The sequence below is a fragment of the Pungitius pungitius genome, chromosome 8 (assembly GCF_949316345.1).
Source record: "Pungitius pungitius chromosome 8, fPunPun2.1, whole genome shotgun sequence".
Classification (NCBI taxonomy): domain Eukaryota; kingdom Metazoa; phylum Chordata; class Actinopteri; order Perciformes; family Gasterosteidae; genus Pungitius; species Pungitius pungitius.
Genome location: NC_084907.1, coordinates 13,179,193 through 13,323,371, shown reverse-complemented (window position 1 = coordinate 13,323,371; position 144,179 = coordinate 13,179,193). Strand labels below are relative to the sequence as shown.

The following is a 144,179-nucleotide window of genomic DNA, read 5'->3' as shown; positions in this document are numbered from 1 at the left end:
TATCAGCCACATTAATAATGAAGCAGTACAAGGCCATAGGAATGCATCTGTGACCTCTCTGATTCAGATGATTCAGGTGCCCCAGAGAGGGCCGGGCTGTCAACACTTCTTGACTTGTGCCATGTGCCTGACGGCGCCGAAGTTCATGGGTTGTGGCTGGTGCTCCGGAGTGTGCTCCTGGGAGAGCGAGTGCCACAGTCGCTGGAGGAACGAGTCGTGCCGGCCGGGGATCACTGGGGTGAGGTTTGTTCCGTAATACACATGTCTCCTTGTCCAACGGATGAAAACATTTAATTTCAAGGTGGCACTATGTATTCTGCTTTATTGACGCAGTTCTTTCCACGGACTGCTCCTCCTGATGGTCAAACAGAGCTGACGGTGTGCGGATGGGAGTTCCAGTCGCCCTTAAAACCTGCAATCACCTCCAGATCCCACCAGGTCCGACTGGGACAGACTCCATGCACGGTGCTTCCAGTCAAAAGCAACAACACACAGTGAGTATCCAAGTCAATTCATTTACAATTTATTCATTTGGCAATTTACTGATGTGTTGAAATTTCTTTGTGTGACACAATAATGGGTTTAGTTAACCAGTACGAGTCTACAGCCACGCCAGTGGCTCTGTGAGCATCTACTCAGACGCTTAAGTTAGCGTGTTAATGATATTAAACTGCCAATCCGGTCATTATGATCATGTTTACCATCTTAGTTGTTAGCATTTAAGCGGGCTAATTTAGCACAAAACATTAAGCACAGCTGAGGCTGATTGGAATGTTGATAGCTTTCATGACATGTACTGAACTAACTCAATATTATGGCAAAAAAGTATAAAGTAAAGACAAACTCATGAGAAATTTCACGAGTTCCTTTCTTCTAATTTACCGTATCATATATTTTACTTGTCATCCGGCTGATCAAGCTAGCGTTAGCTTCCTAATAACAGCACTAAAGCAGTTAGCAAGACTAAAGACTATTTAATTCTATTTACTCTCCTCTTTTGGACCTTTCCAAATCTGTCTTTTATATATTTTGTGCTTTGTCCAATTTTGGTTATTGTTGACAAATATATTTGTATGTGTTGTACTTTTTAATGCTGTCATATACGGTATTCTACTGTGGGTTAAACGGTAGTTGATGTGTGAAAGTCTAGAATAGAGAACAAGTTCTGACATTTTTCTGATTTGTATTTTGTAATCATTATTATGTTCAAGGAGCAACGTGTACTTTTTGAAGTATTTTTGCAATGTGAATTTGGAGTTCTGCTTTAGAATAAAAGGTTGGATATTTAAACTTTTTAATGCTGTTTTTTTTATCCCATTCATCTATTAATCAAAAAAATTATTAACAGCTTAATTGATTATTAAAATAAAAATAACGTATTTGTCCACGGTGCTGCTGTTGCCACTCACACACATGTTTGTGGTGCTGCTCTTCAGCTTGGTGTGTAAGATCCGCTCCGGGTCCCCTGAGCTGTCCAAACCAGTTAACATCACAGTGGAGGTGCACGAGGGCAAGGTGGACGGACGCTACTCTATAGACGGGAAGGCAGAAATGCCAGGATTCACATTTGTGGTAATCGTTGCTGCTGTCATACTCTAATGCCCTCATTAAGATATACAAGCTGTAAATACTTTGAAATAGTATTTACTCTGGGGAACCGCTTATGTTCCTCCAGATTCCCAACATCACAGAAATCCAGCCTAACTATGGGCCTCGTGTTGGAGGCACACTCATCACAATAACTGGGCCGCACTTGGATGCAGGGAGGACCAGGAAAGTCACTCTCAACGACATGCCCTGTCCTATAAAGAGGTCTGGAAACACATCGCTCCCTATCCTTTTTCATCCCACTGACCCCTGGACTGGACTTGGCATCAAAGTTGTCATCCATGTTATCATATTGAACATGCCACATGAAAAGGCTTTGAAAGCTTTTTGATCCTCTACATTTGGGTTGTCATGGCATCTGATTCTCTAAACTCTGTCTCCCTACAGAGTCACAGAGCCCAAAGGCATTGTGTCCTCCATCGTTTGTCTGTCCCAGGCTATCGCAGAGGTGAGGGACGTCCCCCTGAGTGTTTTCATCGACAAGTCTCCCGTCCTCACCACAAAAGTGTTTTACTACAAAGAAAACCCAATGATTACAGCTGTCCTGCCTGACTGTAGTTTTGACAGGTCAGCCTGACACCTCCACCTTTGCTCATTTTTCTTTATCATCTTCAACACATTGCAAATTCTGCTGTAACAGGAAGCAATCACATTTCCTTTGACTTTATGAAAAGGAAAATATGTCTTACGTTTGTTTGAATTGCAGGGGGTCGAAGATTGTCATTGGGGGGGAGAACCTGGACTCTGTTTACCGCACTGTCGTCCGCTTTAAACCCAATGAGAGCCACTTGAAACCTGTGACAAGGGTACACTGTTCCTCATAATGTTAAGAAGATTCATTGATAAGCGTCATTCTGTTAAGTCAGTCTACAGTCAGATTCTTGATTCTTCTCTGATGTAATTTGACTGTGTGTGACCACCCCGTCTTGTTTCAGGAGTGCATCGGTAAGTCCTTGCCCACGAGGATGGAGTGTATCTCTCCCGCGTTCTCCAGGGATGAAACGGAAGAAGGAGAGCTTTCTTTTGACATGGACGGAGCGCTGGGACTTTGGAACAAAGAGTTCTCCTACCACCCCTACGGCGAGCCCATTCCTTTTGAAACAGAGGGAAACGTGCTGAAGTTGTACCCCGGGTTTGACGAAGTTTCGCTACATGTAAGAGATTCCCTTTCTATTGAATCGCATTCATGTGGATTTACCATATTCATTATAGATTTTAAAATAACTGATTGTTTCATTTGTTGATTTAACCTCCATGTACACAGCATCAAAAGCTGAATCTGGTCAGCTCCTGTATGACTATCATTATGACAGTAGCGGGTGTCAATTGTGATGCTAAAGTCCTGGATAATGAGATCACCTGCAGGATCCCCAAGAACATGAGCATCCCCGGGGAGGGCCTGCGGGTGAAGGTAAATCCGTCCAGGGTTTAGATTACGATTTACTGACTGATTTACCAGGATCCGGCATGCAACGCTGAGCCCCAGTTCATGCTTGTGACTATCCAGTGATAACCAGCCAGGCTTGTAGATTGTCAATCAGCCATCAAATGGGATGGACAAATTACACTAAAAGCTCCATAAGTTATTGTATGGAATACATTAAATACATACATTCTTTTAAAAATGTTCCATGCATAAAGCTATGGCATTCAGGCACTTTTATTTGTACTGTTCATCTCTCTGTAATCCTAAGTACAGCTCTTATAACACTCTTTATAAAATAATAATCCCTATGTATAATCAACTCTGTTCTTTAGATCTCCATCAACGGGCAGGTCCACGACGTTGGTACGGTGGTGAGGGTCAGTAACCACTACATGGTGGGCATTGGTTTGGGGATCCTGGCGGCTCTGGTGGCCGGGGCGGTGCTGGCCTTCGTTGTTATGAAACACTTGAGAAAGAAGAAGAAAGGTGGGCTGCTGTCTGTTAGGTGGACTTTGGTCCGACCTGTTTGTGCAACTGGAACGAGCTATAGGGGGAATATCAGTCTTTCAACCAGAACATCCTTGGTGTGGCATGGAAAATACGTGTTCTGGGGTTGATGATTAAAAACCTTTTTATGAAATGTTTTTCAGGCTCCATGGTAGAAAGCCGCTTGAACCACAGTCCAAGCCGCTCCGGTACAAATAACATGGATCTATTGGATGTTGGGGACTACAGGAGAGGTGACGGTCCAGCTGAATACTTATCATACTGCACTGTAATACAGTACAGCTAGTTTGCTTCTGACACACACCTTCCTAACTCTCAATAAACCCCTCTCTCTTTTACAAGTGGTATCACTGAGTCCTCCAACCCCACTGGTTGGGCCGGGGGTGTTCCCCAGCTGGAGCTATGCTGCAAGCAACATAGATCCTACCCTCACCCCCCTCATGCCCTCAGAGAAGATCTCCATCTCCAGTTTTAGGCCAGAGCTGCTGGAGGAGGTGAAGGATGTTCTCATCCCTGCAGAGATGCTCATTGTGAAGCACCAGCGGATCATAGGGAAGGGTGAGGAGCCCCGCTGCCCTATAACCGAAACAAAACTACTCGTTATAAAGCCTTGTTTAAGCTTGGAAAGAACATTCCTGCATCACTCTGTACTTCTCCCTCCTGTAGGTCACTTTGGCACTGTCTATCATGGCTACTTTAAAGACCCCAGCAACAGAGAAATCCACTGCGCGGTCAAGTCTTTGAACAGTGAGTGACATGAATGTATTTGAAGCAGAAAACCTTCTGATGCCAGTGCATCCAGTGGCTTTCTTCCATGAGCCCATAATCCTTAATGTGTGTGTGTCATCAGGAATAACAGATGTCGAAGAGGTGGAGCAGTTTCTGAAGGAAGGCATCATAATGAAGGGTTTCCACCACATCAACGTGCTGTCTCTGCTGGGCATTCTCCTGCCACAGGAGGGACTCCCTTTAGTGGTCCTACCGTACATGAAACACGGTGACCTGCGACACTTCATACGCTGCGAGAAAAGGGTGACACCTACATGAAATCAGTGCCAATGGATCATTTGATTTATGTACAGCCATCTGTTTACAAAGTGTCTTCAACTGTTTCAAATATTTGTTTGTATGTTTGTGGGATTTGTTCAGAACCCCACCGTCAAGGATCTGATTGGCTTTGGGCTACAGGTTACCAAGGGGATGGAGTATTTAGCTCAGAAGAAGTTTGTGCACAGAGATCTTGCAGCACGCAATTGCATGTGAGTCACCAAGATGCATGGAGGATTCAGCGGTTTATTAGCCACCATAAGGCCTGAACTTCTCTTGGATTTAGTGCAGGCTGCTGTCTCTTGGTAACAATTTGGTTGAACTTGTTTCACTGTTACACCACAATTTGCTGACACTATGATGTCGTTGTTTTCTGTCTTCAGGCTGGACGAGTCATATACAGTCAAGGTGGCAGACTTTGGTATGGCGAGAGATGTGTTTGATAAGGAGTACTATAGTGTTCAGGACCACAGGAAGGCTAAGCTGCCCGTCAAGTGGATGGCAATCGAGAGTCTGCAGACACAGAAATTCACCTCCAAGTCTGATGTGGTGAGCAAATTGAGGTGGTGAGATTTACCCTACTACATACAAGGATCTTCTGCAAGAGCTTTTTAGTGATGACTAAAGGGTGGATATAAATGTTTAATGAATGCCGCCGGTCTTATATATAGATATAAAATATAATGATCTGAGTGCAGTAATTATGTGTCTGATTCTTTTAATGTCAACTATCACCATGTTAATATATGGCAATAATTCTGGATAATAATAATGTGCTGCTATCTGCTATCCTCTACATCGTCCCAATTTAAATGTTAGGAGTCAGTATTCTGCTTTTTTTAACACAGAAGACCTTTGATTAGTTTCTTTAGGCCTATCACAATGTAGAAATTAGAACAAAACAAGTTAATGGCTGAAATGGTCACAGTCGTTGTGTAACCTTTGCCTCTCCGGACGCAGTGGTCCTTTGGTGTGCTGATGTGGGAGATGCTGACCAGAGGAGCAAGCCCTTACCCAGAGGTGGACCCGTATGACATAACACACTACTTACTGAAGGGCAGGAGGCTTCCCCAGCCTCAGTACTGCCCTGACCCTTTGTAAGTACTGGGTGTAATACAATTATGTTACACACTTTGAATAGTATACGATACTTTTGCATGAATCCATTGTACAAATATATTCAGAGCTTTACTACAGATACTGCAATAATAAACTGATTTACAACCTCCAAAACGGAAGAACAAAGTCCAAGTAGTAATAACACAATGTTCGCATGGTCACTCAGTAGTGTCAATTCTCCACTACCTAGTATTCCAACACAGTTAAACAATGCAGCTTGGGAGTTAATGTTTAAGTCTACTAAACACGTATTCTACCTTCACTACACCCAGAAGCAGGACAAAAGCAAACATGTCTTTTGCACGGAAACGTAACAATTGATAGAGAATAAATGAACTATTCTGTCCTAATGGAAAGAAGTGTAACATAGACACATGCAGATCCCAGACACAAGGTATTAAAGGGGGTATTCTAAAGCTTTCTATACAAAAGCTAGATGAGAAGATTGATACCACTTCATGTCTGAAACGACAACCAACCGTAAACGTTATGCTAAGCTAAGCTTAGATTGTAAATGCAGAGCTAATTGTTAGTTACAAAGCTAACAGCTAGCTCTGTCCAACTCTTCAGCTCCCTTGTTAATTTGTCATATGCCATTTGTGTAAGTGTGAAAACAACAATTTGTTGGGAAACTTCCCACTTCTTCCAAAAAACAGCAAGTACCAATACAGCAAAGCAGCATCATTGGGAAGGTGCTGGTGCACAGGTCAAATGCAGATGGTCTTTCACCCATTTGACTGCTGTTCTTGTAATGGGAATTGAATGTTAATGTATTCCTCTCCAACTTCACCAAATACCTTTGTTGCCTAAAGTAAGTAAGTTGTTTCCTGTTATGATGAAAGTGTTTTTCTTTTTTTATGCACATGCACAAGTATTGCTGGACGACAATACGCTGCCAAACATGTGTCAATCATCATCTGTAACAATGATAATTAAATGTGGAAGTAAACTCAGATTCTTCTCATGCTCACTGTTCATATACAGTAGTGGACTCAGACTGCCATTTCTTTTCCTCCAGGTACATCATTATCCTCCAGTGCTGGGACCCTGATCCAGAGTTGAGGCCCAGCTTTGCGACGTTGGTGTTGGCCGTGTCCACCATCCTTTCCAACCTGGAGGGAGAGCACTATATCAGTTTGAACGTCACCTACGTCAACCTGGACCAGCCGCGACCCTACCCCGCCCTCACTGAGTCTGCCGACGAAAAAGACTCCACAGATGTGGAGGACTCGGGCTCAGTGTCGTCCTGATTCACTCCTCTCCCCTCTTGACTCTAAAATGGTATCGGTGCTAACTGCAAGTGCGCAAAAAAGCTCAGCCAGGTTGCGACAGTGTTTCTTACAGCGACCCATCTGACACAGAGGTGCTGCCTACCCTTCTTTACTGGGCATTGGGAAGGATGATTTCAGCCGCTATACGTATCAAACCCTCGGGCAGCCATATTGGAGGCTCATCACTTTTGTTAAAATAGCAGAGTAAAGGTTGGGCTTCCAGACTTTGTCATCTTAAAACTGTTTAATAGACATTTAGTTTCTATGTTATTTTACACTTCTAACAGATGTCACGGATGATTCAACTAAAAAGGTTTGTACACTAGTAATAGTGCTAGCTAATAAAAATACAACATGTTACCGTGTCCGTTAGAAGCTAATTCTAAATAAGTAATCCAATTTTAGTCGTGCTGATCTAAGCTGTTCCCACACCACAGAATTTTTTTTTTTTAGCTGAGCTCGTAGTTATGTAGACATTGTAAATTCAAAGTCAGTCTTCTCATGTGCATGTCTACGGCTACCATGTTGTGGAACGTGTCACAATAAGCAGAGCTTTCAATATAATTCAGTGGCCCATTATCTTTCTTTTACTACTTGTTACAGCATCAGAGCCCATATTTATACATGGTTATGGTCCCGTTTCAATGCAGTAATTGTTCTGTATATTTTGGATCACAATTCTGTCAGACACATCTGATATCACCCCGTTGCTTGCATTTCTGCCACAATGTCTTTAAGATGTTGTTATATATTAAAATATTTATTTCTTTATAGATTTGTTCGACTTCAAGTACATCACTGATTAATTTATACACAGAGATGTGTGTAACTGCTATACGTCTTTTGTCCATTCTCCACTAGAGGTCAGCAGTCTGTTAGAAGTACACTGCGTTTCCACTGCTCAGCTTCTGAAGCCACGTGAATGCAGCATTCTTTATGTGTGCATCATTTTTGCTGTAACATAGCAACGTGAATGACCCAGGTTTTTCCCCTTCTCTGAAAACCAACCAAAAAGCCCTCTGAATGCCACATAAGATGTTGAAAGCACACCAGTACAGAACAATCCACAAAGCATTTGTGTTTTACACTTTTTTCCCTCTTTCATCTCACACACAGCCAAGACACTTCCTCCACAACAAAAATGGAGTCAAATAAAACCAGAGGGACATAAACATCATAAAGTTTGCTTATTTTTTCATGCAGCCAAGAACCAAAGTTAATCTCTGCGTGATGGGGCCTCTGAAATGGAGAGTGTGAGCACAGCAGAACCTGTGAAGAGTGCTGCTGTGTGACCACCTCGAGCTTTACAGCCTTTCTTCTGTGCTGAGTTCACCACCAGGTCCTGCACCATAGGCCTCATGCACCTTGACACATTTTTGTCCCTTGCAACCATTTGGATGGTTTTGTGTGGACTTCAAACCAATGCAGATATAAGACAGTGGATGCTGGTTCATCTTGCTGCAGGAAGCGTGCACAGTTTATGTCTGTATACGCCACTTTTTGTATGGCAGACTCTTTATAGGGAACATGAATAACCAGGGCTCGAGTGGTGTGTCAAGTTTGGAACAAGGAAAGCAATCTGTAATATTGGCCATCCTAACAAGTCTTCAAGTGAAAGGCTACTTATTTCCATTGCTGTGTGTTGATGGCAGACCCTCACAAATAAGTGACAAACCAAAGCAAACTGGGAGCTCTTGGATTGTGTTCCAGTAGCAACTGGCAAGAAATAAGTCCTTTGAAAAAGCACATATTGGACCATTGACTCATCATATAATAAGAAACAGAGGTACTTTTTGCCACATTCAGCATATTTGGGCCTGGCAGTGTTTACCTGATTTAGCCTAGAAATACAGTCTGAATATTTACAATTGATACTGAATCGATCCAGTGCAGCAAGGGCTTTGTTGCCATTTCTGTTACATTTTGCAACGTTGCACTTTCTGGCCACAAACGGCTGACCAAATTTATGAGAGGATCACAGAAACTATTCACCATAGTTAAAATGCACAGCCTACATGAAGAAAACTACTGTTTTTGTACAATTGGTGCCCCCAGATCTCACTGCTCTCAGCACCTCTTGGGGTACTTGAGTGCATTACTACATGTGTACATTAAAGAAGGACATTAACTCGCATACTGCAACATACTTCTCAGGCAGGTGCTCGCCGAGAAAAGCATTAGCTACAGCCATTAATACACACCTAAACCTACCTACCTATGTATCCAGATTTGGCAAAATTCCGCAGTGTAAAAGAAAGGGTTAAAAGACTTAGAAGTTAAAACTGCAACATGTTTTAATGCACTTATATTGGTTTTTACCCCCATCATGAACTGCGCACATCCAAACAATATAAAGTGCTTTAAACAGCCTAATAATATGTAGAGTTTCCCTATTAAATAGCTTTATTTCAGAATAACACATGGTTTGAAAGAACAGAAGCTGTTTCGGTGTATTTACGAGTCACATGTCAGTGGTGACCTGATTGGAAATGCTAAGTTGTTCCAAAAGAACACCTAAATGACCTTAACCCGTTTCTTATGAATGTGTGCAACAACAGCACTATGCAAGTGTTAGTTATGCTGCGTCTCTGCTGCACGGAACAGCCGATGAGAAGAATGCAAACTGTTGTGTGTCCGCTCTGCGTCAGGGGGAAAACGTCACTCCCACCTCTAGCTTGTATGTGGAATGAGAGCAATCAATAATTTATCCACCTTCTTTTCTCTGTTTTTTATTTCACAGGGAGAAGAAACCTCTAACTTTTCCCGCAGCCTATATCATCAGCAGATGGGACGCTCCTCAAGCCACCAGCCCAGTAGCTGAGCTTGAAATGTAGCGATGTTAAAAGCTATTGATTTTACAGCATCATGCTTGACTGATTTCACCCACGAGGCAGTCAAGACGTACTACTGATGTTTTTATCCAAGGGGCCTCAGCATACATTTGGAGAAGGTGAAGGAAAAACTATAGTGGGAAGACTGTGGAAGTTGTTTCTATCTCAAATAATTCCAAACAAATGAAAAAAAAGGGAGAAAATGTGAACTAAAGTAAATTCGGTCTCATCCAAAGTTTGAGAAAATGATATCTTTCTTTGGTCATTCATTTATTTTACAGTTGCATGTGAGAACACATCAAACTTTGGGAAAATGCACCAGGCTCCTTCTGCAGTTTTCAACTCATCCTTTCTTTTTCATTGCAAATCAATATAATTGCAAATAAGATTGGATCGCCTCCTACACGTCCTAACACTTGGCGTGGGACTTTCAAATGTGTACTGATCGAAAATGGAAGAAGGGGATTAATGATTTCACTCCTCCATTAATCTCTATCAAGCTGTGGCAGGTCTCTCAGTTGTCCCTGTGTAGCAGTAAATTGTCCACAGGACAGCAGAGAGTGAGAGAGAGTCCGTCAGGTCCATTCACACCACGATGCTTGGATGCAGAGATTATTAAATCACTGAAGTGTGAACTGTTCATTAAAGTGGTCTTGGGGTTCCTGGAAAACAGCATTTATTATGACTGATAAATGCAGGGACGCTAGAATGAATCTGAACGTTAGTAATGGATTGCTCTTTTGACTTGGGTACGGTGTATTATATAAATCAGTTGGACTAAAAACAAAGAGTTGAAATAAAATAAAAACTTTGAGGTTGAAGCGCTGACCTCCTATCATTTTCTTTAGTTTGACAACTACCACTAATTGGATCACTATGACATTTAGTACAGGCATCCTGTACATTGTCCCCAGAGGATGAGGCATAATGACTGTGATGATCCCCTGAACTTTCACTATTCAGCGGATTGTCTTATTTATTCTTTGATATTACTCAATATCTCCTGGTTGTATTGCCCCTAAAGCGGGTATTGTTTTTCCCTCTTTTTGTTTTCTTATACTATTCGACTTCTTTTCACAACGCAGGCAGTACAGGCAGCTTGCTATCAGGAAGAGGGATCTTTGGCTTCCCGCCACAAGGAAAATAGCTCACCAAGTGTTAGGCTGGCCCTTCGGCAAGTTTCTAAGACTTCTTTAAGTCCGGGTTTTTTAATGACATGACATGTCCTCTAGCTGACGCTTTTATCCAAAGCGACTTACAATAAGTGCCTTTCAACCATAAGGAAACAAACTCAGAAGAACTAGAAACAAGAAATCAAATAAGCCGATTTACAACTTGTTATAGATGAGAACCATTATTACAAATTAAGTGCTACAGTGTGTTTTTAGTCGAGGTATAGTATATCATCCAGAAGACAATAGTAGATTCTGGTTAGTACGATCATGATGAACCTAATAACTTGTTGAATGCTGTCTACTATTAATACAGTCAAAGTTCTTGATGAGTATAGTCATATGTCCTCGTCCAAGGCTGGATTAGGGAGTTTTTGAGGGTTAATCAGTGGGAAATACTACCAGACCAAGGCCAACCTGAGCAGTGCCCTCCTGTCTATATGTGGAGGCTGAGTGGAATCCAAAAAATGATAGAGAAAAAAATCAACGTCAAATCTTTCCTGCAGAAAGTGTTTGCATAATACATCATAGCCTTTGCAAGATATTGAATTAACGAAACCTAAGCCCAAAGCAGAGGATTTTTAGAGAATTCTGTTCATGGGCCATCCCGACTTCAGCTGGAGCCACACTCATCTTTTCATATCATTTGGTCTTTTCCTGGAGGCAGAACAGAGAAAATGATCATTAGTCTGAAACAGAATATCAGTTACTTTTCTAAATATCAACAGTTTCAACGAGATCAGTAAAAACAAGGGCACGGAATAATGAATCGGTCGACTCGAAGACAATGCAAACCTGGCAGTATGTATCATTACAGCCATCATCGGGGTGAAAGAAAGTTCAATCTTTCCCCTGATACTAATGCCAATTGTTTTCATTAGTAGCAATGCTCTTGAGATGTTATGCCCTTTGGAACCAACTGCACACATAGTGTTCTTCAAAATACACTGCCATCGATATTCCTCTCAATATTCTTTCCCTGCTCCCAAATAGACACACAGCTGGTGGTGAGTCAAACAGCATCCAGAAATTTCCACCGTGTTTAACGCAGTTATTTTGGCTCACGTAAACGTCTACGAAGTTGAATAGACAGACAATAGCCTCCATTGGGACAATGGTCTGGTCCCAGCAGCCCAAGGCAGAGAGCTCAATCATGGCAGGCTTTGTGTGTGTCCTCCTCCTTTTTCTTCTATTGTATTCCTTCTCCGTCCATAGCAAAATGAAGGTGATAAATCCATCTTTTTGGACACCCGTCACCAATGTGTGGCCAGGGGGGGCACAGGGAGATAACACTGGAACACAATGGCAGTGCCATAGTATAAATGTGCCATATAGTTGTCACACTTGGTAATGAAAGTTATTAGTTCTTTGCTTTCTATGGACGTGGTCATCCGTTGAGCAAATATGCACATCAACGTCAAATTTGACAGCACAATAAATCCACATGTTGCCGGTTTAATTGATGGAAATGGATTTTGGCAGATGTCTTTAGCAGTGAGAAGTATCTCAATACAGTAATTGAGATTTTGTACTTTAAGTGTCTGATATCCTTTTATAAAAATAAACAGAATGAGGTGGGAAAAACATTCATATGGAGTAAAAGTGATGACATCATAATAATCAGTTAATGTAGGATTATGTACAATATCTAATACAATATATGAGTATTTTCATATCATGCTATTTCTTTTCTTGTATAGGCCTATTAATGGCTTCTCTCTCCACTGCATTTATTTGACTGCAGTAATATTTACTTTGCAGTTAAGTTCCTTTATCTTCTGTCCGATTGTCTTTGAGCCACAGCCACTTTGTGTCACAGTGCTACAGTCTACTGATTCACTGTTAGTGTTTTGTCCCCTTGCTAATCATAAAAAGTTTGAGAATGTGAGATCTGCACACACACTGCCGGCATTGTCTTGCATGGGGGCCGTCCTCTCCTCAAATCCGGAAAACACATGGAAAAATTTGATGATGAGGCGCATTACATATTCAGGCTGTCATATACTTTATGTAGGTCCTCCGGTATTCAATATTCTAGAGATCACATCTCAAAAAGTTCCCATTGATCATCAGGTACACTGTGTCTTTATTTCCTGCTGAGCTGACAAGCAGAGGGATACGGGCCTCGTAAAGAAAGCATCAATCATCGAAATCCTCTCTGGGGACCAGCCTGTCACTCTGCTCACTCCTCATAATCAATAGCCTACCAATCCGGGGACAGAAATCTTCTTTTACTGGGATACTGGGATTCAGTGTGTTATGGTTTTAACCTCTCTGCTGCTCGTCAAGTGCATCAGCCTCCTGTCACAGCTGGGGCTTGCAGAGGGGGATGAGAGCTCTTACTTGGTGCGATGTGGAAATAGATGTGCTGGAACAACTGCCTACATCTCCTGGACCATCTGTGGAGTGAGTGGCAGTGCTGGGTGACTGTTACATAAGGTTTTCACAACAGGCCCTTTCTTTCCCACGTTGTGCTAACAAATCTCGTAATGACTGTAAATGTGTTTTGTTATTCAGCATCTAGTTTTTCTGAATCTCTTCTTTGATCCTTCGTTGATGTCAACAGCCAAATTAAATCACTCAGTCTAAATAAGCGTAATACCCTTAAGTGTGCAGTAACAGTAACTGATATTAAAGATGATCTATTACAATCATACATGTTGAATACTTCCGACCTGGCACAAATGTAAGTGACATAACGACCCTTTCTTCTTTCATATCTTCCTTGTTGCAGTGTGGCGTATGACATCAGCTGACAGGAAGTAAACAAGAAGCAGAGGATGGACTCGGTGATGGTCATGTAGAAGTGCACCATCATCGTCTGTGGCAGGTTGAGTTTCTTCAGCTGCCTCAGGAAGAACATCCTCTGCTGAGCCTTTTTGGTGATGGAGCTGATGTTCAGCTCCCACTTGAGGTCCTGGGTGATGATGGCGCCCAGGAAACGGAAGGAGTCCACAGTGGTGACAGGAGAGTCACACAAGGTGAGGGAGGAAGGTGGGGCTGTGTACTTCCTGAAGTCCACAACCATCTCCACTGTCTTCAGGGCGTTGACCTCCAGGTTGTTCTGGCTGCACCCTGTCACCAGGTGGTCAGACTCCCACCTGTAGGCGGACTCGTCCCCACCAGAGATCAGTCCAATGAGGGTGGTGTCATCAGCAAACATCAGGAGCATCAGGTGCAGCTGTTGGCAGAGGGGAAAGAACGCAGCCTTGGGGGGAACCGGTGCTGATGGACCGAGAGGCAGAACTTGTTTCCCCAGCTTCATGTGCTGCTTCCTGTCGGACAGGAAGTCAGTGATCCACTTGCAGGTGGAGTCGGGCACGTGCAGCTGAGACAGTTTGTCCTTCAGCAGAGACGGGGTGATGGTGTTGAAGGCACCATGGGGGGTCCTGGGGAGTCCAGATGCTGGAGGACGAAGTGGAGGGCCATGTTGACAGCATCGTCTACAGACCTGTTGGCTCTGTAGGCGAACTGCAGGGGGTCTAGGAGGGGGGTCGGTGAGGGACAGGACTAGCTGTTCAAAGGACTTCTAGTCGTGTCCCACCTAAAGTCCCTCACCGACCCCTCCCTATTTGTGTCAGCTGCACCCCACCACACTACTTCACCGTCCACACAGGTTGGTTACACAGGGTGCGCCAGCACAGGCGTTTACGTTCCCCACCTCCAACGAGTTCCAACTGAGGTGGGAACGTAACAAGGAGGATTAAGACAATCACCCGTCAAAGGGCTTTGGGGTGATAGGGTTTCCTCACTGGCCATATTCTGATGCAAACTTGGACAACAGCAACAATTATGTACAACCAACAGCCAGATATGGTCTTTTCCTTCCACAAATATTTAATGTTCCTTCACATTAAAGCTGCTTTGACCTCCCAACAATAGCCAGCTGCAATATCAATGCTGGCTATTTGTGATCCATCTTTACATCAGGTTAGACTTCCGAGGTTCCTACCTCTTAAAAAAATGATCACTCCTCTCTAAAGCTAATGAAAACCTGAAGCTCCTCAATCCCTGCAATGGCAATTTTCCCAATAATTAAAACATGGCAAAGACAGTGGGGGAGGACAGCACAACACACTGCTGCCATCTCATCTGTATAATTTGGTGTACATCTGTCTATTCTTACTAATAGAGTCAGGCCTTCTGATTATTACACACACTACAGCTGTTCAAGAGCATCTGAAGGCATATCACTTTGGATTTACTCCAGAGTTTTGGTATTTCACTTACAGGTGCAAAGACAAATTCAAAAAGTAATTAGTCAAAAACGATTGCCTGAGGCCAAAAGTACCCTGTTTGGGCAGCAGGGGCGGTATTTCACTTGCAAGAGAGCTGACCCGGAAGGCCAAGCTCTTGATCTACCGGTCAATTCTCTTTCCTATCCTAACCTATGGTCATGAAGGATGGGTTATGACCCATGAAAGAACTCGGTCAGGGTTACCGGCGGCCAAAATGGGTTTCCTCAGGAGGGTGGCTGGCGTCTCTCTTAGAGGTAGGATGAGAAACTCCGAGTAGAGCTGCTGCTACTCTGCTTGGAAAGGAGCCAATTGAAGTGGTTTGGGCATCTGGTGAGGATGCCCATGGACGCCTCCCATGGGAGGTGTTCCAGACATGGCCAGTTGGCAAGACCCCGGAATTCTGTGGAGAGATTATATTTTCGCACTGGCAACAGAGTTCACAGGAAATGTAATAATTATTACAAGTAATTTCAGTGTTTTAGGCAGCCGATCCATGAGTTGAATGGATTGATAATGCTAGACCACATGACTTCAATCATAGTGATGAATCGCCTTTAACTCTAGTCGGATTCACCTCATAGGTAACTAGTCTCATTCCGATGGCTGGAAAACTTTAGGTCTCTATTTGATCGAATATTATTGAGGTGATTCAAGTTGTGACTTTTGGTTAAACAAAAGATTAAATATCCCAGGAAACGTCAAATGTTGTCAGACATAGCAAAAAGGACAGATGGCTTTTTCCAAGCTGTCCTTTGCCAGTTTGAAAAGTAAATTGTTGTGCAGATAGAGAAGCAATTCATCCACCCGAGGACTTTTGTCTATACCAAACAAAAAAAGGCTCTGACTACATGAACCAGACCTTTATTACGGTCAACTTGTATTAAGGTAAAAGACACCAGATCGTTTTCAAATCAATCTGTGATGATTATCACCTACTTGACTGCACAGCAGGACAGACTGACAGTCCAGCTGCATTTCCCCGTGGCGGCTGCGTTGGCAGCATCGCCTCCCACGTCTCTGTTGGATTTAATGTTCCAGCTCGCTGACACCTTGCTTCGCACAGTCTCACCACTTAGCTCCAACTGAAGACCCTCCCGTCAATCATCACCAAAGGATGAGCAGCTGGGCGCTCAGCAGCCGAAGCCTGTATCAAAATCCCTCATTGTGCATCTTAATATAGGATTCTGACTTTTGTTCCAAATTTAAGCAAAGTTGCTATTTATTTATTATGTGTTCATCTGGTGTTATTAGAGAAACATGTGTATACATAGCTCTGGCTTTTAAAGAAGTCCCAATTCCTAACATTTCTATAGACTATAACATATCAGTACTGAACTTTTTATTTAGTAATGGATGGACAAGCAACATTCTTTGCTAGTTCATTAGGATTAAGCAACTGTAATACATTTATACTGTAAGTTTGTTTTATAGAGTCACCATCGTGCCCACAACTTTAATAGTTGAGTTCGGTCTCAGCGCATTCATAAACCTAATTTCCGGCAAAAATCTTGTCCCCATTCCCCCCTGCAGATAAATAAATACAAAGATAAAACCCTGATGCTGCTTTAAACAAGGACAACGTGTGTCTGTTTGCCTGCACCGATAACCCAGGCTCTTTACAGATTTGCCTTAGTTCCACAAGATAATTCTTCGAGGCTCAACTTCAAAACACTACAATTTAAATTTCCAAAATGAGACTCAGACACAAGGAACAAGCAATATCCACAGAGTTCAACGCAGGTCATGCTTTTCTAAACAGCTACAGTATGTAAAAAATGATGAAATAGCTTGGTAATAATTCCAGCTGCAGCAGCTACTTTTCATTGATCAATGGTTCCCAAACTGAGGGGTGCGCTCCTTAGGGGGCCGCAGTACAGATGCACACACTTACACACACAATACAATTGCAAACAAGGTGTAAAGATAGGACACCACATCATATTGCAGCACTTTCGAAATTAAGGAGGAAGAAATCAACATGAAATGTGTTCCAAGCGGCTCATGTTACAGACGAGGTGAGAAAAAAAGAGAGACAGACGCAGATAGAAAAGATAAGACTTCAACGCTCCTATATCATCAAAGAGGGGCTCGACTAGAAAACAATTGCGAACCCCTGAAGTAGATTTTATACACTGTTTCCTACTCTTCAACTAGACATTAGACTAACTAGACAGTGATGAACATTCAGCTGCTTGTTTATTGATGAAAGGATAATCTCTTACACAACAGCCCAGCAATAACTCCTGAAGGTTATAATGGTGAAGCGGTTTGGAAGCTGTCTTGACCCTTTCTCTGTCACATCTACCGCTCATGCTAACAAATTTGTCTTAGAATGAGGTATATGATAGTAAACAGGGATTTTTTTTTAGACAAAGCAACAGAGATCCACACTTGGCAGTCCAGCCAGTTCCTCTTGGTAATTCAAAGATGCCTCGAGCTATTTTGGATTCTGTCTGCTGCTATGTCCCTTACAGAGCACAAGGACTTTATGTTAAACTGCCTGCCTGCTTCTCTTGCATAAATCAACAGCAACAAAAACATTCAAAAAGGCCCACAAAAACTGTAACAGTAATTGAATACCCGTTTCTACCTCCAGCTCGCACCAGCCTAACCAGAAGAAAATAAAAAACACACGTGGACAAAAAGAAGGGGACATTTTTCAGTCTCACCTCTGTCATTCACCAGAAGCAGCGACTAATTTCATGAATAAAACCACTGTAGTACACAGAACTGGACTGAAAGACCAGGTGAGCAACTGGCTAGAAATCACAGTGGCACCTTCAGCAGATAAAGAGCCTGTTGTGTTCCTAAACCGAATGAGTCCTTGAGTGCAAAGCACTGAAACAATTATGATTGACGGAAGGAAACATTCTCTCAGTTGTTAATATAACTCATGTGCCTGTAGGATTTTGAAGATGGACTAATCTCTAAAATATTGCAACTGAAAAAACTGAGGCGTGTTAGTTTAATGAGTCTTTCAGTAGAAGTTCAAGTTGCAGATAACCGAGCTTCATTATTTGCGGCCTTGAGTATTATTGTTAATGTTGAGAAAAAGGTTGTGTATATTTGGAAACAATGAGTGGTGCTTTATGCATGTTAAACAGATTAATATAATGAGGCATGAAAACAACTCTGTAGGAATAAACTAAAATATGAATATATTCAGTGCTAATCTGGTGCTGATGTGAAAGAGGGTTTTTCTATAACAGCTCATGTAGCATGCCGTTGCACAATATTCCCAGTAATGATTACTGTAAATGTGGATGCTTGTTGAAGACTAATCTGGGTCATTAACCATAAATCCAAATTACACTTAATTTCCTGACCCTGCTAGACAGACGAAAGCAAATTGCTTCCACCGTGAAATGACATTTCTATGAGGAATACAACCAAAAGCCTGTGCAGAGCACCCGTGTAAATCAGTCCAAGGTTTACTGCAGGACGGACTAGCAGATGAGATCATGGGAGGCGACGTGCTGCTTGTCCCCTGTGGCTATAGGACGGATCTCTGGAAGACATCTCCTGAATAGCTCTGGACGTTTGTGCGTTTCCAGAGGGCTCTTGGAAAATTTCTGCTGTGTTGAAATGTCTTATTACCTCTTTATTGATAAATATTGGTTTCTATACATGTCTTTCCTTATTTTTAATGATATTCTATCTATTAGAATGACTGGGGGGATGCTGAGATTAATCGTACTTCATAAAACAATACTCCACTTTGGTTCAGACTGATGAATTGAATGAATTGAATGAATTGAATGAATTGGATGTTTATGATTATTACAAATCCAAATCATTCAATTCATCAGTCTGAACCAAAGTGGAGTATTGTTTTCACAGTCTGTAGACAGGCAACATCCTCTGTCCCGAAACCCTCACATCAGCACAGGAAAAAACCTTAGGAAGAAAGTCAGAGGTGGGATCCAGAGGTGGGATCCCTCTGTCAGGATGGACAGACTACAAACTGCAATGGATGTCATGTGTACAGAATAAACAATTTAAAAGATGTACAATACATTCAATTCCTCTAACAGAAATAATACAAATAATGTCCAGGACCACTCCAGGGACAACCACCATCAGATAAGACAGTGCCTCACCAGCATGTACGTTGTAGGTGAGGAGAAGTACCTTAAATCCAATTATTGATTTAACAGGGAGCCAGAGGAGAGAAGTTAATACAGGACTGATGATCTGAGCATATGAACATATCCGAACATACTGTATGTCCGAGGTTGTTTCCGCGGCATAAGGCCGGTGTCGTGGTTCCTTTGTTACTGGGACATTGTGTATGTACACACACGGTCTACAGCATGTGATGGGTTGTTATCCTAAGCTGGAGCATGATGATCTGATTAGAAACCACATCATGTTCCTGGCCTAATAGTGCTGACAGATCCGGGAAGAAGAAAAACACCTTTTTATGTGACAATTATTGCCAGTGCAGAGTTCGACAAATATAAAACCGCAAACAAAGTTCCTTCTTTGTTTGCTCCCAATTGAAACAAAGCAAGTTTAAATATACTGTATGTTTTTCTTCTTCTGGTATACAAGCCTTGAGATGTCCTGAAGTCTTCAGTTGCCAAGCTAACAGCTATGACTGCATTGGAACATCTGTTAGCTCAGGAGAACAAACTCATCCCATTACACCCATAAACATTGCTCTGGCCTGAATGCAGGAGGAAAAATATATATATATATATATTTTTTTTCCCTCCTGCATATATATATATATATATGAGCCAGGACTTTAGCGCGTTAATTAAGATTAATTAATTACAATGTGAATTAAGATTAATTAATTACCCAAAAAATAACACATAAAAAAAATGTTACGCATTTTTACACTTATTTTTTCCACCGCGGGACGTTTCTCACTGGATGAGTTTCTAGCGTCCATGACTTCAGACAACAACAAACCACAGTGAACATGAACGAAGAAGCTGACGAGACCGTGTCGGTTGGCCCCGTGAATGGGAAATTTTATTATAAAAAACAAACGGACGGAAGCGTCGATAAGAGCATGGTTGTGTGCAAGCTATGCAACAAGGAATTTGCATATCATCAAGTATCACCTCAACGCAAAACAATTAGCAGCTAGCGTGGGCGTTAGCCCGACTCCGAGTACAAGGACCCACACCCAACCCACACTCCGCCAGATGACTGGTTTAAGGACCAGGGTAACTAAGACCACGTCTGAAAAATAACCAATGTTCTGAATGTACTTGAAAGTATTGGTCTACTTAAAAAAACATAGTTTACAGAAGGTCTACTTACCTATAGGCTACCTGAATTTCTGAAAGTACTATATTTCTAAATATGCTATTGCTACACTTGTCTGCTGGAATTGGTTGAACAAAAATAAAAATCCATAAAAATCCATGTGAAAAAAATTACTCCTCACTGTTCTCAGGTCAAATATGTATGCAATTAAAATGCGATTAATTAATTACAACGCCTCTAATTAATTCGATTAATATTTCTAATCGAGTCCCGGCCCTAATATATATATATATATATATATTTGAACTTTGGAAAGGCTACAATGAATTAAAGCATGCCTTGGTTGGTGTTAGAAGACACATAGAGGTATCCATGTAACAGAAAAGCCTCCACGGTTGTTGCTGTGGAGATGTTCAAGATCTCAGGAAGAGCGGCTGTACAGTAAATGTCCTTGATTATGTAAATCTATCACACAGCCCCAGCCTCCACGGCACAGCACGATATGTTTGTCTCCTAAGATGCCCTTATTGTGGTGTGCTTGTTACCAGGGTAACGGCTGTTTTCACAATGGGAATGTGTAGGATGCCAGCAGTGAAGCCAGAATTCGGTATAGATAGCCCGCGCAGGCTTCACTTCACATTGCAACAGATTTGTAAAAAAAGGGATAGGAACTACAATTGGCTCCAGTTATAGTACTGACACGCAGTCAGTTGACTTGCAAAGAAATTTCTTCTTAAAAGAGATATAAAATCCCTCTCAGACTGCTTCACAGGGAGGGAGAAATGTTTTGAATGACAAATTGGGAGGAGTATGTATCTTGTCTGTGGTAGGACAATCTGTAGCCAAGGCAAAATTACACATCTTCTCACATGCTGATGATATTATAAGCTCCATTAGGTCAATAAACATATTCCAATGTGGAAAGAATTTCCACAATGGTTTTGACTTAAGGAACAGTTCGACATTTTGGGAAACCAGCTTGTTCACTTTCTTCTTTCAAAATTTAGTCCAGAAGATCAATGCCAGCCAAGTTTTTCACTTAAAACAGAGCTAGGAGCTTAGCATGAGGACCGCAATGATCGGCCGGTAAGTATTAACGGTAACCAAACAGAACAACAGCAGGAACATTTAGAGAGGAAAGTCTTCTACCCAAAGATAACCTGTGGGCCTGCAACTCTTGGTCACGAGTCTGGTCAAAGTTTGGAGCTGGCTATCTCCCCTACAGTATATAGTTAATCAGTCGGTACTTCTGAGATTGCAAGATGTACCCATTTAGTTATTGTATGCATTTTGGCTGAAGTTCCCATTGTGTGTGTTCAAAATGGGGACCGTGTTTTTAATGTCAGGAAAGATTTATATATAGACTTTGTCGATTAAAAAGCATATTGCCGTAAATGATTCTAACACATTTTACCCTCTTTTTTCCCTATTTTAAGTATCCATCTATGTTTTACAGTCTCTCATTACAACACCAACCATTGAATATCCACCAGCTTCTGCAGCTGTCCATGTAATCACATGGACCTGGCCTGAGGACCAATTCAACAAGGAGGTACTTACCCAAAGAGGACCAGTGATTCACTGAATAATTCAGCTCAATCAGGCCAGTTTAAACATTAATGGGCAAGCCGGAGTTCCTCTTGGCACCCATCTGGGGACATACTGTAGTTGAGGAGTCACTAATTGCTAACTCTAGACCACTAGTCTTTAATGAAAGTAATAAAAGAGTGCCGGAGCTTCCTTGGCTCTCAACTTTTTGACCCTTTGGAGTGTGTGAAGCACACTTGTCCCCCTTTGGCCAACTCTCTCACATCCCTGTTACATTTGTATGGAAGGATGCTGCCCTTCACTAGATTAAGTCACATTATATCCTCCTATTCATTTGAATCTACTTAAGTATCGTTGTGCCTTTATCATTATTTAATTGATAGGTATACTTCTGACCAGTTGACCAGGCCTTTATGTTGGCGTTAGCAAAACCACAAAACGTGGTTATAATGTACTACTAAGTAATACCAGGGCAAATTATAAAAAATATAACGTCATGCAAGAAAAAGGTGTGTCACCATTTACAATGTAAATTGACTCCACAGCTCACTCATAGCACTCTGGAGACTAGTCACGATTGACAAAATGGTCCATGATACAGGCGGGAGACAAAGGTTAAAAAATACAACTCTGTCTCTGTAGTAAACTGAATGACAGGCAGAAGCATCATTCAGTGAATACCTCATTTTTAAACCAGGTAAAATCTTTTAATAAGCCCATCCCCGCTCAAACGACAGCTCATGAATTAGACAGCATTCAAAGGGAGAAAAATTAAATGTATTTTTTGACAACTATACTGCGGAAATCGTAGCACTGGCTGGCTAAAGAAAGCTAAAAGTTGGAGGAGCGGGCTTTGTCGAACATTATTACTCCAACACCACATAACAATCACTGAAAATGATTTCAGGTACCCAATTAACATGCCTATTTGCAGTGTCCCCATCTGGACTTCACAGCAACAGGAGCAGCGCATTTAGCATACAAGCCTGAGTGGAGGTTTATGTAACTGTGTGGACTAACCTGAGTAATCATTCTGCGGAGTCATTAAACAGACACAAGAGCAATGAAGGGCCCTCACACCAACCCTTCCCTGTCCTGAACAACCATTAGCACCACAATCACCACCTCCGCTCCGCAGGTCTGCCTACCGTCGGATACACTACACCCACCCACCTCCCCACCCACCTCACACCTCCTTACATGTTTGACCCCCGCTGACGTCAGCCGTTGCCATGGGGGCATGCAATACATTTCCCACAAACCAAATCCGTTGTTGTGGAATCTGTTGATCACCTTCATTGTCATCACCATTAGCGTCATCATCATCCACTTTTCTTTTTCTATATTTGGGCTTAAGATGACACTCACTTGCTGTTGTTTTTAAGAGGCCTCTATTATATGGGCTGATGTGAGAGCCTCTTGTGGACTCAAGATTGATGCTTGGGAGAAGCTTTAGGGCCCCTCAATAGGGATACCTCTCCAATGGTACAGCAGAGGTCATGGAGTAGGGTCGTGAAGTCCCCAGTTAGGGTGTTGTGTGTTAGAGGAGCTAGAAGAGTCGTCCAAAATAAATGATCAATCCAGAAGGAAATGGCCACTTATGCCCAAAATGCTCACTGTATGTCAATGAGATGTCACGCTGCTGAAAATAAATGTCTGAATTAGCCGCGATTGCAAATGCACAATGGCCAAGAAACGACTTATCTTTTTTAAAGGATGGACAGTGTTTATCTTGAAAATCTTGAAACCCTTATTTTTCTGTATATCTTTTACCTGTCTTCTTTTACCTGAAATGTATAAAGAAACCCAGATTTTCTCAAACATGGCTTTGAATAGTAATTCACTAAACACATCATGGTATTCATGTTGACCACCTTATCAAACAATGTATCTGCGTTAAGAGGATTGAGTTGCAGAGTACTCTATTGTTATTTCATTTCGCACACTGAACAATTGTTTCTCATTTAGCCATGGTTATCAGTTTTAAACATACGTCTGGGATACAAAAAAAGGCAGTGGGCAATGTTTCATGAATCATGTCATTTTGAATCATGGATTACGGACACAGTGAAAGATTTGCCAAAATAAATATGATAGAAAACAGGGTACTCAGAGTTCTTTTCAGAAAAAGCGCCCTGCATGTGGCTAAAAATAAAACAATCTATTAATGAAATACTGGACAGCATCCGAAACAACCACTCCAGCCATGTAAATACTCTCCCATGTAATTTTTGCATCCGTCTATTGTCTTTTCTTTGGGCAGGATGTTATTAGCAAACTTGGCTGGTGCAGGAGGCTTGTTTTAATCATTAATTAATCATTTCTTCATTCAGCTGTGTTTTTCCACTGCCTGCCATAACTATGGCAACCAGCCGCAAACTCTTGAGGAGAGCCTGGGTCTATTGTAAGGCAGGAAGGAGGAAAAAACTGTTTTCTACTATTCTCTTAGAGCAGATGTTCACATTTGACTTTTGGCTGCATGAAGGCAGGACATCTTCCCAGTCAATGGAGAGCCTCTCATCTCATGGAAAAAGAAAACGTACAATCTACCCACGAGCAGACGTCAAGCACATCTCACCACCTACCAGCTGCTTGTAATGCAGACACTGTGTGGGGTGCAGCGAGCTAACTCGGGAGGCTTAATTCACATCTCAGCTCTGTCTCCACTGTCTTGACATAGTGGCGAGATGAGATGTATTGAAATGATTCAATACATCTCATCTCGCTACTATGTCGGTTAGCAGTGGCTGCCAGCATCCAGTTCAAAACATTGGTACTGACGTACCATGCTGTGAATGGATTGGGACCAGTCTACATCCAGGACATGGTGAAACCCTACATCCCAACCCGCATCATGTCCGCATCCCACATCACCCACTGAGTTGCCGCAGGACTTCAGAGGGTTTTCTTCGCATGTCTGTGAGTATGCTGAAGACGTACAGTAGATGGATCAGTAACATAGATGTAATCTTACTAGGTACTTGCCATGGGCTCTGACCCTCAGGCACCAGAACCCTCGGACACGAGACTTCAGAGAGATATAAAACCCCTATGAAGACATTTATAGCAGGCGTACAACAATCACACCAGTTGCAACAGGGGTAAATAACTGCAAAGGGACCCAAAGAAACCACCAAGAGAAGAAAATAACCGCAAGTCAACATCAAACAATTCCAAACCCTAACCCTAGAGACAAAGAAAGAAAATAATGCTATGCAAAAAGACTATAAAGAGAATCAAAATGACAACAGTTGAATGCAAAATGAGCGAAATAAATACATTAATAATGGTGCAATTTAGGAGACACAAAAAAATGACGTCTTTTTCAGTTGCGGTGTGCTTCATTCTACCTGGGAGGGTTTAAGGGCCTTTCACATTAACTCCTAATCTGTGTTTGGAGGGGTCTGGTAACATTCAGCCACTGATGCACGTCAGAGATCTCCCAGGTGCACACAAACATCCTCGGCGGGTGAACACAGGGAACCTCGCCATAGGACCTAAATGAGCACCTTAAGAAAGGACCTCCTGTGGATGCCATTTGTGTGTTTGTTTATCTTCATAGGTCGCTGGCCTTTCCCCTGCAGGATCGAAAGTGACAGCATGGGAATCAACTTCTTGATAGTAATTTGATTGCAACACAAAGAGTGACCATGGAAGAGACACAAACTGCACTGAAATGATGGATTATACTCAAAATGTCACAGCGGGGTGGGCGGCATACGCAGTGATGCAGGTTAGTGCAATGCTGTATGACTCAGATATAATCATTGTTGTTGTTTTACTTTTGGTATAACTCCTCCACCTGCATCATCAATATTCATTTAATGTTAAATAATTTACTGTTTCTTTTGCAACAAAACCGTTTTTTTAAGCGAGAAATTTTTCTGCAACAACAAATGCTTAATCCGGTACCTCCTGCCCACGAGTCTGGCACCGCCTCGTGAAAACAATTTGCCCATTAGTTGTAGATATTAAAAGGCAAGATGAGGGTTTTTTTTCTATTTCCTCTTTATCTCATTATAAATGTTTGCAGTTTACATGTTAACAGCTTTAAGCTTATTATTTCAGAGAGTTGGATGGAGGCTAAAGGAGTTAAGATGTTGCTTTATGGTTTGGTGTGTGTGTGTACTGTATGTCTCCAGCTCAATTGATTATGTTTATGCACTTTGCTTCACTTTGAACAGACGATTTCTTGCATTCCTAATGGCCAACGTTGAGAATTTGGCAATGTTTGTGTTCAGTTGTTGCTAAATCTTTACACCAATATGTTCAGTGTGCGGCCATGATCTAACCTGACCCGCCAGATGGTTTGTCACGCAGAAGCAATGGAAACAGTTTGGAGACGAGCAGGGACTTTCAACAAATACAAAGGCGTAGGTGATTGGACAAAACATCTGTCAAACTCTTGCCGTAACGATTCGTGAGAAGAGGAGCAAAAAAACACGTTCAATCATTCAGTCAATCAATGTCAATGAAGAAAATTTAGTTTGGATGGAAGGTAACGCAGCATCTATGGTATCCTTTTTAGGCGTTAGCATTTTCGTTTTGACCTCACAGCCTGAGGGATAAACACCGCTCAAATCGAAAGGATGAAAAGCAAAATAAAACACAAGTCAACTCGGTCACAATATCAGTGGAACGCAACAGTAGTAAATCTGTATTTGTTGTGAGGTTTTATTTAGATTCTGGAGAAAGGGGTCAGAAAGACAAGTGAAGAGAAGTTGTTTGTTGGCGTTGGCTCGTGGCAGTAATAGACAAAGAGAGCAGAGCCGTAGAAAGAGATACTGGATAATGGATGATGTTTCCCCAAAGAATGTATAAAGGCATTGATGTTATTGCACAACCTGCATTATGAATGGTTTTGTTCATTGCAGCTTGTTCATTCGAAGATCCTGAAGGCAATCACAGAAGGTCGAGAGAACACGGCGCGGCTGCGTTTGATCCCCTTCAAAGTGAAGAACAAATAAGTGATGAATTGTAGCCACTATGTTACAAATGAAGCAAAAACCTTTTTTTGGAAACAATCGCTCTCGTTCCCCTCCACGATTAGAGGTGGAAGTGAGTGTGTGACCACGGGGCCTGTTCCCTGAATGTTCCATGTGGGGAGCGTTCTGAGGTCCAGTCTCTGTGGGAAGTTGGTAAATGACACTGCGCACCCTGTGGCTTCTGCTAACCCGGACATTGTGCTCTCTGCACACTAGGGCTACGTCTCAGCGTTCAGTCATTCATTCATTCATTCAGCTGCGATGCCACGAGCGTCACTTAGTTCATGAAGGAACAGTGTGCAAGCAGGCAGGTTCAAGGGTTCAATATTTATTTTCAGCGTTAAGGCAGGAAAGGATTGTACTCACCAGTAACAAATGGAAATTCTACAGCAGGCCAGAAAATCAAGAAAGCAATTCAATGTGAACTAGAATCTTAAAATTAAGATTGGAGTGGTCCTTGCAGCGGAATGCCGCTTTTCAAACTTTATCTTTGACATTATCGTGGTCTTAGGCCTTTTATGTCAACATATAACAAGGAACTTCTGATGTAGCTTCTCGGAATACCATACTTCTGTATTTCCTTCAATTTCCTTCAATATCTCAATCACCAGAATACAATTTGTCATTTTCAGATTAGAATTAAAAGGAAACAATCAATACTTTCATGTCCATTCCACTTCAGGCATAGAGTACACATCACCATGGTGTGACTTGGTGATAACCAGGACATTCAGGATGTAATCTTCTCTCTTCCTGCTCCAATTGAGATTGAGATTAACAATTCAATAAAGGTTTACAGGTGGTATAGTGACACTTCACCCAGCATACCTGGCTGCTACCGGAGGATGTGCATTTGTAGATGAATGGTACCTGAATGGTACCTCAAGGGGATGTGTTTGTGAAACTGTTATTTGATAGATTATCTTCAGTGCAATTTGTCCACACACTGATTCAACTTCCACCATATTGAATTTGTTTAAGTCTGAAATGTGTGTTGAGCTGACCATGTCGTGGAACACACATTGGAGCATCCAGAGTAAGCTCAAATGCAACTTGCAAAAATATTCATGTGTTTAACTGCTTCTTAATACGACTCATTAGGCACCGGGATGCTAAGAATTAAAAGTGTAGCAAGTGTTTATAATCCAACTCCCCACGTGTGAATCATTTTGTCGCCCTACTTACTGTGGATAAACCTGCCATTCACTCTCTATGACATCCGGCCAATGTTTCCCAATCACTGAGATGGTTGACAGCTGAGGATCAGTCGCGGCGGTTCTCCAGCTGCTCCAACATCATTGGAATGAGATGGGGATAAAGTGCTGATCCAGTTTGCATTCCCAACATGGCCTCGTATGCCACTGAAATATTCATGAATAATCATTGAAGTTGGGGAATAATCCTATTTTTCCCAAAGGAGCATCATTAAATGTGGACATCACAGAATTCTGAGGGCACGTTTGTTTCCGTGGTACCAGGGTGAGTGGAGTGGGTTCGGGGTTTTGGAGCACGAGAAGAAGCCACTCACTGTCATTGCACAAGGACTAACTGATCTTTTCTCTCTCTAATTAAGAACAGAGAAAGTGTCCTCCTCTGAGTCCAGCTCCTCTGCTCTTCCTCTCACCCCTCGCCTCTATACACACACACACACACACACACACACACACACACACACACACACACACACACACACACACAGGATGCTTGCCTCTTAATAACTGCATCCCCCATACCTTGCTCGGTTTATTGACTCAATAAATCCAAGGAAGAATAATTTGCTTACAGTGCTTAAAAACAGCAGTTATCATCACGGGAAAACCTTTGACTTGCAGAAAACGTGTAATTTGTCACCATTAGTCTTACATTTTAATAGACTCCTTGAAAGCATGTAAATCTGACTGTCTTTTATCATGATTTATAACACGCTTTATTATGAAATGCATGCAGTGTCTCTAACAGAGAACGAAATGGAAATCAGATTTCAAATGGGTGAAGTGACAGTCATGTGTTAGAGGGAAGGCGCTGCATTTTAAAGTGACATTTATACTCTAATTCTCTACACCTCCATCCCCCAACACCCACTCACCCACTGCCACGAGCTATCTCTCGCTCTCTCTGACACACACACACACACACACACACACACACACACACTCATTACTTTTCCTCCTTGTGCCACGGTCTCTTTCTTTTTTTGCACCGCATGGCGTTGCGTAAACGGACAGAGCAATTGGAAAAATAAAATGTGACTCAGTTCAAACACGTTTCATTGAAGGAGCACACCAGATGGCTTTGACAGAAGCTAAACCCGCTATACTTCTCAAATCCGCTGTAAGTAGTTTGCAAAGTTTTTTAGTTAATCCACCGTGCACACTCACACAAACATGTAAATGGAAACAGGATGCTAATTTGTGCGTTGATTGTTTTTGCCGTTATCTTGCCACGTTCTGTGTACAATGGATGGATAACATTATTAACATACAGTACATCGATGACGGTTGACCTTTTTTCTGCATGCTGTGTTGTACCACGTTTACCTCTCATTGCATTTACTGTACAGTTACTGAATAAAAGATAAGAAGCTGTAAAAGAATTCACTTTTTGGAATTAATTTTCTAACAAGCTTACCAACTTTCAGCTTTATCAACATTCATCACACACTGGTGTCATTAACTCTGATTCTTCCCCATCTCGTTTGGCAGCGCATTAGTAGCAGCACCTCGATGTGAACGCTGTGCACACCGCATGCAATTGGGTTTTGCTTCACAAAGACAAACCTGCATCATTCTGCAAAACTAAAGGTCCAATTACATAAGGCAGTGATAGAGATGCTCTCACCAGTCTATGACTTATTGAGTAGGTGGCTTTTTATTCCTGATTGCTTTGGGTTTATCAAATAATGTTGGCATGGGAACCATCCATCTGTGAACCCCATCTGTTGGTAATGAGCCTGTGATTCCAAAGCAGTTCACAGTAGAGCAACTCAGATTGCCTCACTCTGAAGTCAAACATGACGTCAGGTGTGAGTCAAACTGCCATACAGCAGACTTTCTGCATAGTGCCAGTAACAGGTTTGGGAGGAGAATGTACACTGATGATTTCTAATCTCAATCTACTTGCTAGAGTGAGATTTGAGTTTGACATTCCCACAAAGTGGTCTGTAATTCTGCCATCACAATGCACACTAAGCCCAGGATCACAGGACTGAATGACTACAGGTCCGTCGCACTGACCTCCGTAGTCATGAAGTCCTTTGAACGGCTAGTCCTGTCCCACCTAAAGTCCCTCACCGACCCCCTCCTGGACCCCCTGCAGTTCGCCTACAGAGCCAACAGGTCTGTAGACGATGCTGTCAACATGGCCCTCCACTTCACCCTCCAGCATCTGGACTCCCCAGGAACCTACGCCAGGATCCTGTTTGTGGACTTCAGCTCTGCCTTCAATACTATCATCCCGTCTCTACTGCAGGACAAACTCTTCCAGCTGCACATGCCCGACTCCACCTGCAAGTGGATCACTGGCTTCCTGTCCGACAGGAAGCAGCACGTGAAGCTGGGGAAACATGTCTCTGCCTGTCGGTCCATCAGCACCGGTTCCCCCCAAGGCTGCGTTCTTTCCCCTCTGCTCTTCTCCCCGTACACCAACAGCTGCACCTCCAGTCACCAGTCCGTCAAGCTCCTGAAGTTTGCTGATGACACCACCCTCATTGGACTAATCTCTGGCGGGGACGAGTCCGCCTACAGGTGGGAGTCTGACCACCTGGTGACGTGGTGCAGCCAGAACAACGTGGAGCGTAACGCCCTGAAGACAGTGGAGATGGTTGTGGACTTCAGGAAGTACACAGCCCCACCTTCCTCCCTCACCTTGGGTGACTCCCCCGTCACCACTGTGGACTCCTTCCGTTTCCTGGGCTCCATCATCCCCCAGGACCTCAAGTGGGAGCTGAACATCAGCTCCATCACCAAAAAGGCTCAGCAGAGGATGTTCTTCCTGAGGCAGCTGAAGAAACTCAACCTGCCAAAGACGATGATGGTGCACTTCTACATGACCATCACCGAGTCCATCTTCTGCTCCTCCATCACCGTGTGGTACGCTGCAGCCACAGCCAAGGACAAGGGCAGGCTGCAGCGTGTCATCCACTCTGCGGAGAGGGTGATTGGCTGCAATCCTCCGTCTCTTCAGGACTTGTTCGCTGCCAGGACTCTGAAGCGGGCCAGAAAGATTGCAGCCGACCCCTCCCACCCTGGACATGAACTGTTTGTGCCCCTTCCATCCGGCAGGAGGCTGAGGTCCATCAGGACTAAGACGTCCCGCCACACTAACAGTTTCTTCCCTTCGGCAGTCGGGCTCATCAACAGAGCTCGGGCCCCCCCCTGACTGACTCTGACTCCCATGCTCATTCATCACTGTGTCACTTTCACTTGTCACTCGTCACTTTGTTTAGCTGGTGCACTTTATCCTTATTTTTATTCCTAATTTTATCTTATCTCCTCTAACTTACTAACCCATAGCTTTAGTTTTTAGCGTACTAACCCATAGCTTATATTTTATATTTTATTATACTTTTATTCTATTTTTATCTCATTTGCACTATGTTGTCTTTATTGTACTGTCTTCATGCACCTTCCGCCAAGACAATTTCCATGTATGTACAACATACTATGGCAATAAACGTTTCCTGATTCCTGATTCCTGATGACTCACAGTAAGTGGCATGTCCTTGAAGTCTGCTTTTTCAGACTATTTTGATCTTTAATGACATGCTTGGTGCTGAGTGACACCTCCCCCTTTTACCACATGAATCCATCGCAATCTGAACTAAAGGCACTTTTGTCCTCTGTCGAGCTCATAGGGAGTGGGGTCTGATGATAAACCCTTCCCTCCCTAGACTCACATTTGGGTGCTTTAGGGAAGGTTAAGATCATACTAAACGACAAATGGCAGTGGCAGCAGAGCTATTCTGGAGCACGGTGTCACCAAAAGGGTGAGCATGCACAGCCACGATCAATAGAGTTGACTGTATGTTGCTGTGAGTCAAGTAGGCCATAAGTATAGTGGTGAGCTCAAGTTGGCTGCTCTAAATTAAATTTAATGTGTTAAAATAATGCAGTTAATCATTTTTTAAGTTAGAATATGTGAAATGTTTTGATGTCCGATAAGCCTTCAAACTCTTGGATTTGTTACTCAATGGCATTTCGTGCTAAATCAGCACGGCCCACCCAATACAGCGCTGATTTTGGTCTGAATGCTTAGCAATGCAATAAGGAGGTGATTCATCACCTCTCTACTACAAACACCACTAACACAATCAAACTGTAGGTGCTATTAGGCAGGTGTTTTGATACCGTCCTTCACCTCTCAATGTCTCCTGGGATGAAGCTGTGGGGGAAGGAAATGACAGCTATACACGTGTTCCTCTGCCTTGAGCAGTGCTTCGGCAGCGTGGCAGTGAGAAGCAAACATCACTGCACGGCTGACCTGTTCTTTGCCTTAGAGCCTACGTACGAGCCTTTCAGCCATGAGCAGCACTTCCTCCTCACAGACTTACCTTTTCCTGAGGTCAACAGAAATCATTGAAGTGACTGCACGTGATTGAGAAATTAGGTGGACTCGGCCCTGGTCATATGACCACAACAGATGTTGAGACTGCGTGCTTAGGAAAGGTAAAGTGTTTTGTCAAAAAAACTGTTGTAGAAAAGGGACCTTTTGGACGCATTTTACTGAAGCATGAGATTTAAAAATGGAATGGCCAACTGAATTGACCGTGTATAAATTTGTTATTGAATGAAAATTATGTAGTAAAAATAAGATATAAAATAAGCCAATTTGTCTTCCTCCTTCACTTCCTTGCACATGGCAGGATTAATTCAATGTTGGCATCCTTCCGATCTTTTTGTATCATCTCAGTCTGGCAGATGGACCCGGAGAGCTTGGCACGAGACACTGACGAGTACTTTTACAGTAGGTCAGCAAAATTGCAGGGTGGAGTTCAAAATGTAGATGTGATGTGACTCATCTATTCTTATCATAGCTAGTGTATAGGCCTGTACCTACACACACATGCTGCAATACATCTTGATGACAAGACAAGACCTTTTTACTTTATGAGCTTTTCTATGTGCTGGTTGGCAGATATTCTTACCTATGGAGAGAGGAAGGCTAGTGGCTTCCCTTGGTTTACTTTCTTATGCTAATGTGGCGAGAATAGGGTGAAAAAGGGAAACTAAACAAAATTATTCTAGTGCAATTTCATTCATCCCAAAAGAAAATCAATCAAAGGGCACGAGCTGAGTGGATTGACAAGGCTAGGTGTAAGGGGGTGGGGGGAACCCACCAAATCATGAAACTCAAAACAAACTCAAAACCACCCGACGTAGTGAGGGACCCGCTTCCCAGGACACAGCAAACAAAAAGGTAGGACACCACCACCCGGACACCAGCACCGCCACCTCCAGTCTCCAGCAACTAAAGACAAAAACAAATTAGTGGCAAGTTACAATAAAAGGAAAACAAATATACAAAATCACAAAAAGATAAACATTCATTCAATGGTGCACAGGGACACAGCCCTGGTTAAAGGTGTGATCAACGGTTTAAAAGAGCTGATCCGGCGCACGGTTTGAACCAGGGACGCCAGACAGTGCAGCGACCGATATTCGGTACGCCGCGCAGCAGACAGACCGCACACAGCCCTACACAGTGCAGCGAGAATGTAGAGCCTCCGTAGGGACAACGCTGCGGAGACGAATCCTCTCATTCACTTTTTCCAGATATTTCAGAAATAAATCTTCTAAGCTTTTGTTCCACAGTGGACCTGGCCGTTCATTCACATGATCTAAACTATGTCCTACAGTCTTTCACAAAAATGAGCTCACAGTATTATTTCAGGAGAGCCAGAAATAACTGCCAGAAATCTTGGCAAGTACTAATATACAGTACCTGCTATAAATAGACATCTGAACAGCTCTTCCACTTGGCCAAAAACTCGAGTAGTTGAATTCAAATACATTCATCTTTATAAGCGAAGGTTTGTAATACTTTCTCTGATCAGCTTGGTTTCAGTTTAACTAAATTCCTATTTCAAATATATTTATTATTTATTCAAAAGTTTGCAAAATGGTTTTACTTCTGAGGAAATCCTAGAAATATTTGAACATACTGGGATTTGTTCAGTGGTCAAGTGGCCTTTTCCTTTTATGATATTCTTTTATGATTATTTTAGTTCAAGTGGACATTGAGATACAGTATTTTATAACAACGTTTAAAAAAACGAGCAGATCCTCCAGCCTCTGTTTTTAATTTCAATTTCACCAACGGCTATGATTGCAGATGCTAAAAAGTCCTGCCAAGGGGGAAGGGGATGTATCTGCAGGCTTTAAAGAGCAGTGTTGTGCCTGAACGCGTTCATTGAACGAACGTACTGTATTAATGCCCGATGAGCAACACTGTGAACTCGTTCATTCTGGTGTCTGTGAACGGCGCGTTCTTTCAGGTTAACATCGTTCAATGGGGTGCCAGATTTCTATAGAATCTGGCAACACCAGCCTCCAGCGTCGCACCGTCGCATGCGTCATCACCTCCTCAATATGTCCACAAACACAGGAAAATAACCCCTCTGATCACCGGTTGCTATAGCAACTCCAGCTTGAGCGCTGTGATGCTGCAAGGCCATGGATGTCGTTGTGATATGATGCGCTTGCAGTGGAACAGCCCAATCGGTCTGTGACCACATCTATTTTTTTTAATTATTTTTTTTGAAAAGGCTTTTGGGAGGACGGTTGGGAATGGAGGGACAGAAGTAAGAAACACCATTTTTTGTGTAAAAAAGGCAACACCATGTAACGTTTGGGGTGCAAAATGAAATAAGGCTATGATTTATTGTGAGGAAATACAATAATCTGTGTGCGTATCCTCTGAGGCTGGACTGAGAGGAGATAGAAAAGCCAACAAGGACAGGAAGATTGTGTCAATGATTTGATATTGGCGCTATCCTCTTCTGCTCGGACCCTGTGCCCATGGGGCAAGTGCTCTGTCCACATAGGGCAGAAGTGGCTTCACATGAGACACAACGAGGTAATGTTCCGAAGCCCTCACGCACGACATCCTGGCAACAGATGGCCAGATGTCTCCTCTGTCCCGGGGGCGAGAGATGCTAGAGTCAACTTGGTGCATTAACTACTGCTTGCTTCATTACATCACGGATACAGTCGTGACAGGATACAACGTTGAGTACATCAGACATGGCTTCAAGAACACTTTTCAACTGTTCCCGAGCACTTAAGCTAATTCTGCCACGTTTCACACTTGTTAAAATTCTGCCACTTTGCCATATACTGTATGTAAGATTGTCTTGTGGAAAAAAGAGTATTTAGAAGTGCATTTATTGATTTTGACAGAGAGCAGTAACTAGTGGTTAAGACTTAACCATCAGTATTTAAAGAAACAGTAAGAATAAAAAAACAACATGTTTTCTTTCTGAAAGTTTGTTTCTTAAAAATGAATAAAACACTGGACAGATGATATGGTTTTCAATTTGTCTCAAAGCCTGTGCGCATCAAAAACAAGCGCATGCACGCGATACGAGAGATAACTGCCAAAAATGCGGATTGATGAGTTGGGTGTACTACGACTCCCCCTCTGAGCGTGAACAAGGCCGGCGAGCCCATCACGAGCAGCTGAACATGCATGATCCCAGTCGGAGCGTGCCTTCATGGCCATTATGGCAGCTTGGCTCCTTACTGATGTTGCAGATGGCACTCAGCGACACTGGCGTCAACGTCCTGACTGTGCCCCGCCAAAAATACTCGGCCCGAGTGGGCGGCTCTTTCTACACCTGCCTCGGCAGATCTCAGCACATGTGTGTGAAGAGGCACTTCTGTTCAGAACAGAGACAGGATTTTTTTTAAACTTTTGAGCTGTTTTTTGAGCTAAGCTTGTTGGGGACACAATTTGAAAACAGAAACGTGGTGTTTTATAAAGCATTCTGATCTGTTAATTGGAAAACCTTTGTGTCAGTTTGAGGCAGTTTATAGTTTACAGTAATAGTAACTTGCTTTAATGTATCCCTCTGAACATACAGTATATGGGGCATTGCACTGTAACTGACACATCGAAAACCATCTTCTCTCTTGGTGTCTCAATCAATGAGCATCCACTGTTTTCACTCTCTAGTATTGTCTATGTTTCCGCTTACGCTTCATTTACGATGTTTGTGGACATGTGGAGCCCTGAGGGGTTTGGAGTAAAACCGCTGAATGTTGGATCATTTCATCTCCAAGTACAATCAGAGGCTGGCTGCGGATGCTTGATATGGCAGTTTAAAGGGTTGATTCCACCAAAACTACTGAAAAGAAATTAAATTCCCACTTACACCATCAAACTGAGCCATTCTGATTTGGGCTTTATTTGCCCAGGATTTTAGATATTCACCACTGAGATGTATTCTGTCAAAACACCACTGGCTGTCATGGATGTACCAACTGAAACCGGTTTTTGCACCCCCTTTATTGTTAATTAAGCGTAACTGTAACTATGGGGCTCTTAAACCCTGTGTTTAGAGCACCTCCAGGGCAGCTTTATACCCCCCAACTGAATCCACAGTGAGTTCTACATGCAGCCTATTAATGTATAGGCAGGTATAAAATCAGGCAAAGTATAATTTCCAAGTGCAAATGTTTACTTTAAAGTTGTTCTTGTATTCTTGCAACCTGAGCAGATAAAGCGGCAGGTGTTTGCACCCGACCTGAAACACATACTATTGTATGTACAATAGTCACTGGAAACAAAACACCTTGAATCCTATCGAGTTTGTCTGCATTCACTTTGCCAGGATCATTCACTCGCTCACTTCCGCGGCAAGAAGTTGCACATTTAATTAAGCCCGGTGCAAAGACACTGGAAATGTTAAGATTCATCTTTAATCCGCGTTTTAGGTCCAAATGGTGTACGCGTGAGCGCAGAGGTGGACCTCCGTCAGCGGCTGCGCGTCTCTCCCCTATGAGTCCGCACAGGTAACATACGACATACAGTGCGTGTTCAGTCTCTGACCCGTTTTCCTGCTGTCCTATCCTATCTGCTGTGCGCTGTGGACACTGGACCCCCTCCCTCCCCTCTTCCATACCGCGCGGAGCTCGACGCGCGCAGGCACAACAGATGGTGCGGTTCTACGGGCTGCAGGAGCGCACCAGTTTGACGCAGAAGTACTTTCGTTCCTCTCAAATTCCCAGGGACGTTTAGTGTAATAGGAGTGAGGGGTGGGGGGCGGGGCGGGGGGGTCTCCGAGAGCCAACTCGACTTGGACAGTCACTGGATTCTACGCTTACAGGCGGAATTTGCTGCCAAGGTAAGTTTGGATGTTTTCTTCTTCGTTACAGCAAGATTTGGGGATCAACGCAGCTACAGAATGGTGATTTAAATATTTCAAGTGCTTTTTGTTTCTCTGATGTCGATGTTTCTAAGCCCACCCCCATCTCTAGATTTTACTATTGACGATTGTGACATAATGTATTGGTGCCTGGCGTCACTCAATAAGATGTATGATGATGAAAACATGATATTTACACCATTTGGAGGAGGACACTTCTGTTCTAGGGGTATTAGATTTATTGTAACATTATTTTCCTTAATTAGTCGCCCCCAAAAACATTTTCGTTTTGTGTTATTGCCACTTGGCAAACTTTATAGTTGCAGCATGAATCTTTAGTTCCTTCATTATATCCCAGGAGTTTACAGCCAACAGCACAAAGTCTTCACCAGCTCCACAGGCACTCATCTGTGTAAGTGCTGATGCTGCAACTCTGTGGGGGGGGGGGGGGGGGGGCTGATGCCGACATTCAAACACACAAAGACCATTTTCAGTGACTTATGCTGAGCCTCCCACGGGGAACACTTTTAATGCAAAAAAACATTCACTAGCCACTATCAGGTCACAAGTCAGCAATGTACTGGCTTTTCTCCTAAGGATGGCTGATAAAACAAACAGGACAACCTCGCTGCTCCACAGCATCATAGTTACAATACTTTTAAATATAAATGCAACTATAAAATATATGATATAATATAACGGTCATTTACTGGTCAAATTGATTGACATTTATTATTATAAATAAACTATTTACAATGAAATTCTGTGATAAATCTTTATGTAACGGCAGAGCCACCTGAGCCACACACACTTAGGGGAGGTATGGGAGCATTTCTACCAGGTTGCCGCCAGTCATCCGTTTGTCACATCTTTAAATAGGAGGGATGCACTCACGGTCACCACTGAGCTACAAGTAATGTTTTGTTCAGTCCCAGAAGAGGTCCAGACCCGCGGGGGACCCCAGGTGTTTCTACGGCCTTCAGCAGCTACGAAGTGCATCACAATGCCACGTGGGCTCGCAATTTGCACAGAATTAGACCTCCAGGGGAGAGCTACCCGAACTTCTTGTTCCATCTGCTCTCTGTGTGATGCCCTGGCGTGACAGAGAACTGTACCAATGTGCTAATACTGGTGAAATACTAAGGGCAACAATTAGGTTGCAAACAAATGGGGCTGACTAACTCCTGTAAAAAGGAAGTCTGTTCATTTGGACAATGCTCTAGATGCAGTGCAACACTCAAGGTTTTTATCAGTTTCTGCCTTCACTGGTCCTGTGGCCTCTTTGCACTGCGCTAGTATCCTTCCATCCACACGTCTCTAAGATATTCGATTTGTTCTCTTTCTTGCATTTGGCTTAATTTGCGCTCATAAAAAATGTTATGGGACCTTTGAGAGTCCTCGGCTACTAAGTGCGCCCTTTAAGAGCCACGTGACAAACATCCTTTGCGCTCTTATACACAGTCATATGTGCACTTTGCAGGGTACATGCACTAGATTCAAACACACACTGAAGCAATATTGAAGGATAAATTGTTACATACCGCATCGCTGATATCATGTGGAGAACCAGAGAGATCATCCAATGTCTGAAATACCATCATGTTTATTTACATTCACCAGTGGAGACTGTGGATACAATGCAATACCATTGGTTTGCCTTCATCGTGTCAGCTCAAGTGGATAGGGACATTTTTTCTATGTGGAGGGCAAAGCACACATTTTGACACCAAAGCAAAGGAATTGTCACCGGGGGAGGGGGCCGCTGCTGACATCGTTGGAGAGCAGGAGATGTTCCCAATGTGGGCTTTCATTATATTTTCGCCAGGGTTGGTGACAATAAGAGTAGTGGACTTTTGAGTATGAGTGAGTGACCTTTATTATAAAAGACTGGGGAGTTTAATGACTTAGGTCAGAGACAACATCCCTCAAGTGTGGAAGGATGAGATCTAAAGTAATAAGATAGGGCGGTCACCCTTTTATGAGAACTGTGGTGTTTGGACTGTGAGTGTAGTTTCTTGCTTCGAAGAGGGGAATAAAAGCGTGTAGAAACCCTGCCACGGCACAGGCTGAATGTTGTACTGACTTCATTCAACCCTTTTTCCATATATAAATATATTCCTGTGTGTCTTTTCTACGCTCAACAAACAGCCAACCATAACATAAATGAGTCTTTCTCCTTTCCAAAAAGCCTATAACTGTATCACGCTTCATAATTGTGACGTGAAGCAAAAGGGAATACAACGCCTTAAATATTGCTTCTTGCTTAGCAAACGCAACCCTGTAACCTAACAAAACCATGTAGACATTCAGTACTGCATGTGTTGAAGCTTTTCCAGCGTATCCCTGCTGCTGTCCTCACATGACCGAAGCCACTAGTAGAAAGAAGTCCGAGCCTGCCTGCAGCAACGCATTATTGGCAGCGTGTGCGCACTCTCCATTTACAAATATCAATATTGTGCTGCACGTGATAATTAAATGAGAAGTACAGTGAATACATCCTGCAGAAATACCTGTAGCATGCAGCACCTGACATTAAGCTGCTAATCTCAACATGACAGAGAAAGGGTTAGTGAAAGAGAGATGAACGCATTAAAAGTGAACACAACACATAGAGTGTTGGTTTATTGTCAACAGCATTGTACGAGTTAATTTGCGAATGAGCAGTTCACTGCCGGTTTTGTTTGAATCTTTATTTGTCAGTAATAACACCATAATACCAGAAATCTAGTAGTTTATACCAATGACAGTTAAATTCTCAATACTCAGTGTGTTATCATGGTTAAAGAACAAAAATGAATCCCATGTGCTTAAAAACACACATTCAAAAATGTAAAATGTAAAAAGATTATATATTTGAACACATCATGAAAACTCAATAAATATGAAATAAAGCAGACTTTTCCGTTTCGTGACTTTTAGTGTCGGTCAGCTCCCGACACCGAGTACGGGGCACTACTCATGCCCTCTACAGCCTGGAAACCTAATTCCTTTTGGAGTAATTACTCTGACTTTGATGTGTAAAATTGATGGAGTTTCTTTTTTAAGGAGCATTTTCCTCAAACAGCTTGTGTTAGTGAGCATCATCTACCCGATGGCCAGCGCTTCTGTTCTGGCTGGTTGCTTTTCGTCCCGGGCACCTGGGAACACGATTGTCAGTCATTAACAGTTGTATCACATTAGTTTTAATATCACGATGCACTACCCATGGGCGGATTTGGAGGAGCAACAATTCAAAAAGTAATCAGTCGTGATAAAGAAAGTACAAACATCCACAAAGCGAAAAACAACAACGTTCAGACAGGAGTGTTTTCCTTTAAACCTCATCTTTAGTCAAAGGGTTTGTTGGCGCCATGCGGCTTCAAAGGGCCACCCTGCCTGGCATCCACAAATACTACATTTGAAGGGGAATTTTAAATGAAAGTGGATTAATATTTCACCTCGACATTGATTTATGCTGCCACTGTAGACATTTTCATCTGCGAGCCAGTCGCTTATGTAAAGGCATGCAGTGACGTTACTGCGCTCTCCATCCGGCGCCGGCGTTGGATCGAATGGACCCCCTATGTGGAGCCTTGCTGTCTTCACCACGTTTCCTCCGTCACAGCTGTTATAAAGGCAGTTAATAATCAGAAGGTATCATTATTGATTTGTTGTGTTTGCTTACTGCGTCCTGAAATAATGAGATGGCATTTTCTGTTATCTTTGCTTTTCTCAGGTCACATTATAGGCATTAACTTTCTGCTTCATGCAACAAGAAACTGATGAAATGTCTTGACATTTCCAGTGATATCTTATGTTGGAAGTAAGATTGAAAGACAGACAGGCTACTGGAGATGTCTTCCAGCTCCTGTTTGTCACGTCGGCCTTGTTCTCTATCTCCTCTACATGTTTCAGGTGAAGGACAGGAGAAATCTTTTTTTCAATAAAATTGCATGACAGGCCAAGACAACAGCCAGTTGCACGAATCCAATCAACGCTGCTCCTGATGCTTATGGTGCTTTGTCACCGTGGTGACGCTGCCATGAGTTGACCCTTGAATCGTGACTTAATGGCACTCTGGCATCGACATGCAGGAATTGCTGGTAGCAGTCTTTTCCCCTAGGTAACCTTGTATGGTTGAACAGGCTTCATGATATGCGGGGTTTTGTTTTTCCGGTTTGAACTTTAAGAAGAGTGACAAGCTCAGCTTTGCTCGTTTGCGATTTTAAAAGGCACAACAGTGCAGGTTTGGCTTCTGGCTAAAATGCAGGAGGACGAGGAGAAGAAGGGGCTTGGTTGAAGAGCAGGCTACTTCTCTTAAAGACAGTACGCAGTTAGATGTGAAATCATTACGGTCTGCATCACCAAAGGGAGCAAAAAGGGTTGTCTTGTTCTTTTCTTACAAATAACACAAATTTATTGCATTTGCCCAGCAGGCTTAATCACTAACAGTAGGTTATATAATTGTTATTTGCAAATTAAAAAACCCTAAAAAAAACCAAATGATTTAAATGATTAATTTTGTGCAGAGTACATTCATTGGCATCCATAAGGATTCAGTTAAAATTTACATTAAAACAACAATAATTGACTTTCTTTGGCCCCTTGGAGGAAGCAGAAGCATATTGTGGCCATTGACATGTCATGGCAGCATTATCATTCATTTGGAGTTCAGTTTTTGTCTCCTGGATATATTATATTATAATGTTCTTTCTCTTCTTAGCTCAGGGTTTTGTGTTCACTAGCTAGTCTCTTACCTGGTGCTGCCTGCTGTTTGGTGCTGTGCAGGTCATGGTCTCTGTGTTTGTGGCTATATTTGGGGGGAAAATTAGCTCGGTGCTTATTTTGAAATTAACGCTATGAGAGTAATGTGAGTAAAACCAATACATTACTACAAAGCTCTGTAAACCTTCGTTTCATACATTGTGATCACATGGTCACTTTAAGAAGACAGGAATATTACCTTTATGGCTTTGAGATTATTCCATAAACAATACTATGAGAGCGTTGTTCCACATGGCTGAAACCTTGTGAGCAGTGTTCACAGCCCGAGTGCCCTGCTAGCCTGTATAGATCTCACAGTAGTATACAGTATAGTAGTAGTAGTAGTATACGGCAGACTGTGCTTGAGCCCCAGGCACAAACTCATCAAGTGCGTTGTGACTGAGGGAAGATATTGTTTACAAGAGCCAGATAGACGTTTATGTTTCTTCCCTGAAAGTGATTCATTAATTAGACAAAATAGAAAAATTGCCTTAAATGAGATGCAGCAATTCTGAATTGAATGAGATCCATTTCGCTAAATATAAAGAAACTGGGGCGAGGGAAAACGTTAATGAATTTATCCAATACAATATTGTTCAAAATCTTCTATCTTCACTGGCTTTTTGGAGACATTAACAAACCTCTTGGACCAAAGGACAAACGAGAAAATTCTTCCGAATTTAGCAATACACAGCTTACAACATAAACCCTGTTCCCAGGCAAATGATGCTTCTCTCTGCATTCAGGAGAAACGGTACTGTACTATGATGCCACACTCAAGGATGTTGTAACCAAGGCAACTAACAACAGGCGCAGAGAATGGTCAGATTAGCCGGTGAAGTGTGAAGAGGAAGCGTTTCACATGAAGCAAAAAGAGCCAAGTCGTCGCACATCTAGGCAGATATTACATCTGGAGCAGCCTCGTGATGCCCTGTAGAAACTCCAAAAGAACTATTCAAACACGGGCTCAAAAGGCTGAAGGCGCGTAGTCGAACAGATGAGCTCATCACGTTACAGAGACGGGTCGCGGTGGAGCTGGATGCCTCCATTAGCGGCGAGGTTTCACACCCCAGTCATTCATCTCACCACCTCCCACTGGCGTGACTCCCCCCCTCCAGTCACATGTTGTGAGTCACCTGGCACTTCACCGCTCTCCCCTGCTCACCCACTGCGGTTGGGTGAGAGCCCCTCTCTTTCTCGTGCTCTCTGCTTATGAAGCACACCGACAGCAGATTAACTCTATTGCAGCCTAGACAAAACAAGGAAACAGAGAAAGTATATCCAGACACAGACTGCTCCGATTGACTGTTTTTCTTTTTCACTCACGTGGGATGAAAGCAGCCCAGTAGAGAGTGCGGCTTGGTGGTGGGCAGGTAACTAGTGCGAGCAATTTAAAGCGATGTAAATGAGTCCCTTCAGACTTGCTCTATTGTGCCTGAACAGTTGGATGGTATTTCTGCCAAGAACATTGCTCTCACGAAGATAAAACGAGAACAGCCCCACATGTCACATGGGAAAAAACAGCTGACGGATTGGTGCCATGTGAATCAACGAGAGGGATGTTTTTTTATCCCTTTAAAACAAAAAAAACAACCAGGCACCAGGCGGAGCTTCAGGCACTAAGCTGGTAAAAGGATCATTCTCAGTGTATAGCACTGGGTTATTCAAACAACATCAAATACACAATATTTGATATATTAGCACAATATCGGTGTTGTGACGACATTTTAACGTTAATATTGTCAAATTAGTTACACAATGACGGGTTTTGGTAAACATGGATATAATAACAAAGTGGGTAAAACATCTTTACTGTAAACCAAAAAAACACTCGTGCCTTATTACAATATCTAAAATGTATTACGAAATTGAACATCTCATGTCAATACAATTTTGCTGAAACCTTTAAATATTTAATCATTTTCTCTGGACATACATGATATGTTGGTAGGAAATGGGTCCTATAACGCCATAATGACAAACAATAGATAGCATATAGCTATACATTTTAAGCTATTCAGAACAACAGACCTTTCATCTGTAAGGAGGCAGGAGACTAAACAAACAAGGGGCGAACAGAAAGGAGGCATTGGCAGCTGTGTTTGATGAAGTGAACGTCGCTGGTGTGTCCATGGATAAGATGATAATCTGGTAGAGGAGTGTGCATGATTTACAAGTCCTGTCCAGCTTTTTGCTGAGTGGATGTAAAAAAGTGTCAGGGGCTGTGCTGCTGGTGCAGGTCGGAGGCAGGACTCAAACGCAGGGTCTTCAAAGTTTCCAAAAGGTGCTCTTTATTCCAAAACAAAGCAGAAAGACGTTCACCAACGACGAGTTGACTTGACAATGACGCAACAGGGGATAATAGGCGCACAGGGCTTAAATACACTAGGGAGGTGCAGGTGATTGGAGACAGGTGGAAACAATCAGGCAATCACAGGACAAGGCAGGAAGTGAAGCTAACCCAGGGACACAAGAGACATGAAACTACAAAATAAAACAGGAACAGCAGAACCAAACCATGTCAAAAAGTTGAGAGGCAGACATGAGCTCCTTTTTCTTTGTCACCCTTCTACTCTAATGAAGCTCCAACTAAAGGAAAAAAGTAGAGAAGAGGCTCACTGCGCGGATTCAATACAAAACACTCAACTACATACAGTACGGAATGCACCGTGGCTCCAGTGATGAATCGAACTGTGCTCTGTTCCCCCTTGAGAAGAAGAAATGGGATCACAATGAGAGTGTCAAACGTGCATGAAGGCCCTGAACACTTTAAGCATGGGCTGAAATTACATTTCCTTTTTTAAGGAATTACACTTCCTGTCTTTGCAGGAAGTGCAAAAGGGTTCATCTCTGAGGAACGGGTGGGTGAAGCTGCTGGCCAGTCGGTGCTGTGATTCCACCGGGCCCATGAAGCCCAGGATCTGTGCCTACAGCGGGACGCAACACATGTACTCCACCCGGATCTGAGCGCTTCCTCCACACCACGCGGCTATGTTGCCTCTTACAGAGAGTGTGCAGTTTCACCCGTCCACGGAGACGGAGCTGTTATCTTGCATTCACACCCATTTCAAAACGTGTTAAGCCACAGCAGCGTCATTCTGTTCTCCTTGGACCTTCTACCAGCCACTTGGCCTCGTTTTAGACGATCTGCTTTACCTGCTCAGAGCGAGAACTTCAGCTTCTATCTGCTGTAATCTGTGAAGCATTTGGAAATTCAGTCTAAAGCTGACTTTGCTGGCTAAGTATCCAAAAGACACAAAACCTAATTTTCACGAACATTCTGCCAAAGGAGATTATCCAACTGGGTTTTCTCCCCCCGAGAGAATGTCTTGTAAATAGAGAGAGTCTGGAGATTTTAACAGAGCTGATTTACATTAAGCTTCTGTAGGTGGGAAAACTAGAGCGCGCTGTGCTCTAGTTTTCCACAAAAATCATTGTAAAATCAGTCATTATTAATCCTACAACCGCTGTCCTTCTCCAGCCAAAGCTTAATAAATCCCCAACATGAAATCGGTTACTATTGTCGTGTGTGATACGACACGTGAATGAACTTGCAAATGCCCTGGATGTTTCTGCCTGCAGCCTTCTCTCCGGGGGGGCGTCTGTAAAGTCGTGTGTGATCTACCCAAGCCAATTGGTCGTATTCGGTGATGATTGTGGAGGTGGACCAGCTAACTGTGATTTTACTTTGGTTAAATAATGTACAGTATTTCGCTTGCGTAGTAGAGATTACTTTTATTCTCAGAGGCTTCTCCCTGGAAATATACTGTGCGTCTGGTAATGCAGCCCCCCCCACAGCTCGCTCACATACACAGAGGAGCGCCAGGGGGGAGCGTGGCTGTCAGATCAAGGTACTGTGCTTAAGTCAGTCATCACAAACAGGCAACACACGCGGTCTGATCGGCCTCCAGGATGCACCACGGTATTATGAAGCAAGAGTAAGAGAAATGTTTAAGGTCTCAACCCAAACTGACCCACACGACCATGAAAAATACATGATTTACTACATATAAACGTGAGGCTTTTAGACAACCAGGTTCATAAATTAACTATAAATAAAATGCATTCACTGTACACCAAAATACAACCATGATTCTGGAGATATATGTTCAATAATGTAATTTTAGAACTGTAATCAATAGAATAAGACAAATGCACAGTTATGATTGTATTCAATGTAATGTAATCTACCAAAATGCATTCATGTAATACTTGATAACACAACTGATATTGACTGAGAAACATTCGAAATCCAAGCTACGTTGAACTCACCAGGAGACCACTCCCGGGGGCGTGGCCACCATTCCCAGGGGGCGTGGCCACTGACTTTCAATTCAATTCAATTCAATTCATTTTATTTTGTATAGCCCAAAATCGCAAATTACAAATTTGCCTCAGAGGGCTTTACAGTCTGTACACATGCAACATCCTCTGTCCCGAAACCCTCACATCGGCACAGGAAAAACTCCCCAAAATATGAAAAAAACCCTTCAATGGGGAAAAAAGGGAAGAAACCTTAGGGAGAACGTCAGAGGAGGGATCCCTCTCCCGGGATGGACAGACTGCAATGGATGTCATGTGTACAGAATCAACAATGTAAAAGATGTACAATACATTCAATTTCTCTAACTGAAATGATACAAGTAATTGCAAGTAGCAGAAGAGGTGTACGGCAGGACCACTGCAGGGACAACCTCCATCAGATCGAACCACCATCCACAGAGGCTTCTGTGGGGAGGGAGAGCAGAAAGATGTTGGTTTTTGATGACAGTAATATGAATCATATTTAAAGTAATGATGATGGCAGCAGCAGGTGTCAGCAGAGCCATGAGCCAGGAGTCAGAACCGGGGTCCGCACGAAACTATGATCCACGGAGACCTGCTAGGCGAGAAAGCACAAAAAACTCCCGGAAAGAAGCTTAATTAGTGATGTACATTAATAAAGCATGGATGATTGTGGGAGGAGAGAGTGAGAGTGAGAGAGGGGCTCGGTGTGTCCTAAGAAGTCCCCCGGCAGTCTAAGCCTAGAGCAGCTTAACTAAGGGCTGGTCCAGGCTAACCTGAGCCAGCCCTAACTATAAGCAATATCAAAGAGGAACGTTTTAAGCTTTATCTTAAATGAACTGACCGAGTCTGCCCCCCGGACTGAAAGTGGAAGCTGGTTCCACAAAAGAGGAGCTTGATAACTGAAGGCTCTGGCCCCCATCCTACTTTTTAAAACTCTAGGAACCACAAGTAGCCCAGCATCTATGGAGCGTAGATGCCTTGTAGGACAATACGGTGTAACAAGCTCTTTAAGATAAGACGGTGCCTCACCAGCAAGTGCCTTGTAGGTGAGGAGAAGTACCTTAAATTCTATTCTTGATTTAACAGGAAGCCAGTGCAGAGAAGTTAATACAGGAGTTATATGATCCCATTTCTTAGTTCTTGTTAATACACGTGCTGCAGCATTCTGAATCAGTTGGAGAGGTTTAAGCGATTTACAAGAGCAGCCTGATAACAAAGAATTACAGTAATCCAGTCTAGAAGTAACAAATGCATGAACTAGTTTTTCTGCATCACTTTGAGACAGGAAGTTCCTGATTTTTGATATATTCCGTAGATGAAAAAAGGCAGTCCTTGAAGTCTTCTTTATATGAGAGTTGAAGGACATATCCTGGTCGAAGAGAACTCCAAGATTTCTGACGGTGCTGTTGGATACCAGAGCAATTCCATCCATAGAGACTGTATCACGTGACAGCTGACTTCGAAGGCGCTCTGGGCCTATCATGATAACTTCCGTTTTTTCCGAGTTTAACATCAGGAAGTTGCAGGTCATCCAGGTTTTGATGTCTCCAAGACAGTCCTGAAGTCTAACAAGTTGGTTGGTGTCTTCTGGCTTGATCGATAGATACAGTTGAGTATCGTCTGCATAACAATGGAAGTTTATGCGGTGTTTTCTGATAACGTCGCCCAAAGGAAGCATGTACAGGGTAAATAGAATCGGTCCAAGCACAGAACCTTGTGGGACTCCGTGACCAACATTCGTGGTCCTCGATGATTCACCGTTCACAAACACAAACTGGGATCGATCCGATAAATAAGATTTAAACCAGCTGAGTGCAGTTCCTTTGATGCCAATCAAGTGTTCCAGTCTCTGCAGCAGGATACGGTGATCGATGGTGTCAAATGCAGCACTGAGGTCCAGCAATACAAGAAAAGATACAAGTCCTTGGTCCGATGCACACCTTTACTGATGTGTATAAATACTTGTGGGCAGCCAATGTTCCGAGTTCACTGGTTGGGACAGACAGGCACTAGGGACAGGACTCCCTGTGGCCTGTTGGTTGGAGACACCAGTGGCTCCTCAGCTGAGATGTTCTTTTTAGCACAACACCTTTTCCTTTATTAAATACCTTTGATTTTAACTGTTTATTCCAAGATGTCTTCCGTCCGTCTGGTGTTTCTTCATTTTTTGAACATAACAACTTCTTCCATTGACGTAGTAATTTAATGGATACATTTAAAGTAGAATAAAAAAGCGTTCAGGTTATCATCGTTAACTTTACTGCTGCGCCACGAAAGCAAAGAAAGGAAACAGCAGAACATACAGACAAGCGTCACATTAACTAACACAAATGGATTTAATATCATTGTTCCATTTTCTAGGCTTCTCTCCAAAGCATCAAGCATGGGAGAGAAATCTTCTCTTTGATTTCGCACCAAGCCCCTAGAGCTCTGCAGCAGTCCAACCCATCAGCTCCCCTCCCCAAGAACCTCAGAACACATTTCAAACAAGCAACAGCATGGCGGCCTGGCCGAGAAGCCCCTCTGTGCTGCTGACTTAGATTTGCTCTCTCAGGATGAAAGAGAATTTAAACGGATAATCTAAAACTGGTTATTTCAGAGAACAATGAGGAGGCATGTTTATGTCGAAATCATTGCCCCCCAACCGGTTTCCATCCGTGACTGCATTGTGCTGATTCAATATTGGTTTCCAGGATAGAAAAAAGTAAATAAGCGGTGAGTGAGACCCCCCCCCCCCCCCTCTCTGTCAAAGGCATTTTCATGCTCTCAGCTTCTTTTCAGTGAAACAATGATATAAAAAGCCTCCTCTCCCTGCTGGAGAATGGAGCCGTTCAAATTGAATGAGAAGAGAGAATAAAAGATGGAAGCAGCATGCAGTGATACGCAGAGATACGGCAGAATCTAACGCCAGCATTAGACACAATCTGCTTACTTTACACCGGGGAGAGGAAATGAAACACAGGCAGGGTGCTGCTGCAAAGAATTTGTTAAGAATAATATCGTCTATTTCTGTGCCGACAGAAAAGTTCTGTGACCAGATATATATCGGTGTATACAACTTCACAAAAACACCACAACTATTTACATGACTCCGTCCTTTCATTTTATCTTTTATTTTTTTCTCTCGGCTGTACTTTACCAAACACATTCAGATTTGTTCCAGCTGAAACATTTTCACTGGTAGAGCTACTACAGCTCATAAGCTTTCTCCTTCCCGGGCGATCTCATCTGAGATAAGAGAGTCTGAGGAGGCCGGTGCAGCCAGTGAAGACAGATGTGAATTATTTGCTTCTTCCCAGCATCCCAGCAGAAGATAATAATTCATGTAATATTAATTTTATAGCCCTGCAAATGAAGTTTATGTGAACTGAAGCAGGACGGAGCAACTGAGAGCTGGTAAGACGTTGGCTTCTGTGTTGTTGAAGAGACGCTCCATGTCTTTGACATCAAGCTCACTTCATTTTATGCTTTTAGCATGTTTTCAAACCTCGCAACATTTCTAAATGAAAAACTGCAGTTACTGCAATTAATGAACTATTTCTATTAAATTCATCTAATGGTGTATGATTTTCTTTGTAGATAAGGAAACAACATGTTTTATGTATATATAGCATGTTCATCTGGGTGAAGCTTATAGGACACATTTATTACACTGTGGATTTATTGCAGTTTTTCACCACAACTACATTTTATGACATTGCATGTGAACACAAGCTGCTGATCAGGTATTTTAATAGACACTGGCTGGCCACAGGGGATCCTTAGGGATTACAGATCCCCTGTGGTCCATTATATCAGTAGTATATGTAGGAGTGTTAATAGTACGTTATCTGAGTATAACTTTGTGTATTTGATTAGATGTTGGCACATCTCAGCAGAGCTCCTCCGTCTCCTGGTGGTTGGACTGGATCTGTCGAGCTGTATCTGTCATCTAGGGCCCTCTCCTGCATGGGACCTAAACATGACGTAAAGGTGCAGCAGTTTTGACAGCGGACGCACTTCTTTGGCTAAAATTAGGCACAGCGTCTGTACACGTTGTAAATAGGGAAGGACACAAATGTTCTTAGAACAGTGGGGGATATAAACCCACACTGTAATGCCCACATACGAGTGTGCACTCATGCATGCTCTTACACACATTGCTCCCCCCGAGGATCCGGCTGTTTTTATCAAACTAACTGGCCTGTATATGTTCTCTCCTAGTCTCTCTCTTCGGAAGGCACTTCTTACCTGAAGACCAATACTCTGAATATAGAGGCTGTACTCAAGCGCCCTCAGGCAGGTCAACAGTGGACATGCAGCCGTGGGTGGAAAGCTTGCACGGCACGATTCAGTTGTCACAGTGTTTTTTGTTTTGTTGTCCTACTTCTGCTGAATAACTGAATACTAAAGCAGTTAATGAATTTCACTGCTTGTTAGCTATTTGCTGAATTTACTCGAGCTGTGGCCATCTACATGTCTCACTGTTTTATTGTAAAGACTATTACTTGCAGTTGCAATTACTGTATGATTACAACCATTAGCTGCTTTGTTGAATTGGCCTGCTCAAAAACCCCCCTCATGTTAAATGCCAAAGGAGAGAGGTGGATGATTGTGAGTCGTGTTAAACAACCTCTGATGAAGCTGGAGCGACAAAAGCAAAGTAATGATAATAAAATACAATCAGTCATCAATTACAGTAACCTGCCCAAGACTGGTGACAACATAGACAAACTTCCTGTGTTGTTCATTGATTTATTGATCCATGAATGGCTTACCCATTTTATACATATTAATGATCAAAAGAAATTAACAAAAGGTTGAGTCATTTAACAAAAATCTTACAGCAACATTTTGAATGCATGAAAAAAAGCCTCTCCCAGTGGCAAGCCCTCCCATCATTACCATTCAAGCACTACCAGCAGCATCAGCTTCTCATGCGAAACCACAGCATCTCACTTTTACAATGTCTTCACGACTCGCAGGTTAAATAGACAAAATGGTTGTGGAATAAAGCGGGAATATTAATGTTGAAATCCACGAAGACACCCATGGGTTCATCGTGGACACACTTTGAGGACAGTTGTAGTCAGCAGAGAGACACAAAGAGAGACAATGCTTGCAGGTTGTGCATACAGGATCTGAGCATCTGAGCATCACATGACCTGCCCATTTAAGTTTGTGCTTTTTCAATGGCAGCAGGTGTAGAAAGGCCAGTGTGCTGACCGACGCCACGGCGACGTTTCAACGATACGTGTGTGTGTGATAAGAGCCCGCCGCCTCGCCCCCTGCAAGAGAGGGGGCTGCACCTTTCACTTCTCGTAAAGCGCAAGGTTGAGCCTGTGGCGTTGTTGCCATGAGTCAATCGCCAGCATAGAGGAGCTCGACTGTGTGTGAGAGAGGTGGCACAGTGGAGAGAAGAGTGAGGGCTTCCTCTGGCTCGCTCTCTGCTGATGGAGAAGCTGCTGCAGCCCTTGTCTCTTGCATTGAGGAAAGCGGAAATATGAGTCAAATTTCTCAAGAATGACAGCACATACAGAGAGTGATTACTATTTTAAGGCAACCGAATGATCATCTGGCCTCGATCACCTCCCAGAACAGTTCAAACAAAATAGAGGCATTGTAAAGCCTCCAATGCTTAAACAGTGAGGTCTGGCATGCCAATGAGAAACATAATGGATCCTGGAGAGATTGGCTGTTGGGTGTTATTGGAGCAGAGCTAAGGAGAAAGGGCTGCTTTCCCTTGCAGCACTGCTGGCCTGCAGCTGGCGTGCCTCTGATCCCAGGACACTGTTGAGCAGGCGCCCTGAGACACAGCGATTCCTCGGACCGCAAGCCCAGCAAACCGCGCTGTGGGGAAGAAGACTCTCAGGGCATGAATAATTCATTCATTGTGTTTGCGCCAACTTTTAAAAGCTTCGCCGTCATCCATATTCGGCACCTTGCTGATTGATGCAACTTTCCGTCCGTGCCGTTTTTGTCTCCCTCCTCACTTTACATCGTCTGCTGCCTCTGCGTAAAGGTGGAAACGGCATAGCGGTTACACTGCAATGTAACTAATTAGCACCCCGCCGCACATGAAAACTTTTATGTTAATATTCTCAAGCAGCCGCTTCCCCTTAGAGTCAAATGTAAAAAGTCACAATCCTTGTAAGTTGCATTAATGAGGCAATGTGGTGATGCTGCAGAAAGGGTTTTTCTTCCCCAGTAAGCTTCTTAGAACTGCTTCCATGAATACATTGAATCACCAATGAATTAATGTGTCGCAAGCCAAACTCTATACATCTAAAGTGCTTTGATTTGGTCTTCTTTGGCGGCCATTTCTTGTGAATTAGTGGAAAATATTTGGCTAACAGTGCAGCGTTCATGGTCATGTGCCAACATAATTTGTTGGCACATATACATTCATAGAGGGAATCTCGGTCAGCACTAATGTTTTGCTCTACGTTCAGCCCTTCATCTGTAAAAGTTCACTCAGAGTAGGACAGCCTTTTTCGCTAATAGGATTTTCTCTGTTATTTCACTTTATTGAACACAATAAAAATCATTAGCACGTTCACATTTGCCTGCTGTTTTATCCTAGGAGCATTAACAAGTGCAAAATGATTGCTCATGATGTTTGCAGTTGTGGCTGCATCAGCTCTACTCCATGTTATTTATGGACTGTGGCCGCCCCTCATCCGCACAACCTTCACACCTGACACCTATTCGATGTGTTGTGCACTTACACCTGAGGCGAAAGAGCAGAGACTTTAAACATCTTGGTGCGAATTACGCTTTACTACAACTTAAACTCATATGTAGTTTCCTTTCATCCATGCAAGGTCTTTAATTTCAAGTCCAACAATAACTTCTTTTCTGGTTTACTATGTGCTTGTTTCCACTTTAACAAGCAGAGTTTTATTTCACTGTTTCCCTGCTACCTGCAACCATGTGTGCTCCTTCCTCAAACCAATTACTACAGGTTTGTCGCCATGGCACCATGTCTATGTGTAAGATGTTTGTTTCCAGCAGGAGAGTCGTTCCTTGTAGGTATGAGGCTCTCCACCATCCTCAGGAAAAGAGAAGGATGCTATTTTAGATAGTCAAGATGAGCATGTTCAAAACTAAATGACTTGTGTTGTTCAAAACGCTCAATAGCGGATCAATGAAGTGCTGTGGGAAAGTGCTTTCTTCCAAATTTCCATTGGAAAGTTTTCTGTTAAAAACAGTTGCATTGGGCTGAAAGATGCAAACGTTCTCAAAGGGAAACTCCAGATCTCTGTTTTACTTATTATTGAAACATTTAATTCTATTATAGATTGATGCATTGTTCACATAATGATATGGATTAGAGCTGCTCTAAATGTAATGCTCTCAGGATAGTTGGGCACACCACACCAATGAAAGCTCTCATGCCAGAAAATCTGCAGACAACCAACTCTTAACCATGCCATTTATCTACAGCTAATTGCATAAAGGGAATGTTTGGCTGAAACCCAAAGAGCTCTATTCGGACATAACAAGAACATGTTAACATAGGGGGATATTTTGATCAATGAAGTTCAACTACATGTCGATTGATTTTACTTGATGGACTAAAATCCAAAACGTTTAGACAAGTATTCAGGAGCTCAAACCCAAGACCAAAAGGCTGCCTCTCAATGTTAAAGTTCTTTACTTTATGTGCCTGACAATCACCCAGATGCCTTTGATTCAACGTTGTTGGAGTGAAAGATTTCACACTTTCTGGATTAGAAAACGTGTTGCCAATGAATGTAGTTCATCTGTCAACTTCAGGATAAGCAGCCTGTGGTGAAAGCTGAGCATCCATCAGAATGACGTACAGTTGAAATGCCTTGTTTGGTTTGATCATACATTTAATCTCCCGCCGCTCAGTGTTGTCTAGAGTTTTGTAAATAACCTTTGAGGCTCAGCACTGCTTGGGTTTTATGCCAGTAAATGTGCAGTGGCCTGCAGTCAGCACAAGTGTGATGCACGGGGGTTTCATCTTTATTGTGCGTCCTCATTCAGTGGCTGCTGAGCCAGAAGGGGAGCGGGAGGGAAGGCGGGTGAAAGAAGGACAGAGGGAAGAGCCAAAAACGAAATGCTTAACAAAACTCCAGGTAACCACTTAGCGGGATTAGCTAACGGCTGTTCACGTTGGCAAAAGGCTTACCACGCCAAACAGGTAGCTGCCATTTCCCCGAGGCGTGCCATACAATAACAGCAGGTAAAATAATCCCCTCCACGGCTGCGATGAAACACTGACACAGTGCACACAGCCTAATCCTCAAGAGTTTCTAATCGATTTTTCTCAAGGAAACCTCATCTGCTCATGGACGATGTGCTCGCCTAACAAGTCTGACTTTTATCGTCGTCCATCTTCCTTTCTGTAAGTGTTCACTGCATCTGCAGAGAATAGCTGACCCGGGCCGGCAGACAAAGATCCGTATGATGACAGTCCGGATAAGGGGAGGGGAATCGGGGCTAGCTTTGAGATTTACCCGGTATCGTTCAAAAGTTTCAAATTCGATTCCTAGTTTCGATTCTCAGTTCGCCGGCACCGACCGGAAATAGAAACTGCTGAACACCAACGAAGAAGCGTCCACACCCCCCCCCCCGTCAGCGAAAGTGTCCCTGATTTGGGGTTGGGAGAGTTGGCAACTCCCTATGTGTGCTCTGGCTCCAAGGGCCCATCAGTGGGAGCAAGGTAACGTTTAAGTACCTGCAGCATCATACACATCATGTGTAAATGTGTTTTTGTGAGGTTTCAAAAATAAAGCTCTCTGGAGGAAAGTGTACCCCTGTTAAAATATATTCATAATTTATAATGTTTATACAATATTCAAGTTCATAGTTTGATATTTATATTGTAGTTGAAAACAGCCCTGTTAGAAATTCATAGTAAAGTTAATAAAATTTCATAGAATTAACATTGATGGAGAAGGTCAGACTATTTCCTTCAGAAAGACCCTTGGTTAGCTCATTTAAAATATCTTAAACTTAAACTTTTATGACCATGCCTCTTAAAAGAATCGGAATCGAGAATCGCTCGGAACCGGAATCGAAAGAAGGAATCGGAATCGTTCAAATTCAAACGATACCCAACCCTAGGAGGGGTGATGACAATGCTGCCATGTCGCTGGTGGTTATCAGTCCAAACAGGCCCATTATGCTGCCTACATCATATGATGTTGCCAGCATCCTGCTCCTCCCACTGCAAGTGCTTCACACATTCTTCATCCAGAAGGCAAGCGGCTCACAGAGATTCTTTCTTTTAATTTTTGGGGAGTTCATCTGGTTTTGGATGTCTCTGGATGTTTGTGTCTCCCTAGTCTGCTACTTTTTCACAGGTTTGTGATGAACCTTTTGGGGAAAAAAGCATTTTACAAAACCACATATCTGGACTCTGGATCTCATCAGATTCGTTATATTTCATCATGATGAAATATCTACCTTCCCTCTGCACAATGCAACAAGCCTCTTGTGTACTGTTATAGCCACTTGCAGAAGGATTTCCAGGGTTCTGTCGGTCTTGGACTTACTAAGAATTAGTTCCATTTAAGCCCCTGCCCCTGCAGAACTTTCCTTCCATAACTTCACCAAGCCGAGCATTTACCTCAGAGAGACATTTCCAACATACTGGGGCTCAGAGAGGGAGACGTGCAGTCAGGAGAGGCCAGCCTCTTACAAGGACTACAGAACATAGACGTGGAGGAAAAACAGGAAGTTCACTCTTGGTAATGTGCAATGTCTCCCCGCTCAGGTTCATTTCCATTGGATTACGAGCGTCTGTTTGTGGAGCTTCAGTGAACAGCGTACATAGCGCTGTACGTCTTAAGCTGACTGCTCGCATTTAGAAGAGGACATCTTTCACCCTGACCGAGGACAGGAAATAAGCATTTTTCTACTGCGGATATGTAGCTGCGTAATCTTTTTTGAGCGATGATCTGCGTTACTTTATCAGTTTCACTTACAGACCAAGAGAAAGCGCACTCATCCCATTTGCCTTTTTCCATCTTAATTGAATCTATTTCCTTCGAATGTGCAGCTACAGATTTCTGTATTTTTGTAAGCCAACCTGGAAGCAGGCAACTTGTCAGTTCTGTTTCCTCATTATTACATTTACAGGAATTCTGGCATCAATGTAAATAATTGCCTTCGTTGTTTTGAGATATTAACGGGCTCAAAATTATCCAAAATCATTTTCGATCTATTTAAAGGTTGTGATTGCATTTCCAGAAAGTAAAAAAATATGAATGTTGTTACCTCGATTTACAATGACATACACAGTAACAGCAGCTTTTATTCCTATCCCCCATCCCTAATGATGACTATGTAGGATTAATTCTACAGTAAAAGTCATTTGTTTGTTTTAACTTGAATCACCAAATGGATGAAACATTAACCATGTATAAAAAAGAGCACAACTAATGACTTGAAAATAAATGCACTTTTCCCACATCGCAGCTCTTCATTGTAAGATTGAAAGTTTTCTTTTTTGCATTCTTGCAGAGAATAGATGAGAAGATCAACTCAGTCTCATTTCATTTCAATTCAAGCTCTTTTTTTAGTCTGGGAGCATTAACCTCCTTTTAAACGTATCCGGTATCTTAGTAATAACAATTAAAGGAATCCATTTTTGGAACATTTCTTTTTTTTAAAAGCAAATAGCCTGATTTATTGTCAGATTAAGAAACCAACGCACCTTTATCAATTAACCCCAAAAACCTAGATTGTGTGGGTAATTCCATTGAGCCACGATTGACACACAAAGGCTAGTTTAATGCCCACTTGTTTTAGTTTCTGGGACAGAACCCCTCCTCTTCCCTCGAAGCACAAAAATCTCAACCACAGCCACGCTGACTACAAAACCTTTCATTCTCAGTGCAAAACAAACAAACCTGCAGTTAAGTTGCCAAAGGCTGGTCCCAAATCCCCCCCCCCATGCTATTTGAGAGAGAGACGCAGAGAGGCTGCACCACAATTAGACGTTCAACCCCTCACAGTCCTGGGGGGCCGTGCCTGTAATTGCCGGCTCCCATTTTTTATTCAAAGTGCTTAACTTATTGCAGCAGTTGCCTCGCTGTATCATATTAGCTGCTCCTTCAACTCCCCGACCCCAACGGGTTGGAACCTTTAATTCCACTGAGGAGCACCGGTACCGTCGGACCCTCGCTGTTGTATTACTTCTAGTTCGAGTTAGGCAGATTCATTCAGGGTAAGGAAGTAAAACATCTTCTGCATTGACGCTGCATCTGGTGGCTCTTTTGCATCATTACTGGATGTTTTCTTGTTTTTCCATCCCGTGTGATTATGGCCCCATGTCAGGCTCAATTGGAGAGAAATGATGAGCTTCAGGTGCGGCGCCAGGACTAACCCATGGCGCCCTGATAGATGCAATTTGATTTCTCATTCAATTCTCTCCCCATCTCTCACCACAGGTCAGGAGCGGCCATGCCGTTTGGCTGTTTAACAATCGGGGAAAAGAAGGATTATAACAATCCTTCAGAGGTGACGGATAAATATGACCTGGGTCAGATTGTTAAATCGTGAGTATTTCAACAACTTGCAACTTGCGTCACGATTTGTGTTTGCATCCCTGAAAAAGATATTAAATGCCATAAAAACGTTTTTCTTTTTCCAGGGAGGAGTTCTGTGAGATATTCAGGGCCAAGGACAAAACTACAATGAAAATGTATACCTGTAAAAAGTTCGTGAAAAAGGATGGAAGGAAAGTCCGGAAGGCTGCCAAAAATGAGATCGTCATCCTAAAGATGTAAGTTAGTCAATGCTGTTGCTTTTCTCTGGAGTCTATAGTGCATGATTTGCAAAGAGAAAAACACATGTTGGTACTTGCTTTAAATAAGAAAAGTACAGCGCTTCTCCCTTTTAATCACACAAAGCTCTGTGATCATCTAACTCTCAGGTAAAACCCACATTAGCATAAACTGGGCCTTATTAAACAATTTGTCACTGACAGCAGCCAGATTAATATGTAACTGATTTCTTCATGAGAAACCTTTCAAAGCATGAACTCGTACTCCTCTGTAAATTACCCCTCAGAAGCTTCCATAAGAGCAATGCGCACTGCTCTGGATTTTTTGTAGTGTCATCAGCAGCAGGGGGTTCGGGGGAAAAATATGATGACATTGTGAAAGGCTGGGAAGAAAAACATCAAATAATGATTTGAATTTAAAATGCTTGCAGTGGGGTATTAGACAAGATACGAAGTATTCATCTTTATATATTTGTTTATTGTTATTAATTTAACCAAAAAACAGGCACACTGTCAGTCATCTGTATCGACATTTCTGTTGAATTACTGTTCTATCTATTGATAACGCTCATTAACAGACCAAATAGCATAATTGTGTTTAAGAGGAGCGTTGGCCGATGCATGAAGTGGACTCAAATTTATATTTGAAAAGTACTCCCCTCATCCTTATGTAATTGAAACAGGTGCTTTCTGAGAATAACCTCCGCATGTAGGCCAAGCTGTGCCCCAATATCTTTCCATTCGCTCCATGTGCTGCAATGCACCTTTTGATATGTCTTAGTGTTTGACATTTGGGTCTTTTGGAAAGGTCTAAGACCCATCGTCTTAGACCTTTCCAAAAGACCCGTAATGCAAAGCTGTTCCTGGGCTTCTGATGCACGTCATAGACATGTTCATTATGCGCATAACTGCAACTCTCAGTGGTGAGACAAAATGAAACAAAACTCTCCCAAATCTCTGTTTATTTTTCACTGACTAAGCTATGGACTTTTTTTTTAGGAAAAAGATTTCAGACACAGCTATACTCCTCTTGGAGTTTACGAAAACCTTGCATTTTGCTTTCCAATTTCACTCTTATATTTTCCGAAGCATAGTGAGCTGCTCAGCACAGTGGCCACATGGTTGCACCAGATTACATACGTATACCTGCTTGTGTGTGGATGGGAAGCCGAAGATGCAGTGAGCACACTCCCTCTCTCTGTCTCTGCCACCACTGCCGTGTGTTGTTCTCAAGCATTAAAGCAGGTCTTTACATTGAATGATGACGACTCCTGACATCACTCTCTCTCTCTCTCTCTCTGTCTTTGCTTTGTGACTCATCAGGGTGAAGCATCCCAATATTCTCCAACTGGTGGACATCTTTGAGACCAAAAAAGAGTACTTCCTCTTCCTTGAACTGTGAGTTCAGATGTCTGACTAGCTGGGGGGGAAAAGGCTCGGCTTGTCTTTGCGTCAGCCGGGCCTTCCCCACTGCGTGCGTTGATCGAACACTCGTGGGGTTTGAGCTGCGTCAGCCTGAGGCCCAGTAGATACCAGAACTCCACTCATCTGGTATTCAGATGTGGTTCTCATCCCCATGTGTTCCTTGGGGAATTTGAATGCATTTCTATGAATATACTAAATACGACATATTGTGTCGTCCTTAGAGGAATTCTGGTAAAAAGAAAAAGGAATAATTTGTGAGAAAGCAATTTAAACCATTCCTCCATAATAGGTGGTTTGTGATGTTTAATCTTGTCAATTTTGATATTAGATATATAATATAGATAGATAGATATTCATTATACAATTAGAATTACAGTGCAGTTAACACAGAGAAATGAACTTTTATAAATTTCAACAGCAAACATTACGGGTCCCCTTTCTCCTACAGTGCAACAGGCAGAGAGGTATTTGACTGGATTCTGGACCAAGGCTACTACTCCGAGCGAGACACCAGCAACGTGGTGCGCCAGGTGTTGGAGGCCGTCGCCTACCTCCACTCACTGCATATTGTCCACAGAAACCTCAAGGTAACACGCTACATAGACAGGATAGTCCATCCTGGAGATGAAGATTCAGCATGCGTATACGTATACATGGACTAGATCAGCAGAGGAATGGAAGGGTCAAGCTGGGATGGCTTCCTGCTGTGTGCTGTTCATCTTCTCACCACCATTTGTGATTACAATGCCAGACATTAAGTGTTGGAGGTTTGACTATTTCAGGTTATAAACTAGCATAAAGTGAATTTCAGACTATGTAAATAACATTTTAAGCCAAACAAACAAAATAATGTTTTCTCAGAAACCCAAATCTATTTGTGAATCTTTTCTAGGATTACGTTTATGTTGATATGAAGATTATTATTAGGCGTAACTATGTTCCCAGATATTCAATTATTTATTGATGTAACACAAATGCATTTACATTTAACTTTTTCTGTAGACTCTTTAAGCACAGATCCTTCTGACGAGAAAGTGATATTCACATGATTCCAAATGTGTGCAAATAAAGTGAATACAATTCTTCAGAAAGACATCAGGCAGCTGCTGGATTAATATTTAAAGTGTTTTGCGTTGATGAAAACTCTCCACAAAATGACCAAAGTGCCGTTGCATCATGACAGGAGGAGGATATATGATACATGTTCTTTCTGATCCTGATGAATGAGTAATAGAGAAAAGGGGGATGCAGTATGATTAGTATTCAGGGTGAAACCTGGATAAGCTTCTCCACCTCGCTTCTTCTCAAATCTCTTTGTATAGGACTGTCAGCTCAGATGAAAATAAATGCATTTCGTATGTGGAAATACGTCAAACTTGGTGGAGGCATTTAGCCTAAGTCCAATTATAACAAAACACAAAATTAAACCGAATGGCTTTCTTTTTCTTTCTTTTCATCTTCACTGGATAATTAAACTTTTAGATGTTTTCCGTCTTCTCAACTTAGTTCCGTCAGAAAATGATCTCACAACTGAAAGTCAAAAAGTTCACTCGATAAGTGACCGTCAAAATGAAAGACCCCAATCATAATCACGCCTTGAAGTTTTCATTTGTAATATGTTATTCTTTGTAGTTGGAGAACTTGGTTTACTACAATCGCCTGAAGCACTCTAAAATAGTCATCAGCGACTTCCATCTTGCCAAGCTGGAGAGCCGGCTAATTAAAGACCCCTGTGGGACACCAGAGTACCTCGGTGAGAATATCAATTCACAAAGTGGCAAACAGGGCACTATGGAACCTGTGATGTGGCTGACGATGTGTCTGTACTCTGGTTCAGCTCCAGAGGTAGTGGGCCGACAGCGATACGGCAGTCCTGTGGACTGCTGGGCAACCGGTGTCATCATGTACATACTGTAAGTGGAGCCGTAACAGTAACAATGGTGATCATGACACACATGGAGATATTCCTTTATACCTGATTCTCTTTTTATTTTGTTTAACCTCAGGCTATCCGGCAACCCTCCTTTCTACGATGAAACTGACGACGACGACTTTGAAAACCATGACAAGAACTTGTTCCGAAAGATCCTGGCTGGCGATTATGAGTTTGACTCTCCGTACTGGGATGAAATCTCAGATTCAGGTACTGTGAGGATCCAGTAAACAATGTAAATAAACCCCAATGACCCGGAGTGGCCAATCCCATGTCATGTATATGTCCATCAGTCGCAAAGAACCCTTTTTTGTTGAGCGTCCTCTCTGTGATTTTTCTTACAGCGAAGAGTCTGGTTGCTCGCCTGATGGAGGTGGATCAAGACCTGAGACTGACAGCCCAGGAGGCTATAAACCATGAGTGGTAGGCGGCACAGGTTTATGTGTTGTGCACAGAGTTCAAACCAAAAGAGCAGGCTTTCTTTCTCGTGTGTCCCCTAGATCCCTTTGAGAAGACTAATCGCTGATCCTAATGAGTCTTCAGAATTTAGTGGGCTGCAACTCCACAGCATATTAAGATGTATACTTTCTGAAAACAAATGGATATGTATATCGCATGAATGAATTGTTCCTAGACAGTGTATTCTTGCGACTTTGGTGATGCAATGACTTTTACTATAGTTGACATAGAAGGTTGACACTGCGGTATTCCACATATTGCCATCCTATTTGGTGCAGACATTTATGTTCCCCAAAGCATCATTTGAATTACCATCCCATAAAATGAACAATACATTGAGAATTAATATGCCCAGCAGTCATAAGCGCGAGCACGACGCTCTGTTGTGAAGTTGTGTTTTTCCCATTTTCTACTTCAGGATCTCCGGCGGTGCGGCTTCAGATAAGAACATTAAGGAAAATGTGTGCGCACAGATAGAGAAGAACTTCGCTAGAGCAAAGTGGAAGGTGTGCATTTCTGTTCTCTTTTCACGCTTCACAACGTTGGTTGTATGCATTGTGTGCATTAATTCATCATTGTATACCACAAGTAGAGTCAATGTCTGCAGGTCAAAGCACCCATTTGAGTTCAGCCCGTCGTCCCCTCCTCTTACAGAAAGCCGTGCGGGTCACCACCATCATGAAGCGACTGAGGGCCCCCGAGCCCAGCCCTGCAGCCGGCGCCCCAGCTGACGCTGCGGCTCCCCAGGGTGCCACCGCCTCCTCTGCGCCTTCATCTGCCGCGACACCCGAGGAGGCGCCTGCCGCCGTCACAGAGCTCCCTGCTGGGGCGGAGACAAGCCAACCGGCACCGGAGGCCGAGGAGCCACGGCAACCGAGCCCTGCGCCGCAGGAGGCCGAGCCCACAACGCCCTGTAACGGCGAGGCTTTGGCTGCGCTCCATGCAGCCGCCGAGGGCGACGAAGAGCAGGGTTAGAACCCCCCCCCCCCCCCCCCCCCCCTGCCCAACCCCGCCCACCCGAACTCCCCTGACCTCTGATCTCCCTGCCGACTCCTCCTCACTGTACATTAGCTGCTAGCATGGTGACACAGACGCCGCTTCATTAGCATCATCTCATGGAGGCTGTGTGCTACCTGTCCCCAGTGCTGGGTTACTTTTACACGTCATGTGTCTTTTTTTCACTGACCCTGCGGTGTTTTTGTGTCAGATTATTTAAATCTTGTTCATATCCACACTCTTGAGTTTTAGGGGCAAACGCTGTGGCTTACAGCTAAATAGTTCTTTCTTAATCTTCTCTTAGAGAGGAGGACGAGAGTGTGCTGCAAACAGCTTTTATTCATTTTTAATGAGCCAACTTGAGAAACTTCTTACAATTACAGTATTTGTCCTTTGAATCAGTGGAAAAGTATTGCTTCTGAAACGTTTCATTGTTCTGTGATACTGAGTTAATGCTGGTCCTCGCATGGAGAAGATCACATAGTCCTGTTCCAGGGCCAATATTGTGATCTCTCTTAATTGTTCTTGTCCACACCAACGAGTCATTGCCCGTTAAAAAATGCTTGATTGGTGACTGGTAGTCATTGGGTATTTTGAACTAGGCAGCTTCACACACCTGCACACACAAAACACTATGTTCCTTTGCTAGCTTCCTGCTTAGGAACGAACCTCATAGCTGTAGGAGTAAACATTATGTACATAGAGACCTTTGTAGAAGTAGCCAAAACCGCATGCATTCCTACTTTTTACTGTCTATTTTACATTCGCAAATACTTGGTGGATAAAGACGCTCCACCGCCAAACTTCTCAACGTCTTATTGCACGCCGCAGAGCGCTCGCCGAGGCTGATGTTCTTTTCAAAAGCACACGATACATTGTGCTATCCATCGCGACTGTTTTAGCACCCTTGCCGTCAATGTTTGTTATGTGAAGAAGAAAAAAAAGTCAGCATTATATATGAGCTCTATGCATTCAATTAATTAATAATTTGTAGCTTTTCTTTTTTAGCATCTTTATTCATCACGTCACAAAAAAGTGAATTTGTTGGATAGATTTCCCTTTAAACGTATGTGCTTTGGTTTAAATGCCCGTTCTGTAAGGATATGGACTCAAAATGCCACATATGTCTTAATATTTTGTTGTAACCGTAAATCAAAAAGTTCATTAACTGATGTGATCAAAAGGAAGCCACACACTGTTTTGACCTTGTGGTGACGACGGCCATCTTTGCTGACCTGTGTTGTACTTGTACACACAGAATAATGTGAATTAATTGTTTGATATTTCTGAACTTATTGTTAATTCATATATAATATTTATTACCATCATTTTTTCTTTCTTTCTGTTTTTGTAGTTTTTTTAACACTTCAGCCATGTAGTTTTCTCCTTATACTTGATGAACACTAATAACAATCTCTCCTGTCCTTTGGTCCCCTTGAGCATTAATAGCGAGCAACAGAAAGAGATCTCTGTAATTATTAGAAGAAATTGAGCAATATTCGACTGGCTGCAGAAACTGTGATTCCTGGTGTCCATTCCATCAAGTCCATGTAAGTAGAAGTCTATCATCCTTGCCAGCTGTCCGGCCAAGGCAATTTTAAAGGACAGTTCCAAGGCAATTTTAAAGGACAGTTCCAAATCAAACGCACATATTGTAGATATTGATCTACTTGCACGTAGTGCTACTCATTCTAGATTTGCTTTGGTGTGAGTTGCCTAGTTTTACAGATGTCTGCCCCGTTTTCACTTGGCTTGTGGTTCTCAATGCCCCAAAATATACATTTGAACTCAACTGGATTTTTTTTTTTTCTCCAGAAAGTGTGATCCGGCTAATCAAGGTGATCTACTGACCTTGTTGTGAGCAGTGTAAATTGTCACTACAGGGAGAAGAAAAATGTATATTTTGGAAGGAAGTACTCCTTCCCAAATATACATTTTCCTAACTTGTCAAATACTGATGGGTGGTCAGTGCCCCCTGGGGTCCAATAACAAGCGTTAAATGTCTGTAAGGGTCCAACTTGGCCTAACCCATCTGCCTCATTGTTAAGACAGTCAGAGCAACTGACGTATCATTAGTAAGGACAAGGTTTGTTGAGGAAGGTAAGGTTGAACATTTCAGTCCAATAGACTTTCACCCAGGAGACTGCTATTTGTGTCCCGTCAACATATGACATTTGACATATGTTACCTTACATCATTTAAAATATTAGAATTAACTTACGCTATGTAGACCTATATATGTTACATAGCATGTGTTCTTATATGAACCCAAACCACAACGTTTGACTTTGCCTAACCAAGTAATTTTGTTGCCTAATCATAAGCAGGATATACTAGAAACAAAGTGAAGCTTTTATTGGAAGTTTACCTTGACGTACATATGTAAAAGATGGAAACTGACCACATGTTTTCATTTTGAAAAAAAAAAAAAACTACTGACGCGATAGAAAGCTCATAGGGCAAATAATCAAGCCTCGATAGGACAAGTTTGGCCGGAAATATGTTGGATTACCTGAATCAAAGGTTTTCATCCCCTGGTCACATGAATGCATTACAATGCACTGATTACATTCCATATCCAAAGTATAATATGTCATGGATGGTGTACGGCCACTTTGTCTGACACCACCCAATCCGCTCTCAACGGTGAACACCGGTGAATTTATATGAAAATGTGCATTTTAGATGAAACCAAGCTTTGGAATAAACTTGATATTTAAAAATTGACTTTATCATACATGTATCTACTTTGAAATGTGCTTAGAAAAACGGATCATTCAGAATATACAACTATTTGATTTCTCACATTGTTTATTATATATATTTAGATTCTAGTAGAGGCTTAAACTGAAGAATATCAGATATTTTTAAGTAGATTATTTCATGTTGTCTGTTTTCTTTGTTTAGATGGCAAATAAATACAGTTTGAACACTGTTGCACAGTTTAAAGCAAGGCTTTCCTCTCCCCACCCCCACAATACATCCCTCACTGTATTTAGTATTCCACGTCTGTTCATTTCGCCATGCACTCCCAGGTGTATTTGTAGATGTGATGTTTGCAAGGACCAGTGGTCACCTGTAGGTCCTGTCCTGTGAGCTCTGTAATGTACACCTTGACTTAGTTGATGACTTTAATGGTAAAAAAATAAAATTCTACTTCATCTCTTTATTTATCAGTAGTCCTCGTCATTTCTCTTCCGAGTGGATGGAGGCACAACCCCCCCGGAGAGATCTGTGTTACACACTCTCACTTAGCACAAGCTTAGCAGCCATCCTGGTGGCGTGTGAACTTGTGTTCGACAAAAATCCCAGGAGTGCCGTTTGGTGACACTTTCCATGATACTTGAATTTCATTTTGTTGGAATAATTATGCAGAGAGCTCACTTCGCAGGCTCCTTGATGGGAGATTTTTTCTCTTTTTCACGTCCATCAGAGACAGATATGCAGCCATCGATACACTCATCGGGCGTCAGGGGGATCCTAAGTGTGCCCCTGTGTCGTTGGAAGAGTGAGTGTGTCCATGACAGAAGAAAAATACAATTTTACAAATCCTCTCAAAAAGAAATAAAGTTATATTTTACCTAAACTAAAATAGTATCCAAGACATTAGCCGCACATTGAGTTCTTTTTTGGAAATGTTTAAGTAGCAGCAAGCAAGAATCTATCTACCGCTCACACACACTCATAGGCGTAACCACGCATCCATTGGGAGGCTCGAACCCCCCCCAATATTGAGAAAATACCAATCTGTCCCCCCCAATATACAGCAGAAAATATGTAAAATGTATGTTCTCCTCTTATGAACCCTGTCAAGGGATCCGTCTCTCGGCTCGTTGGTTCTCGCACACCGCTGTCGGCCATCTTTCTCTCCAACGTGTCACTGAGCAACAAACTGGACCAACTTCAGCTGCTGGTGAGGACAGACTGAGACTTTTCTACGTCCTCCGTGTTGTGCCTCACGGAGACCTGGCTCTGTGGATCGATACCGGACTCCGCGCTCCAGCTGGCAGGCTTGCTGGCAGGCTTCAAGCTGCTCAGAGCGGACCGTGACACGGAGCTCTCCAGCAAGATGAAGGGTGGAGTAATCTGCTTCTACTTCAACAGCAGCTGGTGCAACATGTAACAATGATCCTACAACAATGTTCTCCTGATGCAAACCCTTTTACTCCCCGTGAGTTCGCTTTATTTATCCTGGTCGGTGTTTACAACGTGCAGGAGGCACAGCGGACACTCGACCAGATACGGCGTGTGGAGCCGCATAATGCCTTGTAACATTCAATGGCTCCCCTCATCGGTTTACTGTCTCAGCTTTCAGCATGCTGCGGAGGAAGGAAGGAAATGGCCAAAATGACAGGGGTTATTATATGATATAATAATTAATTAAAAAAAAATTCAGATGGAAAAAAGTTCAAAAGAATTGATCGCTCAATCAACGAACAATAGTTTAGGAAGGTTAATGACAACATGTTTCAGATATTAACCAGTTGGTTGGAGTTTCACTATTGAGACTTCTCCCACCAAAAGTCAGCTGATGGTTTCTTTTATTGTTCCAGGCCCAAAGAGTCAAAGGTATAATTATAATAAGACCAAAATAATCTTATGACCCCAACACATATCTTGTGACCCTTTAGAGGGGGGGGGGGGGGGACCCTGCGTACTAAACTAGTAAACTGGTTATTGAGTTAGTTAAAAGGTTTTAATAAAAAGTTAAATCTAGCTTCATCTCAACCAGCTACAAGAGCAAAATGCAAAATAATATTAAGACATTGTTGCATCTTTGTAAGTCTAATGAATTACTGATCTCATCATGAATAATGTAGATAGTATATTGTATGGATCTGTATGTTCAGCACAAAAGGATCAGTGCAGCGGACACTGTCACATTTTGCCACCTGCTGGTTGAAAATGTGTAATGCAGCTGCAAGCAGGAATCCTGTTATGACCGTAAAGAGGCAACAGAGAGCAGTATTGTTTCCTCTTTTCCCTGCTGTGCGTCATTTCCTCACAATCTAATAAGTACGGAGTTACTGGGTGAGAGTCTGACAATATCAGGACTATATAAGTCCACAATATGGGGTGATGCATCAAATGTAGCAGTCAGTCACTTTAACTCTGTGTTTGTGATGGATTCAGGCATTTAATAATGTCAGCTCATCATGTGTTCAATGGAGTTTGGCAACAAACTGCAGCCAAGTGGCCACAGAAGGATGCCTGTGAGCGACTTTCAATACATTAAAAACTCCTGCCCCTCACTAACCAAAAGTCTCTATTTTGCAACAATGCAGCGAGTGTCCTACTGCTCTGGACCGTGAGAGACACGGAGCAGAAGACCACAGAATGCCATGACCGCCTCTGAGCCACCGGGCACCAGATGGGACTCCTCGATAAGATTCCACATGAGAACAAGTCGATTGAATGGTGTTGGCACGGTCATGTGGCGTGCCGCTGTGGAGACAATGCCCCGTAGAACCACCACTCTGTTGCTTTTTGAAGAACGGTCCACAGAAATGTCTGATCGGATCAGCTCGGGTCAACTTTTGTTGTGGGTCGTTTGGAATTCCCTAAATGTGGTTTTCAGAGCATTTCTGATTCCGAGGCGGAGGTGGCTGGAAGTGGCAGACTGGTGATGCAGATCTGATTTGAGCAGCCACTGTCCCACCCTGACTCCACTCGTCCGCCTTGCTGCTCCTTGGTAGGGATCAGATAAGCGTAGGGAACAGAGCTCCGTTCATGAGGAGTAATGAAAAGAGGGACTACAGAGTATCTGATGCCTGATGGTTTCCCAAACCATCTGACTTCCCTCTGCTTTGTTCTGGTACAATTATTCTCACATTCTAGGATGAAAAGAAGTCTTCAGACAGGTTCTCCTCTCCACTTTTTGCAATATGTCATCGGGCTGAATATAGCAGATGAAATCTCTTCATGGGATAATCTTTGTGGCATAAAGATTAAATTAAAAGTACTTTCGGATCCCCAAACAAGCATCTACGTGATGTCCTTATAGCACGCGCATTTGTGAAGTTGCAGTCAAATACAGTAACAGAACACATCCAAACGAACATGTTATCTGCACTCTGATCACTTTTTACTCACAATTTGTTCAAGCAAAATCAAGAAGGAAACCGGTTTTGCATCACTTCCTTTTCAGGTTTGCTCATTAAAACCGTCGGTTTTGTTGGATTTAGCATAAATACGCTACAGTATATTACATTATAATACACTAAAGTATGAAATTGGCTCGTTTGGGATCATAGTGTGATGATTGATTTTTTCCATCCATTATTATTAAATCATGTAAACTTAGATTGTTATGGGAGAATGTGTGTTCAATCTGTCAGACCCTACAACACGCTGTTCCTCGAGGTGATGTGAGCCAAACGGCCTGCACATACACTAAACACACATTCCTTCTTTTTCAATAGATCAACGTAAAATAGAAAAGGCAGACCAATGTCTGTGGTAAGTGGCTGAGGGGTGAGAGCATGTTGGACAAGTCTGACTTTGACCAAAACTATGGTGGCTCTATGCCTGGTTCCCCCCTGTGAGCATGGGTTAATGTATTTATACAGTTTAAAATGCACACAAAGGCATTTCTGTAAATGTGCCATTTAGATATGGGCCAGTTTGAACTGTGGTGGACCGGGCGGGTGTAAAGAACGCTTTGTGCCCGACAGCCAGATACTTGGAATCAAAGTAAATTCAAATGGATCGTAATTGAGCATCACCATATCTGAGTTAAAGCAAATGAACGTGTGTAAATGTATAAATAGAAGTAAAAATGAAAGAATTAGAATAGAAATAGAAATAAATAATTCAATTTTTTCTTCAGGATACATTTCTCTCATTGTTCATTTGTGCACCTTCAGAAGCATGTGAAGGTGTAAAAGAGAGGTTTGGGTGCTAGGTTTCTGTGCACATAACTGATTGTGGAGGAGCGCTGTCTTGAGAGAGATTTGGGCCATCAGCTCAATCTGAGGACCCCCATGAGGTTACCAATGTGGCACACTACGTATATCAGAAGGGGCTCTGGTTCTTAAGGGTGGTGTGCACGGGCCTATTTCCTGGAGGTGAAAGAGCGCATCATTCAGCTGTGACTGCTGCCCCGGTGCATCCTCCTGCAGGACTGTAACAGTCTCTGGCTTAGTGTGTGCTGAAAGGTGGGGGGGGGGGGGGGGGGGGCAGGGCCTCTAGGAAACGGATAAAAGGGAGCTCCAGGAGCCAACCGTTCAGCACGTTCAGCGCTCCAGAACGGAATGGAGGATTCTTCCACCTAACTGTGGAACTGGCACATCTTACCCTTCCACAGGGACGTCCCTCTAACGATGACGCCCTGGCAACAGAACACCACTAGATGAGGGAGGGAGGGGTGATTTGCCCGTTAGGAAGTACTGGACTGAAGCAGAACCATGCACCTCTCATTTTTTCTCACGGCCGAAAAAAAAAGGTATGAGCCAGGAAACAGAGCCTTAAGTTATGTTCAATTCACGTGTCCTAGTTATTGTGACAATGTGATGTAAGCGCAATAGCTGTATTGTATTGATTTAGAACCACAGATATATTATCATTACTACTCAACACCTACCATCTAAGAAAATGAACCTTTACCTTTAGCTCATCCGAACATATTAACTGATCGGGGATTAGGAACTTGCACAAATAAAACCTATTAGGTACACTGATAGAAACAGAGCATCCTCCTGCGTGTTTTACTTTCCGAAATATGAATGCAATGTGTTATACAAATGTGCATACATATCTTTTATTTTAACAGGTAGAACTTTATTCCAAGGATCCAGGGGATTCTGGGCAGAACATGGAAAACATCCAGTATCAAGCCAATCACAATGAAGGGGGGGGGGGAGCATTCCATTCTTATAAAATATAGAACTTTAATTTATTAGTCGGCAACAACAATGGAAATGGAAGAGAGAGTCATTTACACAAGCAATTACAAGAACATCACCTTTGTGCATTTAGTTTTTTTTTTCTTTTTTTTCCATAAAGTACAAAAACAAACAATAAACACTCAAAAACTACAGACGTTTTTTTTTTAAAAATACCAACAAATTGTACAACCTTACATTTTTCTTTTGTTGTATATGTAACCCCTGGTCTCATCTGGAGGAGAGAACCAGGAACTGTGGTGGATGCAGACAGACACGAGGAGCAGATAGAGATCCCTCGGTATGAATTATAGATGCATCTTCCCAAAGGCATTGATAACAGCCTGAATATGAGACTTAACCTCATTATGTGCTAACCAGAACATGTGTAAGATAATCTCACTTAATACACAAAATCAAAAATTGATTTAAATGGCAATGGAAAGATGCATCATACATTATACGAGGTATATGTGTAAAGAGGGCTTTCTTTTTAGCATTTCCCCCAATGTCCCCAAGAATGTCCCTCAGCAACCGTACTGTGCACCCAGAGATGAAAGCAGAAAGAAATACTACACAGTATCAGAATTACAGTACAAATACAGGTTCATGCACACAATGAAAGCCAGCTTCCCAATATATTGGTTAGTGTCACAACATTGTTACAATGCTCTGTTGTGTATATGGGAATTGTTTTTCCACATGTAAAAGGAGGAAAGGACAAGAGATGACAATAGAGTTCTCAGAGCTGCTGTCTGAACTGTGCATCTTTCATCTTCAACTGCATGTGTCTTTTTTTCTTTTTTTACAGAAGTCAACTATAACTTGCCAGAGTGTGCTTTTTGCATTTGGCCCCAGCCAATGTCCCCTGAAAGGTAAAAAAAGAATGCCCCTTGTGCAGAACCATGACCCTTTATTGCACCTCAATCTCCGTTCAAAGATGTTTGCATTTGAAAAGATCCGCTGCATTACCTCAAAGATTTGATTTGAAAAACAGATCCGATGCTGGCTTCTTTAAATATAGAATATTTTTAAACTTGAATGTGTGGCTATTTCTATTGAGATTTCAATAATCTAAGTTAGTGTCTGGGCTGAATAGCTGCAAAGACACTGGATCATTTTACAATCAATCCTCCAATACGGAAGCAAATAGAATCAGCCAAGCACCAGTTTCCTTTTAAACGGCCCAATAACACCTGTGAGAAGATTAGAATACTCATCTCTACATCTGGGTTCCCCTTGAGATTTACTGGGACCATGTGCTGGTGGTCCCCAGCGCAATATTAAGTGTCTCTCCGCATGCAGCCATGAGGGACTTGCAGAGTAAGAGCCTTGGCATCGAGTCAAAGCAAGCAGGAAACAACCGAGATCCCCATCACCCCCCATCAGCAGCTCATCTGCCCCTCAGAGCTTCAGAAGCTCACATGCCCGAGAGTTGCCACGGTCATGTGATGCTGACAGACGAGTTTTGTAATGACAGTAACAGCAACAATAAAATTAACAACATCAATAATAACAATAATATTCGCCCCAAAGGTACCTATACACAAAGAGCATGTTTTTTTCTTTAAGTACAAAGTAATCCACAGAATGATACTATATACAACCAACAATAAATACTGTGTATCATATATCTTACTGTTTGAGAGGATGTATGTAGGGGTCTTGTTTGAAAGCCTCTTTTTTTTCTCAGTTTGCTTTTTTTGGGATTTGTGGATTTTTATTTTTCACGTTTGCTACCCTCAATAAGTCTCTCCCAGTTTTCACGAGATGGTGAGTGGGGGTGTAGGGTGTGTGTGTGTGTGTGGGTGAGGGGGGGGGGGGGGGGAGGAGGAGGAGGAGGAGGAGGGGTGCTTGAGGCTCTTTTAGACACAAAGCTGAGCTCCTCATGTATCTACCTCATGGAGCTCCTCGTTCTCCTCCCCCTCCCTTTCCCCCTCCCTTTCCCCCTCCCTGTGATGCCGGCGGTTGCGGGGCTTCTTCTGCTCCTTGAGCTCCTTCAGGTCTTTGGCCTTGAGGGTGCCCAGCAGCGGGTCTCCAAACTGCCAGTAGTCCTGGCAGTACTGATTGATCAGGCTCATCTCTGGCTGGCTCAGGATGGTCAGCAGGTCCTTGTACTGGCCCGCGCTGGGGGTCCACTGGGTGCTGCCCGCGTGGAAAGAAGACGGAACCAGCCCTCCTCCGCCCTCCACCAGCACGTTGTTGACGGCCCGGCCCGACAGCACCACCAGCTGAAGTTTGACCAGCGTGTGCTTGAAGTTCTTCTCCGTGGCCGTACACTGGTACATGCCAGAGTCCGAGGGCTGCAGAGACCGCAGCAGGAGACCTTGCTCTGTCTTCAGAATCCGACCATCAGAGCGCATCTGAAGAAAAAAAGAGGCTCGTGAAACTCCTCTGATGTGTCTGATGAGTCTTCAACTTAAAACCACACACACCTCTCATAGTGAGTCAGAAGTTATACTGAGCATCTTGTTCTCTGACTGAATATTTTTTGACATCTCTCTGTATCTGAGATCCTTAGTAGGTTTGATTTCTCTGGGTTGCATGACATTTTTTAAGGAAATGTGTCAACAAGTGGAGGGGGGGGCGAAGATTCCTATAAAGACTTAAAAAAATAATGTATTTGTTTATATGCCTACAGTTTTTTTCTCCTTGGTTAATTAATATCTTTAACAACTGTAACGCGATCAAACAGCATCTCTTCGATTAGTTGCAACAAATAAACTCTATCTGTACATCCACAACAAGGAAACTGAAAAGGGCCTCTGTTCAGCTCAGAATCAGAAGTGTAAGGCTGCAGCCTGTGGGAATAGAGAGCATCCAACGGCATAGTTAATAAAAGAGAGGCAGCAACACTACACGGCTCCAATGAAACTTTAACTAGGGCCTCAGGGTTATATATCAGTACAGAGGGGGTTTTCTTCATGTGTCCTTCCCTTGGGCCCGAGGACAGTCGGAGGTCTGAAATCAGCCCCCATTCAGTCAGATCTTGAATCACTTAATCTTGTTAACAGGGATTAAAACAAGAATTATACTGGGGTCATTTATAATCATACTGCACTAACTTTTACACTCATCTTCTCAAGTGCAATGAAATACTGGGCCACGCCCAGTAAGGAAAGGTCTGACACGTTTGGGGAGGTGAAATTGTGCGTTATATTTTGAATGAATAATAGAGTTTGGAGTAAACCACCCACAAACACAATATGCTTCTACTGGGAGACTGTGTGAGAAATACACAATGTGTCACCTCTTTTCTGCGGTCGCTGTTATCCCTCTGCAGATGCCATTTGATGAGAGCATGTGGAGAGCGGGCCTGACACTCCAGGAAGGTGCTGCTCCCCTCCACCCCATACTGCACCATCTCCAGAGTGTTCTTATTGGCTGCGGGGCAGAGAGAGAGGGGATTTCCATGGCAACCAAAACACTCATTACTATGAGCTCCTTACAACCACAACGTCGGTTGTGGCGAATGGAAGTCCTTTCAGCAATGTGGCTGTCACAGATTACCATAAAGCCGGTCATTACAGCCCTGAACACGGAAAACCATCAACTGTTGGGACAGCAGGCGAGGCTAGGATGTGCCATTATTTTTTCGACTTTCTTATTGTCATTAAAAAACAAACAGAGACGCCTTACTGTTAGAGTTGAAGCCTCGGCATTGGCGGATGGGGTTTCCGTACTTGACGTCCTGCCGCCGGCTACGTCTAAAGGGGTCAGACCAGTATTGCCGAATAAGGAGAGAAAGAAGATAATAAAGCAACCGCAAGCCATTCAAAGCCATTCAACATTACATACAGCCATTAAAGTATCCCATTTAAATGGATCTACCACCACACGATTACCTTATAACAAGCATGCAACATCATTAGCTTGTTACTATTAAAATACGAAAAGCACATTGTTCATTAGTGAAGCCTAATCCACACTTGAATGTACATTTAAAACACGCTACATTGCCATTTTAACAGACAATTGGTTTACAGGCATCATTCAACAAGCCAGATGGGTCAGCTGGTCCTGAGGTTAGTGTAGCTCATGCTGCCGCTGCCGTTGGGGCTCACCTCTTCTGCGAGGCGGAGTAACGGGAGCAGGACTTTCCGTCCCAGGCGCAGTAAGGGTCTCTGGCCAGACAGCAGTCAGCACAGGCCTCGCCGTACACATCGCAGCGGTGCAGAGCCAACTGGGTCAGCCCTGTGGCTGATGACACGTAAAGCTGTTGCTGTTGAGAGAGAGAAGAGGATGGAGAGTTGCGTTATGCCCAACTGCTGCTTGGGGCTGAGCTGAAAAAAGGTAAATAATAATCATTATAGAAAGACAGACACGTACTCCTTAAATCTAATGAGAAAACCTGTCCAAACATTTGACTGGTACTTTATATGCATATGTATATATTACGGTTAACAAGTCCGCAGTATTAAAAAGTACATTACATTTAATTCCAGAAGAATTTGGTTCTCAAAATATAAATAAGTAAAAGAAATCAAGTTTGTGCATTAATATTGCAGATATGCTATTCAGACCTGAACATCTGGGATACCAGAGATTAGCAATCAAGCCTCAGCGCATGAATTTTCCATCTGAAATGATGAACCCTAAAATATAGTTTCATGTGGCTCCTGAGATTTAAATCCCTTTTCCCAGTATTTCCTTCCGTGAAGATACTACAGAAACCCAGATGGATGTAATGAAATAAGTGTAACATGCTATCCTGCAGCAGACTCCGGATGACCTGGGAGAATCCAGATCAGCGGCTGGAAGTCAGTCTGGCAGGCCGTGTGAAACACAAACTCTCTGTCAGTGGAGCGATGTCACAGCACATAGCGCAGGCCAAGTCCTACAATCACACTGAAGACAACGCTACACCTACACTGTCTTTTCTTCATTGTCTCCCTCAGACAGCTTTACTATACATTATGAAGCATTGATGCGCAACTGCGTATATATGTAGCTTTGAGCTTTCTGCAGAAGGAGGTCTCTTTTTTTATTTGAGCAGAGGTGAGGAAGATACATTTGCACAGATTTGCTTACTCTTTTAGATGAGATCTTCATTGTGGTAATTGGAGTGGGGACCTTAATAGAGAAAAGAACACATTGTGAGTATGTTGTGTTATCTTAAAAGCAGATAGATGTATGTACAGTGGAATGAACAAAAACAGTTGATTATAAAGGTCAATGAACTTTTGAGTGTTAAGAATGTTAGATGATCAAGAGCAGAAGAAGAGAGATAAATGTAGTCAGTAGGTCAATAGAAGCTCACCTTGAAAACCTCGACCTCCTCGAGGACCAGCTCCTCAGTCTGCAGGTCGTCTCTGGGCAAAACAATGACTTTCTGTACTGTTCCCTTGTCTGCGGACCACAACACACACCTGTCAACCACATACCTGCAAGCTCACACCACCCTGCTGTCAGCAGCCTCTTGGATCCCCATTTTATTCTCTCCGCAGCCTCCTAACAGGCTCCACTGTATTCTTCCCCTTTTTAGCGTGGTTTTCTATGCTTTACACTTGTCAATGACTTGAGGCTTTGTTCCACTTAACATACGGACGCCGCCATGACAAACCCCTTCTGTCATCCTCAGCTCCCCTCCTGCCTTGACCTATTCATCTGAACGCCATGAGACAACCCTGTTTGATTTCTGCAAAGAGTTGGGCATTCCTCCGAGCAGGATACCTGAGATTTATTATGACTGCTGCATTCAGTCCCAGTGCAGGGCTGAATGGCTGCATCTGACAGCAACTGAAAGGACGGACATTCCTCCAAAGTGGCCCTGCATCACACACATTAGTCTTGTCCCCGTCATGCACAGACGAACAAAGGAGCCATATGCAATATGCGAGGGCCGCTTCCTGTGTGGTGGTCGCTGCTGTCATCCTGGGGCCTTATTAAAGGTTCAAGGCATGCAGACAGACAGACAGACAGATGGATAATCTCTTTTACACCAGTGAGCAAGATTAAGGTGATGGCTGTCCTAACTGTACCCCCCCCCCCCCCCTCCTTCTCTTCTTACCCCCTGTTTCTTTTCTCTCCCTCCTGCTACTGATCCACCCCTGCCCTCCAGGTACACATCTCGTGTTGTTTACTTCACCTGAATAGAGTGAGGTAGAAACTCTATGATTGGTTAAATCCCCACTTGAGCACAAAAGAGAAGGAGACTTTTCTCTCGTAATGATAAATGATTTCAGGGAAGACAATCACTTCGCTTACATGGCCTTTATTTTTTTGCTTAATTAATCAGCTTCTCACTGACACTGTCGTTCATTCGTCTGACTCTGATCAAGGTATTTCACTATGATCAGAGTCAGAAGTGGTTCAGAATAGCTTGTTATATGAAAAAATGCTGTAATGCAATGGAAAAGAACAACATTTGGCTTTCTCCCTCTAATCTATCAAGCAAAAATGGATTGCAAAACACTCACCAGTTCCTAAAAAGAGCACTTCATAGTTGCCGTCTGCAGCTGCCACTTGGTCGACAGTGATGGTGGTGAACTCATAGTCTACATTGGTCCGAACCACCAGGGGGCGCTTGTGTACCGGGTACACAGCATTGTACATGGCTGGGTGATTCCTCATGAAGTTAATCACTTCATCCGGATAGTCCTTAGTGGACTTCATGTTGGGCGTGAATGTCCCTCCAGGGCACTGAAAGAGGAACAGAAACCCATGGAAAATAATTGACATAATCACATTAAAAAGCCTACTTGGTTATGCTGGTTGCCTGCACCTTGTTCAGATGGTTTCTATTTGAGGTCTGGGTCTGAGCAAAGCTGATGTTATGCCAGCTTGCTGTGTGTTTTAATGTGTGTAATGTGTGGGACTCACCGTGCCGGGTCGAGGGTACGGGATCTTCCCGCTGTAGGCCACCCACTGGTAATTGGGACCCTCCTTGTGGGCGAATGGTCCGTTGAAGACCATGCGGATGTCAGCCATGGAGTACACACAAACTGCTGAGCCTTTGAAGACAGAGCTGTGAACACAAAGTATGGTCAGGGAGATGCATCTTGCGGAATGAAAATAAAAAATAAAAACTTGGAAATTCTTCAAATAGAGCTTTTTACTAGTGATACTCATAGACATTATCTGTTGTAACACACTGACCCAGAGACAGAGAAGACGCCGTAAATAACAGGATTCTTTGTGTCCTGTGTTGGCTGTATGTAAACATCTCCTGTAAGGGGGAAGAGAGAAATCATGTCAGTGCAAACAGACCGGGTGCAGGAAACGTCACGCGAAGCGGCATAAGCACTCCTCTTTACTAATATTTACACAACTTTCAGTTAATCCAACCCCTTTTAGCCGGAGAGACCTTTAGGTTACACCCCACTGGAAGGAGTGATGCGCTACAAATGAAGCTGAAACTTTATCTTTGTTGAAAACACATGGAACCCACCTCCGGATTTGGATAATGAGTCACAAGTGACATCTTCCATAATTGCGAAACAAGAGTAAAGGTCAGGGGTTCATGTGATGTGTGTTCTGCTTGTCTTCTGAACGTGGGTGCCTCAGGGGTATCTTCAGCTTGGCCACAACACGTATTTTTTTGTTCTTCAACCAAAGTAAAAATCTTACTCATTTCATTAAAAAAAATATTTATAGTTCATATTTCTAGATATATATTTATTAAATATATCCTTCATCCTGAAGAGGCGTGAACCTGTGTACCAGATTTCACCCAATTGCCGTCCCTTGTCCGCTTGGATAAAAAGAGACAGTAGCTTCCAATCCAATAGAAATATCACAAGTGAAAAAATCGAATCTTCTAACAAGTCAGGCCATTCTCATTACCTGATGGTGTAACAGAGGGTGTAAAACCGCAATCGACTTTTGTGCAACAGGAAATTGAACTTTCCCCTCAGGAAAGTTAGTACGGTGAAGATTTTAAGGCAAGACGACACATCTCACAACCAAATCTTGAGAGACGTTATCACCTCTCCTCGACCAGACCGTCCAATCACAGCGTCAGACACAGAGCAACGCTATTTTACTGAAAAGCAGGGAACCGGCTGGCTTTTATACAGGGAACAATGCAGTCGCTGAATCACAGTTCATGTCTTCCACTTTGACAGAAAAGTAATATCTCTTTTCTCCCAAAAGACAGCTGCATCATGTACTCCTAAGCAAACTCTGGAGATCTCTAAATCCCAAACGTTGTGATATCATCGCTTCCAAATTCACATGATCCTTCTGTTAATACTGAAGAAGAAGACGGTCCGTAGCAACAAAGGAGAGGACCTAAACATGTGATGGGTGATATGTCTCTATCCTGTTCCCAACCTGACCTAAATACGCTGCCAACAATAGGACAAGGGCCTTCGGTGAGACATAAAGATTGCACTCCCAACCTAGTTGTCCAGTAAAGACGTGATTAGTGAGTCAACAGGCGAGAGACAGAGGGATCAAGCTAAAAAAAATATGAAGATAACGCGCAGAAGCAGATGGAGAACTGATTCACGCAAAAAGAGTAAACCAATTCAGATTTATGCACTCACGGTCCCGTATAGACCAGCATGAGAAATGAGCTGCCAGGCTGCTCTGCAGAGGGAATGATACATGGGGGGGGGGGAGCACTGTCTTTGAATGGGAACTGCTGGATTCTGGTTCCGTCCACATTAGTGAGCCTGTTCATTCAAGCCGTCCTCCAGGGACTGTCTACATATAGGAGCTCATTCCTGGAGAAAAGGATGAAGCTCAGACGCGCAACAAAAGTACACCCCCCCACCACAGTGCCATCTTCCACAGCTGCCACAGGCGGAGCAGTGGAACGGTCATGGGTTAGCGTGGAAGCGGCACGGCGGGCGTCACACAACAAATGATCCTTGTCATGACATACAGCTGTTGTTCTGCAGAAACGAGCCATTTGCACGCAAGAAAACGTGTGTGCATGTGTGCTGACAAGGTACCGCCCAATCCAAGATAGAGCTATCTTGGACGGTATTCAGTCGCTAAAAACAGATCAAGTCGTCAGGAAGACATGGAAAAAAAGTAGCTGTGATTTTCAATAAAAGCTATCCTGCCAGGGCAGTGATGACTTGCTCGCAGGGACCTTGTGTGTTAATAACAGCGAGAAAATGTTCCATATTGGATATTCCTGTTTGTATAGCAATAAAATATCAGCCCTTATACATCACGTTTCCTACAGAGAGGAGGTCCAGCACCTGGCGGTGTGGTGCGCCAACAACAACCTGGCCCTCAACACCAAGAAGACCAAAGAGCTAATTGTGGACTTCCGGAAGAAAACTGGCACACACATCCCCATCCATATCAACGGGACGGAGGTTGAGCGTGTCGCCAGCTTCAAGTTCCTGGGTGTCCACATCTCTGAGGACCTCTCTTGGACCCTCAACACCTCATCCCTGGTAAAGAAAGCCCACCAGCGTCTCTTCTTCCTGAGGAGACTGAAGAAGGCCCATCTGTCTCCTCAGATTTCTAGAGAATTTCTACCGCTGTACCGTAGAGAGCATCCTTACAAACTGCATCTCTGTATGGTATGGCGTATTTCGTTGCCTCAGTACTTGTACGCTGTGCAATGACAATAGTTGAATCTAATTTAATCTAGTCTAATCACTTCCTTAAAAGCTGTTTTAGTTTTTTTCCTTTCATTCCTTTGCCTTTGCCGCTCATCTGTTGCTCTCTGCCTATGGACCAAAATACAAATGAACACATGTTTTAAATCACTGTGAGCCGATTAGGTACATGTCAGGTAGAGCCACTAAAGTCCAACTGTACAACCTCTCCGGGTTTCAGGCGTGCTTTGCCATAATGCCTTTCTGCAATACAGCTGCTCTGGATATTTCAACAAACTTCCCAGTAATGACTTGTAGAGTCATTTGATTCAAATTTAAAGAAAGAGGGAAAGTTCATTTATCTGTTCATTCATGCAGAGCTAAGTGACCTTTGTGAACTGGCTGTGCGTTGACAGTGCCTTGCCAAATTGATGTATAAAAATGATGCCTAAAGGTTTTCTTGCCAAGAGCTTCAGAAGATTGATACCGCTTTTATATCTCTACTGGCAATATGACGCCAGTTGGCCGAGCTTATCCCGAGGTAATGTATGAGCCTTTAGGCGCCTTTGAAGTCCAACAAGTGTGCAGGAAATATGATTTGTGGTTTTGCAGTTATATAAGACATACTGTTTTCAGTCTTGCGAACATAACTTTTTACAGTTTGTTTTTTGTGGAGATTAAATGAACCATAACGTGTTCATTAGTGAACTATAGACGCTCTGGAAGGTTGATGTTGTTACATTTGAACAAGTGAGGTTTCCCCCGTCTCCAGCAAAGCTAAGATAAGCTAGCTGTCTCCTGGTGGTAATAGCTTCATGAATGTGCAATCATTAGATTATTATCAATCTTCTTCTCTAACTCTCAGAAAGAAAGCTCATCTGAAAACCACTCCTTCAATACCCCACATGTGTATTCAATACATAAAGACCAATTTGAACTTGAGATATTAAAGTATGTCCTTTGTACACACAAATTCTTGAGCAAGGCATGTGAAGCTTATTAGCATCAAACTCAATCATTTCAGATTTGCTGTCCCCTCTAGGAGTCCTTGGTGGGAATGGCTGTGACATGTGAGGTCTTCTCTATGGGCATGTCTACCCTGTCATGCGTGTCCTTGTTCATTCACTAGCCTTAGCACACATATACCGCCTTGTTCACCCCCCTCAAAATCAGTGCCAAACACTGACGACTCTGCGACTCTGTCATAAAAACCACTCTGCACAGCATGCCCATGTCAACACAGACTTGGCCAGTAAAGACAGAACCCTCATTTGTGAGCCCATTCACACCCGGATCCGTCCTCACATCATTTAGCCGTAGTGGCCGCACACACATTACGTTTTCAGGCCTGTCACTTTTTCAAAGCAACTTTCAAAGTTGTTCAAAGCAGGATACTATAAATGTCACCTGTAAAAACAAATCCAATGCTTTTAGAACTGCAGGCAGTTTGAGATAAAAGCAAAGAATGTGTGGAGACATCAAGAGACAAAAAAGCTATCATCAGATTCAACAGCCATGGCACTTTTCATTCTTTAGATTAGTTTCAGAGCAACAGTTGTCTCACGCATCAGTCCCCTATTGCTATTTAGCTCTATTTTAATAGGCTCACACTCACAGACATTCCTGCTACGCGATATGATCTGCCTGCCACCAGGCCACCCTCCTTCACACACACACACACACACACACACACACACACACAAAGACAGACAATTTTTTTCCAGACAACTCGAAAGAACAGTACAGGGAGTGTGTGTCATTCTCATTTGCTGTATGGGTGATGGGATGGGAGTGGGCTGCCATATGGGCTACAGGCCCGAGCTCCGGTGTGTGTGTGTGTGTGTGTGGCTGTTTTGCACTTGGCAGGTGCTGCAGTAGCAACAAACCTATAGTATAGTATTTTCTATTTTAGATTTATCAGATCAAATTGAGTCATTAAAAAGATATTTGGTTTCTCTAGAAAAACAGGGTGTGAAAAAAGTTTGACATTTGCTATTTGACATTTAGATATTAGATCAAAAGATGAATGAATAGAAAAATATCCAGATGAATTAATAAATATAAATAGTTGCAGGGCTAGATGTGTTTCCACTAGTGGAGGCCTTTGTACTCACGGAGCTCATCGAAGTGCGTCTCCATGCCGTCGGCCCCTGGCACCGAGCAGATGAGCCTGGCCTTCAGGAAGGTGCTCCACTTGTTGACCAGGCAGCAGTGGCCTCCATCATCATTCTGTATTTGAGAGGGTGACGGGCGACACAGAACAGTTTCTCCATCACTCGCTCAAAGTCACATCCTCCTCTGTCTTCCTACAAAAAAAACAACAACAACCCAGGTGGAGCCACCCACGCACGCTATACTGTACTTGTTGGTTTGCAAAGCTGGGAAGCTAAGAGGAAGTGTGGCGAGATGGTAAACACCGTCTCCTCCTATTGAGACTATTCCATCTGTGGTGGAGAGATGCCAGAATCTATCCCAGTAAGAACGAGCTGAGACCAGTATGTGCTTTGGATTCATCTTCCACAACTAGCATCTTTAGAGGACGCATGTATATTTCCACCTTATACTTTAGAGGGTGGATCTAGGCTTATTCGTGCGCTACTGATAATCCCCATTTTTGGGAGTAAAATGTCTTCCAGGCCTAATTTAGAGTATACGGCTGCGTATTAGTGGTGGTGTCCAGGGCGGAGTGAGTGGCAGTAAGGCTATCCAGATGTCTGGCAAAATAAGAATGACACAGGCCCAGCAGAGCCCACTGAGAGGGGGATGAGTGTGTGTGCCGGGTCAGCACCTGACCCCCTCCAATAATTACAACGGTGGAACAGCTGATGCGATGAGCACACGTACGCCACATTTTCTCACTTGTAGCCGTGCTCATAGACGCGCGGCAACGCGCGGCAACGCTCACAAACGCACAAAAATCCATAAAGGAACGCATACACACACAAGCTTGGGCACTATTAAACGCCCCATGAGCTTTCCACAGCCATTTGTTGTTATTCACTTTGAAATTTGAAAGGCACACAGGCTTTTGTGGAGGAAGTCGAGTTAACTGAAAAAGACTCTAAAAGAGAGTATTTTGAAAGCAGTGGCTTATTTTGTACCATGTACACTTAACGCTTCAAGGGTTTTTAGGATTATAGAGGAGATGAGGTCAGAAGACCACAGGGTCAGAGGTCAGATGTTAACCACCCAGACAGAGGGATGCATTGAAGACAGGAAGGTTAAAGACACATGTGGATTCCAGCATGTCAGCGTTGGCCAAACACTGGTTTGGCCTCGGGAGCCTACAGCCTGCTTTTCATATTGTTGCAGGCTTTCTTTTCATTATGTTTACACCCAAAAACAAACACACTCCTCACTGTGTACACACCAGGCAGATGCGTCCTATGCGGGACTGGGTCACGGGACTATGGCCCATCTCAGAGGACTTCTCCCGGAAGAAGAAATACAGCTTGTCGTCGTTTCTCTCTGCGCTGTCAGGGATGAGCTGAACGTGAATGAAAGTGGGGTCTGTGGGGAAAAGAGGTGTTGAGATGGTCAGCCAGAGGAGAATTTGGGGAAACATCTGGCTAAAATCTTTTGTAGACTCCCTCCATTTCCTGTTTTTGGCGATGGATTCTAAACACATGCAAAAAACGGAATCTTTTCATTTCAGCTCTTCATATGGAACCTTGTTTGGACATTGCAGGAAGGCTTCACAAGCTGGATAGTGGCTCTGAGTATCTTATATGGGCTAAATAGGTAATTTACCATTTAACCATCTGGAGTTGTACTGATCTGTTCGCATGGCGGTCTTTGTCCCCAGAGTACGGAAAATGGCAGAATCTGTCCCCATAAAGTCAACATAGACTCCAGCATATAGTTCTCCATCTGAGAAAGAGAGAAAACAGTTCAGCAGACATTCATGAAGTCGACATTCCAGCATCACCCTGGGCACAAAACGCCAAGGCTGACTTTTTTTTCCAAAATACAAAAGTTGAGAGTAACAGAGTTTCAGACATGAAATGGTAAGGAAAAACCGTCAGTCAATATATAAAAGTTGGATCCTAGAAAAAAAGTGTCCAAAACAAACTCAAAAAGTGTATTGTATTAGTTTGTCAGGTTTCTGGAAAGGACAAAGTCATTAGTTACTAATTAGTGGGCCACTGAAATCGTTAATGTTTGCTAATCCTGCCTTCCTTAGTTAGCACTATGTCAGGCTTTATATTCGCACATAATGAAATTATGAAGATTCATTTGGAAAATATTTCTCTTTAATTTCACAAAGGTGTTGAGTAACTTGGGTTTTGCCAGCTGAAATATGGACTATCAGCATCTGTAGCTAGCTAGTGTAAGCTAATGTGAACACTAAAAGTACAGAGGCAGGTTGTCTGCAAAAAAGAAAGTCTTGCCCAAATAGCCAGCAAAATTCCCCCTGCCTTTGGAAATAAATTATGTTTTCCTACCAGAAAACGTCCATTGAAAACACTAAGAATTTATGGGATATATAGAAAATAAAGCGTTACCAAAACCAGTGCTCAAATTCCCTGAAACAGCCTTCGCACGCACTCCATGAAGACATAAAATATGAGCACATGCATGTGTGCAAACCGACAAATGAATACAAAGGCCTTGTTAAGCCACAGGAAGTTAAGGTGTTGGCCCCCCAGCTGCTGTAAGGGCCCCACCGCACAGCAGGTGTGACTGTCAGAGCCTCCAGAGATGGAGTGAGCAGACAGCAGGAGGTGAAGCGGAGGAAACAAAAAACACTGTCCTACCACCATTACATTCAATGTCATGGTCCTCATGGGCACTACATGAAGATTGATGATGGATCGTTAAAACGTCCGTGGATGACGGGCGGTCTAATGTGGTGGAGAGCTGAGCAGTCAGTGGCCAATGCTAGCCAATGGGCTGTGGTGGTACAGGGTACCTAATACTTGTTATAATACAGGTAGAGGAAATAAAGTGTTCTGATTGGGAAGAAATTCAACAAGTAAAAAAATATTAGGTAACATTTTTTTATAAAAAAGTTAAAAAAAATGTAATTTAAAAATAAATTAAAAAATATGGCTGTATTGAGCCATGAAATGCTGTACACCTGTTTACATCAACCTGGATGTTCAATATCTGTGCACACTAAAAAAAACGTTTCAAGCGTCAGTTACCAAACATGTTCCGTGTATACTTTGATATTTTTAGGGGAATGACTCTTGATGAGGGGTTCATGGCACACAGTCCTAAATCTGTTGTGTATGTTTTCAGCTGATTTAAGGTTATTCAGGTAATTTAACAGTGTTAAGGTAGCATTGCGGAGGATTGCATTCACCCGCGGCCTGTCCCCATAGAGAGAAGATCGCATGTCTGCATGCAATATAAGGCTATGCTATGCTATAATGCTAAGTATGTAAGTACATGACAGTTTGACTATTAAAACATGTGCAAATACTTGAGGCCCTGTTGGAAATAAAACTGTATGCACATGGGGAATTAACAATAAAAGTCATTTTACTCTTCAAATGGTGACAAAAGCACTGAAATGCTTTCCCAACATTTTTTGATTGGAAGTATTTTGATTGGAAGCCAGCAAGTCCAAAGAGACTTTCACATATTAAATGCACATATTCATTTGCCCATCTCCACCCTAACAAGAAAACATTCCTGAGAATATAATGGATATACTGATTTGTTTTAGCAGCTCACTGTGGGGAATAAGCGCTGAATGGCACTCAGCCTGAACTTCTTGACTTCTTCAATGGCAGAGAATACATATCTGCTATTAACAAAATTTGGCAAAAAAATAACCTGTGAGCAGGGAGAAGCCGATATAAAGAAACATGAGACAAAAAAAGAACAATCCACATGGGACAACACTGCCATGGCTATGAAGACTGCTGGGCCTCTCTATATACCTGTGCCCTCATGTGACCAAACCCAGAAGATACTCACTGATCAAAGCTGACACGCTATTCAGATTCGGGTCATAGGAGCACTTTCCTTTCCCAGATTCCACTTTCCCTGGCTCCAAACGAAAGATTTCTTCCTGAAATGGAAAAATCATATAAAGATGCCAATAAATCCAGTACTCTTCATCTTGTCACTGTGATTCCCCTGTGCAGGGAAAATGGGGCAGGGAATGTCCCCCTTCTGACTCCCGTGGGACCAATACGGCCTAATGGGGGATGAAGTATTAGAATAGCGCTACATCAGAAAAATACATTGGTCAGGAAAGCGAGGAATGTTTGAATGCATCTTCACGCCACTCTACTGTGGAAAACAATGTGTTGTGGGCTGCTTATGTTGGCATAATAAGTTGCATGCCAAATGTCTCCCATCTTCGTGGTACCTATGGCTATGCAGGCCTACAGCACCTGTAATCCAGCACATAGACAACAATCCTGAGATGGTGGCTGGATGATTGATGATCACTGCTAGTGGCAACCCTGCATGCACGCAACAGATGTTGGCACTAGAGAAGTTGGTGGGGAATTTGCATATTAAAAGCAAGGTGGTGGGAGGAATCAGTTGCATGCGATGACTTGTCCTGTTGCCACGTCTCACAGACCAATCCTCATTTTAACCCCCAATGTGAATAGAGATGGAGACATCTCTGTCGATGTCCGTCAGCACTAAAGCAGGGGAGAGCATATGGCACTGTGCAACGCTCACTTCATTTGATCATGAGCAGCCTTGTGTAATTCTCATTGTTGATTAAAAGATCTCGTAAACGTTAACCCACTTGTACAACTAGGAGGTGGTGGCAGCACACTCCCAGCCGTGACCGATGTTGATGTGCAAAAAAGGTTGCAAACATTTATGCTCACAAGAGGGAATCACAAGGCTCACACAACCGTGCTGTAAAATACGACCTTCCAACAAAATTTGTAACATATTTTAAAATCAAAATTGATCTAAAAACAATAACTTTTAAAATGGCCACACTTCACTTAATGCCTTTATGTTTCAAAGTGCTCGGAGAGCTTAAACAGCAGAGACGTGTTTGAGTGTGTGGCTCTTTTATTTCCTTTGCTGCACAGCTAGTTGGCTACAGATGGCTGGTGTTTGCACTGGGCTAACAAAGCCCGGTGTGGGAGTGGGTCAAATCAGATGCTGACTAGTCCTGCCGCCTTTGTGGGAGAAACTGCACCACATTCCTACAGGAGGTGGAGGGCTTGCTGCGGTAAAGTCTGATGGGTGGGACAACCTGCATAGTCTCAGATAAGCGGCATGAATGACTCGCTTATCTGTTGTGCGTGTGCGCTCCTAGATATATGGTGAATTAAAATTAATATGACATGCATTGAACAGCAGTGAAAGCATTTTTAATTGAATTTGAGCCGAGCAAAAGTCAACAGCAGCTGGATAAGCCATTTCCACTTGAAAATCACGCTCTCATGCAAAACATGGCATTTAACACCAATGTAAAGAACAAATGGACAATGACAAATACGAAAGGTTGCTCAGATTGTGACGGTTATGAAAAGACAAAAGTGTATGAGACAAAATGAAATGACATAAAACGCCATCCCTCATTGACTTTTAGATTGCGGATGGGCTAAAAAAGATGCATGCCAAATGTTGTTAACGAGCGGTAGCGAAGTTAAGGACAGCAATGGTGAGAAAATGTCCACGGACACGAAGACAGGGAGCATGCTGCTGGTGACCACGAGCCCAAGCAGTGTGCAGGGCTGCGGCGCAGACCAGGCCCACATCGCACCTTGAGTCCCAGTGTCTCGTGCACCGCGCTGGGTTCAGCTGCGCGGCTAGCTCTTCCTCTGGCCTGGGCCATCTGCAGATACATGGACGTCTAAAAAACAGGAGACAGTAGCACAGTCTGGATGTTACGCCACGGAAGACAAAGGCCCCTCTAACCTCAACTCTTAAATCCGTCCTGACTTCAATGCGGAGTGAGAAATTCCCCGAACCAATACTACTGAAATGAAATAGTATGGAAGTCCATGAAGAAAACACATGGATGTGAGTGTGATTGTGCAGGGAACATGTGCAGCTTTATTTGGCCAGATGGTTCCCTATCCTGCGGTTGAGTCAATAAAGGTTTTCACAGTATGGTACATACATTCGCCTCAAAACTGCTGCTGCCAAAGCAAAACGTTTGGCTTTGACCGTGAACCAAAGCTACAATGCCCCTTCTTCATTGAAGTAATGACACCAATCAGTATGGAATTTGAATACAAAAAACAAAAATATTTCCCTATGTGTATCAGAATTTGTATTCGCAACACGTTGGTGTGGAGTGTATCATATTATAATTTTGCAATCATCGTCGACTCCCCAGCCCAGCAGAGAAGTGCGGTCATGGGGGAGACGGACCTGTCCGCACAATGTGATGGAGAAAGAAACAGCCCTCTCGTCAATGGACTAGAACTGGAACATTCCACTGGCACCACATAATGGGAGCTCCCGCTTCCAATTACCCAAAGTCGCACATGGTAGAGGCTGGCGGGTGGCCTGGATGCATGAGGGGCTGGACGGATAGGTGAGGGAATGGATGGAAACCCTTCGTTAGTGACGGGTCACGTAGGAGCCACATGCAACAGGGGACTCATGCAAGTCACGCTTGCCATTGAAACTTATTTGCCCGTATTGTATATCTCTAGAGAGATTCCAATGGGAAATTTACTTTTTATTTATCCCCTTTTAAAAACTCCCCTGGTCATCATTAGGGAACAAGTGTGATATTTAAGGAACAGTGAGGTGTTAAAGGGGAGTAACACGAGGTGGCGATGCCTGGCTGGCTTGGGTTAGAAAATTCAAGAGATCCCATTAAAAGCATGAGACTAAACAAGGTAGGGTTAACAGCTCACTAGGGATGACAGCTGTAGTGAGGCTGTGCTGGCTGCTTTGCCAGACGCGGAGACATGGTACCTCAAGCAGGCTTAATGATAGAGGAAAATCGTAAAGGGAACCTAGCATACGGTGGATGGGGAGCAGGAACTTGGGTGGGAGGAACAAAAAACAAAAAATTCCATTGACGATGCAGATGGGGAGAGGGGTTTTACTTTGCTGGGTTGATCTTCTTTGATAGAACCTTTTGAGTTGGTTGTCTTTAATCCTAACCTGAGGTTTGCGGCCGCGGTTGACAAAGGTACAGACAGGATTGTAGGCCCCAGTCCCACAGATGTAGAGCTGAGTCCGGTTCCATGGCTCCACCAGACGGATAAAGTTTGCACACTCCTCCTGGAGGCACAAAGACAAGAATCAACCTAAAAACATTAAAAAGCCATATTCTACCATATTCTACTGGTTCACCTAGTATGAGTAGCTGAAAACCAGTAATTCAATCAACCTATCTGACAGTGATGTTATGCTAACCACCATATGCTGGTAGAGAGGGAGATTCAGGATTCAGAGATTCAGCTTATTTCTGTCTCCTTGGCGAGACAAAGGGGAACCAAGACATTTACTGGGCCAATTTTAGACCTCGCAGTTGATTTTTACAGATCCCTTTACAGCTACATACTTTCTCTTTTTTAACCCATCAAGTCGACGTAAATCACCTGAGCTGAACAGCCCTGCTGGTCTTATGAGCACTGTTAATAGGCGTACTTACATTGGCGTCCTTCCCACTCACAAGGCACTCCATCCTTCGTCGTTCAGACACTGGCCAGTGAATCTGTGAAGGACATTTGACAGTTACAATTGAAACTGTTTTGCAGAGTTATTTGGGATAAAACGGGATACCCACAAAATGCAATATTAAAATGACCCAAGACCAGGAGTGCATACAACAAAAACTCGATGTGAGCAAACCAACATGACTGATGCTGGAGTCCTACAATATAACGTGTTGCCCTTTTGGTAGCTGTTGCAGTGTTGAGGTCAAGGCGCTTGTTTCATCACAGCATAACAGAGGTAAGGGGAGGCGGGGCATGGACATGGTCTTACAATATGCGGTTCCTTGTTGATGTCATGGAGGTCCAGGGACAGGATGTGGTCCTTGCTGCCAACGTACATGCGGTCATGGTCCTCGTCCATACGCAGGATCCGGTAGTCGGACGTGTTGAGGAGGTAGGCGAAGTGATGAGCAGTACCAGTGGATCGCAGCTCTGTGAAGACACACAAATATACCCATTAATGACTGTGGTTCACATGCACACTTAACACATACACATGCATGCACAACTGGCACATTCCTCGTGCTGCTTCTGCATACCCTGCGTGGAGTTAGCTCATGGTTTTCCAACAACACTGCTGTAACTTAACACCGCACATTAGAGACTCAAGTGCCACTGAGTATCTGTCACACGGTGTTGATGGCTTAATACCGCACGAGTGGATCAGAGGATCTAGAAAGTCATCGATTGGCTGACTGTTAACAAAGTGAGAAGTAAGAAAAGACAGACAAGGTAGACTAAGACCTAGATATTCATTGAGTTTAGGTTCAAACTGCTTCATCCCTTTTTGGACCCTGCACTTTGAAAGTTGGCGCCTTTGGTAACACAATGCAGTCGACAAGTCCTCTCGTGTCCAGGGTAACTCAATCTCCCTATAGCTCAGTGTTGGAGTGTTTGTTTGGTATATTCTTCTTGGTTCAGCAACCACGTACAAACAGGGCAGGGAGGCCACTGCTAAGACGGCAAAGGCCCCATGCCACACAGTAGACAAACACACACTCCTACGCAATCTATAGGGTAGATGCATTGGAGGGTGGCCATCACATATTCTTGGACAAACACAGAAGCTCACTCATACAGCAGGAAAGTCCCGTTTCACTGCTTTATTTTATTACCAACAGACCTAGAAAATCTGAAACAGGGACCCACACTGAGGATTTAGCAGCCAAAAATGTGGTGAAGGGAAATCAGATGATAAACTGTCAGGTACAGTTAGCTTTGTTTTACTATTTACAAATGATATGTCAGAACTGGGCTGGGCCGGTGTATAATAAATGAAGGCCATGTAAAATGTAATAAACGTGGGGCGTCTGACCTTAGAAAGCCACTCCCAATACTTGAATAAAGAATCATCTTGAGATTAAAAAATGCTTGTCAGTTGATTGATAATCACACATTTGTGTGCAAGCTCTGTATGTGCAGTCATGCTCCGTATGTTGAATGAAGTTCCTGAGAAACATTCCTGTGAGGTTGTTAGGTGGTGCTGCGGAAGAGGTCTGGACACCAAGGCATGCAAGGCAATCAACATGTCCACCATTGGGCCTTAAAATAAACATCATCTCAAGACCTTTTCAAACACACTCTCTACTGGATCTGATACTACCCCTCTTTCATGCCAGAACTAAATTTAGCACTGGGTTACTTCAATAAGCAAAGATTAATAGCATTAGACTTGTTATATTTGGAGAGTTTGACTTGATAACTGTGCCCACCAAAGGAATGTTTACGGAACCGCCAGTGATTGACAGATGTCAGAGCCCATGGCAGAGGAGATACATGTGGCCCGACCTGGTGATTATTTTTGTTGGAGACTTAGGTTGAATGATGAGTCCCTATACACACTAGCTGTTTATATGTGTGTGCCGATGAAACACACTGGTTAAATTTGCATTTGCATGTACACACACACACACACACACATTCCGAGGGCCAGTCGAAGCTCTTCCTGAAGCAGCTTGTCAGTAACTCCTCAGTGTGTGTGTTTGTTTGTTGTCAGAGAGTAGCAGGATGGGACCATCCATCATCTGACAACACCCCAAATATAGAGCCAAACATTTAAAAAAACATCGAACCTCTAATCCTCCAACATAATATGTAATCTACACAATATAATCCCTAATCCAGCAAAATCTCTACACTGGAATGAAATATCTTTCCACACACCGTATCCTTCAGATATGCCTAATTAATGACAATGTTTTGGAGGTATCAAACCCTTCAGAAAACCTTGGTTCAGCCTTCATGGCTTCATGGCGGTCTCAATACCATTGGGCCTTCTTGTACCAGTAGAAATTAAACCTCTCACTGTGAGTTTAAGAAAATGTTGTTTCTGTTCACATACTTTTTTTGCAAAATAACCGAGAGGAGTGAATGTGAAGTCATGGAAACTAAAAGGTAACTCGTTGACCTGACAGTTTTGGAGATTGTTTGTCGTGCCTCATCTGCAGGACTGATGAGTTGAGATCAATCTCTGGTGAACCACACAATTTAAATGTGAGACGTGTATGCACTTTGGCTCAAATACCTGTAATCATGTGCATAAATAACCTCGACAAAAGCAGTTAAATACATGAAAATGAGCATGAATGCGATCATATTCTGTTGTTTGTTTGCTGTCACACAAGAAACTAACCACACCTTGGAAGTGTGTGTTTGGTCCACACCACGGTTCAGCATTCACAACAGCCCAAGGGAACTTAAATCAACTTTAAATCAAACAAAATATATGAGACAAGGAAGACACGGAAGATATTATTAAGAAAGAACGAGGGAAAGAGTCTGGCATCTGAAATGTGCAAAGTCTAGCCAATAGACATCATTCCCTTGTCAAACCGCCTTTCTCAGCTCAGGCCCAAAGTCAACCGTCGCCTCAGGCAGAGGCACATGGCATTGTGCTCCAATGAAATGTTGATAGAGGAGGTTTAATGGCAGCGGTCTGAGCCCGGCTGCTACACTGCCCTGGGGGTCTGTCCGGCTGTGAAAACAAGGCCGAGCCCAGTGCCACTCACAACCAGCTTGGAAAGACGCAGCAGCACACCAGATCCAGAGCAATGCCGAGGAAAAAGTGGAATTTGTAGGGTTGCGTTGAGAGCCTGTGGCTATTCCCAGAAGGAAGCAGAGCCACATTAGCCAAGTTTCAGATGAACAAAAACGTTAATTAAATTAAATGAAATTACCAAAAAGATCCCTGATCTGCTCAACCAACCCCAGATACGCACGCTCAATCCGCTCCTGTGTCCCGTAACATGCAACGACATACTGTAGATTACAATTGCAACAGGAAAGGCTCAGAGTGGCTGAACTGCGTTGCTCTTTGTCCGCCACATTAGGGCATGACAGCCTTTTCCATACACACAGACTTATCCTGCAGATTTAGAAGCCGGGAGCAAGTGTGTCTATTAAAGCCAGATAAACTTTCCAAGTAGCCCATTACTGCGTGTACGGTTTGGGTTCACTCTGGGGGGTCTGCACGCGCACAGCGAGGGCTTTGTTTCTGGAACTCACCGCTTCCCCCTGAGGAATGGCAATGCCACTATTAGAGGTGAACGTAAGCCGGTCCGGGAACCTGATCCTAGCACTCAACGTCTCTCCCTGTACATATTCACTTCCTTCTCTATGCTAGGGCGCCGTGCGCCTGCAAAGAAATAAGAAGTCTGTACATGACAGGGCTTTTTTCTTCTCGTTCTCAAGCTTTCATGTACTGGAGAAGTGCATGTGTGGTAGTGCACGGAAATGTTAAGCAATTACACATGAGAGAACTGTGTCCAGACGCTCTTCTCAGTCGGCTGGACGCAGACAGTCCTCTCCTGTCTCCAAGCATGCCAAGGTGCTGCTGGCTGCCACATCTCAACATAACAGGGAGATAAGTCCTGAACAAAGTCTACTTTAATGTCATCCGAGCCAACTCGTGTAAAGAGCTTTATTTACGTTGTGAGACAACGAGGCCCGTTGTCTACAAGGCTACGTTGTGTAGATCATCCTTTGTGCAAAGTTCCTTAAACACACCTACTAAGTTCTGGGCTTGAATGCAGAAAAGTTACTTGAGGATTTTAAGTTTTTTTCTTCCAGAAGAAAATAGACAAATTTTGATAAGCCTTATATTTGATGAAATTCACCAATGAATGATTCAAAAAAATTTCCTTCATCCGTGGCATACATAAACATGCATTTACAGATGCTTCCAGGACACACTCAGGAAACTCTCTATGAACTTAAACCACTTCAAACAAAGCGTATCCTTACACCAACCAACGCTAAAATCTCTCAAACGCATAATCACAAGCTGCACCATGTCAACAGCTAATGTCTTCATGTGCATAAAAAACAAATGGCGGTTTATTGAAACAGGACGTCCTTTCAGCGGCGAAGAAGCCAGATGTAAAAAAAAGAAGCCAAAGAGCAAAAAGTACACAGATGGTTTAGTTTATTTATTTGCCAATATATCATTTTCATTGCATTCATTAGACTATAGAATAGTTTGGGTAGTGGCCACACTGTCTTCCTGAATGCATGTTTGCAGATGTTTGCTAGTAGGCGGGTTACTCCCTGACCTCTGGTATAGTGGTACTACTGGGAACCACGGCATGAGTCCTGCCATCTGATCGCAGTCCCTTCCTTTGCCCATTATTAATAAGACCAGTATCTTTTTCAACTTGACTAATTAAATGAGGCATGGAGACAAAGAGGAGAGGCATGCCTCACTGTCAGAATGAGCCAGCCCTCCTCCTCCCTTGGAGAGAATACTTGGCTGCTGACGCTGATCTCTGGGGCTGCAGCTCTACATGTTATAGCACATAGCTCCATCTTCAATTAATAGCCAACGGGCTGGGTTAACTTTGGAAATACGTTTGGACAGGAAAAGTTACCTGGCACGCTGTTCACTCTCAACATCACATCTCAAGAAATAAAGAAAATCACACTGGTGAATGCTGTCTTTAGACATGGTTTCCCACCACGCTGTCACACGAAGGAGGAAAGAGACTGGATATATTTAGCTGTTAATGCATCCTACTTAGCCGGTAACATCAAAACTTCCTTTTTTATTACTGCATCCAGCCTAACAGTACACAGACCACCCCACTTTCCTGGCAGGTTTGCAAGAATCATGGGGTAAGTGATTGGATCATGGAAAAAATCTTTCTGCGTGTTTAAACGAAACACAAAAGAGAGGGAGAGAGAGACGCAGTGAATACACATTCTGGCACCTGACAGCGCTCGCTGCATGACACTGATATGGGTGTTCCACCGCGCCGCATATTTCTCTGCTTTCAAATTGGGTAAATTAAAAGTGCAGGTCGTTGCCAATGACAGTGCAGAGCATGTTGCTGCTTGAAGCCTGTACTTCTCCCTCTGAGAGCTCCCCAAGGAGGAGGGGATGGGGGAGGGTGATTGGAAAGAGACAAAGGTTGTGTGGTCTGTTGCTTTGACACTGGACAAGAAGGGAGCGATGAGCAATGTGGAGCCAAGTGTGGAGCAATCACAAACGCAGTTCACGGGTCCGTGGTTTTCCCCCCTGGTGGAACGCGTGGACGATAATTACAAACTGCAGCCGCGCACCGGTCCTTCTGGCCCGAGATCACAGTGAGATCACAAATGAAGCACTAAAGCCGAAACGTATGAACCAGGATCCATTCTCTGCAAACAAAGTTGAACTGGAAAAGTCTCTCCGAACAGGTTTAGATCCCTGCCTCTGTGATTGTGTAACAAAGCGACAGAAATACCCGGCTAGCCCCTGGCGCATCACAAACAAGCTGCTCCACCTGAGCAGCGTCCCAAGGCAGTTTCCAAGCCGTCAAAAAGAGGTGTATTCTTTCACACGCACGGCAGCGGAGTGACAGCAGTGATAATTAGGGTGTTTAAGGGGGGGGGGGGCGGGTGAGTTGGCTGCTCTAACACATCAAAGGCAGCACTCGTCAGGAATCCTGGCCAAATATTTTGAATGTCGTCAAGGCAGAGGAGAAAAAACTCCAGCTAAAACGGTGTCATTACCCTTCAGGAGGCACGCTTCATTTCAACTGCAATGTTGGAGCTATGCTGCCACTTGATGCTTGTTTTTTCGGCAGTTGGGTCACTTTTTAACAAGAAGCTGTAATAAATTGAAACCGTACAGGGGACTGTGTCTTGCTGGACATGGTGAGAATTTTCCCCTGGAAGGCTCTGGCTCCCTCATGAATGTCCATGAGTTTTATTTAGTCAGTGAAATATTTAGGTAGTGTCTGCTTCCCGTGCACAAATTTGTAAAGGTGCATTTGTCTCCATCCTAACCTGACAATGCCTTTAGTGTCGCTTTGGTAGATTTCTATGATTAAGAACAGTTGTCATGTTTGCATCAAGATTAAATTCTTTCGGCAGTGCTTTGGTCTGAAAAAGCTGGGTATATTACTAGTTTATAGTATATATAAATATAACTTGTAACTGTTTACAAATCAGTCTCAATTCAATACCGATGCTTCTATGTAAGTAAACAAAACCATCAACAAGAAGGTTGTCTATTTCGCTATAGTTATTGTCATCTGTGGCTCTGGGTCTGATTCCGTGTATCAGACGCTTTCCACCTGCAGTCAGCGCTCCAGCAGGAGGTGGAGCGCAGTTTTGTTGGCGCACTGCAAACTGCTGTAAAATGAGAGCTTTCTTTAAGGGCCTCTGGTGGTCGGAAACACTACAGCATTTTCAAGGTGACCACCTAAATCAACACTTAATATTAGTTCCTCGTTGTAGTTTTAAGGTGCATGTTTACATATCGACTTGGTGTGGCATTTTACCGATGGGTACTCACAAAGCGCCATGACATAACCGTGAAAAGCCTAGTACAAGCACGTTTTTTATGTACACTCCACAAACTGTGCCAACGTGTTTTCAGTTTTCTTTGAGTTAAGTTTATTTGTTCAAATTCTGACATTATTACCTAATTTACACAGTAAGAGTTGATGCCTGTGTCTGAGAGCGGCTGTGGTTCTCTCACTTATCATAATCTACTTTCTAAAAGTGTTTCCCTGTATCTGCAGGATAAGGAGATTCCTAATATAGGGGCAATCACTGAGCTCACAAACATGAAGATGGAGATCGAAGGGCCATCTTCTGCATAGAAACAGCTTTGTGGCCTCTGAAGTGGCATCTGCACAGCTATCTCATCATGAAGTATTTTCTCATCAGGGACTCTCCACAGCGACTCCCCTTCACTCTGCTGCAAGCAACAGCAACTTTTCCACACGACTTGTCGTCAAACATTTAAAGTTATTTGGGTTCCTTGTATGCTGCACGCTTTAAAGGCAGTGTGACACTGTTGTTAAAGAATGTCTCTGTGATTACTGGAGAGTGGGTAGGAGGTTAGCTGCGCTGCTAAATGAAAAGGAAGGATAACAGCATGTGAACGCGGCAGCTGCTCGCCTCGGCTTAGTCCCTCTGTGGGATGGGGATAATAAAAGCAGTCGGAAGGCTCGGCCAGTGTGTCACATCAGATAGGACGTGTCACTCAGCAGATAAAAGATGTGCAAGGGCAGAGGATCTGGAGATATGATCTGACCCACGGTGAAATGCCATGAAGCCTGCAACACAAAGGAATGGTAATGTTTTGTAATGTGCCCTCAGTGACGTGTTCAAGCTTCAGAGAATCCTCTGTGTGTGTAGGTATGTGTGTGTGCGTTTGTGTGTGTCTGCATCATGGTGAGAGACAGACTCTGCAGCTTGCTGTTAGTAGAAAAACACAGACAGAACAGCTTGTCTGTACAAACACTTGGCAAATGAATACAAAGCACCTCTGCTCGCTGTCATTGTAATTCACACTTTATGAATTTAGAAAAGATAAGACAAAACTCAAAACTGTAATCATGTAATCATCCTTATAATTCTGGTTGGACCAAACTTCATACTAAATCCACTTTGATGAATACGATTTCCTTTTAATCACAAATCTATTAGTCATCGGCATTTTGGTTAAGAGATCTTCGTCTTAAACATGCAACAATGCAATAATTCCATCCCCTATATTCTTGCAGGCATTAGATTCAGACTTATAGTTTTTCTGCTTTCGGAAAGGGGTGTGTTCACGCATCTTACAGCCAGACGGAGTTAAGCCCCAACAAATTTGCACTATAAATATTTTGGCCTGTTTTAATCAATCATCAAGTTAAAGAAGTCTCTCCTGATGAAATAGTTTTGTCTCCAAAACCCAATAAGTGAAAAGTCATGAATGAGAATGGATTCCAAAAGGAGACAGAATCATGGTAAAAGATGGACGGGGATTGGACTCACTGCCCCCCGACTGTCAAATCACAATGAAGTGAATCAAAATGACCATTCGTGGCAAGTTGTTTGTATTCTGTTGCTGTGAGCGCCCTCGCTGGGAAAAAGCTATGACCCCGTCTAGTCTCAACATGTTGAACGTGATCCTTCACAATGGACACGCACTAAGAGCGTTTGCCGTATCACACATCATTAACCACCGCTCCTCCTGACCTCACTGTATCCACGTGTTGCGCCATGACGCTCAGTGGGGCGTGAAATCTTACTGCTCGCCACTGTCACCACCTCGTTACCACCGCACCCCACTACTCCCCTGCCGACCTGGGGGACTCACCCACTCTATAATTAGGAGCCACTGTAGTGCCCCGCCCCTCCTATGTCCAACTCCCACCCCGCTCACTAATGGCACCAATTTGTATTCAGTGTCAGCTCTGATGAGCTCTCATGCGGAGGGATAGCCTTATCACATAGCCTCTGGCTCCCATCAACTAAGCCCCTCTCCCTCTGCTTGCCAAGCCCGGAGCACTGATGGACAGGCGGAGAGGCTTGGGGAGGGGGGGAGACCCATTTGTCTCCATTCTCCACAAAATCGGTTGAGCAAGAGGAGACTAGAAATCTATTACAGAAAGCTTTACTGGGTTCTTCTTCTTAAATCCTACGCAGCCAATAAAGTGCACCGTCGGACCCCTATCCAAAGAAACATACAAACAAACACCTTTCTCCCTCAGTAAGGAAAAAAAGTATTGAGGCGGAGATCCAGTTGAGAAGGATGAGAAAATATGGAGAACTCGTAGGGAAGGGGATCCTCCCGCGAGAGTTTGGATCTAATTACACACATCTGCCAAAATGTGTGTTTTAACTGACGTGTGTTTTCATAAAACAGTCTCAGCGGTGACACATCTTGCCCTGTTCCCATCCCACCTGTCAATCCCTTCAATAGCCCTTCAACTTCTTCCTACCCATTCCATTTTCCATTCACAGGAGACTCTACTGAAAGGTGACTAGTCCATCTAAAGCACATATGTCAAATCCGGCACGCCACCGGAGTCGGGGCGGCCCGCCGAATGACTTGGTTGTTGTGAGAATTACAGATTTTCTTTTTTAAAAGGAAACGGATCTTTTCAAAATTAAGAACTATGACTAAATCTATGATGACTTTTGTCAACGAGACGAGACCAAAAAGTTGGTGGTGGCGAGGTCACAATATTTTTTTAAATAGCTGGCAAAATGAACACTGGACAGACGAGAGGTTCCCTGTGTTCTTTTTTTGCCATGCCCAGACCTGAAATGAGTTTGACACCCCTGATCTAAAGCAAACTGTGCATTTTAGTTTATTTCAAATGGAAGACAAATGCCAAAACCTTCTGCCTAGCAGGGCTTCTGCAGTCAAGGCTAGGAGACGCGAGGAGTTCAGAGGCTGCAGGACCGCAGTGGCAATGCTTTATGCTCTGGTTTAATCTGGGATTAACTCAGGGTCAGGGTTATCTCTCCAGAGCCTGTGTGGAATCAGGAAACAGGGATTGCCTGGAGTATGTAACAATAGGAACTATAGTTAGGAACCATTGTTTAGTTCCGTGGGTCACACGGACTATTGTTGTTGAGACACCGCCTGTGTAACCAGACCGAGCACGATGTACCATACACGCTAAGTTAAGATATTAAAGTTTATAACCCAGTGGGGTGAAACTAAGAAGAGTGTACCATTATTTGTGACGAAGTACCACGCTATAACATGGTGGCAGCGGAAGAGGACTCGGTCTGAGTGCGTACTAGTTTTCTCCGGTCAGAAGAGAGGTAACTGATGCTAGGTTGAGCCGCTAGCGCGCGACTGCCGTGCGATACCATGGAGGGACTTAAGCCGCCACAGACGTTGTGTTTGGACTCCAGCAACCTCTCTAAAACATGGAAGACTTGGAGGGATGAGTTTGTCCTGTATGTGGATCTGACAATGGCTGAAGCTGACGATAAACAGAAGGTAAAACTGTTCAGCTATCTTGTCGGCGAGAGCGGCAGAGAACTTTTGGATACCCTGATGGGCGACATAGCTAAGGATGCATGGAAGATAGAGGACATCATCACAAAGTTTGATGATCATTGCAACCCCAGCGTGAACGAGATTGTCGAACGCTATTGTTTCTTCACGAGAAATCAGGGCGCCAGTGAAAATATAGACAGTTATGTCACTGAACTGAGACTGCTGGCCAAAACATGCAACTTTGGGACTTTGAGAGACTCGCTCATTCGTGATAGGATTGTGTGTGGTGGTAACAACACAATCATGAGAGAAAGACTGCTGCGGGAGAAAAACTTGACACTTGACACATGTTTACAACTGTGCAGAGCAGCAGAGCTCTCCAAGGAGAACGTCAAAACCATCACCGGGCCGATGGTTGAAGAGGTGCATGCCGTTCAAGGAGCACAGTACCAGTGGAAAGGGAACAACACAGTGGAGTGTAAATTCTGCGGAAGAACACATGAAAGAAACAAACAGAAATGTCCGGCGTTCGGAAAGAAGTGTGCAAAATGTGGCAGAGAGAACCACTTTGCAGCCAAATGTAAAGCCAAACCAGACCAAAGGAGGAAGAAAAATGTGAGTACAATAGTAACAGAAGATGTGAGTGATGAATATGAAGATATAACATGTATCACTGTGACAGACACTGAGATAGTGGATGCAGTGGAGACCCATTCGGGCAAAGATGTAGACCCAGAGAGAGAATTGGATGTGAAAGAGAACAACACTGTTAAAGACAACACTCAGCTTCTCTATGCTGGTATGTTAGTAGGCAAAGACATGGTCAAATTCCAAATAGACTGTGGTGCTAGTTGCAACATCATCCCCATTAACTTGCTGAATCCAGACACCGAGCTTGAACACACTAAAAGCGTACTAGTGATGTACAACAAAAGCAAGCTGAGGCCAATGGGGAAATGTACCATGAAAATAAGAAATCCAAGAAATCACAAACAATATCGCTTGGAGTTCCAAGTGGTGAATACGGACGGTGCAGTGCCTCTGCTGGGTAGGAAAGCCAGTGAGGCGATGAAACTGATTAAAGTACACCATGAGAATATCATGACAATAGACAGTATAATCACAGCAGGAAAACCGACAACAGGGTGGACGATGGAACAAATCAAAACAAGTTATGCTGACGTGTTCACTGGAGATGGATGTCTTGGAGGAAAATACAAGATGGAGGTGGACAGCACAGTGAAGCCGGTGCAGCTGCCAAAGAGACGGGTTCCAGTGGCCCTGATGAAACCACTGAAGGAAGAGCTCAGAGACCTGCAACACAGAGGGATAATCACTCCTGTAGAATGCAGCACAGACTGGATCAGTGCTATGGTGGTAGTACAGAAACAGAATGGCAAGCCAAGGGTCTGTATTGATCCCAAACCCTTGAACAAAGCACTAAAGCGCAGTCACTTCCCACTTCCAACCATCGAGGACATCTTACCAGACTTGTCAAAAGCTAAAGTGTTCACAGTGTGTGATGTCAAGAGTGGATTCTGGCATGTACAGCTGGAAGAGGAGTCCAGCTATTTGACAACATTTGCCACTCCATTTGGACGGTACAGATGGCTGAGGATGCCGATGGGGATAAGTCCGGCCCCTGAAATATTCCAGAGAAAGCTGACACAAGCATTGGATAATGTACCCGGTCTGTACATTATTGCGGATGACATCCTGATCACAGGACAAGGGGAGACACCAGAGGAAGCGGAAAGGGATCACAATGAAAAACTGAAAAAGTTTCTCGACAGATGCAGGGAAAAGAACATAAAATTAAATGCAGAAAAATTCAAACTGAGACAGAAGGAGACCACGTACATTGGACACCGCTTGACGGCAGATGGACTCAAAGCGGATCCTGAAAAGGTGCGTGCCATCGGGCAGATGCCAGCACCGATGGATGTAAAAGCAGTGCAGAGGCTCATAGGTATGGTTAATTACCTCACCAAGTTCTGCCCTCACCTCTCAGACCAATGCAAAGTATTGAGAGACCTGACACACAAAGACAGTGAGTGGACATGGACATCAGAACATGAGGAGGCATTCCTCAAACTGAAACAGACAATAGCGAATGCTCCAGTATTGAAATATTACAACCCTGAGGAGGAGCTGACAGTACAGTGTGACGCTTCAGACACGGGTTTGGGTGCAGCACTGATGCAAATGGGGAAGCCAGTCGCTTTCGCAAGCAGGGCACTAACACAAACGGAGGGGCGCTATGCCCAAATAGAAAAAGAGTTTCTAGCAGTGGTTTTCAGCATGGAGAAATTCCACCAATACACATATGGCCGCAAAGTCACTGTGCAAAGTGATCACAAGCCACTAGAAACCATAGTGCGCAAACCCCTGCTGAGTGCACCCAAAAGGCTGCAGGGCATGATGCTGCGCATACAAAAATATGACTTGGATGTCATTTATGTGCCTGGAAGAGACATGTTACTGGCCGACACTCTCAGCAGAGCCTATCTTCCTGAGAGTGAGCCTGTGGAAACTGATCTAGAGACTGTCAACATGGTGCAACACTTACCGATCTCCTCAGACCGACTTCATGACATAAGGTCTGCCACAGAAAAAGACACCACATTGCAGCTTCTCATTAAAACAATGAGCCAGAGATGGCCCAAGGACAAGGCACAGGTGCCGAGTGAAATCAGGCCCTACTTCTCATTACAAGGAGAATTAAGCCACCAAGATGGAATAGTCTTCAGAGGTGAGCGTGCCGTCATTCCTGACACGCTGAGATCGGACATCACTGGTCGATTACACTCATCACATCTGGGAGTTGAAGGATGCCTACGTAGAGCTAGAGAGTGTGTCTACTGGCTAGGCATGAACGACCAGATTAAGAAGTATATAGCCAAGTGTGATATCTGCAGATCGATGGACAATAAACAACAAAAAGAAACACTAATGTCACATGAAGTTCCAAGCAGGCCATGGGCGAAGGTGGGCACGGATCTGTTTGTGTTTGACAACAAGGACTATCTCATCACTGTGGATTATTTATCAAACTTTTGGGAAATAGACTACCTGGCGGATACCAAATCCACCACAGTGATAAAGAAACTGAAAGCTCATTTTGCCCGCCAAGGCATTCCGGATTCAGTGATGTCAGACAACGGCCCACAATACGCGTCCCAGGACTTCCAAAAATTTGCCAAACAGTGGGGATTTCAGCATGTGACTTCGTCACCTGGCTACCCACAGAGCAATGGCAAAGCCGAATCAGCTGTCAAGACGGCAAAAAGACTTCTTATGAAGGCCAAAGCGGCTGGACAGGATCCTTATCTTGCAATTCTTGACCACCGCAACACACCGTCGCAGGGCCTGGATAGTAGCCCAGCACAGCGACTACTCAGCCGCCGTACCAAAACACTGCTGCCAACGAAAGCAACCCTGCTCAGGCCAGAAGTTGTTCAGGTCAGCCAGAAGCTGAAGAACATGCAGCAATGTCAGAGTACATACTATGACAGATCAGCTAGAGACTTGGACACTCTTGCCACGGGTGACTGTGTGAGGATACAGCCACTCCCACCACATGCTGTCTGGAGATTAGGCAGGGTGCTGAAGCCAGTTGATGGGAGGTCCTATGAGGTTCAATTGCACTCTGGAAGTGTCATTAGGAGAAATCGCAGACACCTCAGGCGTGCACCTGGTGTGACCTTTAGTGACCCTCTCGATATGGAGATCAGCATCCCCAGTCAGCCACAGGCTGTGAGAGATGAACCTGCAGAGTCTGTTCCTGTCCCTCACAGCGTCGCAGCAGAACAAACACCCAGAGACACTGGTGGCGGAGACACACCTGTCACGACCAGAGCCGGTCGCACAGTGGTGCAGCCACGGCGATATAAGGACTGTGTGGTATCATGCAGATAAAGGCTGATGTTTACATGCACCTGGCACTGAAAAGTGAACAAGCGCAAAAGTTATGGTTTATTGGATGTTGATGTGATCATTTGCACGTTTCAAGTTCCTAGCGAATGTTTGAATGTTATCTCACTGCGAAATTGGTGATGCTGTGTTTTCAGTCTTATTATAGGCTATGTTCATCAGTTGCTGAGAGAAGATTTTGATTGATGAGCATATTGAATTGTTTTTGATTTAGCAATAAGCAGTGTTAGTATCATAATTTTGTTATTAGCCACAGTCAAATTTTGAGCTAACAGGTCTAACTTTCAAAAGAGAAAGGATGTAACAATAGGAACTATAGTTAGGAACCATTGTTTAGTTCCGTGGGTCACACGGACTATTGTTGTTGAGACACCGCCTGTGTAACCAGACCGAGCACGATGTACCATACACGCTAAGTTAAGATATTAAAGTTTATAACCCAGTGGGGTGAAACTAAGAAGAGTGTACCATTATTTGTGACGAAGTACCACGCTATAACAGAGTAAAGTGGCATTACTGGATGGCCTGTCCAGAATCGCAATGAGCCTGTGTTCAACGGGGGTAAAGGAAAGAAAGAACAGAGATTTTCAACCTCTCTGCTATCACTCTAACACTTTCCAGCTCGGAGGAGATCCACGTGTGAATTACTACACCAATGATTTACTGGTATATGGCATCTGTCCAGCCACATTCACAGTACATGCATACCTCCTTGTTTCCTGAGAACATTTAGCTTGCTAAATCCATTTTAATGCTGATTTAGTGCAGAGGCCAGTGGACGTACACCAGGCAAGCATGCACTCAAGTGTTTGCATCAGAGGAACAAACGTAACAGTGCTGCACGTTTAGCAGAAGAACTTTGAGAGCGGAGCCACAAAGACGAACATAACACTTTGACTGAGAGAGCTCTGTTACCTTTAACCCCTCCTTATCTTTACCTGGCATGTCTCAACTTCCTGTCAGACTATAATCCCCACATAGTGGACAAACTCAGGGCCAGGGACACACTCTTGTGTCTCTGGTTCAAATGTCTGGTTCCAGAGGACAAGCAGTCAGCTAAAATGAAGATGGATCTTTCTCAGTCTCCCTCTTTTTGTAAATCGGGAAGTCTATTGAAAATGGTGCGGTGTTACACAATATGAGAAAGCTAAAACCATGCTTTCCTGTACCAAACAAAGAACTGGACTACAAGGGGGGCAGACTGAAACATTGCCTATTCAGAGATGAATACCGAAATTTCAGTAAAGGAAGTCTGCTTTCTCCAAAGTCCAAGTAGTTTCCATCCAAATCAGGCGGAACCTACTCTCCTTTAAAACAGCAGATAAAAAAAAGTTCTCCATGCAACAATACATTTATTTGTCTCTCCGGTGCATCCCGACAGGCCATTGGGAGTCTTTTGAACAGACACAGGATACTCATATAGCGACCTAATGTATGTGACAACGGCGGCCTACTACGGTGCCCTGTGGCTATGAATGCCTTATTTGTGGGAGCCGTGAGGGGTCACAGTGTGGGAGGCCAGTTGTTCTAGTCCCTTTTCCTTAGAATGACAGGAAGGCAGGACAGATTGTGACAGCAGCCATTGTGGCTCTGCTCCAGGTCTCTTCCTCCCACCAGGCTCCCGCTGCTCCTTCATTCCAGAGTAAATGCATGTGGTGCCACCTCAACGCTTTATCTTCCTGTTCCTCCTGCCCAGTAGCCAGGAATACATGTTGTGTGTTGGCCCTTCACCATTTGATTTGACGTTTTTGATTTGATATATTTGATTTGAAAAGTTTCTCTGGATGTCAGTCATGACAAGATGTGGATGACGGAAGCGGAGGGCTAATGGGGCATCCCACTCGTTCATCCCTCTTCTTTGAACAGAAGCAGGCGATCAGTCCAGTTCCGATGCGCTCCTGATTCCCAGGCCTCGGGGAGAGGAAGTGGGATTAGAAGACAAATCCCATTTTTCCACGCGTATGTTAGCAGTGTCATCGCATTTTGCCTCATCAATTACGCTCTCTATTCAATGGGCGCTCATCTGAAATTAAGGCGATTAGCCTTGTATTTTCTGGCGCCGCTGCACCGCCGGGTCCGAAATGGTCTTTTTATCACTAACACAACAGGAGAGACCGTCTCCACGCCAGTGTGGCGGTTCAAACATAATCCTGCGCCAACCCCTTCAGAACCAGCACAGTTCTGCTGCCGATAAAGGTCACAAAAGGCAGGAAAGAGAAAAAGTCACTGATTCCATTGTGTTTTCTGGGCTATAAGCGTGCTGCTGCTAAACCTGAGGTCGTTTTAAAGGGCCTTCTAAAGCTCTGCAGCATTATCCTCTTTTGCAGCCGGAACGAGATAATAGGTTCCCATAAGACGCGAAGAATCAATATGCTCGGAAGGGTTGATCCAAACTTACCAATTGATTATTTCTGGGTATTTTTAGTGGATACAATATAGTTCATAACAGAAGTAAAAGACATTAAACATTAAAAACTTTTCTGGAACATTTGGGGTTTAGGCCACATGGCAATTGTTGCAATCTGATATGAGTACAACAGCATTCTAATAAATTGCAACTTCACCCTGATAGTCCTCGGAGCCGAAGCTGTTTAAAGACTGTCGCTTTGGCCAACCACGCTCTATGCCCATGTAAGGTGGTGTTAAGGAGATAGCGGGGGGGGGGGGTTACAGGTTCAGAGAGTTTACCAAGCCGATTTAGCTTTCCCAGTTTGTCACTGGTAATCTCTCTGCAGCAAACACGGTGATACAATCAGCCCGATAACTGCAGAGGATGGATGGAATGAGAGGCTGACAGAGTGGGTGAGCGAGATACACGTGTGTGTGCATCAACGTGTGGACCTCATCCCTCTGTCTCTCAGATATGCACAGATAATGTGAATAGCAGTCACACATAACCAAGGCAAGCATCTTGCACACAACGAGTGTGACCCGTAACAGTTTAGACATGCGGCAGCTGGAGGAATTTAAACACAATGTAATCACGACATGCAACGATGCTTTCTGGAGACAAACTGAGAGTGTCCGGTTCCTCTGCAATTGCAAAACCAGAAAGTCAACCTTAGGATGAAATGAGGGGAATCCAGATGGACGTTACGGAAAGACAGAAGTGTGTGAACTGCTCATATTGGTTCCTCTGAGATGGAACACTGAGGTGTTTGCTTTGGCAAAGTTGACCAAAAGCTCAGACCCCAGAGAGGAAAAGAGAGACGAGCGGCCAAAGCATCCTCATATTCTTCCGTCAAACCCCCTTGGTATGGCCTCTTTGAAACCTCACCATAAACACTTCACTTATTTACCAAGTCGAGCAATATGCTTTCTAAATCAAGGCTCCCCTTCTCCTGTTTTCTCACATTCCAAGCTAAGCAGAATTATTCCTATGAGGTGGAACCGCTGCGAACAAAACTTTGCTGCCTGTCTGGACCAAGAGCAATGCAGACGTGTAAACCCAGCAGGACTTCATTTAGTCAACAGGTTTTATTGAAACACATCAGGAAATATGCTTGTCAAAATGCATTTGGAGTTTTTGGGGTTAAACCGTAATGTGCGGTACGTTTCCCAATGAAATGCCACTCCACAAGTTGTCTTTGCTATGCTCCGACTACAGGGCATTACATCTCCTTTTCAACAATGTGACTATATTACAGGAATAGAATAGCTAAGAAAAACATACTCCAAAATGAGATTTACTCATTGTGAAATGCAGAGAAAAAAGGACTGTGTCTGTGTCCCAGTTCCATTAGCTTTGGCTGTGATGGCGGACTGAAAAGACACTATGTCCCCCATGGTTCATATTTACTATTGGTACAAAGATCGATCGATAGCTGTTTCTTCTTTCAACAGTCCTGCTCTTCTTAGAGCTGAAGTACTGCTGTGTTTGAAAGTCGTTCTCTCCATTCAACCTCTCTCCTGTACAGCAAAATCTGAGAAGAAAGCAAGAAGAAAACAAACCCTCCTGCTCTCCCCGTCACTTGATTGCCCAGCAGCTCTTCTACCCGCTGAAATTGGCAAAGTGACCTTGATGGGCGAAATACCAACTGTCAATCATTGATTACCAGGACTATTTTCACATTCACTTAAGGGCTCCCCTTTCAGGTTTGATCAATAACAGTAGTCAGAGCACCACAGAGGCCTGATTGTTAGGCAGCACTGAACCCCGGGGAAGTTTGTATCTAGGAAGCTCGCGCATGAGGTCAAGACGAGTGAGGGGTCAGGAGCAGCACAACAGACCAAGGATGATGTCGGCTTAGCACGATCACTGTAAACAAGTCACCATTGTCCACTCTCTTGGCGACATCGCTAGTGAGAGTGGCTCCCATGAGAGTTCAGCAGTGACCTGTCGCATCTGTGACATTCTTGTCACTAACACAAATGTGGCCTGAGGTTGAAGCAGATATAGAAACTGTACGGATAACATGCATTTTTGCAACAATTTGACTGTATTTTTATTTATAGTTTACCATGATCTGGAAAATGCCGCTAAAACAAACCAACACAGTGAGCCAATCAGACATAGAAAGATATAGTTTTTGAAGGAATAAACAAAAGCAAACTAAAAAGATTTATTGGAACTATCAATTTCTGGTTCAACTTTAGTGGTAGTAGGTAGTAGTCGGGTGAACGGTTCGGCTGACCGGGGGGAAGTCGTCAGTCTGGTGCTCTCTGCCCCGCTGCTGCTGGGCAAAAAAGCTGGACACTTTTTCAGAAGGGGGAAGTCATTTCAGGAGGAGTTAATGTGGTGGGGAAAACACTGGCTTCACATGAAAGAACACCCACATTCCACTGAAAGCTAGATGGGAAAACCTGACCTAATATACACCTTGTGAAAGTGAAATGTGTCAAGTGAAAAGGTTGATGGCCCCTCAGATCATTCCTAGATAGCATATTTGACATAGAATCAACCGCTAATCCGGAGAAAATCCTCCTGGGTTTGACTTCCAGGACGGCCTCACAGCAGGTTGGTGGGAAGCGGCTGAGGGATTGTTGGGCTGGTCTGCCGCTAAGCCTTGACTGTAGGCGCCCCGCTCTGGCAGCTCATTCGTCCGGGGCTGAGCACTTCCCATAATGACTCATTGATCTGAACTTCTCAATCCATGCCTGCCTTATCTCAGCTAATGGAGTGGCATCATGGTGTGTCACAAGCTGCAATCTCTCCGGGAGACTTGAGTGCACTTAGAGGTCAGCGCTGCAGCTTTCCAGTAGTGTTGCACTGCAGCCAGGTAAAAAAAACACTCCTTTTATGTAAGTTTCTGAACACTCTCCCTCCTTATTTGACAGGTACACACTCCCTCTTCTGCTTTTTGGAGTGGTATGATATACCGTCCCTCTGGGTCTTCCTTTTATCATTGCAACAACAAACTCGCACTTCACACGTCCATAATTCTTCTGGGTGTGTGATAGCCTTGCTTTGACCCTAAACATTTGAAGCGTACAAAGGGACTCCCCTACACAAACCCATGAAAGGCTCACAAATCCTCATTTATAACTTCTGCGGCAGGCATAACAGCAGAACGAAGCAAGTGGGAGCAAAAGGGAATGGCAGACAGGAGGAAAAGAATCTAAATGGTGCAAAAAGATCACAATACTACAATTGATGACCCTGCAATTAATTCAGATAGTGAGTTTGCAAATATCCTCAATTGTATTCATATGCCTTTGGTATTTGTAATGAAATTCTTGTACTGAATTAGAAGCACAAAGAAAATCAGAACTTTGGGATATGGAAAAGGCCATTCTTTCAAGAAGAGTACCTAAGAGTCATGGGCCTGATAACATCTGTGTTGTTTACTTACATTTTGTGCAAAAGATTTGAGTCCTATATTCCACTCCATTTGAAACAGTACATAATTGCTATTGCAACGTTTGTTTATTTACTTGAATTACTTATTTGTTGACTTTACTTACTGATTTGCAGCCTCTGGTATTTTTATCATGTGTGTCTTGTAGTCTGTGTGGATGTAATGTGTGTCAAGAGGGATGCCTCGCCTTCTACTGTCAACAAAATCTAGCTACAGGTACAGATAAACGGACGTAACCTAACGGTAGTCTATACAGTGAGTGGGCTTTCAACCTGCTGAGTTCACTTTGTAGAACTCTTGGAACTTTGTGCCTTCTGTCGTGGTTACGTAATTTTCTGGCACATTCACCTCACTACAAAATCTCTGGGAGGACGATTGGTGTCGCCCTGAATGCATATCCTTAGAAAAACCTGTGTTTGTGCAGAAGCTCTTAATTCAGTCAAGTTCCATTTGCAGCCATCCAACAGTCCCAATACTAGTCCCAAAAAACTCAGCAAGGGTCAGTAGTGGGTCTACATAAAGAAAACACTTGCAGAAAGCACATCTCCACTCCACAACACCTCACTTATGTCCCCCCCATCTCCATCCCTCTTCCTCATTAGCCTAGAGAAAACCCGTCGTGCCTGAGGTGGCATCCACACATGGCTGCAGATGTAAAAAAAGTTTGACAGCTTTTGGCAAAATCAGAACCTCGGCCTCCCATGTTTTTTTCTAATTTTAATGACCATTTCCCACATACAGGGTTTAAATCCGCTACAGCGGGATACAGCTGACAGTCTTGACATTTGACTGACAGGCAGGATATCCTACTCTGTGACCCTGCAGCCCTCCTCTTGAGCAGTTCTGGCAGCGGGTAATGAGTTACTGGTGGGAGAGAGGTGGGAAGTATAGATCGCAAAGGGACAAAAAAGCAGCTTTTGTTCAGAGTGAATTCCAAGATGGTAGAGACAAGAAGCCAGTGGGGAGGAGACCTCCTGGGCCCAAACGTTTTTGTTCAGTAACTGAGATAATTGCAGTTATCTTCACTTCATCCCAGTTTGAGGCAATACTCTGCTTTGATGGACTTTCAGGACCATTTGGAGCGGAGACCTGTTAAGACTAAAAATAGCATAGTGTAAAAATAAGGGCTGGTTAGGGCGTGTTGCAACAGGTATGGAGAAGATAGAAGATCTAGGAAGTGCTGTCTGAGTGATATATCCAGGAGTTAAGACTTATCAGTTTTCAAAACAATGCAAAATGTTTTTTACAACTCAAAAATGTTTATATCTTTAGAAAGTCATCCCCCAAGGCAGTGGTTATTCATTCAATCAATTATCCTTCTTACCTACCGTGAGGTTAATAGGAGAATAATCCAGGGCTACATGCATGCACAGTTTGTAGCTGGAGGGAGGTCCAGAAAGTCACAACTTTACTTAAAATGTGTTTCCATCATCCACCTTTTTGATACAAACGACTGTGAGAGGCTGATTGTGATAGGGAATGGTTACCACAAGGTGTGCAGGTGTGACAGATGTGACTGTGACAGGGTTGCAACCATGCAAGATGCAGTCACAAGAATTCAAAGGTTTGTAGTCGATGTCAAAAGTTGGGGGAAGGAAGAAGGATTGTCCGCCCAAATATATGCCCCTGGCCCAATTTGGCATCGCAGTACAGGACAAATTTCAATTAAAGGCGCCAACTCAATGAAGAAAAGGTGTATTTGCGTCAATTTCAAATGGAGTTTGCCTGGTTTTTTTTGCAGCCCGCAACACTCCGCAATTAACCCTCCATTTGGAATAAAATGCATCACAGTTCGAGTCTGTCTCGTCCCACGAGGCAACATTTTTGTTTTGTTACGTTGATGCACAGTATACCATTGTGATCATTTTTACATTATTTCCAATAAGCAGGCTTAAAGTTCAATTGAAAGGGTGACTTCAGTATGAGTCAGTATGTGTATTCATCAAATCATATTTATTATCAATTTAAATAACAATGCTCCATCTGTCTTGACAGTAAATCTACACTCCTAATATCAACAGCACTTCTACCAGAGCTTTATCTCACCTGTGTGAGGAGAATAAGTTAACCTGATAACCTGATTTTGGAAAGGAAAATGCACATGAAGCCTGTTTTAGGCCGCTCCCCATGGCAACCCAACCTCACGTATTTTCACTCACTGCATCAACACTGCAGGCAATCCACAGCTGTGAACAAGACAATCCTCACAGCCCCTCCAATGCCCTCATGATGTCTCTGAAAAAAAATACCTTTTAATTGACAAAACAATTAGGTGGGACAAGTCAAACTAGAGCTCTTGTTGAACCTCTGTGCTTCCCCAGGCAAGATTATTGTGAGAATGTCTACTACAGAAATGTTTGGCTTATGTCTCAGCCAGAGAGAGTTCACTGCAAAGAAAATATTTGGGAATAATGTGTGACTAACTACAGTACATCACCACTGGGGACAGTGGGAGATTAATTGGTGTTCATTCGCATTGGTGCGACTTTTGGATTATTTTAATTTTAGACAATTGTTTTCTTCACCAAAACACACAACAGGGTATTAGACATACTTTAAAGAAGCTTTCCATTTGTTTGTGTTTGAAAAGCAATGACACAAGCTTGTTACTCGCTAAAACAATTATGGTAAAGATGATATATTGTATCACCACCTTAGTATGAACCACGCTCTGCATCATTAGATAATGTAGAGCTTTCATAGCCACTGTTTCCAAAGTCGTTTTCATGACATATAGGAGAGATAAGTCACAAATATCTGCTCACTCCGCAGCCCAGTGAGGTTAACAACGATGTATTGCCGGCAAGGACTCGTTTCTTCAGACGTTATTCATCACGTTCAACATCAAGGCCTTTTCATTTCATAACCAGGTTGTGAAGAATGAAGTCTGTGCCGAGGCTGGGGCTTCGGATGCCAGTGAAATAGAGCAGCTAGCAGTGGCACTTCCCTTCTTAGCAAATATCTCTTCTGCCAATCCAAACGTTTGAGTTTATAAATTGTTTGCCAAATTAGAGTTGATACAGACCGTATGCTGCACTTAAGAACTTAGCTCTTGTAACTTTTATTTCCTGGGGGAACGAGTTTTAATCAAATGGCTTGGTTTTGCTTTGAGAGCCATATTTCACAGTCGACCTTACGCAATGCACACCAACCACTGAAAAAACAATGTTAATGTCCGCAGGCCTATCAACAAACATTAAGTATCACATGAAAGCATTCATCGCAGCAAATTTGAATGGAGAATTAAAGGAGAAGAAAATCTTTGACAGGTAAATGATCAGGCGTGTCATCAATTGTCCCGTGTCATGACAGCTCTTTTTAGAGCGTTCCCTCTGGTTATTTCATGAAAGTGAATGCTCTCAACATCTCAAGAGACAAAAATTGCTGTGCAGCATAAGCACGTTATTAAGAGAGAGACAGAGAGCGGGAGGATGTGTTAAACTAAGAGCTTTCATGTGCTGCTGCTTAAGCCAGAAAACGCTGATGTGTTTTTTTTAATGCAGATTTGTCCCCTTGAAACAAAACGTCTGGCTGGTGAGAGGACAACTTGCTCCACAAAGCATTGTTCCTATTACTTGCTCTCACACGCAACAAGTGTTCCGATTTAAACCAAGCAAGCAACCGCCCCGTCCCTGCGAGCCCAGAAGAAACTTAAAACAAGCTCAAATGTCATAAAGTTCACTGGATTTCTTCCCACATGCTACAGTGAGCCAAGGTGCCTTGGAGATTAACTCACAAACACAAACACATGACTGAGCTTTAAAGTAGGCTGGCGGCCCCAATGGTGTCCCCGAAGAGTTAATTCCACAGTTCATTCCATCCCCACAGCATCTCACCAATAACCACCATTTATCTCTCCACAGCTAATTACTCACGACCAATTACCTTTACTCAATGCGGCTTCCACTATTAGGAAAACAGGAAGAGCTGCTCATTCATTACTCCTCTTTTGCTGGTCTTTTAAATATTCCCTTGGGTTGGTTTCACTAGCTAGGGCGTTTTCTTTAGCAGTGAGGCCTCCATTTAAAAGTCATCCCTCACTACGAGGTCCAACATGCAACAGAGGTGGCCACTGGCTCCCCCTTGACCCCTTCTCTGGTCCAACACTATGACGGGAAAAAGGTTAACCGGACTAATTACAGGCCTTAATCACAGTTGAGCTGCATGACTGAGCTCAGTCTGACAGAGTTATGAGCAGACGAAGGGAAACACTGCAAAGGTGGGTGATGACATCAGTAATTATGAGGTGAAGTTGGGACATTTTTTCTTGCAGGAAGACAACCATAACCGTGAAAAGTGTACAGCTGTCAGCCTGTTTGCACACCAGTGGAACTGAACTCCAGTCAAGTGACAGAATCTGGGTGCAGCCACTGACGGGGCTTTCTGCCCTTGTGATAAACTTCTTCTCTGTTCCTCAGCGTGCAGCCAAGCAGTTTTCCACCCTGCAAGATACAACATGGAACCTCATCCACACTGCAGCCCATAAGTCAGACTTTGGACCGATTCAAAGCGTAGAGGGAGAGGGAGTGAAATCCAAGCCTGCATCTCTTACTCTCTCTGTCCCCCTTTTCTCTGTCACACCCACCCTCTGTCAGAGTGGTCCATCTTGGACTCTGGACCCGTTTGTCTTCTCGGAGAAAGGAAATGCAAAGTGGCTCCTTCGAAACTCTGGGAAACGCCACAGGACGTCCCCGGGGGGCGAAATAAAATACCTCCACTAAGATCCACATAGTAAAGTGGCAATAAAGTATTCATTAAGCCCGCCCATTGAAGGCCTGAGCAAGAAAACAAGCAACTGAGTTAATAAGTCAAACACTGACTTAGCGCACTCATCTCATCTGAAGATTTACAAAACAATGAGAGAAGCTCAAGAGTCTATCGCTCAAACAAACTGGGAGATCAGAGGTGAGTGATTGAACAAAGTAAGCAGCATTCGGGCATTTACCAAACTGTGCCCCTAATACTCCTAGTAATCCTTGTGCTTTCAGATTGCAACACACGGCCCACTACTGGTCTGGCAGCATGCCAGGATGGAGTGGAGGATGTAAACATTCTCTTCTTGACTTTCATTTTCCATGCATTGGAGGACCTCATTTTTCACCTCCATTCTTGGCCGCTGTCCTCCCTTTGCAGCCCCACAGTGGTGCGTCCTGAGACCTGGACTGAGAAATCTAAAGGCAGCATAGAGAAAGGCCTGCGGGACGCTGGGCGCCATTCATTGACAAAAAGAAGGGCCTGATGCCAGTTTGACGCCCACCCCCAGGTCTCTCTGAATGCGTATGAACTTCTGTGAATAAGAAGCAAACCTACACAAACCCCCCTGCGGCTACGGGACCTTCACACGGGGAAGAGTGTGTGGGCGACACCAAACAACAACAACAACAACAAGGGTTGCATGCCAGGGTTCCTCTTTTTCTCTCGTCCACCAATCAAGAGGCGCTGCCGCCGCCACTGCAGGAGGGGGCCTAAAAGGATGGGTCGTTGACAAAAACACGCCTGTCGGGGGGTCACTGCTCGCCCTGGCCTAGTCTCAATGGATGTAAATGAGAGTCCATCCCCACACATTGCAATTAACACCTACTCCACCAACAGGCGGCAATAGGGAAATCTCAAAATCAGCATTTCAAAACCAAGCCACTACAAAGACATCAAAGTGCTTGCATTGTGAAATGCCTGAGTGCTCTTCTGAGCTACACTTGGTGTCTTCAAAACGGCTTTGTTTCGTCACAGAAGTTGAATAGTATATGACCTCATCACTGACCATATGCATAGTTTGGAAGTGGGGACAAAGGTGGTGAAAGGATGTGACTCGGAGGTTTGAAATGCTGACTGCGATTTACACTTTAGTTAACAAAAGTCGGTGTAGCATCCAGTCTAAATTTAAACTGAACAACACATCTCCTCAGACTTTCTGACAGAACAGGTTACTTGATATTTAATACACATGGCGGGGGATTAAAATATATGTATGTTTATTATGTAGGTTTATGTTTTTTTTAACTGGTAACATGAAGCCAAACTATACCAGGTCTGGCCCTGATAAGTTTCTTTTTACTCTTCTGATCAGATGTATAACCCTAATCACTGCAGCAAAACTGAGATTACCCACTCACATTATGGCCTCTGATCGGATACGTTGATAGTTTAGGTTTTTTAACATATCTATCATTTTGTCAAAAGAGTTCTCCATACGAAACGCATGACCATCTCCTGTCACGGCAATATTTGATTTGATCTCTGATCTCTTGACTGCATTAGAAGATGCAAGTTTGCCTTGTCAAGTAGACCCTTGTCAGTATTTGTTTTTATAAAACAAGCAATTTGGATATGATAGAACACTTGGCCATTTCAAACATGTTACAACTGTAAACTATAAGCACTATATCATCTGATTCCAACAAATTGTTGGATATCATTTTTCAATTGTTCCAATGTTAGGAAACTGAAAACAAACATTTGACAATGCTTTTGCTGATGAATGAACCTATTGACTAACTCACAGTATGAGAAAACATTTCCGATCAGCACATTGAGCAGTTCTTCTTCTGCAAAATACAAAGCTTCTCATTTGTGCTTGACCAGGGAATGGTATTTTCACACTCATTCAGGGGTTAGGATACAGTGCACCGTCTCAGTCACGGTGTATTTACTGTAGACCTCAAAGAAGAAAGGTCACAGTAGAGGACTAGAGTCTCTGAGGCAGCCAGACGCATCTGACACTCAATCCCCAACTGACAGAGAGTGAGAAATTATGTTGGGGTTGTAGATCAGAGGGGAGGGCAGCGGCCTTGACCTCTTCAGTCAGGCTTCTGGCCCCCCACTTGATCTTTGTGGAAAAAACTCCCATATACTTAACGTCTTCAGGGATCTTCACTTGGCTGTAGCACTGCTTTAAGCACTTGCAGTCATATTTATTGGCCAGAAAGAGAAAGGAGTGAGATGCACGATGAACCAATCCAAGAAACCGGTAAGAACGTCTTTCAAGAGCAACTACTTTGAGCCCAACAGTTGATGAGTTTTCGAAGAACCAAGAACCCCTGAGCGCTGTAACCATTTGGGAGCCGGAAGGATGAACGAGGTCACAAGTGATTACTTGGCTTTTTGTAGCAAAGAGCGAACCAGGCCTTCTCCTAATACTTGAGTGGAGTAGGGAGGGAGCGGTGGGTTGGAAGTACGGGAGTGTATATCCTTTCAAAAACTGGTATGCCCGCTCCAGGCATTGAATATGATACGAGCAAGCTACGGACAGCCAGTGGAGCCAGTGAAGCGAGTGGAGGGAGGTGAAACTGGGAGGATATGCAGAGGTGAAAGACAAGGCAGTTTGGCTGGTTCTGGAGCATTCACGTTCACATTTTCAATTTCTTGTCTGATGATCGAGCATGTTATCTCTCAGTGGCTAAATGGCGGGAAATGGCGCTAAAATCGAATGTGAAAAGATATCACAGTCGGTCACATTCTAAACTGTAAACCTTTTACAAAATTGGGTGCAGGTTTGAGCCGGATCCACAAAAGTGTCTAATCCCCCTGGACCATTATTCTACCTGACACCTTAATCTGCCACAAGAGAAACACTAGCGCTAAGAATATACAGTGTTCATCCCCAGCGGAGGTGTACAGACAAAGCTAGTCTGAGTCCTCAACCTGTATATCCAGTACCCAACAACTCCCTGTTTTCACAAGTGAGAAAAGACACCAAATCCCACAGGAAGTCTGAATTATGCCACCTAGAAAAAAACCGACCAACCTTGAAGTTTGGCAGGTGTGCTAGATACCAAGTCTGGTTGAGCAATATGTTGAGCCTGAGAACAGTGCATAGTTGTGTGTTTACAGTTTCCTGAAGAAAAAGGGTGGGCTAGTAACTAAAGATGGCAAGAGACTTTCTACTCCACCTCATTGAAGAAAAATGTGTGTGAATTTGATCGCACGGGACTGACGTGGTCTCCCGCTACCATTGCATGAAAATGACCAGATACATTAGGTTTATTCATTCGGAATCATTTACAGCTCCAAGTTTTTTGCCTATTCACTGCTCGGACATAATTACGTCAGCTCTGGTCGATGAAATTGTTGCTCAAATTCTGCAGCTTTGGCCCTTTCATGTAAAGCTTGTAAAGAATAATGTAGAATTGTAGAAAGAAAACACATTGAATGAAGGGGAGAAAGTGATCCACGGTTTCTGGGCAAGTTGGTGGGTACTTTCCGGTCCGGGAAGGGAGGTTGGGGGAGGACAACAGATGCAACAACATGCCTGTGAAAGCCAAGACGGACAGAAAACACTGGGACCTCAGTCTTATCGAGGGCCAATCTTGGTTTCACCGGGAGGCTAGACACTGACAGAACCCGTAACCCGACGCACGGGGCTGCTCCACCGGTGTATCCCTGACCGAAGAGGAGAAGGACCTGCTCTCAATGCAACATATACCTCTTCCTGCAGAAGGAAAAAGAGAGCAGGCCTTCCATGCCAGGAATCCAAAACACCCCAGGCCCCTGTGCATTTACTGCTGTTCCCATGCCAGGGGGAAGAGAAATAAGGCGGAGAGGGAAGAGAGTCCGATCTGCGGCAGGAAACCGAGCAACTAATGCCGATTTGCTATATTTAGTCGGCACTCTGTCACCATTAGTTTCCCTTTAGCCAAAATAATTCCGTGCAGTTGCATAAGAGCCTTGTTACCTGCTAACACATACAATACATCCTGCACCCATTGGACGGATGTTGACGAACAAGAAGAAAATCACTGTTGCTATTTCTTTTTGTAACAAACATTAGGACCACCCAAACTGCCTGCGATACACTTTACAACCCTACGGCCATATGGCTTGAGAATCAGGTTGAGCGAGGTGGCAAGTTGAGCTATTCTATAACACAAAAGCACAATGACTCGATTCATCTGCCTTCATAAAGAAAGGGTTGTGTGTTCGTTTAACAACCATGGGAAGGAGAGAATAACACAGATATTCCATCGGTGCTGGGTGGGAGGCGCAGACAGCGCTGATGGTTGGCTGACACAGCAACATGATGACACCGTGACCGTGGTTTTTTTCGCATAGGGAACCTGGCAGCCGATAACTGATGGATCCAGGGACAATGTGCTGAAAGGTGCAAACAGGCTCGTCTCTTTTGAGGAATATCACACGTCCGTCCCACACATGCACCTGACAGGGAGAGGGGTGAGAAGCACCACCTTCTATAATACCGATACAAAGGATGACAGATCAGGACTCTGCAAATCTTTTTAGAGACAAATTCATGCCACATTCAAATGCAAATACATTAAACTATTGTTTTAAACATGCTTGAATTAAATGCAAAACTGTGATGATTACTAAGCCATCAAGTGTGGTTTCTTTAAAAGCAATAAATGCAATATGTTTATTTCAGAGCTGTATGAAATAGCATTTAATAGGCGGGACATGTGGACATTTCATAAGAATGTAAATATTTGTCTCGGAACACACCCTGATCCATGACCTGAGTTTGGACGATACATTTTTGCATGATAGTTTCATGATTTTCATTAAAATGCAATGAGTAGCGCTTTGAGATGAACACCAATGCATTCAGGGCTACAAGCAATAAATAACGTGAATAAAGGCACGAGCATAATTTGACATTTCTACACACTGATTCAAATGTGACACAACTTCCCCACCCAGACACAAACACACACGTTGGGTAGGAGGGAGCACAATTCTTAAGTCATGTGCACATCAGTGAAGGATTAACACTGTTCCTCAGACCTAACACTACAGCCTCCTTTATGCTTCACTGGCATATTTCAAATGTTTTACACATTTACGGATGGCTTCCAGCCAGTCAGGGTTTACCAATGAAGTGACACTCATGACAGCTGGATCAGAGCTGTGCCGGACCCGGCCGCCGTCACCACCCTGCCGACAGTGTTCAATGGTTAACCACGGGGCTGCAAATGACAACTGTGTGCCTGCTGGGGGAGAGGAGAGTTTTACACTAAATATAACCTGGCTTAGCTGCGGAGGAGGGAAGTTGAGGTCTGGGAAAGGGCCAGGGCAACGTTGGTTTTCAAAGCTTTGTCAGTCATTACTTTGCTGCCGTAGGGATATGTGGACTCAGACTTCACAAACAGTAATCAGAGATCACAGTCGAACATCAGCAGTGCTACCAGACTACTGCAGCAGTGGTTTCACGGCTTCTACTTGTGGTTCGCCAGCAATAATAAAGTTAGTGTGAGGGTAAGCTTGAGTTATCCAGCAAATTAAAAGGGGAAAGTTATCGCTGTTGATCGCGTTGCATTAACTTTATAGACCCACTAAATTGACCTGGATGCAAAAGGGGGAAACCATGTTGCAGTTGGTCAGGCAATATTGAATGAGCCAGCCAGTAAAACGCCAAGTGGCCATCAGGTCAGCGCTGACAACAGCGCAGGAGACCTCTGACCACTGATGTAAGAACGTGGCCATTGGAATGTATTGAGTAAAGGACAGTAATAACAGATTAAACATTTACTTGCATAAGTGACCGGACGGCCGTGATGGGGCAAGCCCAGAGATGAACTGATAGCGAACTGTTGACTACTCAAAACAACTACTTCACTTGTAAGCTGCTTTGTAGCTCAGAGTTGTTATTCCTTGGCATTGAAAGTGAAAAAACCCAGAACTGCTCTATAACAAGGGCTAACACATAACAGAATGTCTGGCATTTAACCCCAAAGCAGAGCTTCTGACCCTCCAGGCTGCCACCCACCCACACGCACGCACCCAATATAGACTAAAGACTTTGCTGAGAAGTAAAAATAGGAGACTGCTGTTAGCCCTTCGCGGGAGGGTGTGCAGATGAGAAATATCTGGAATAACATCAGCCCCAGAGCTGCTTTTCCTTTCTCCAGCAGTGGTGAGCTAGTGTGTTATCATGGCAAAGTTGACCCACATTCTGGGGTCGTCCGAGTGGATTTGGCCCCGTACGTAGGGGGGAGGAGGGGCGGGAGCGAGCTGTAATCCGTGTGATGTGTCATTTAAAGGAGCCTTCCTTTGTACTGGCCGAACATAATTCCATTGCTGTAGTTGTCAAAGCTGCCGTTTGAAATGTTATTAACACAGAGTGAGTAAAGGGGCGACGGGGGCACTGTGCTAATTTTCACACGGACTTTGTGCCACAAAACACGGCTCCGCCCTCAGCCATAGATTACGTCTGCGTGGCTTTTCAAAGTGAAAATTTACAGCGGCCATGATTCTTGACCGTGTGCGTATATCTGAACCAATGTTTATCTGCTGTGTGTTTATCTAAGCAGGTTGAGAAAAGCCCACGTTTAAAGATCTCCAACACATCGCCAGAGGCTTCCAGTTGCAAGTTGGCCCGTCCATGTAAACCATTGCATATAAAGCTTGGGCAGCGTCTTGAATTGATTTTAAATGGACTGTAGTAAAATTATGTTTGGTGAGTGATTGAAGTCGTGGGGGCCCAGGTGAGGCAGAGGTACTAGAGGTGCTGTATTGCGCCGGAAATAGCGGAGCCATGAGCATGGATTTAGATTGGGATTTTCTTAATGCATGAACTCAAATATGTCAGAGAGGGGATGGGTGCCAGCAGCAGCAACGTTCTCCTCAAAACCCTCACAGCGTGACACAAAAGCAGGAATCTAAAAACAAAGAAAAACTGCACATAATAATTCATTTGACCTCTCAACGGATTTACCCCACAAAGGGATGACTTAGGAGCCTCACAGAGCGGCGATGCTCTCACACAACCCTTGTTAATTCAGTATTTCACTTCACTAATGGGCAGCTTTAAAACTGATTTTAGCGCCACTGAATTTGAAGAGCTTTCTTTTATTCTACAGCTTCCCTCCTGGAGTCACAGACGGTTTGTTAACAATAAGACAAATCTTTAGTTCAGCTGGACATTGAAGTTCAAGAAAGAAAACGTTGTCATGGTTGTGACAGACTTTTGGTATGTGTTGATTCCAAGAAAGCAGATTCCCAGCAGTTCCAGCTCGACCATTTGATACGACTGCTCTATTGGGGGGTTGGCGACTAAACTTAAAATATCAACCTATTATCCACGGCGGATTTGCATTGATCCCTCTCCTCATTCCATCAAGGGTCAGATGAGACATTTATTCATGTAATATCTTTGCCGTCAAAATAAAGGCCGAATTTTTTCTTACTGGAAAAGGTGATAACCCCGAACAAAGTCTATTTCCACGGTTTATCTAGCCTTATTGAAATGTGTGTATGTATTTTCCCCGCATACCCTCGAAACACTTTGTTTACCACAGAAGGTACAGTTCTCCCTGTCATGAAATCTGTGCACGCTGCATGAAGCCGAGGCAAAGCAATTAGGTCCCATGATTTACTCTTCTGGCTTTAATAGAGAAGTGAGGGCCTCCCAGATGCGGGTCATGGTTCTCAACCTCACTCCTGTGCTACTGAGTTAATCAGTTCGGAGCATGCGTTGAGCTCAACACTGAGAGAGAGAGAAACGCTTGGCCATTTGGCAGCAATTTAGCTTTTCCTTCCCAGCGTGACTTGCTGCCATAATGATCCATGATAACAAACAGGGGACAGATCATTTACTCATCCTTTTCCTTATTAAAAAAAAACAGCGTTTCTTTGTCATCCCGCCTGTGTTCTGCTGAAGTTGCTGCTCGGAGGCGATCCGCAATCCCAAACAGCTCAAGCAAAAAGTTAACACATCATGGTGCATCAGGGGAAGTGCAGCAGGCCTGCCAACGTAAGGACTACATGGGCCTCTCAAAAAGCAATTAAGGGAAGGAGAGTCATAATATTGAATGGAGATGGGGGGTGCATTCCTCTGAGAGGCAGCAGCACTAGACTGTGAAATTCATATTGACTGGAGAGGCAAACACACACACACACACACACGCACACACACAGGTAAGCAGAGAGCCGATCTCTTTTTCTCCACTTTACTTGTCAGCCAAAGAACAGCGGCTGAAGTCCGCTGCTTCCAGATATATTTCTGGTGAGTTCAGCCATCCAAAAGATGCACCAATGCAAAAGCAGCTCTCAGAGAATCTCCTGCTCACAGAAAATGAAACGGCGACGCTCTCTGAACACAACACAGCGTTTATGTAGGACTGGTGAAGAAAAATGTTTGGAAAATGAAAAAATGAAAGAGAAACTGCTGCGCTGTGGATGTGCGGTCACTGATGTGTTAAATCCCACTTGATTAAAGCAAGACGCCTTGCGCCTTCGACAATGAACTGTGCCAGTTCACTTAATTAAGTCAACTTGCAGCGGGGAGCGCTGGGAAACGGAAAGCGACGCAAACAGGGGCGCCGCTGCTCTCCCGCACGCCCTCCACTTCTCTCTGGGTGCTAATCAAAAGGCTTGATCTGCGAGCAGGACAGGCCTCGGGGACGGCGCTCTGCTTGGCTGATCCCGGCAATTTGCTGTGGATAATACGGCCGTCTCCCTCTGTGCCCCCCCTCCGCCCCCCTCCACCTCCCTGGAACCCCGGCAACCCGTCTCTCCCAATCTGTGCGGCTATTGGAACGCACAAACACAACCCACTAAAACACACGTCCGCCTTCGCATGGGGGAATGATCACATAATAGTCGACAGAGTTATTACACAGCCCTTATTATCCCTCCTCCCTTTGTGGCTTCAATTTAGGGATACACAATAAAGATGATTGAAGATAAAGACCCTGCTTTTAATCGACAAAAACAATAATCACGTATTTGTTTCAAATGGAGTGCGAACAAGAAGCGCAAGATAACTTCAATATGTACGAATGCTCATCCGCTGTTTGCATTTTTTAATTGTTTGTACGATATGAGCCGGTGGAAGCATGTGGTGGGTATTACGCTGCCTGGAGGCATGAGGAAAAGGGGCAGAAAATAGGAATTGCATGATTTGTTTGCGCGAGATCCTGGCGATGCTGCAAAAGTTCCTCCTTTGCAAGAAAAACCCTCTCAGCACCAAAGCCACAACGGCTCCATTTACACAACTCTGAGGTAACACGACAGGCAAACACCGTCAGGGAAGGTGGGACTAAAAGAGACGAGGTTCAGGTTCCTACCTTTGAAGGAGATGAAGACGCGAGGCGCGGCCAACGGGTCAACGCTCAATTGGTTCCCGAGAGCAAGACGGGACAGTGCCAGGAGGACATGGACCGTCCACAGACCGTCCAGCTGCATGGTCGAACCCAACCTCCAGCGGTTTATAGTTTCTTTTATCTCTTAAATCTCTGCAGGGACAAAGACAAACACGTGAGAAGAGAAGATGTGTTTTCAACTCTCTGCTGCAACAAAACCAGACGCAAAAAAATGATTTGCAACAATTGTTTATTTATTTATGTGACCTGTCTGAATAAATGGCTCCCAGGGGCCCCATGATCCCTCGGAGTTCTGGTGATTCAGCACTGAGGTGCGGGGATTACACCCAGATCTCTGGGAGCTTCACAAAAAAAAACAATTGGCTAGGGGCCAGGCTTTGAGAGATGTGTGCGTACTCCCATTTGGGAATAATTATGCTCCTTTACTTTTTTCACTTTGAGTCATACAAACTGATTCTAGTAAGAGAAGCTTTTCTTTTTCTGCTCGTCTGCACGCACCCGAAACACATTCCTGTGTACACCCTACGTGTGCACCCTGCTCTGTGATTATCTTCACCTCGCCTCATACTTACTAGAGACGGGCAGGAGAAAACTTTGATTGGTGCAATCTGAAATAAAATATTAACTTCACTGCTTAAGGCGCTTACAAATGAGGACTGGCTCCGACGTTAACTGGGAGAGTTTAACAAGTCTTCCAAACAATGCAGCGGTGGTCATCAGTGAAGTCCTCAGTTAATGAATGATAGACGCAAAGGAGCAGCCACAATGATCCACACATCTGTCACAAATCTTCCCAAAAGAGTTGTCTAACTGGCCCCCTCTGGCCCTTGGCCATCCTCCATCAAATCCACTCCTGGTCCGTTTAATCATCTCTACCATGTCGCCACTTGTCTGCATTTTGAACTTTTTTTCTGCTACATTCTATTCCCCCAAATGTAGCAACCTGACCTCACCGATTGGACACAAAGTTCTTCTGAGCATGTTCTAAAAACAAATTCAGGACAATTAGAAATGGGTCTCCATCTCAAACACACCTTTTGGAGACGTGAGCAGATTCCATCGGTTCCTCAATTTATGAGCATAAGCCAGCTGTTTAAACCGTGGCTGTTTACTGACAATTTGTTAACCATCCAGCTGTTTATTCTGAAACGGAGGCCAAGTCATTGACACGTGCACATGAAATCAAACACTGCTCACAAATGACGCAGATGAGACGGAGAGGCACTCAAATTAAACATGTACCCAGTCATTTTGAGCCGTGAAAATGAATCCAAAATTTAATTTGACAAAAGAATCATTACATCACGGTAGTCCAAACTGCTTTATACCAGCATGAGCCCTCATCTCAGCTTATCATCGTTTGCATCTAAATGTTATTAACCATCACACGTTGGCCAATCTAGTGCCACTACTAGTGAAAGACAAAAGCACAATAAATATTAGCTTACAAAAACACAGATCGTATCTCATAAATCACAAAATAGGGCAGATTAAAAGAAAATCCGTGAAAGAAAAACACATCATGGTAATATATTCCCACCCCAATGTTCTTCAACAGTGAAGAAAAATGTGGTAAAAGATAGGACCAGTGGATGATGTAGTGTAATGGGTGGCGGACTGCCAGCCTGTAAACAGTCTGGTGTGGTGTTAAAGCCACTGCAAACTGAAGAGCAATTCAATAGTAAGAATCTATCAAACCGTTTCATTAGCTAGTTCTGTTCACATGTTATGAGATACAAAGCGCGCAGCGTCAATAATAAAGCAGGGTAAATAGAAAGAGTACAGCACAATCAGGCTTACCTTGTTCTTACAGCTCGGGAAATCTAACTTCAGATCCAACCATTCAAGTCATTGAACAAAAGGAATTCCAAAGGATCGCTCAAGTTGAAATCAATAATAACAATAGAAAATCCCGCTGCTGCTGCGCCTTTTGGGCAGTCCGTGCGCAGGAGGGCGGGCTGTACCTGTGCGCGCTGCGTGGCCCCGGAGTTTGTCAGGGCACAATGAGACGAGAGAGAGAGAGAGAGAGAGAAATACTCCTCTAGTAAAACCGTGCGCGAGACCGCGATGCGAGGTTATGTCGTGGTCGCACGAGCACAATCAACATCTCGTGTGCGGGGGGGGTAAAAAAAAATCAAAGCTGTTAGAAACAAAGTCCCCGCGGCGCAGAGAGGTCCAGGCGCGCGGCGCGTGCTCCTCTGGAAAGTTGTCCGCTGCTGACTGCGCGCAGGAGGCAGCGCGCTAGCAGGTGGATGCACGGGCCCGTTGGCCGTAAAACACACCCACAGGGCGGGCAGCGGCGAGCCGAGCCGCCCATCAGCCCGCCGGGAGGAGATCCATGGATGATGTCTGGTGTGTTGAATGTTGGTACGACTTTCCTGTTTGGGAGGCATTTATCTTTTTGATATTAGTTCATAAGTATCACATTGGTAATTGGCAATAGTGCAGTTATAAATGTAATATCTGATTGTCACATCATGTGAACCATCGTGTATTTACTTGATGACAGCCTGCAGCCGTCTTTATGAGATAAGTTCTGATGCCACATTCCTGAATTATTACCGATCTATGTAACACTTATTGTGATCATTATATTGTTATATTATATACATTATTATTGTGAGTGTCAATCCTGATAAATACGTAGGCACATTTTCAAACCCCATCTTCAGATTCAGGTTGCCAATGAGGTGTGCTGGACAGAAGCAGCAGTTTTACAACATGTGCTGATTTTTGGGCTGAAACTTTCTGACCATAATGTTGTCAGAAACACTTGGTGGGGATTTTGGGGTTCACTAACTTTTGGCTTTGGGTTCACCTGATATAATTCTGAAATGAAAGGCAAACTGAGGAGGACGTTACATAATTAATTTCCCAAATGGAATAATTGAAATAATGTGAACACTTTTTTATACTACTTTTATATTTTAGGCATTGGTCGGACTCCTTCTCAAATCTGATGATGATAATAATAATAATAAAATAATAATAATAATGCATGACTGTGTGTTCTGTGTGTTTGCTATTTGCTTGGTTTTATTTATTTACAGATTAGCTTTTAGGATATAAAAAAATGTAAAGTGACTTTCAGCATGTGAAAAAGCGCTATATAAATTAAAGGTATAATTATCATTATTAATAACATCACATCATGGCTTAAGCTGAAAGACTCTGATACCCGTGAGGTGATAAAGGGGCGATCATCATTCAAATTACACATGGTAATCAGATTAATGGTGATTTAAGAACATTGATAATAGCAGATTTAATGGATCATGGGTGTTAACTTACAGAATCAATGAAGAAGTTCACAGCATATAACACCAGTTATTTGTTTAGTAGTTTTTAGCCCTTGTTATTATTGTGTATATAAATGATCAGTTTATCATGCTTAAAAGTGATATGAGTTACTGTGATTGCACGGATAGGTCGATCCCTTCTACAGCTGCTATAGTACTATAGTACTATAGTTAAAAGGATGTATTTTTCTCTCAAACAACTAGTTCACTTTTAACTACCAGACTTTCAAAACACAGACAATGAAATCACTTTAAAAGTTTTATCAAAACAAGTTTATTACAATGTTACATTCATTCTCACCAGTGAGTATTTGACCTTTTTGGCCCATTCTGGCCACTCAGAGCAGAGACAATGTAATGATGACTGGCTCCACCTTATCAAAAATTAAAAGTCTTTTATCTTGACTATGTAACCCATTGATTTGAAGAAAAAAAGGCGGGCAGTGTTATTCTTTTTAATGGCAACCGGAAAAGTCGATTAAAATGCTCAATTTGCCCCTTTATTCAAACACTGATTGGCTGCTTCAAAGCCACCGAGTTACCGCCGGTGAAGATTTTCTAAAGCTCATTGAGAAAATTAAACATATTTCTACGTGTTTAATCATATTCCATTCAGCGTCCTTCCCCACCTCCCTTATCTGCCCCTCATCCAATCTGGAGCTCTAAATTGCCAAGCGCCTGATTTCCCTGTGAAGCCCGTCTGGGAGTTGGAGAGAAAGTCTGAGGTGCTCAGAAGAACCCGTCCTGCTCAACTTTCCTTCCACAGCACTGCAACTTTCACACAGCAATGTGGTCCAGCACGGAGGTTCTGTTTTTAAAGGCACTTGGCAGAGGTCAAATAGGAAAGTATCAGTTTGATGTGTCCAAGCAAACTTCTTCCTCTTCAGGACAACTTATCTATTCAGAAAGGACACGGCAAATTTGGCAAGAAGCGGGGCCTTCAGCTTTTGCAAAGCTACACATCACTCATCTGCCGCGGTTTAATGAAAGAAACACAAAAGCAGCTGTCAGCCCTGATTTCCTATGCTCGATCTTTTCTGCTCTGTGGGACTGCAAGGTGAGTTGTCATTACCCTGAAGGACCTAAGTGGGGCTCAACTGTAATATTTGTGATAAAATCTTGCCAGTGCACAGTCCCAAGCCGCTCCAAGCGGTGAATGATGTGGTTCTAATGCTCCGCAGAAGAGCCTGCATTCCAGCTGAGGTGTGAACAGTGCTTTCTGTCTGCAGGGCATGAACAGATGCCAGGTGTTGTGTCAGAATTTGTGATTCTTACACAGTTCCAAAGATTATCTGTAACGCAATCCCGTTTTGAATGTGTGTGGAGAGATGGGACTCTGCGGTGCGTGGAGGCTGCTTCTCGTTCCTGCTTTGTGTTGAAGCGTGCAAACTTCCAGCTGGCGAGGTGATAAATGCCGTGATGAGATGTGGCACTTTTTCCTAACTTTTTAATCATCCAATCTTCTTAGCTCTGTTGAGATTCGTGTCACGACCGGTGAGCAAGTCAATTACTCAATACAGATTACTCATTGAAAAGTTTTGGTGCCTTTAAAACAGTTCAACGCTCCCACACAGTAATGACTTTCGGATCACATCCTGAGGCGTTGTTTGTAGCAACGACCTTTATATCCTGTTTCAAAAGAAGTGAATTAAGTTAAATCAGAATTCTCTCTTTGTTTTGATGCCAGGCATCTGAACCTAAATCTGATTCCCGATAGCATTATGTCTGCCGCTACTCTCTCACGCACAAACGTGCATGAGTCGGGGGGGGGCAAAAAGACTTGAGACGAGCCTCGGCCCGCATTGTCACGGCAACAACAAGACTCCGTAGTACTTCAAATTGAGCCGGCGGGTCCTCACCTTGTGCTGCGACCAGATAGCAGAAGAGCTTCGCTGTGAACACACTCTGTGAGGATGTCCTCAACGTTATTAGCATTTAAATGGGAAAAGAAAAGCACCACGTCTAGATATCACAGGGAAACTCTCAACAATGTCAAACTTGTTCAACAACTCAAGAGTATAGAGGAGAAAACTTTTCTCATCTCCTGAGGTGAGGGCCTGAATATGAGTGGTTTAGTGACTCAGTTAAACAAGCAATTGAACAGGATAGCAGAGCACAGGCATTCTGGTCACACTTAGGGAAGGTATGCTTGTATTGGGTACTTGAATCCCCTTTCCTCTACCTGCGGTTGGTGCCTCTGTTGTTTTTGGCACCACATGCAGCACCACGCACTTCCAGACTCGGCCTCAACGGCACTTTACTGCCAGTCTGACGGCCCCTCCCACCCCGGGGAACCACAGCCCACTGAATGGAGGAAATGGCTTTGATTTCCTTCCACTTTTCACACATCAAATGGGGAAGGGACCAGGACCGTACGCCAGTCTTGACCGAGCTGGATAAACAAACTCGTGGCATAGTGTGTGTGTGTGCGCCCATATGTATGAATGTGTAGTTAAAAATGCGGTTGTGTTGGACACAATATAATGTGTGTGTTGAGTTCATTTCACCCCACCGCTGCTCTACATCCGTGTTGACATTATGTGGAAGGTAAATACAGTGTAATTGAAAGAAATCACAAACCGAGTCATCGGCCCGGAAAGAAATGGCCGACTTATTTTGAAATGCTCAATACAGCTCTGTTCTCCAAGGCTGGCTGTCCGGGTCGTTTTTTGGCCGTCACTGTAAAGTGAAGTGGCCAAATTTGAACAAATAATCCACCTACCCAAGTTGAAATGATGATTTAAATCCGCAGAGGACTGGGCCTGATTAAGAAAAAATAAGTCAAAGTCCTTTAGGTGGGTCATGTGTGACTCATACTTAGTATGCGTCATTTTTCCTCTTCACACCAACCTTCTGGGAGGTGCTGAACTAGGACAGAGTTTATGCTGTGCTGCTAGGACTCCTGGGAGAGGTAAAAACTGGATTACATCATGGAGCCACTGTGGTGTTTAGATACACATGTGTGAAACACTGTTTAATACATACAATGAGTCGGTATTGGAATCTTTAAAATGAGTTATCTGGGAGGTCCAGGACAATAGCACCAGCCAAGGCACAGACAAATGGGAAGGGCTCCGACAAGGTCCATTTCTCAAAAGAGATAAGCTGCTTTGTACGGTCTGATGCTACATGCCTCCTTACTTTGACCTAATATTTAACCAACAGGTCGATTCCTGCCCAGTGAGTCTGTTACTTAAATGAAAGCATCATGTCTAGAATTATTGTCTTTTAATTGTACTCCAGGAATAATTTATTCAATTTATTTGACTATGAAAGGCCTAAACATAGTTTGTTTAAAATGACACTACATTATTCATTTGATCACTTTCCTGACAAGAGTTTGATGAGAACAACAATACCATTCCAATGTGTGAACAATAAATATCTCACTGGATCGCTGGCCAAAATTCCAAAATCAAAGTTTCTAAATTGAAGTCCACAGACTGACGTGTAATTCATCCATAACACAATCCCACCAGCACCTCTTCAACTCATTAACTCACATCTTCTCGACAAGAACCAGCGTGTAAAAGCGTTAACTTGCTGTTTTCAAGGTGGTACGGTGCCCGGCTATTTTTGGCACCAACTTCCTGGAGTGTCTGCTGGTCACTTGACAACTGCTCCCATCCCAGAATGATTCCTTCACATCACCCCTGAAAAACATGTTGTTTTTTGTACAGATTATGGAAACACTACATAACATGTTTAAAATAGTGATCTTAAGAGGTGCTAATATGCTAAGATAAATATTAAAGTAAATAAATACGGATAAAATGACCATGAATGAATCTCTCATCTCATCCTTCCATCTTCAAGCGCTTATCCGGGGTCGGGTCGCGGTGGCAACAGCTCCAGCAGGGGACCCCAAACTTCTACCAGCTCTGACTGGGGGATCCCCAGGCGTTCCCAGGCCAGTGTAGAGATATAATCTCTCCACCAAGTCCTGGGTCTTCCCTGGGGCCTCTTCCCAGCTGGACGTGCCTGGATCACCTCCTAGAGAGGCGTCCAGGGGGCATCCTTACCAGATGTCCAAACCACCTCAACTGGCTCCTTTCAACGCAAAGGAGCAGCGGCTCTACTCCGAGCTCCTCACGAATGGCTGAGCTTCTCACCCTTCTATCTCTAAGGGAGACGCCAGCCACTCTCCTGAGGAAACCCATTTCAGCCGCTGATAAAAGAATATTATATGAATTTACGAATTTAAAAAAAAGGAAGGTAATGAGGCAGGGGAAAAGAGGAACGGCCTGTGCACTCTCTGTTTTGCTCCACCGATGCTTCCTGAGGATGCCTTGGGACTTCGATAGTGGGTAAGAGTACAACACTTCCTCTGCGCTGTCATTTACTTCCTGCCTTTCGATGGGACGCTGAGGTCATGAACCCATCGAGCAAAACCATTTTCAAGTCCTACTAATCTGGGTTAGCTCCCGATGTGCTCGTAGTGGGGCTGAATACTGGGATCGCTGTCCAGACATGAAATGTGAACATCGTTTCTCAACTCTGTGTAAATATCGAAACAAAGTTCAAGTGTTCTATTACCACATAATCACAGACATGAACTGTTACAAAGATTTAAATAATGAATAATGAGTTTTCCCTTTTAATTTCATTCTTATGAGGTATACACCCAAAATACATGGTGGAGGTAATGATGTGATTGTGGTATTTTAAGTAAACTCTTGCTGTAAATGACTCCAAATAGGGCATATATATTTTTTCAAAAGATAATATAGCATTAAAAACCCTGCATTCATTTATACGTCTACTGACATCCCCTCTAAGTGTAGTCAAGCAAAGGTAAACCAGGGTAAAAGGGGAACTTTTCTGCCGTGTAGAGCCTGGTTCGAGGTGTTGGGAGTTGCCACTGCTCGAGCTGAAGGGTTATCTTTAACTTTCTATGGGAACTAATCCAGCGAGCTCTCAATACTGGCCTGTACAACTGTTGTCTCTGCAGAGACAGGATACTCCCTTCCTGTCCCACACTCTCACCCATCCCACCATGAAGTCACACACAGCCGCAGAATATAAGCAATCAAATTAAATCGACTTGATTGGAACCCTGTAGACTGGCCCAACACATGCAAATGCATCTTGAAATATATCACTATGATATAACTTTTTCCCGGAGCCAAGAGTGTTCTCAATTTCTGTAATGTATAAATGACACAAAACACATTGTAGAAAGGACAGAGTTACAGAGTTTCTCCACTTCCTATACACCACCCTCAATAGATCATTCCTCAATGAAATCCCTCAGTGTGGTGTTCATTCCAAATAATGCAAGGACAGACAACTTGATAGCTTCTGTTGTCTCTCTGTCATAAGTCCAGTTTGATTGTTAATCACTCAGCGAAAAACCCAAAGGAAGGACGCTTCCTCCTTCTTCCCCCTTCCCCGCTGACGTTGGCCTGTTTCCTCTTTTCCCGCTCACAGGACACCAGTGTCATGGTTACTGGTCTAATATTCAAGGGTGTGTCTGAGACACACTGGTGGGTGAGTTTCATGAACACCACCCAATAGTGATGGAAACTTGCATCCTATTTCAAAGAAAGTCAGCTCACATGGCATGACATCCTAGGACCAATTATGCTCTTCTCTGTAAAGCAAGTAGGGTGACTCATGTTATCTCTGCGTTGCTGTACTACGCTGATTACAGATACAATATGTGTGAGGAAATAACAGGAACATGCACGCTGGCACTTCAGCATCACCCATAAATCTCTCAGCAAGACTTTAATAAAGACTGTCAACAGGAAGGATTTATATAGAAAATGATCTTAAAACCATCTCCTTCAGCTCCTGTTTAGGAACGCCGCATTACTCAGGACAGCATAGACGCATGCCTGCATGGAAGGGTGATAGGAGACCCGGTAACTCTGTACGGGGAGAACTCCCGATGCACAGCACTTGTGTTGTGTGCTGCTGCGCTGGAGGGGCTCTGGGCCCTGCAAGTCTGGGCCTCTCTTTGCAGACTTCGCAGCGCCAGCAGCACCAAAGGCCACAGCCTGGATTGAGTTTGTTTCTTTGGGAACTGAGTAACACTGTCAACATCACTAAAGGATACACATGCTTTAACAGTTTTGAGTTTGGATTTAGCCTTAATTACTGCAATAGAGTTTTGGGCACTTTGCATAAACACGATCAATCCCTTCTTATCCATTGATCCTTATTGTGTTTGGGTGTTAACTAAACCCACTGAGACTGCATGATGTCATGGGAGTGGCTGCTGGGCTTAACATTGTGAGCCCCTGGATGTCCTCAATGATCCTTCCTACAAAAAAGCACATAGGTCTGTGACAGGTGCCAAGAAATAATTAGCATTCATTACAAACAACATTGTGTGTAAGTATGTGTGATGGGTTATGCTATCGCGACTTGTGTGTGCGTGCAAGTATATAAAGAGTCAATGTTAGGATATGAAATGTTATTTTTCAAGGTCTGCGCCAGAAACTTTCCATTCACTCCTTGTGTAACAGTCGAGGAACTTAAATCACAAAAGCTGTGGAATAAAAAAACATCATTTTTTTTCATCCTAATTTGGGTTGATTTTTACTCTTTTGCATGAACGACAATAAGAAAACAGTCACTGACGGTGAGCTGAGCGCCAGCAGACTGCAGGGAAAGACATCATGATCAGATGTCATGTGCTCGTTTGCTACAGATGTTTCACCAAGTGAACCGGGTGACAAAGTCATTCAGTTTTATGCCCCTCTAATTACTGATAGCGTTGAGTGTCACAGTGGATCATCATCGACTAGATGATACGTTATGTGAAGACCTGTGCTAAACACCATCTGTCACGTCCTTCAATAGTTTTCAATGCAGCAATCCCACAGCGACCCTGTTTGAAATGACTCTGGCTTTCACTTCTTTTCAAACCCAAGCAAACAGTACTCTGCGTGAACCCTTTCAAATGGGAACTCTTTTGGTTTCTAGGCCTGGTTTCAGTATTTCTGTCCTTTGTGCTCTCCTTATACGACCTGTTGGCAGCGTCACAACGAGGTTGATTTTTCAGCTGGCTGGCATCAAATATTATCGTTTTACACAAAAGACTTTCAGCATGACTCCAAAAATAAAAAAAACTCCCTTTCACCCACAGTTAGAACATATTTTGCTTCAAAGCGGCCCCTATAGTTTTGCAATAGGAAAACATATATAGCTGCCCGAGGAGTTGGACTCTAATCATGGTATACCGTGTGACGATGTGAGCATTCACCCTGTCAGACTGGTGCCAGTTCATTCATCAAAAACACTATTTATTTCCAAGGGTGGATCTGTGGCCTTTTTGCTCTCTGCAGGCCGACGACAGGCAAACCGCCTCATAAAAATTAAAACAAAAAGGGAGAGAAAAGGAGAGCCCGTTGAAGTTGTCCGTGATTGATGAGCAGCTCACAGCAGCAGATTGGAGCCAATGGCTAAGCAAGTTGGCCATGGTGTGGCATGGCATGAAGGGAGGAGGGGCATTGTTTGCAAGTCTTGGAATGGAAGTTTGAAATATGTGTCTCTGCTTTAACTGCACTGTATAGAAAATGACTTTAAGATATCCGACTCAGTGTAAATGTTGTTGCTCCAATATAATAGTTTGCCATCTGGCTTAAATGTTAATACCACTGGCTTGTCGTTATTGGAAGTACTAAAGTAGGAAATGACCCTCGACAGCAACGTGTTAGCAAACGCCCCCCAGGGAACACAAGCTATTCCCCTCTCGAATAAGAAAGGATGAAAGGCTCTTTTGTCTGGCTCTGAGGGAACCATTCTGGCCACGGAAGGTTCCTTACCTTAAAGTATCAGACGTTTTTCTCGTGAGAAATACCTGCAGGGATGCATGCGAACGGTGAGTAATTGGAGGGCTGTGCCCACTTAGCCAGCCAAGGAAGGTAATGAGGGAAAATATAACGGAGGGAGGGAAACACCACCTGCAGCTCAAACCTGCCGCTCCCTCGGATAGAGAGAGAGAGAATGTAGCGTGGCGCAGGTGATCAGATAATCCCCCTATCTCAGCACGCAGCTTGGCAGCAAGGCAGCGCACTCAAGTATTAGCAAGCACCTCTCTGATGGAGGTTCAGCGGCGAGAGAAAACATAGACGACGAGGACATTGGACACAAGACTGATGATGGTCAACAAGTGATTCTGCTCCTCTGCGGTTTTTATCCATCGGTTTGGTATATTGTACATTGCAAATACTATACTGTATGTCATTTCTAATGCCTAATAGTGTGTTTCCTAATTAATTCACCATCCAAAAAGGAATACTAACTATCTTAATTTAAGATATTAATACTGCAATATTTTCACATTATCAAAACACAGACTGATGGGAATTTCTAATAATTGTTCTAATATTTGTTTGCAAATCAAATTGAAGATCTGACCAGATAATGGGGATGAACAAAAGGTAATAGGGATCAAAGTTGTTAAAACTTTCCTGTTGAGCAAGAATATCTGTGCCCTCTAAAATATTGTTTTAGCTGATTCAGCTTTGAAAGATTTCCCTTCTGCCCTAAAATGACAATTAAAGTGAATAAAGTTAATTCATTTTAGTACAACAGTTGCACTAATATTCACAACAAAGTAATTGATGACATGTTAAACGTTTTGGATGCAAGTGTTCAGAGATTTGGTTTAGTCTATTTGAACCTGACTTGCTGGTCAAACTTTTCTCCAATTCTGCCCTGAAGCGCTATTACAAAAATCATTTACTGCTGTCATTCACTGCAAGAAAATCCCTCAGTTTACAGCAACAAATCCGTCCTTCATTTACGAGCCTGAGTAAACAAACACTTTCAAACGTCATCAGAGGTTGTAGCGAGCGCACTGCTCAGTGACCTCTGACCCGGCCTCATGTGATTTACACAGCTAATGCTTGACAGAAGCCTTTAAACAGATTTCTTCTCTCCGTCTTTGTTTCTTTCTTCCTCTTTCTAATGCACATTCATGCAAACACACATGCTCGCAACCCCATGCAGACCCCTTCCCAATGCATGCACACAAACATGCATACACACACTCATTTGACCGCTACCTGTACCTCACCCCAAAGGCTTTCCTGCTGTGGCTATTTACATCACAAGCAGCTGCAGGACACTGGTGGTCCATTGATGGGGAAATGTGCCTGTCACAAGTAAACGGTGTATAATTAACAGCAGCATACGCATCAGTTGAAGCGTCTTTCCAGGAACAACTTGTCTTTCTTGCCCTGTAGGTGTTGACTGGTCTCCTGCCTTTAGGTGTTTAGGCTTGTTTGTTGCCTTCTATTTACTGTATCTGCATTTCCTTTCTGCTGCAGGAAGGTGAATTTTCTTTGATTGGGCAATAATGGCCGTCATCTATGGGCTTTGGCTCAAAGCATTCCGTTGCTTCCCAAGTACAGCTTCACAGAGCTGCTTGCATGATTGTGGGCTCTCACTGTGTTCGTGTATTTATTGGTATGGTCAGGCTAAACTGGCTGATGTGAATTTGTTCAGAAGTATTTAGAGTAAGAAGAAGAAGTAAAGTCAACTCAGCATTGGTCATGCACACTGCTGAAAATGTGATTCTCCTTGTAGTGCAGTGTGCTTTGAATCAATGAGGCATTTAGAAAAATCTATCTGCACATCTGTATAAATCAAAATAATCTATTTATGTAAATAACTGGTAACTATAGTAACACATATGCATGTGGGCACTGGAATTGGGTCAAAATGTGTCAAATTTACTGTGATTTTATCCAATTGCATGTACTTTTTTATGTAAAAGACAAAGTGAGTTAGAAATATAATCATTAGAAACATGATTTTGGGTCCTGATGCAGGGAGATACTTCCCAGAAAGGTCTAATGAACAAGCTGCCTCGTTTAATAATGTGTTCTCCTCTTGGTTTGTTTGTAAAATGTCAATGTGAACAGGAAACAGGCTAGAATTAAGTTGCATCAATGCTGCATCTTGATGTGAACCAAATTTACCAAACTACACAAATGAAAGTACTCTACCTAGAAAGAAAAAAAGGACTTGGCAAGTTAGGTGAGTTGTAGCTGACAAACTGTCAGTCTTAAATTCAGCCTGCCATGGAAATAGAAGGGGGAAAAATGAATAAACCAGATTGAAATTTGCCCTGTTGCTCCCTGGAGAGCAACCAAGCAAAAGGAATATCTGATAAAAAAACAGAGGAGAACCAGGCAAAGAAACTTTGGGCTGTGAATTATTGAGGCATTTTGAGGTTGCATGAGCATGGGATTGTGTTTATGCAGCAGTTGCATGTGGGAGGCCTCATAAATAAAAGCGCATATGTAGGAATGTAGTAATACATGGACTGTGAAAACGCAGTTGCATTAAGAATGTCAAATTCAAATTCCTCATGAACAAGTTATTGGGGATGCACTAATCCAAATCAAACTTTTTCAGTCCTGATACCAGGGCCATTGGGTGGCTTTTTGCACTTGTGCAATAGTTGCAATGGTTCTAATAAGCCAAGATGTAACAAATAAATATATTCAAATACATTTCTTATATAATATTTTATTATCTATTGAAATGATAAATGATGCAACAGCAAAAATTGTTAACATGAATTACAATTCAAGTGTAAACCTTTCAGTGCAGCAATAAGTTCCAGGATAAAGTATAAAAAGAATTTAATTAAATAGATCTGTCCAATTGCCACGGGTGCCCAAGTTAGTATCGTCCGGATATCTTTCTATCCGGTTCTATCTCCATTTTTCCACATTTGCATTTTCAAAGCCATATTGTGGCTCATGAATAACAAGATGATGTTAATAAAAGTCAGTTTGATGACGACCTCCATTCTGTGATGGTTCACCAGCCATGAAGAGTCAAGCTTTCATTGCTGATGCTTTGAGTTGGATTTCTGAGGTAGTGTGGCCTTCGTACAGTGGAGAGTAATAGAAATCTAAGCATGTGGTAACCATGGTGACCACCTTGTAGTCAAAGGAAGGGAATCTCTGCCAGCATTGTGTGTCTAGACCATGCGAGTGTCTCCGGTTGGGTGAGGCAAGTCTGGCGCGTCTCGCTTTCATGTGCTACATCAGAGCCATGCTAATGTCACTTTCAGCAGCATCAGCTGCCCTCCGCTCAGCCTTGCTTTAATTGCTGAGTGTCCATAGCAACCGGTGATTGGGAATAACACGGTAGGCTGTTTTGTTTAGAAGACCAATGTCCGAATCGCCAGGTTACCAAACCAGCTGCCTTTTGTTTTGTGATTTTAATTACAAAACCACATTAGTTAAAACATTGCAAGTAAATCATTTAATTAGCTGTTATTGATTGAGTGAACTGAAACTTCGATAAGTGTCTCATGCAAGAGTGTTTTTTTTATAATTATTTATACATTTTTAGCAGAAACTTCACTCACACCTGATTTGAGCGTTGTTGCACTGTAAATGTAAGCCCACAGCAAATCACTGCTGACTAAAGGTGACGGCTTCGAGGACTGCTAGCACAAAAAATTATACGAGAATCATTGAATGGAAATACAACTAATCCAGAAAAGTCATTAAAAAAAAGTAAATCGAGAGCAATATCAAACAATGTTTAGGGTATGAATCACGCATTAGACCTAAGGTTCTATACGTGGCATCAGTTCAACACAAACTCTCAGTCTGTCCTGACATGAAAACAGTAGAGGCTTCTAATACTCATTTACAGCTTGTGGATTGTACAGCTGATTTTTCCCTCTCATAATTGGCTATTATTCACCACCCTGTCACCAAGGCAACCTGCCAAACATTCAGCCTCACTATGAACAAACATGCCTGACACCAGTGTTGATTTGCATGGTCAGGATGTCGAAAAGTGTGCCTGCAGATCAAGCAGAATTTAATAACAGGATTTAAAATATATGCAGATATATCCATGCTTTCCGTCAGGGTAGCGTTGGTTCAGCTTAAATGTGTAGCCAAGTCTGTATAGTGTGTACTATTGACTCTGATCTGGAGCAACTCTCGCAAGTGACATCACATCACAATGAGCTAGCACAATGGAAGTAAATCTGTGTCAACGGGTTTTGAAAGAAAAAGATGATTGAATTTCTAGCACTGAATATTTATGCATTGGAATTATGTATCTGAATGTTTTTCAACATTCAAAAAATTCAACTGCAAATAATTCAACCGCAAAAAATTCAACCACAAATAATTCCACATTAAAATATTCAACCGCAAAAAATTCAACTGCAAAAAATTAAAGGGCAAAAAAATGTTTTACTTGGAATTACATGAACCCGATGACACAGATTTACTTCCATATAGCACTGTGTTGTCTCCTCAGCTAAAAGCTGAAAATCTCACAGCATAGTATCTCACAGCATAAAAAAGCTAGTTGTTGTTTGCAATGTAAAGATTTAGTGATGTTATGACACATCTCATAGTGGTTCCAGGTGCGACAGCATTTTAGTGCATGCAAGTGTGTGTGTGGCAAGCATGCGGCCAGCGTTCTGCACTGCGCTCATGCGGCGGCCCCCATCCGGGAAAAGTATCATCTTTGAACAAGGTCGGCAAATACCTGTATTACCTAACCACATTATGGCGTATGGCAAGGTCAGTCTGTGCTGAGGCGAGAGTTCACAAAGTTCCATACTACATGTGATAAGCATCAGCAGACTGTCTGGGGATTGTGCAGGGGTCTTTTTAGGCTATGATAAGCATTTACCACCTGTTCCCCAGAGCCACAGATCCTGGCATTTGATAGCAGCTCCATCAACATGGCACTGCTGGTATTTGGCCGCGTTATCGTGGGACAGATAATCACCTCATTGTCCTGCATCCATGCTCAAAAGCGGAGCTGGACTAAAATCAGCAAACCAGCCGTGACCCTTAATGAAATACTGTATTCCTGCATCCCTGTGCTAATCCAGGCAGGTCTCTCATTAGTTATCTGCTTGTGTGGTATTTGGAGCAGGTGGGCAGCTGCATAGCGGATGCTGACTGACGTCCCTTTTCATCTCAGGCCCAGACCTGCTCTTTCTTTTTGGGTCCCATAATGAGAGCTGCAGAAAAATAGATGAGGTCTCTGTATTATCTCAGCGGCAATGGTGACACATGTAATCCTTCTGCAGAACAGTGTGATCACCATTAAACATTCAGTGTTTGCTTAAGCACATAAGATATTGACAATGTGTTTATATATTTACTCTTTGGTGATGCCGATAAACTCTGTTGCACCAAGCTTTGCAAAGTGCTAAGTGATGCTGGAACCATTACATGCTGCATCGTATTGATCTAACAATGAATTATGTGCTAAACTGCTGCTTGTCACAGGACCATTGACGGTATCTTGGCCAGTCCAGGGTTATGACACACACATTCACACACAAGGACTGACATGCTTTCCCACACATTGACCTCGTGGTTGGCACGCATCTTACAATGTTTTATCGTAACGTCCTTAAGCCAGGAGACAGCCGCAATATGACGCAGAACTAATGGACAGGAAGAATGCAAAGTGTCCAATTTGATGGGTACGTTCTAGCTTTCTAGATATAAAAATGGTGTCTGCATGGGTCCATTGTAAATCTCTTTTATTTACAATGTTTTTGACTAAACTATGTTGTAATGTTACCAAAACTGAATTTGAGTGTGGACGGAGCCAGTTTATATATTCTTCTTCTGCCTTCGAGTGAGATTGAGTAACTGCAATGGGCTTTGAATGCTGTTGAATTGACACCTGTACATAATGTTGACAAAAAACATCAAAGGGTTTATATATATATAAAGATCTATATATAAAGATCTGCAGAAACATTTTCATTACTATTATAGATGCTGCACTCTATTTGGATATTCAGAGACTTTGATTACATTACATGTCATTTAGCTGACGCTTTTATCCAAAGCGACTTACATTGCATTAGAATGCGTTACATTTTGCCTGGGGAGCAATTGGGGGTCAGGTGTCTTGCTCAGAGACACTTCAACATGGCACATGGGTCAGCCGGCATCCAAACTGCCAACCTTGCGGCTCCCAGCGTTACTCCATGCGCCACCATCATCTACAGTACAACCAATGTATCACAGAAAAAAGAAAAGGTGTGGCTTCGATTCTGCCAAATGAGATCCAACCATAAAAGAAAAAAAAGTGGCAAATTTAACGGCTCTGTTCATATAAATCAATAGACAAAGTTCTCCAGATGTACTTTGAGACTTCTGCTCTAATTTCAATCAGCTGCATCAATCCAATCTCATTTTCCAGAGAATGTAGACCTTAGATTTCATGTGTGAGGGCTGCTTCCTCTGTGGGTACAATTTAACACTCTTAACGCCTATAGTCTCTAAACAGTCCCTTATGCGTAAATCCTTGTGCATGAAGTCAAGGTAAGTACATATCAAGTCAGGTCTTTACTAGCACATAAAGACCTTTACAGTATTAACAGTTACTTCTGGAGCGCAGTCAGACTGCAGAACAGGCACTCCTCTCCGACCTCTCTGGCCTCTCTCTTCAAGCCGCTCTGTAATTACTTTGACCTGCAAAGACTGATTGGCTACCCCAGCTCACTTCAAAAGAGAGCATCCCTCGCACGTTCATTCTGAGGATGTGTACAGCTGTTACGATATCATCTGAGGTGAACACCTCCCACAGGTCAAATTCCTACTTTTCGCTGCAGCCGGCCAGACTCCACAGCCAACACTAAGTGTTCGACATCTTTTATCCCTTCAAGACGTTAAAGTGACACTGTGCAGAGATGGACGGCTAAAACATTAAAGTCACCGCTTTGTGTTGAAAAAGCACAAAACACGCAAACCCAGCGGAGATACAAAAACTCACCCAAAAAGATTCAAAAGTAACATTGACTTTAACATGTATAGTGTAATCAGGCTAATTCAACAACAGCCCATTCATTAGACCACTGTACAGTTGCCACCATGCCTTGGCAGAATAAACTATAAATCTACTACACAGAAGCAGCTTGGCACTTATTTATTTAGTGCTGAATTCAAGTCAAAGCCTCTGTTTTTTATCAACGGTACCACACTGTAGGCAGTGTGTAGCAGTAATTTCATTTTCAAATTCTCTGCAAGTCTGCATGGCTTTGATGCAAAGCAGGTTTGAAGCAGCAACAAAAGACAACTACAGTCCTTTAAACATTTAAATGTATCTCTTCATTGGTAATGGGAGTTGCATTCGTCCTATTAATCATCAAAACGAGGCAAGGCTGATGAACAGGCAACATAACATATTTTCTAAAATTACTAGTAATAATTGCTAGTTGTAATAGTTTGTAATATCAGTAGCAGATTTGACCATTTCTTAACCAAATTTCAGATGGTAAAAATTCAAAAGACACCAGTTCATCAAGTGATCAATAATAGATTTAAAGCAAATGGAATTTTGGACTTGAAATTACATTACGTTACATGTCATTTAGCTTACGCTTCTATCCAAAGCGACTTACAATAAGTGCATTTCAACCGTAGAGATACAAACTCAGAAGAACAAGTAACAAGAAAGTACATTTTTCATCAAATAAGCAGTTTCAAAACATGTAATAGATAAGTGCCATTATAAGTACAATTTAAGTGCTACGATTTGTTAGTGCTACAGTTTGTTATTGTTTTACTTAAGGTAGAGTCTGAAGAGGTGTGTCTTGAGTTTTAGAACGGAAGATGTAGAGGCTCTATGCAGTCCTGATGTCATCAGAGAGCTCATTCCACAATCTGGGAGCCAGGACAGAAAAGAGTCGCGATCTCGGCGAGTGCTTTTCTCTCAGTGAGGGAGGAACAAGCAGCTTGATGCACAGTGGAGTGTTCAGGTTGGGATGTAAGGTTTCACCATGTCCTGGATGTAGAGTGGACCTGATCCATTCACAGCATGGTATGTGAGAACCAATGTTTTGAACTGGATGCGGGCAGCCACTTCACAAGAGAACGGTGAAGTGGAGTAGTGTGGGAGAATTTCGGAAGGTTGAAGACCAGTCGAGCTGCTGCATTCTGGATGGGCTACAGTGGTTGAATGGTGGCAGTAGGGAGACCTGCCAGGAGAGAGTTACAATAGTCCAAGAGATGACACGAGCCTGAATCAGCACCTGCGCCGCCTTCTGAGTGAGAAGGGGTCGTATTCTCCTGATGTTCTAGAGCGTGTACCCACAGAATCGGGTTGTCGCTGTGATGTTGGGAGTCAAGTGTCACACCAAGGTTCCTAGCAGTCAGAGTGGGCGTTAACACCGAGTTGCCAAAGTTAACAGTCAAGTCATGGCTTGGAGAGTCTTTTCTGGGAAAGAGAAGTAGTTCAGTCTTGTCGGGGTTTAACTTCAGGTGGTGAGCGGACATCCACTGAAAGATGTCAGTCAGACAGGCAGAGATCCGTGCCGTCACCTGAGTGTCCGAGTGAGGGAAGGTGAGAATTAGCTGGGTGTCATCGGCATAGCTGTGGTAGGAGAAACCATGTGAGCGGATGACAGAGCTGAGAGAGTTGGTGTATATAGAGAAGATGAGGGGACCCAGGACGGAGCTCTGAGGAACTCCAGTAGTAAGAGGACAAGGTTCCGACACAGATCCTCTCCAGGTTACCCAGTAGGTGAGGCCATCAAGGTAGGATGAGAGAAGGGAGAGAGCAGAGCCTGAGACACCAAGTTCCTGAAAGGAGAACATAACCATCTGGTGGTTTACTGTGTCAAATGCTGCAGAAAGGTCCAGAAGGATGAGGACCGAGGAGAGAGAGGCGGCTCTAGCAGAGTGGAGTTGCTCTGAGACAGCAAGAAGAGCACTCTCTGTGGAATGGCCAGCCTTGAAGCCTGACTGGTGGGGGTCAAGGAGGTTGTTAAGGTAGAGATAGAAGGAGTTGGTTAAAGATAGCAGATTCAATAGTTTTGGACAGAAAGGGATGAAGAGGTCTGTAGTTGTTTTCTTCAGAAGGGTTGAGGGTGGGTTTCTTCAGGAGTGGGTTAACGCCTCCTTCAGAGAGTTGCGGAAACAGCCAGATAACAGAGCATTGTTACTGAGACAGGTGAGGAAAGGAAAAAGGTCAGAAGC

General features: G+C 43.4%; 3 protein-coding genes and 1 long non-coding RNA gene across 7 annotated transcripts in view; 2 read left to right on the top strand and 2 right to left on the bottom strand.

Moving 5' to 3' along the window:
* mst1rb (macrophage stimulating 1 receptor b) overlaps positions 1 to 8,139 on the top strand; it is a 15,619-nt gene extending 7,480 nt beyond the window's left edge. The window contains exons 5-21 of the mRNA XM_037448346.2: positions 68 to 238; positions 334 to 494; positions 1,437 to 1,572; positions 1,676 to 1,812; positions 1,996 to 2,175; positions 2,315 to 2,414; positions 2,544 to 2,762; positions 2,873 to 3,019; positions 3,367 to 3,520; positions 3,685 to 3,774; positions 3,884 to 4,099; positions 4,208 to 4,288; positions 4,392 to 4,573; positions 4,691 to 4,800; positions 4,972 to 5,137; positions 5,549 to 5,685; positions 6,726 to 8,139. Coding sequence (XP_037304243.2) covers positions 68 to 238; positions 334 to 494; positions 1,437 to 1,572; positions 1,676 to 1,812; positions 1,996 to 2,175; positions 2,315 to 2,414; positions 2,544 to 2,762; positions 2,873 to 3,019; positions 3,367 to 3,520; positions 3,685 to 3,774; positions 3,884 to 4,099; positions 4,208 to 4,288; positions 4,392 to 4,573; positions 4,691 to 4,800; positions 4,972 to 5,137; positions 5,549 to 5,685; positions 6,726 to 6,957 — 2,619 coding nt within the window. The 3' untranslated portion in view covers positions 6,958 to 8,139. The remainder of the gene's footprint in view (positions 1 to 67; positions 239 to 333; positions 495 to 1,436; positions 1,573 to 1,675; positions 1,813 to 1,995; positions 2,176 to 2,314; positions 2,415 to 2,543; positions 2,763 to 2,872; positions 3,020 to 3,366; positions 3,521 to 3,684; positions 3,775 to 3,883; positions 4,100 to 4,207; positions 4,289 to 4,391; positions 4,574 to 4,690; positions 4,801 to 4,971; positions 5,138 to 5,548; positions 5,686 to 6,725) is intronic.
* A 28,780-nt stretch (positions 8,140 to 36,919) lies between these two features.
* LOC119230042 (caM kinase-like vesicle-associated protein) lies at positions 36,920 to 66,090 on the top strand. The gene is made up of 11 exons (XM_037490998.2): positions 36,920 to 37,317; positions 57,774 to 57,881; positions 57,977 to 58,108; positions 59,432 to 59,506; positions 59,982 to 60,120; positions 61,166 to 61,286; positions 61,371 to 61,446; positions 61,540 to 61,676; positions 61,811 to 61,889; positions 62,344 to 62,431; positions 62,580 to 66,090. The coding sequence occupies exons 2-11, from the start codon at positions 57,787 to 57,789 to the stop codon at positions 62,898 to 62,900; spliced, it is 1,263 nt and encodes a 420-aa protein (XP_037346895.1). The 5' UTR covers positions 36,920 to 37,317; positions 57,774 to 57,786; the 3' UTR covers positions 62,901 to 66,090.
* LOC119230043 (uncharacterized) lies at positions 38,561 to 44,578 on the bottom strand. The gene is made up of 3 exons (XR_005121673.2): positions 44,113 to 44,578; positions 43,218 to 43,330; positions 38,561 to 40,942 (listed from the first exon to the last, which is right to left on the bottom strand). It is a non-coding gene; the product is annotated as an uncharacterized LOC119230043 (long non-coding RNA).
* A 4,695-nt stretch (positions 66,091 to 70,785) lies between the features above and the next one.
* On the bottom strand, positions 70,786 to 126,144 carry sema3fb (sema domain, immunoglobulin domain (Ig), short basic domain, secreted, (semaphorin) 3Fb). 4 transcript variants are annotated; one of them, XM_037491150.2, is made up of 19 exons: positions 125,726 to 126,144; positions 123,890 to 124,057; positions 90,193 to 90,353; positions 89,858 to 89,920; positions 89,365 to 89,484; positions 88,004 to 88,093; positions 86,236 to 86,329; positions 84,058 to 84,177; positions 83,678 to 83,817; positions 82,422 to 82,536; positions 77,903 to 77,972; positions 77,627 to 77,771; positions 77,224 to 77,446; positions 76,065 to 76,153; positions 75,836 to 75,877; positions 74,869 to 75,026; positions 74,444 to 74,511; positions 74,055 to 74,188; positions 70,786 to 73,167 (listed from the first exon to the last, which is right to left on the bottom strand). In XM_037491150.2, exons 2-19 carry the CDS (start codon positions 124,005 to 124,007, stop codon positions 72,691 to 72,693), a joined length of 2,427 nt encoding a protein of 808 aa, XP_037347047.2. In that variant the 5' UTR covers positions 124,008 to 124,057; positions 125,726 to 126,144; the 3' UTR covers positions 70,786 to 72,690. The 4 variants fall into 4 exon arrangements, with proteins under 4 accessions (XP_037347047.2, XP_062419929.1, XP_037347049.2 ...); XM_062563945.1 differs by having other exon boundaries at positions 74,444 to 74,527; positions 74,870 to 75,026; XM_037491152.2 differs by lacking the exon at positions 88,004 to 88,093.
* Between the last annotated feature and the right edge of the window lie 18,035 nt (positions 126,145 to 144,179).

Bases quoted from the DNA above. Each gene is read 5' to 3' on its own strand.
- sema3fb (XM_062563945.1), bottom strand. From the start codon at position 124,007: ATGCAGCTGGACGGTCTGTGGACGGTCCATGTCCTCCTGGCACTGTCC. The intron at 90,354-123,889 runs GTAGGAACCTGA...GTGTCTTCACAG, and splicing joins CGTCTTCATCTCCTTCAAAG to AGCTGCGATCCACTGGTACT. The intron at 75,027-75,835 runs GTAAGCAAATCT...CTCTCTCAACAG, and splicing joins TGAAGATCTCATCTAAAAGA to CAACAGCTTTACGTGTCATC.
- LOC119230042 (XM_037490998.2), top strand. From the start codon at position 57,787: ATGCCGTTTGGCTGTTTAACAATCGGGGAAAAGAAGGATTATAACAAT. The intron at 57,882-57,976 runs GTGAGTATTTCA...TTCTTTTTCCAG, and splicing joins CTGGGTCAGATTGTTAAATC to GGAGGAGTTCTGTGAGATAT. The intron at 62,432-62,579 runs GTGTGCATTTCT...CTCCTCTTACAG, and splicing joins TCGCTAGAGCAAAGTGGAAG to AAAGCCGTGCGGGTCACCAC.